This window comes from Haemaphysalis longicornis, unplaced genomic scaffold (genome assembly GCF_048455015.1).
Source record: "Haemaphysalis longicornis isolate Haplotype H1 unplaced genomic scaffold, Haemaphysalis longicornis Haplotype H1 scaffold_10, whole genome shotgun sequence".
NCBI lineage: Eukaryota > Metazoa > Arthropoda > Arachnida > Ixodida > Ixodidae > Haemaphysalis > Haemaphysalis longicornis.
Window position 1 is genome coordinate 53,164,534 of NW_027526204.1, and position 132,588 is coordinate 53,297,121.

Consider the following 132,588-nt stretch of genomic DNA (forward strand, 5'->3'; position numbering starts at 1 on the left):
GGATTTAATAGAGGACGAAGCAATGCTATTTTGATTTAGGGTTTAAACCAACAAAAGCAGCTAGGAGTACCTCTTTTGTGTATTTTACCCGCAAGACACCATTTGAAAGCATAGCTTACATGACTACTTGAACAGAGGGCACATGCATAGAACTGCGAAGATTCATATTTTAGCAGCTGTATGACTACCTATACAATCGTTATATCCACATGGTCACTAGGAATGGTGAAATGACCACACCCCCAATCGCCCAAGGTGTTCCCAAGAGTGGCCTTTTCGGCGACGCCTTTTTAAACGTGCGTCACATTCCACCAAACAGACCCCCCTGAAGCATTTACCAAGATTTGCACGCTACGAAGATTTGCATCGTGACCTCCAACAGAAATCCCGCCAAAACTTTCTCGCCCAACTCTAATCGGGGATTCTGGCCAACACGACTGCCCATGAGTCAATATCATGTAATGTTCGACCGGTCCTTAATAAAACAAATAAAAAATAAAATGAAGGTCATGGTGTGAATATTTTTCTTCAGCAACTAATACATGTGTCACCTGGACAAAACTCAATAAACTGTTGAATTGTTCTTCTTTTACTAATACTCTTTGAACAATTCGCTAAAACTTCGCTAACACAATTATTAGTTGCGTAACTGAAATTAGCAAAGACCATTTTCGCAACATTGCCCTTCCCCTCATTGAAAACAGTAATGTTAAGACGTTTTCTGTGTTTCTCTCAACGATCCTGAAGTGACATCTGTATCTTCAAGCTTTAACAATAGCTCAAGCTGTGATGTAAATGGCACCAAAATTAAGCCTGATAGATACATCTTACATCTTGCAGTTACTCAAATACCATGTTTATGTATTCAATATTTGTTTATGGTATGGGCATTCGCAACGCCCATGAAAGTAGCGAAATTTCAAATATGATATAAGGTAGGAGGCACGAAGTCATGGCTGAAAAACAGACCGGTTTCCCTATGGCCCATTTTCTCCAAATCCCTGTACAAAACATTTTGTTTTATTGTGTCCACAAAGGTGCTCTTATCCAATGCTATAAAAGCAGCACCGGAAAGAGGGACACTGTAGAAATCATAGAAAAGCGCTGTAATCGCTTGGGCTACTCAACCGCTACACACCATTAGTCAAGCTGAAGTGTTATGCGCAGAACTGCCACGGTACATATTCTAGCAGCTCTATCACTATACAATCGGTGTATATATATAGCCACTACGAATGTCGAAATGGTCAGATACCTAATCGCACAAGGTGTTTCCAAAAGTGGCCTCTTAATGCGACGGTTTTTGTAAACTCACCTCGAATGCCTCCAAACAGACCTTCAAACAACCTGAAGCGCTTAATTCCAGCGCTTGCGGTTGTCTGTCTTCTGCGTCCCAATTTCGTGCGCCGTTTCTTGTAGCAGTGAGTAACCAACTAGCCCGGAATCAAGCCTCAGTGCGATAAAAACCTTAACGCTTTTGGCCCTGGTGATGTCGATTGACGCCCTCACATAAAAGTCCCTCTACCGTATAGAGAACGAAACCAAAACTGGAAGTTTTTGTGTGGTTTGTTTTTCATTGATGCCTATTTCGATAGATATCCCTGCTATTTCATTTTAGTGGAGTTCCACGCAATAAAGAAGAAATAGCTCCGGTGAAGAAAATTACGGCATCTAGGGAGAAACATGGCCGTCCAGGTTTCAATTGCAAGCTTTTAAATCTAAAACTACGTACATTACGATGCTCATTTTTTTGTTTGTAGGTCCTTGTAGGCATATTGTTTAGACAAATCTCAAAGATGATGTCTCTGCTCGACGTTAAATTTTTAATTGTTAGGTCTCCTAATTAAATTCCTCAATTATAAATGTGTTATTACATGCACGTCCAGGGCTATTTTTGTTCGGGTGCTTATGGGACGCGACAATTTAGAAAAGACATGGAAAACATTCTTTCGCTTCAAAATAAAAAATCAGCTGCAGGGCTGAATGAGTAAACATAAAGCACACACAGTTATCGTCCCGGTATGGCATAGTTCTGAAAATGTCTGAAAGAAGCTTTAACCTATGTAGCCCCAAATACGATAGCCCCAAAACTTTATTCCCTACAGTAGTTGCAGAGAACCACGGTGGATGATCTGCTTGGTGCGTCGTAATTCCCTCAACACCCACTGAGGTTTCCGTCTAATTTACACCTAAATATAAGTAACGCAACGTATAATATAACGGGCCACTACATCCCAGCCTGCGATGAGCCACTGAAGGTGTCAGAATTGACGTCGTGGTTGACATTTTTTGTGTTTTTAAGAGACAAATAAAATATACACGCCCTATATTCGCATCCCGTCTTTTAACCTGAAAAACATAAGGCGAGCTTGAAAATATCACTCCGGGCTACATAGGAGAAACTGGGCTAAAGTATAAAAGCACAATCTATTTTTTGGAGCAATTCAAGTAAGGGCAAGACTTCTATTACAAAAAGCAGGCAAAATCAATCTTATTTTTGCGATATACATTTGCTTGCCTGAAATAGCAAGTATTATATGCACCACCGACTACACAATGTATATTGAACGGCTTTCAATATGCGTTGTTCTATTATACCATGTTCAAACAGGTAAAAACAACAAACATAGTTTTTAATTAAGATGCATGTGTAGTATTTGTAGCTTTGTATACGCGCTATTTGAGGCTCTAATATGCGTGAGTGAAATTTAAGCGCAAACTGACACAGGGACAAGAAAGAGAAACGAGACCAGCGATTACTATCAACACGTCTCTCCATTTTGCTTCAGTTGATTATGCGTGTTTTTTCAATCATCCACACTGAAGACAAACTAGAACTTTGGTTTTCAACTTCTGTGTTATTTTTAGCATTTCTGAGATTTGGGGAAAGAGCCCTGATTACGAGTATCTTTCTGTGTACAAAACAACAAATACACAACTGGGGTCTCTTTCAAATTGCTTGTAGCTTTCTATTTATAATATCTCTTGGTATTGGCATGTTATAAAATTTTGAATAATAAAATATTATGCTTCTGAGAATGCAAAGGGGATAATCTCTGCGTCATTCAGCTGCTTGTTTTGATTTGAAGTGCTTGGCAGCATGAACATCTTTCAGGTATGTCTGCATGTATTCACACTCTCACAAAGTATCCTGTAGCTCTTGTAATCACACCACGACAGTCTCGGCCCTATTGTATACATGCGAATACAATTTTTCTTCAGTCTGTTCCCTCTTTTGCAAACCGAAAGCATTAATCTTCAATGCCCGCAGATTGATGCCTCCGCCATCGCGCCATTATATTTAGTGCAGGAAACTTCATACTGCGACAAAAAAGCTGGCATTATTTTTTTTTTATTGAGATTCTTCCAGATCTGTTTTCAGATTTTTCTTGGACTGTGCCACGTGTTCTAACACCATTTGCCTTCCTTTCCGCAGTAGCGCCTTTATGTAAAACTGAAATTAAAGTACTTCTTCCTCTCTTTTTGACGATGAGGAGATTTTTTGTTGCACATTTGGGTTCATAGGAAGGTCAGAGTTTCTTTCTACATGTTCTGAGCGGCTGTTTTTTTCTTAACGCCTATTTTGTTGTTTTTAAATGGTTCAATATAAATTTAAACAACGAGCATCAAAACGATCATCAATTATAAAAATTCACTTCTCTCTCGAAATCCCCAAAAATATATTATATAACGTCAAAATTTGCTGCATGAATTTACCGTCGGAGACTGCAATTTAAGGTGTTTTAACAGAAAAAATTGCGTTCTAAGTTTTTCCATTTGTAGTCGTGTATAAAAAAAATTTAACCGGCGGGGTAGCAGACGTGAGACACAAAGCGGATCCTCTAATGTGACACTTGGATACCAAAACAGTTTATGACATTTTACGTTGGCATAACTATTGCCGTAATCATTTTAAAGCATTTTCTGCCATGCAAGCTAAAAAACAAGTTTTTACTTGAGTATTTCTGTGTGGCCTTTAAAATAATGTTGAGCTATAAAGTAAAAAATAGCTTCGAATGTTTGAGGGAACTAATTCAAGGGCTGTAATAGGTCCACATTACAAATTAAAGGGATTATACCGAAATAATTTAATTTATACCGAAATGATAAATTGTACCTCAGAAATATTGTCATTATTATTGCTGAAAACCGTGTGAAGCGTGAGCTAAATTGGTTTTGCATCATTGACCAATACAGGCTAAGCTCGGTACTTACGCACACTTCTTTGTTTATAGGCCTGTAATATGTTTGAAATAAAAGGCAGGAATATTTTGGTTAAATTCTGCAGCACTAACAAATGGGCGCATCTTGCAGTAGTCGTGCAAGGGCGGAGTAACAGCAGAGCTGGCCGTCCCTCTGCCTCCATCGGAGACCCGGCTATTGCACCAGACATGGATTTCCGAATCTCTCTCAAAGTGGACTGCGTTAGTACTTTCTAGAACCTGCGGCAACAGACTCCACGAACTCGGCGTCTGTTGCGAGAACACGGCGTCTGTGCTCTCCGTTCAAGGTGCGAACGCACTTGAACTGGCGAAGAGAACCACACGCGAGAGACCACGCCACGGACGCTAGGCAGAGTGTTCGCAAAGTTCCACCTGGCCGACACCGGGCCCTTTTGACGAGGGGTACGCTCACATGCTCTCGTTATTTTTTGGTATTTCTGTTTGCGAGTGCCTCACGTGGCGCAAACCCACCCGCAAACATGACCGATGCCGAGTGCTCCTTACAAGGCGCAGGCTCACATGCGCTCGGCTGGGCTGAGTTCACTTCACGCTCGGCGGCGGAACTGAAAGATTACACAGCTCTCTGTTAAAAAGCGAAAGGTGAACGTCCCTAGTGATAAACACCGCATACTATACAGCCCAACAAAAGAGCACACACTCAAGCATGCGGGTGTTCTTCTCTTGTCCTGTATTTTTGGCAATATTTGTGGGCACATACTTCAACTGGTCCGCGTACAATCTTTGTTGCGAATGTTCTTGCTAGTCGTTTTGTGTATTTCTTCCCGAGGACCATTTTCAATCACTTTTTTTTTTAATCTTGCGTTATCTATTCAATAATTTACTTCGAACTTTCTCTGTGTATATTTTGTATTGCAAATAACATCACACCGGATGGAATCTAGAATTTAGAGAGCTAAAAATACCCATTCACAGGTTCAAAGTGCTCTATCGCTATGGAATAAATTTTTACAGCACGTAATTTTACCACCTATGTAACTATTGCTATCACTGCTAGCGCATACGAATTAGGGAAGTTTTTCACAGATTTTCTTCGGCTGACTGTTTCATATGCAGGAGTACTTGAGGGTGTTCTTTTTTTTGTCAAGATGTAAAACTGCCTGAAATGTCTAGGTACTGTGGCTTCGTACCCTCGCATTATTTGCGTAAAACAAATTATCGTTAACAGCACCCACGACTAGTATCTTCAATTATTTTATGTTGCTAGAATTAGATTATTTCAAAACAATGTAAGCGTCGTTTTTAAATGGACACTTCCCTTGAGCCGGTGGGTGAATATATACATCCAATATTCAAAAAAATTCAAGCTCGCTTCAAGAAACGTTTTTTATGCCTGTATTACCTGTATATTTTAGCACGTTTTAGTTAGAACACCTTGTTTAAGATTCCGCATATAAATCAGTATATTGGTAGATATCTCTTTGAATAAGACAGATTGTATTGATACATCGCGCCTCCCATATGTGCATTTTTCGCTTTTCTCCAAACAACAAAAAGCACTTGCCATAAAATTCTTCTTTCGCGCCTGAAAGATATTCATTGTTCGCTTTCTTTGTAGTGTTTGTTTAAACGTTGCGTGGCCAGCATAGCGCAGCAACCATAACCTTATGTGTATATCGGCCAGAGTTAATGTCACCTAATTTCTGTCCCGCTCTTGTTGTAGCTCTATTTCGGTTTTACGTACAATCTGCTTAAGGCTTTTATACTTTTCTTTTTCTATGTTCTCGCATAGGCTAAAAAAAGGCATAGTGCTACGTTGACTCCCCTTCCCGCTTGCTGAAGCGTGGGGTCTGAGTTTCATCATGAGAACTTGCAAACAATTCTGTTCCTCAGAATTTGAAAGACGGGTTGGTATGCCCCAAAAATTACACATGCATGAAATGACGGCTGCATGTTTCTGTGTGTATTATACTAATGAAAAGAGACGTGTTGCAGTTAGATGAATGTCCCAAAATCAAACACGCTGATGTTCAATGTAAAATATGTTTCACCGCCTGTAAACGCGTCTTTCATGCATCATAAAATGCCGTTGAGTATCTTTTAGCCCAAAATATTTTGTTTTTTATTGTGGCAGTGTACTCAATCATCTCGACCAATCACAAGCTCATGATTTGTTCGCCCCAAGTTCTCATAGAAGCTTTGCTTGAAAGTTTTTCTTTTTTATGTGATTATGCTTTCAACGAATCGTTTCCTTTATGAATTTGTCAATTGGTTCTGCGGCCGCCTAAATGCGTCTTTTATCATTACAAGATTGCCACGTTCATGAATCTCGCCTTTGCCACCTCTATTGATAATCCCCAAGCAATGCCTTAAATCTCAGTACTATCAGAATTTCGTTTTCTTACACGTAGAGTCAAACCCAACCCAAAACAAGCAGCCGAATCTTTCGGTGACAAAGTTCGGCTGCGAAGAAAAATGTAGGAATCTTCAGATTCTGACGAATATGTACTTGCAGTTCTGAATGATATGGTACGACAGGGTATGTTTGATACAAAACAGACGGGACAGGATGATGGGTGCAATAACAGCTATCTTTACATCAAAACTGCATTGGCCATATACGCTGTTACTGATAAAAATGACTTCTTTTACGTACTTAGCCCGCGCAGCATCGTACGCGAACTTAAACCAACCGAATCGGCACACGGATCCCTCCTCCTGTAACAAAGCAGTGTGTTTTCAAGTAAATTCTTTTCTCTTTTTGTGGCGCCCTAATTCCTTTGCTTTCTACGCTCACGCGTTCTTGGTAGCAGAACGTAAACCATGACTGCGAAAAATTGACATATATGTGGCTTTGAGGCAGAATTGAAGAAGCCAAGTGGCATTTGCGTGTGCGCCAATTGTTTTGTAGCAGACTATGCAGGGTGCGAGAACGTAACGGAACAGTGAAATTCATCCTGTTGTCATGGCGGGAAGAAAACCGAGATTTCGGAGTCTAAAAGAAAATTTTTGTCATTTGAAACATTCGTAGGTAATGAATAAAACTAGCATATGCCTGGCGCCAATAATAATTGAATATTTATTATCATTGAAATAAAAGCTAGAAGTCGAATCCCGCCGCGATGTAGCTGCCTATGTTGTCAAAATTCTAATCATCGAATCTTTAAAAATAATTTGTACAACCATTATATAAGCATTGAAAATGCGCTCATTTACAACAGTAATTTCTACGTTTGAATAACTATCGTCTTAAAACAGCAATCAGACATACGTTCAGAACTGTTCGAGTACATCTTCAAAACACGTAACAGCGAAGTAGAAACAATTTTTTTGCTGTCTACAATGGATGACGTCTAAGAGCTGTTGTCAATCCTCCACATAACACGTATAGACATTTCGTGATTACGTAGGCGTAGTTTTGTCGAAAAAATGTTAGTTTATTTTTATGCTTCTATAAACCACCTTCACTGTAATCATGACGTTCATGGCGTTTTTTGTTCGACTTTCGAATTCGAATGACGTTCAAACGCTTTGTAACCGACGCAAGCAAGCACGTGGCTTCAATAGCCGGCCACAGCGACTGCTTTTCTGATGCAAGCAAGTAGTGAAAACACCAGTTGGCGACATTTATGCATACTCAAAAGCCCCAGGTGCGCAAAAATATTCCGGAGCCCTCGACTCCAGCGTAGCCCAGGCGTAGCTTCAAAGCTCTAAACCATCGAAATTGTAAATTTGAAATAAAATTTGTATCACTCACAAAGACATGGCTTCTGGTCGTCTGCATGCCTTACAATTTTTACAGTTGAGAAGATATTTTTGAAGGGTATTGGTGTTAGGAACGATGACACGTTTTTTTGAAATACCACGGCGCTTCACAATAGCACAGGTGATGCTCAGCACACTGGGGGAATCAAACCGTAAGAACTGCTTGTTATATCACAGGATAACTTCAAACACACAGCAAACCCTTTCCTAAGTGATCCGGTTTTACAGTAACGTGTACAGTAACACTCTAATGCAAATAACTCCTGGTTGCTCAAGCTTTAGGTTGTCTGTATTCTATTTCTTTCTTCCCATTCTTTCGTCCTTTCTTCCTTCCTTTCTTTCCATTTTGCTTATGCTGGCATGCTCTGCTAATCATGGCAATATTTTGCCTTTTATTTTATGAAATATATCGTTTCAGAGTATCTCGCCTCACCCATCTCTGAATAAACAGTGACTAAGAACCGCGGCACCTTGGAAGTTCACCCTTTGTCAGCATATACATATCTAAGGTCAATGTTCTTTTATCATATAGTATCTAAGATTTTTCTCAGAAAAAACATTCTTTTTGCTTTTATATCTTCCAGTATTTGCAGGCGTTGCTTATCATGCATCAAAGCTACTAAACTCTTCCACACAAACAATACATTTTCTCAATCAAGCAACTTTTATCTTAAAGTGGAACAACCAATTCCGCAAGTTTAAACCCTACAACATCTCCTGTAGTCGCGATGGTAGCGCCCAGTCACAGATAAAAGAATACGACTGTACAAAGGTCATAAATGCAGTTCTATCGTAACAGTGAAGTGGCGTTTGTCGGCGCTTTTCGGAAACTCTGACTGAGAAAATTTAATGTCCTAGCAGCTTTCACTGTTATACATTTGATGCTTGCTCAACCTTAATGAAATCTTGAAATCTTGAAATACGCACCAAGGTATTTAAATTCTGAAATTTTATCAACAAGAACTGAATCTATGAAATACTGGGAATGTATCACAGTACCTTTGCGCCTAAAGCAGACACATCTACATTTGGGGATAATCAATGACATGTGCCACTTGTTACACCTACATTGAACCCCATCCAAGTCATGGTGAAGGGAAGTGATATCATGCACGCTTTCAATTTTAGTGTACACTGCGCTGTAATCAGCGTACAGATGAACATAGCGCGGCAAATCTTTGACAATTTCAAATCTTCGACAATGTGTTCATTATTGGGAGCAGATTGCTCATGTGGCCCGCCGTGGTGCCTCAGTGGCTAAGGCGTTGCGCTGCTGAGGCCGCGGGTTGGATTCCTGGCCACGGCGGCCGCTTTTCTGATGGAGGCGAAAAGCAAGAACGCCCGTGTGTGCGAGATTTCGGCGCACGTTAAAGATCCCCAGGTGGTCAAAATTAATCCGGGGCCCTCCACTACGGCGCGGCTCATCGCCTGCGTTGCGTCGGCGCGTTAAACCCCACAAATCAATCAATCAGATTGCTCATCTTAAAGATAAAATATACACACTAATTATTCAGGTATCAGTTAGATTTCTAAACTTTCTCAAACAAAAAACTTTAAAAATATTCTCAGTCATCAATATTCTAGCGCCAAATATTCATTGTCGGCGGTGCTTCAGGATTCTATGGTGTGGGCTCTGCCTTGTGTGTCACAGCTGCTGCGATAATGCTGTAGTTTCCACCGTTTTTACAGATAAATGAAAGCATAACGACGAAGAACACAATTATGTATGTTAGAATGACGTACGTAATAACTTGCAATGTGCAAAGTGCGAGACAACTGACGATTTTGATGACACTTTTTGGACTCTTAAAAGAACAGTAACTTTATATTCCAATCCGGGTTTGGTTGAAAGCAGGGTTGCTTGAAAATGTCACCCGGAATATTTTAGCAGAAACTAGGCCAGTGTTAAAAACACGAAGTGGTTTGCAAACAGCACTTGATGTAAGGTTAAAACTTGCAAGAATAAAAAATAACCAAAGGTCACATTGTTACGTCGCGGTTTATTACACAGTTTCTTTCGTGAAATACCGAGTATGGTAAGAATTGATTTCACAATGTCAGGCGACGTAACGAACGGCGACATAAATGTATCCGGCGACGTTATTTTTACAACTCTGCATGTCTGTAGATCAAAAAAACAGAAAACGCAATTTTCGCCAAAGCTACTTCTATATAATTCCTAAAAATACATTGGCGGCCATTGCGGGATTTAAATTAGTGTTTTGACACAATCTACTACGAACACGTAAATAAATTTTGTATCTCAATTTCGTGTTGCTTTGATATTTCGTAAATTTGTAGCAGTCCTGATTATTTATCTCTTTCCTTGCAGAAAATAAAAAACCATAAGTGTGCTCAATGGCAAACTAATCCGAAGGATTTTATCCGCCGTTTTCTGAAATATTGCTTGTTACTAATTTCTTCCAATTCAAATATTACGATTTTGAGAAAACAGTCATATTAAAGACTACGTCAATCAGCTGTTATAGTTTATTCCAAGGTGTTTTTCGGGGCATGCAAAAGTGCCAGGTATAGTTGCATTCATTCACGGTGCCGAAAGGTAACAGCAGGAAACATGATAAAAGCGCGAAGCTTCGGCGTTTTTAAGTACTTGGGTTTTTTTTTCGGTAAAAAGCTTCTTTTGTGGCAGGAATGGAGCTGATTGAGGTCCTGAAAACTAGTTGTTTGCCATTAGGCAAATTGTATCTTGTCTTTACGTAATCGAGGAACCACAAAAGTACGAAATTGTACTTACGAAAACTAAGGTGAAGCGGCAAGGAAAACGGGAGAATAGGGAACTGTTGAGGGATATAGAAATTATCACGCGACATTATTACTTTTATTGCCCTTGACCAAGAATTCCCATCTGTGACTGTAAAGAGCAGGCGGTTGGGTGTTAAGCCTAAAGTAAGACATCACCTCATGTAAAGCCATGTTAAGTAGCCAACTAGTGAATATTCCCCTCACCGAAGGCAACAAAATATTAAGAAGTGTTCATTATGTGATTTTATAAGTCGGAGTTGATGATCCCGATACCAAAAACATACCGTAAAAACCCGCGTATAATACGAGATTTTTCTCCAAATTTTACTATGTAAAATTTGTGCCTCGTATTATATGTGGATCCCAAAGTTTTCAGCCGAAAATTTGCACTTTCGGTTTCAGCGGAGGGTGCGCCATCTTGGGGTGGCGTTAGCTGGCTGCTGATTCTCTCAGCCGGCGCCATTTTGATTGTTTTGACCACGCGAAGGATCGGCACGTTCACCGCAAGTCTATCACGATGTCGGGTGCACGAAGGCAGCATTCGGCTGCAATTAAAAGAAAAGTTATTTTATGTGCCGAGACCATCAGGAATTGCGCCGCAGGACGGCAGTTCGGCGTCACCGAAGGCAGCATTCGCGGGTGGAGAAAGCAACTGGTGCTTGACGGGATAAAATCTGTATGGTGTCGGCGGCCTGGAGCACTGTTGGGGTTCCCCGTCAGTGCTCGTGTTGGACGCCTTTCGCTGCCACCTGGCCGATTCCGTGAAGAAGTTGTTGCGCGAACCCCGCACCGAACTCATTGTCATTCCAGGAGGAATGACATCCCAGCTGCAACCGCTAGACGTTTGCATCAACAAGCCTTTCAAAGACTGCATCAGGTCCTGCTACCAAGAGTGGAGGAGGTCAGGAGACCCGTAAGTGACAGCTACCGGATGGCTGACGCGGGCTTCTCCAGCGGTGCTTTGTGGCTGGATCGCGGATGCGTGGGCCAGCATCACAGAGGAGCTCGTCAGTCGCTCTTTTAAGAAATGCGGCATCGCGAACGCCCTTGATGGCACTGAGGACCACTTTCTGTGGGAAGACATTTCCGACAAGGCGACTTCAGGAGACAGCGGCAGCGAACCTGACGAGACTGAACAGACGTCGGGAGACAGTGCCAGCGAAAACTGACAATGACTGAACGGTAGCTGCAGTGCAAATAAATGTTTTCTGTGCTCTTTACCTCGCATTATATGCGGGTGAAATTTTTTTTTCTGATTTTGATGTCCCCGAATTACACCTCGTATTATACGCGGGTCCGTATTATACGCGGGTTTTTACGGTAGTCAGTCTGTCGTGAACATAGAAAGCTCGGTCTTTTGATAAGCTATAGTTTAAGCTAGTCGTCACACAGCACATTTGTTGTGCCGTCACACAACATATTCCCTGTGAGTTGACTTTGTTTCCTCTTCTTTTTTTGTGCGTGCCTGCCGTATGTATGGCTGCGCAGTTCGAAATTAATTGAGTTAATAGTATCGTCTGGCTCATCTCGCCACTGTTGTCGTCTTCTTGCGTAGGCTTCCCATACTCACTATAAACCGGCTAGTTTAACACCGTATTCGATTAAAATACAGCTTATCTTAAGGGGGGAAATTCTATAGCTAGGCAAGCTGCGGAGGCGGAGAATGACAGCAGGTGAACGACCGCGGCAGCAGAGTTGGTGAAAAGGCAAACGAATCAAGATAGGAGCAAAAAATCAACTACCCATGTGCCGCAACGACAAGGATTGCAGATGGCGAAGCTTTCCAAAATTCACTCCAACACCAAACGAACCTATCCAGAAGCGAGCCGACCCCAGTTATTTAAGAATGTTATTACTGTGGTAAAGCGATTATGTGCATGTGCATGGTGTGTGTATGGTAAGGTGATGTGATGTGATTCGGGTCCTCTCACTATTGATACGAGCATTTCATGTGTTTCCCTAGCGTTCAACTATTGTCGTTGTTAAACAGAGGGGAGCATTTTCTGTATAACTTTGCATGTCCACGCACGTAGCGCCAAATACGAACTTCTTCGACATTGCCAGAATAGTGCAAGCGGAAAGACGGCGGCTTCGTAACGCGAAGGACCCGGGTTTGACTCTGACCAGGGGATGTGTTTTAATTTTTTTTTCACTTCACCCTGGATCATCCTCACCGTCGAAGAAATTTGGCTTTCCTGCAGTGTGTTTTGGGTGGACTGCAGATCACATGAGCGATAGCTGCACGCTTCGGTCCAGGCTTTTATAGAGATTCCGAGAGAAAATTTTGAAGTAAGAATAAATTCTTCTGATGCGGGGGCGGAGTCCTCTGATTTCATGTTAAAAGCCGCTTTTACGTTTTAGCTAGGACTTTCAAGCCGTTGAAAAGGGACCTCAGAAAGGTTCCATAATTATCTAGGCAAAACAGCGAAGAAGAGACGTTTTCCTTATCAATACAAACAAGAGAATTAGTGTCAGACAACTTTTCTTATACCGACATTATTTTTTATGCGGGGCGTTCGGGTAAGGCTGTTGCTTTAGCCGCTTGCTTCGCAGACTCCAGCCGCCAAATGGACTGACTTGCAGTAGAATCCTGCACAGCAATTTCTCCCCCAAGTCGAGCACTGGAACACAGAATAGAGAGAAAGGCTCGACATATACACACGAAATATTTTTTTTCTCGCTATGCATGTCGTCTGGGATAAAACATCCATTTGCTAAAATGCGAAGCAGTATATATGCAACCCTTACATCTAGCTGCTCCAAGGAGTTTTATTTGTTAAAAAATAATGAGCCAAATGCGATTTCAAAGGTAAATCAGCGAGGCACGTGAAACGAATAAAGGGTACGATTGTGTTACAGCTGCCTTAGCTACAGGCAACGTTGCACTCTCTCGGTTCCGACCATTTTGAAAGAGCAAGACCTACGTGTCACTGTGTACAGAAGACGGTCGGAGCTGGATGGCGTAGAGCGATTACTAGGACGCGCGTAACGTCTTTTTTGGAACTTATTCCACCGAGTAGTGCTTACTATTCTAGAAACTTTCTGCACTTTCTCTTCCTTTAGCGAAACCTGCATGGATAAGTCACCGTATGCATCTGTAAAAAACTTACATTAATGACAAATACAAAAATAAAAATAGACCATAATTTTAGGAGCGGCTCCCGCTGCAATGTTACCAGCTGCGTGTTATGTGAGACGTATTATAGGAGCACCCTGAGAGGTGTACCTCTTTAGCGCGAGTAAAACTCAACGTCGCGAGTAATGCGCAACTGTAAACGTTAGCTGCTAACCAATTTTCTCATATTACTAGACGTGTTATTTTGCGTTGATATTGTTGCCAAGAGTACTGGGGGGTCAGTTTCCGCGGTAGCTCCACAGCAAAAACGAAGCGTAGTTGATTCGTTTAACCACTTTTTATGTGTACAATAAATGCAATTTTTTTTATGTGCCCCTTCACTCCTGACAGATAGTTAACCACCGAGTACACGAGCCCGTACCAGTACCTGCTCGCGGCGTCGCTCATCACAAGCTGCTTGCTCCTTTGGAGTGCGTATCACGCGTGGCCTAGCCATTTAAAATAACATATGGCCGGCGTTTGCCATTTCCACGGTGAGGCTGCTCGGTCCGAACCTCCAACCGCCCCTACCCGCCGCTGTGGCTTCACCTGTGCTTAACGCAGTAGCTCCCTGCACGCGCTCTGCTTTGAGAAAGTTAAGCACAGCCCATCCTCTCTCCCCTTACTTCTCATTTCTCTCTAACGTTGTTTCGTCGCGCATGTGCATGGGGTAGTGCCGCAGGAGTTTGCTGTCTACACGCGACCGCCAGATTTTCCTTTGGCCTAGCCATGTTAAGCTTTGCATGAAAAGGTTGTTGAAGGTGCGCTTCACTCACAGGTTGCCCAGCACAGCCAGCATTCACTGAGTGGAATGCCATGAGTGCTAGAAGTGCAGCGGCAAACAGTAAATGGAACCTGAAAAGCTGTTGAGAAATCCTTGTTAGCAGTGCAACATGTACAAAAATTATCGATTTCCTAAAACCTGTATTAGACCGTACAATTGTGTTTAGAGACAAGTGAAAGTTTTAATTTTTGCTTCATAACAGTCTCACAAAGCAAGTTCTTCTATCTAAAGATTAAACGGCATTGGCAAAAGCTGCTCTTGGGTATCTACTTCTAAACAGACGTTTGCTCTGTGCCTCGAAATGGTTTTTCTGACCTGGGCGAGAAAGACGTTAACTTTCAGCAAACCTGCGACTCTTTTGTCAACAATGGCTTCCAATTGAAGAATGGCAGGTAATACAGACAGAAGAAATAGCTAAGGGAGGTTCTACCGATACTATAAATATGCCGGTAACCTTTCTCGCCTCTACTACAAGTTTGAAATAAGTGTTGTTACTCAGTTCTGTAACCGAGTCAATATGCCGAAACACGTATCTGAGGTAAGTATTGTATGACGAGTTGTTGACTTAAAACAAGTGCTGACGAACACCGAAATTAAATTGCAAAAACATTATGCACGGCTTCATACTGCACATTTCACGTAAGTGTTTAGCGAAATCTTAGCCCTTTACTTCAGTTGCAATTGCTGACAAAAGCAAAAAATCATGACGACGACGGTCGAACCTTAACCCTTTTGGTGATAAACTTCTTGGTTGCCCGTATCCCACACTGCGAGTGTGTGCTACTCTGGAGTACTGCACCGCTTTTCTGTAACAACTGCAGCAACTCTCGTGTATGCATGTACTCCTAACGTTTGTGTTTGGTGTCTACAGGCGGGAATCTACCTGCTGCTATGCGTACAGTGAGTACTTTTTTGTATGGGGACCGGTTTAAGATATTAAACCTCAAAATGTGACGCTAGGCCTAACGTCCTTAACCTCAACATGCGACGTTAGGCCTACTGCTAACGTCCTGCTCTTATCAACCTCGCGGCTTGCGGAGCAACGTCATTTTCATTGCTGTCGAAATTCAACTCCGAATATGACGTTAGGCCTATATACGTGGTGCCGTCGCATGACTGTATCACCTTTTCCACCGGGCGCAGGTCCACATTTAGCTTAGGAGGCCTAACGGAGTTGTCGATTAATTTTAGGGCGCAGCCCTTTGGCGCCCGTCTCTGGGATGCGCCGCGTCACCGTCGTAATCGAATAAATGAGGGCAAGACTGAATACTGAATGAAAGCAAAGGAGGAGAGTTTCGCGAAATTGTGAGGGGAGGGCGGTTCGCCGTGGCGGCGCGAGCGCTCTGCGAAAGTGTGTGGTGGGGGAGGCGCGGGGGCAGTATGCTGTGCCCGTACGATACGGTCGTCTGCGGGACGCTGGCGAAAACGTGAGCGGGCCGTGCGCTGCTCAGCCCCGCCCTCAGCCGGAGGTCAGCATGGCTGGCCCTGACCACCTAGTGACGACCGACCTAAATGCGTGCGGTTCATAAGCTGCGCCGGCAGCAGCGAATCCTTCGCGGCGATGGTACCCGACTGCTCAAGGCAGCGACGAATCTTCTGGAAGCCGCCTCGCCGCATCCGCATGAATTTTAAGCAGCCATTGATCTGCTCGAGAGCAATGACACGGCACTGTCAGAGACAAAAGAAAATAATCGAGCTTCTGGACCGTAATGAAGTTGAGCGAGATTACATTGACGCATTGGCTTACTGAGGAGCCATACATCGTGCCATAAACAACCTGTGCTCGGCCTTAAACTCTCGAAAGGCGCCCGGAAGGAGAGTCACTACCAACGGCACTGCAGTCAAGCCAAATTACCCTCGACCATTGACTATCGTGTACAACGGTGTTCACCCAGCAACCCATCCAGGCGACCCCCCTCACTACGGCTCACGTCTACCAACCTCGGCAGTCGTCCTGCCGAAGCTGCAGGTTTCGACTTTCAACGGTGAGCCACGTGGGTGCAACGGGTTCCGGTGCAGGGTCGAGGCAACGTACCACAGCCACCCGAACGTTCCAGATATTGACAACTTGGGAGCCAGCTGCGAGGTAGCCTCGTGCGTCCCGTCGAAAGACAAGTGTGAAGAGCACGAGGTTACGTCTGCCACAAAAAAAGACGACTCAGCAATTCCTGTCCAAGTAGACGACGCAACACGTGAAATGAAGGACGTGAAAGAAAACATACGGCCTACGCAACACGGTTTCGAGTGCATCATCGTTCCAGACGCCATGAAGGGCGAGTCCTTAACGGAACTTCTTAAGACCCGACAAGCTCAAACCGACAAAGTAGTTGAGGAGGCTGCAGTCATGAACGAATCCCAGTCACTCTGTCGAACTGAAACTGAAAAAGCAGAAGAAACCTTGCTGTTCAATATTGCTCAGTGCCAAAAACAGCGAGATGTGCTCAAGAAGCAGCACAGCCGTATTGTGAGCTGACACCTATCAAGAAAATGCGCTCACCAGGAACGGGAGTGAGAGAAGAGAAAACCGAAGGAGAGGACAAAGCTGATCTAAGAACACCGTTCGACGCCACGTCATTCCAGGTTGCCCGCTGTCATCTTCAGGGCAATTGCAGACAGACTGAAGGGCATGAAGTCTTTTTGAAAGCAGAGCGAAGAGTTCGGTTGTCCTGCGCGTCACGCTGGCGGCGCTGGGCTGTCCTGAAATCGGCAAGACGGTGCAAGCACCACTGCAGACGAAAAGGGAACGCGTTTGCCGACAGCTTTACAAGGATTGACCTCCCGGAACAAAATGAAACGTTACGGTTGTGGACCTGTTCTTTATACTCTAAGAACTATCTCCTGAGCGGCGCGGCGCCGTAGTACAAAAGTTGCAGTGTTGCGAAGCTCCAAGAACACTCCAAAGAACTGTATACGCACGTTCAAGCTGCGCCGGAGCACAGGAGTTTCATAGGCGTCAAAGCGAGACGTCAGTGCATAGTGATAAGAGCCCGCCTGACGCTCAAGCTTCCGGATTAACTGCGAGGCTTTCTGCATGGGCATCATCCGTAAAGACACTTACTTGAGGACCATGTTGGAATTGGCCGATACGCGGTCACGGTGCAAGGTGGAGAAGCGGTCGACAAGCCAACAAGTACGGTGTGCGGTGTAGCGCTTGTACAGCGGCGGACACGAACGTTACGCGCACAGGAGGATGTTAAATCTCCCGCTGGCTAGGCGCCAATCATCATCGTCACCATGTTGATTTCCCCTGTCATTAAATCTCTCATGCCCGTAATGAAGCGGTAGATACCGCAGCCCGAGGTCACTCACACCGGGCTTCAACCCTCATAGGCACCCACCACTCTGCCGACAACCACCCGTCCATCCCCAAGCGCAGCAGAGACATATTAGAACACTACAGGTTATCAAGAAGACGATACCCGCCACCCCACCCGAAGCTAACCAAAGGAGAAGCCACACAATTCCGGAGTCTGCAGACAAATTCATTTCCGCACGCCACACAGCTGTCCAAAATACACCCGACGCTCTTCAGCTACGATTGCAACTTCTGCTCTGGGACGCTCAACACCCTCTACCACATGGTGTGGGAGTGTAAAGGCGTCACCGAACTACCTGAATACATCGCGCCGACACAGGAACAGTGGGAGGTCCTGCTGAGCAGCGATGTCCTGGAAAACCAGCGTGGCCTGGTGACCAGGGCCATTCGAGCTGCAGCTGGCCATGGCATCCCGGACTAGGGACGCCACCCACCATGGATGACCGACAACCATCCCGCGCTCCTTTCTTCCCGTTCAATGAGAGCAATAAACGTTTTTTTTTCCCTCCTTCTTCCTCCCGGTAAAGGCAGCCATGCCCCAGGACTGCCTCGCGTCGTTCTTCTGCTATAGTCAGAGCTATACTTGCATCACGTCACTGATAGCTTATTTTGTGCTTACGCAAAAAAACATGGCGAATTCCATGCAGTTTTGTGCAGTCGAGAATAGGGCCGCCCCAAATGGCCAAGGCCGGAAACATGGCGAAGTTCATGGTGAAAATAGCGAAAGGAAGATGAAGACAGACATATGGTAAGCACAAAGAGTTTGCTGTGTTTGTGTTTATCCTATCTCTGTCTTCGTCTTTCTCCGTTCTCGAGCGAGAATAGCGACTTGGAGCTCCGAAACAAATTACCAGGTGCAATTCATGTTAAGTCATTGTTGTGTTGGGGATTTTTCATGGTTGGGAAGCCTCGAACACCGCAAGGCGTAATTAATTACTGACGAAAGGTGCATTTCAACAAGACCGGTGTGCTGATGGCGGCGCAGGTCACGCAGCCTATGCTTATAGTATAAGCTCAGATTAATCAGGAATGGTGCGATCACACGAGTAATGTCGGCTCCGAAACCGCGTGGAGATGTGCTATGATGTTATTAAAAGTGTCGCCGCCCTACGTAGCGATTAGCCGCATTTATGAAGCGCCGGCCAAACTCCTTCAACAGAGTCTTCCATCGATACTGTTCCACTGTGAGTGCTTCTTGGAGCGCATCGCGCTCACCTAAATACTTCATGCTCCGTGTTGTACACGCTTAGGTAGACCGGCCTCCGAACACAGTACTGAAACCCATTAATCCCACATACCCAAAATAACCCCCCATTTCCGCCTCCCGCTTTTCCCCCACCTCTGGTGTCTGCCTCACCTACCCTCTTTCACACGTTACTCCTTGTCCTACTGCTCACTGTTATGTCATCGCCCCAAAATCCAAACTCCTCGCAAACAATTGAAACTCCGAAGTAGGGAGAGGTATTAGGGTGGCTTGAAAATCAAAGAAGCACCAATCTACCGGCCCCTTTGCTATGGCGCTGAAGACGATACAGGCCGCGCTGGTGATTCCCCGTACGGTTGTGCGAAGACACTGGCGTGCATGGAGAAAAGAAAAGGTTCTTTCCTCCATGCTTGCGGGGCAATGTTTCCTTTATCTAGGTGTGCATCATAGTGTGCAGCAATCACCTGTTAGTAAAAGCCTCTAGTGTAGAACGTAATCACTTGTGGGCACAAAACTTTAAATCGCGAGGGATGCATCTTTAGTAACGATACATTTCCGCTCCAACCTCGCGAACTCCCACTGGCAAGCACCTATTGAACATCACAGGGAATCTGGGTCAATTCACGCTTTTTTCCTTCACAAAGCCACAAACGTACGATCTGCGCTTACCCGTCAATCTTGAGGCCTTATGCGCGAGCATTGCGGGAGCATATATAGGGCGCGTTGGCTTCCGCTCTCGTCGCCCTCTCGACGGGCATCGGGACTATCATGTCCTATAGGGTCACATCTCGAGCTTGAGACTAGAACCCACCCCCGCGAAGATGTAGCTCGCGACCGTTGGTTCTGGTTTTCGTCCTGCGTTGAGGTGCTAGCCCGCAAGGAAGCACGTTTGATATGAAAGGCGGATTCAGAAGGTAGGTATAACTAAGAGGTTTCTAAGTTCATTTTCACTATCACCGCTGTTTTGTTAGAATTAAACGTAACCCTCGCACACCCACGTGAATAGCGAGCGCCCGTTAGGAACTAAATTGTGAGTTCAGGCGGAGAGGTCTCCGCAAGTGAAAATGTCACTCAGGTAGCGTAACCTGGCTGCCACGGTAAGGTGCCCGATGCACCACCACAGGAATGCCAAGCAACCCTTTGTTCAAGATGGACGTGCTAGTGGGGGCTGAAGGTTACGACGGGCCCGTAATCATTTCTACGCATCTCTCACAGTGTCTGATGTAGTTTTCTCTAAACGCAGAGCCTTTGAGTTAACCAAAATTTTGAGTCAGCCGAGGTAGTGCTCAAGATGCATAAGTGTATTTGCGGGATAAAATTAATATTTCGGAGCGTTATTTATTTTTTTAATGTGCTTTACTGAGGACAAGCAACTTCAAAATGGCTTTAAGAGACTAAATACTTACCTATCGAGCCGGAGGGCAGCATGATGGCTCAATTCCCTGTAAAATAACAGACGTGTTCGCAAGCAGGAACGTTGCCACGGTAATCAACGAGCTCAAAAATTCACGGTAACATGGCGCAGTACTATTCGTGTTAAATTTCCATTTTAAAAGCTCAAACCTTAGGAGCGTAAGTCTGCTGTAACAGCGAGGAATCTAGTACTTAACCGCTGGGCTGAGCAGTATCTATTGTAACTATACGTTTGTGTAATGCTACATAATGGACCCCTCTGCAAACCCATCTAAAGAAATTGCCTTCAATTGGCTTTTTTTACTGATCGAAGCTAAGTTATGAGATGAAAGAGCAGTCTTATTCAAGGAATCTTTTTCTTTTCATGTCTGTTCGAATAAATTTGCTTACTTTAGGGCTCTGGTAAAGAGCACCAAAGACGGCACGATTCAAATATTCAGAAGGTTAATAATGTTCATTACTTACCATCAAAACAAGTTCAGATTTACATAAATGACGATATCATAGAAGCACACCCGTTAGGAGGAAGCAGTAGATTTAACGTGAATAAAGGAATGCCGCTTCGCGTTCCAAGCGATCGTATTCCAAATCATTTTTTTTGGCTGACCTCTTTACATATCCGTCGACTCCAGATGCTTGCGAGCTAGCAAACCCTGCTGTGGCCTCTTCAACAGGCCTGCTTTTAAACAAGATCAGCCAATTACAAGACATGATACTCCACCAGTAATATTTTGGAGGTATAGCGCAGAGCCATCTCTACCTGTCCACACGAGGGTCCGTGATTTTTTCCCCAGCCTATTCTCCTATATCCGGGTATAGGTTGTAACGTTTCATTTTGTGTTCTTTTGCAGAAATAAAAGACAGGCGGAAATTTGTGGGCACGCACGTGGGGTCACTATATCGTAACTTTACTTTTAATTGAGATGGTTCAAGTTTCGCATGACCACTTCTACTTGATAGCAGTATGGTCAGTTTTGATATTTCCACGTCGATTACACAATAGCACACTAGGTTTTCAGCGAAAATTGAATTATCTTACAGAAAGCCGAAAGCCGGCATTCAATACGAGACGCTAAATGAATAACCCAACGTTAGCACTTCGCGTCATTTTTAACTTTCCACTGTAGCCTGAAATTCCTCAGCAATGCTAACAGCGAGCCATTTCTATATTAAATGTAACGGATTCAACCATGGCGTGGACCCTTTGCTGCCAACGCCAAATGTCCATGGGTGAACTTGAAAAAAAAAGCAGAACTTTTAAGCACTCCTTACATTGTAGGGTGTGCAGTACTTCATTTTGAATTCTGAAACGAGTATATGCCGGTATTGTGTGCACCGCCATGCCTTTCAGGGGGCTGACGTCGTGGCGTGTTTGATCTGCATTGAGCATGGCAGTGCTCAACAATACTTTTGAGCGCACAGTAGTGCCAGACGTATGCATCAAAGCGCGTGAACGTGTTAAATCAAGCCTCATAAGTCATAAATTGCTGTTCGTTCAAGCTTAGCCAAATCAGCCCTGCCGTTACTTCCAGTAGTTTAAAAAAAGGCGTAATAGAATGATTCTCCACGCTTTCCAAAACCAACATTGCACATTGCGTGTTGGTCAATACTGCCATGATAGTATTTCTACCTGACACCAAAGTATTGTCATTATATTGTGGCTTTTCAGCAATACATGTTGGCCAATGATTTTTTATGAATTACTTTGCCGAGTAGCTATCAGCTGTATATATCCCAGTGGTCACCGTATTACTGTATGCGTGAAGTAAAATATTTTCGCAATAAATTCTCCAGTATATGATTAGAGATGACGATGTTTTTAAAGAACGTGTGCATTCAAGTGCCTTCAATAAACGTGCGTCCCGGTACCTGAAAAAAGAACTTCACCTCAAGTAGTGAAGTACAAATTCTCAAGAGATTTAATTAGAGTTCCTAAAAATGTTTTTAGAAAATAATAAATATTTCAACAAGAATGAACCTCCTTTGAAATATAAAGGAATGCGTAATGGTTCTCTTTGGCTCATTTGCTACAGCGAGGTACAAAATGGTTTGAGTGCGAATGTATGTACCAACCTTACCAAAACACTGCGCATAGTAAACGAGCTAAGCCTCACGTTTGAAAGTAACTGGCCTAGTTCCCCAAAAGAATTACTTTAACCAATCACGAAAATTGATTACTCTTTTGTTTTGCATCATCATCATCAGCCTGGTTGTGTCGACTTCTAGACAAAGGACTCCCCTAGGGATCTCCAACTACGTCTATGAATAGTGTGGTTGTGAATTTATTTAGGGCGCTGTGTACATTATTGTATATGATGTTTTGTATATTACACTTATTTTTACCGCGAACTGGTTGCTGATTTCTGCGAAGATAGAACATGTATTTGTTCAAATAAATTCAAACAGAAACAAAGTAGCAATACACTCAGGAAGACTGAAGAGAAAACTTAGGGCTCCTAAGCACTCCTGATGACATAGTAAACGAGAAATATTTTCATTCAGTTGTGGAATATATGTACAAGTATCATGTGAGCCTCCATGTTTACAGATGCTGTTGACGCAGAGTGTTAAAAGTTCATCGCCGCATACACTGCGCCAATAAAATTTCTAGAACAAGTGTCGCGTGGGAGATAGTGCATTCCCGATGCGCACGTTAATGACGTGGGGCCTCCGATGGCACGTGTTCACTTGTACGCATGTGTCCTCTTGTAACCATTGTCATCATCATTTTCTTTTGCTAATCTTTCCTATAGTTTTTTTGGTTATTTGAGAGATTTGCCCAATCACCCTTATTCGAGCCTGAAATACGCTTATAGCACCAACATGCTTTGCGACTAAACTACTTGCTACTGTGTACTTAGTAGTGTCTGATTCCTCCAGTTGTTCTAAATGCATATTTTCACAGAGGTTTCTGCGCTGGAGGAAGGCCACAACCCTTTCACTAAATTTACCTTTGGTCGGCTAGAATAATCTAAAGTGTTGGTAGCCATTATCTGCAGTCTATAAATTCCTCAATAATAAGTGGAAAGCAGACATGATTTACTGAGCGTGATAGATCCCCAACACTGCACGAAACCGTGCACAAATAAATGCGTCGCACGCAGCGTGACAAACACCGTGAGAGACTAGAAATAAGAATCGGATAGCAGCGGTGCTACAATGCAACGGACTTTTCAAAAAACACTTGAGTCACGTCATGCACACAATTACGCGAAATAGCGGCTAAAACTAAACCGAATCGTCTCAGGTCTGAATACTTATACTCACCCGCTAGTATAATCAAATCGACATTAATCAAAGGGTTTATTAAGTAGCTCTTACATTTATTAGATGTAAAACAGGCCAAGTAACTGTTCGCGCGTATTGTTGGGGCTGGTTGCCATTCGCGAATAAGTGCGACGCCAATGGTAAATCTTTTTGATCTTTATCAGAAAACAATAAAAGCGTGCTTTAATCGTGAAACAACCCAGAAAAGTCGTAGTCTCTGAAACTGCTTCTAGCATTTTTTTCTTAAGTTGTGTTCTGTATCAGGAAAACAAATGCAATTACACTCTAAAAACCGCAAAAACATTCTTTACCCCCAGAAAATGGTCGTATAAGCAGCTGAGAAGCGGTTTTCGCTTAGGCCGTGTGTATTTGGAACAAGAATACAATGTGTATGAATGAATTCAGCCACACATGGGGTGAACTGCCTTTGTAATTGGGCTGTCAACTGCTTAAGGAAAACTCCGAAGAAATGAAAAATATAGGCGAACAACACACGACGTACGCAGAAGGAAACCTATCAAGTCCTGTTTATTGCACAAAGGAAAATGTCACACTAGAAATTTTACCGTTGCCGTGAACACCTTCCGCAGATGTAGCGTTTTCTGTAATAAGAGAAATGAATGGGGAGCTAACGCTTATTCCGTCGTGATGCCTGTCGTTGAACAAAGCCTCCGGATTGCGTCTCCTGATATTGTGGGATTGTTTTCAAAATACCCCGAAACCACGTTATCTTGATAACACACCTGTCCAAAGACAAATCCGCGTAATCCGAACGGCTCCACTAAATGCTGGTCCGGCATTCCTCTCGAAAAACTGTCTCAATAAAAGTGAAAACCTTAATAAGTGCTGAATTTTTATTCTACCAAATTACAAAAGTCGCAGGCCACACAACCCACAACTGTAAGTTTGTGTGTTGTGTTTGCAGGTTTTTTTTCTTATTTAGAAGGCGGTAGAGCCTTTACCAGCAGAATAAGTGCTTGCGACCCTTTACATACTTACGAGGTTTATGTTGATTTCTTGGCATATTTCGAGCTGGGCATTGTTTACAGGATTTCTTTGTCATGTGATGTTTTTGCAGCAGCAACTATTGAAGGTTTGCCTATAGGTACCCTCTAGGTAAGTGGCTTCTAGAAATATCGAACGTAAAGAAGCATGGCTTAAGCTTTGCTTCATGTGAGAGACCCCCGCCCTAAATTGGGGGTGTATTGTCGATTGCCACAAGTAAATATATATTGGTGCCAGAATATTTCAGAAATGAGCTGTGTTTTCTTTTCAAAATAAAACATTTCTACCGCAAGTTGTGTAACCTCTGACGCAAGCTTTAATTACGGGTTAGTAAAGTCAGGCGTTGTTTTACAGATTAAAGCACAGACGGGGCGATGCAAGGTAGAGAATTCAATGATACGGACATCCTCAAAAAAATATCTTCTCGTCACGATAGACCCACAAAATGTGGTGGCGAAATTCAATGGGACTTTCTGTCATTTGGAACTGCTATGAAATACTTCGCTGCAGTAAGCTCAAAGTATTTTGCCCTGCTACGGGCCCATTTGCTAATCCTCAGCAGATATTTTTAAGTAACCGTTGCAAGTAGCCCTACCCCCAACAACAAACACTGGCTCAACAAAGGCCCACGTGTATAGGAAACCTGGCGGAAAACACCGGTATCTTGTTCCGCGCTCTTGCGTAGATGGCAACTCAACTCCACGCGAACCATTTCCAACTGAATGGCGGGGTCGTGGGAGGGGCGGGTGTTTCAACCACAATTCATTTGCCTGCTACTTGTACGTCCAGGAGTATAATGCGGACGGGAATCGTGGGAGAACCTTCAATTGTTACAAAAGGCCTCCCAGCGTTAGCACGTGACGTACCTTCCAGTCCCACTTTGGCTGTAAGCTAAAGTGACAAGTGCTACATTGCAACATTGCAGTTTCCGCTCGCGTGGATGACCACGGAATATCAGCCTTCATATAGCGACCACACACGGCAGGAGCTCTCCTCGTTTTTTTTAAGCTTCCGGAGACCTTCTTGGCAATAAACACAGAAATGAATTTTCAATAGTCGAGTTTTCATAGTAAATCCGTTTCTAGGTCACCCAGGGATCCTAGCGCCTATAATTCTCCTTATTTCAATGAGTGGCATAGAGATTCAAAACACAAAACTCCCAGGATTTTGTACGTATTTATGAAAGTTCTCAAGCAAGAGTTTACTTTCCCTGTTTTATTCTGTGCAGCCCTAGGCGGCTCCATTTTGGTTTTGCAAGTAACACGGCGTTCTTTCCGTCCTATATGCTTTTCGTTCTGCGCATAAAAATCCGTTTAAAATGAGTATGATCGCCCCAAATAAAACAGCACCAGCCGTTTGTGTTAAATCTGCAGATGGTATTTTTGTTTTTGTGTGCCCAGATGTCCCGTCACCGTATTGTCCTACAGTCGTCACCTGAGCGGGACTACAGCAGCTTTGTAAATGTTTTCGCAATGTTTCCGTGGTGTGCGCAGAAATACGCTTTCATGAAAGTGCCGCCGGAATGCATAGAAAAGCATTTCACAGTCGTGCGTGATAATTAAGGCTGTTTAAAAGCCGAAGACAGGCAACGCATAACGATGTGAAGAACGGAACAGGAGCATGAAGCTCTGAACAAAAATGGCACTAAGTCCGGAGTTATCCCTTATGCAACAACTGCAGAACTCCCTATTCTCGATCGAGAAGCAAAAGCAAAAAATTGTCACTCATACCACTGTTACTAAAACTGTATGCTCTCGATTTATTAATGAAAATCAAATCAAATCATGTTTATTTGCGTTCATACATGGTAAATGGGAGGGCGGCGGGGATAAAGCTGCTCACAGGCAGCTTGACCAACCCACAGCACCTGATTTATTTGATTCGGCGCAGCACCACAATTGCACATCAGTACAGTTCAGTACAATGCATGTAAGTGGCATTATAAATGAACTGAACACACTGGAAGAAAAAAACTTCTATATTCCTTGGGAGAAGAAAAAGAAAAACAAGAACAGGGACAATAGAAATTTAATAAACATGCCATAGCAGGAAATCACACATGAAGGAAGGCATCACTTAAGCCCTATACCTGAGCCTGAGATTCCGGTAAGAACAAGAAAATAAATCAAAACCATCTACTTTGTAGGCGTTCAAAACAGACGGTAAAGTGCAAGGCAAACGCTGTTGACCGGTATTTAGCAGCGGACTATGTACCAACCACTTTTCTGCATATCTAGTTGGGTGGTGTGGAAGTCTTTTTTGCAATGTTACAAGGCCTCGTAAAGCAGTCACGTTGTATCTTATCTCTGTTTTAACTTCACGCTCAGCCCGTATTTATATAATTTGTGAACGATGATTATTCTGGCATTGTGGAATAGTTCAGCAGTGCGGGATCAGCATGATGCGTTGTAGACATGACGAATAATTTTTTTCTGCAGGATATAAATGCGCTGCAAACTAGAGGGCGCCGAAGTTTCCCATACCAGTTGACAATAGTTCAGATGAGAGAAAAAAAGTGAGTTATAAAGAAGCAATTTAATTCGCCTTGACAGCAAATGTTTTTATCGGCCTACCATACCAGCAATTGAAGCTAACTTCGTCGTGAGAAAGCTTATATCTTCGACCCAAGCCATATGAGAAAAAAATATTACGCCAAGGCACTTGAAGCTCTCGAAAATATCAATATTAGAGGAGTTCAGTACTATGGGTTGATGTGCTGTGACGACCTTGTTTCTTGGCCGAAAAATAACTGATTTAGTCTTCTGTTGATTTATACTCATGGAGTTTGATGCTCCCCTTTTTTCTACCCATTTTTCTTTCAGGCATAAAAGCGTTCGTTGAAATGATGCACTTAGTGTCCTGAACACGTTAACAAGAATTCTTGCGTAAAACACTCACTAGTTTCAACAACTTCAAAAGGTTCAGCACACACGTTCTTTTCGCAACAGGAGGTGAGAGCCTACGTAAGCCGTGCTAAATGTTAGTACTAATATATAAGCGGTTAGGAAATCAACGATTGCAATGCTGTCTTGTCCCTATAACAATATTTGCAAAAGTAATTCACAGTGATATTCGGGGTCATTTACATCATTTTTAGTGGTTACCGCTGACCCTCAAAATCATAATAAAATCATATATAAAATCAAAAGATGCCCCTACTTCACTATCATCAAGTTTTACGCTGAAACTTTGTCATTCTCCGTCGATATGTTACCTGAGGTGTCTACCTGGAGCTAGCGCACCCGCTGTTTTAGTTCTTTAGTACTAGGTCCCCACTTCCGCATTCCGGCGATGTTTCCTTGTGTGGCTGGTCTTCTGCGAAGCACGCTTAACCAACGAGGATGCGCGTGTACGTGGTACTGTAGAAACAAAACGTAATTTTAAGGGCGTATCCTATGAAAAAAAGCTAACGCTTTATCGGCCCCTTTAGTTCGGAGATCTTCATTCGTGCTCCTGGTATTTGAGAGTAGTTATATTACTACTTGTTCACTTTAATGCCCGTCGTATTCGCGCCTCTAACACTCGTTGGTTACTTATAAAGGCTTGAAATCAGACAAACAAAATCAGGCAGGCAGGGCTTCGCGAGTGGGCGCTAGCTTTTTCGGGAATGGTTGCAAACATGTGGCATTTTGATTAACACAACAAAAGCGTTTTTTACTGCCAAGCCTATTTTTGTTTGTGCATTTTTAGCATCATTACCTGCTTGAAATATTTCCGCGAACCATGTATGAGTTTGTTTATTTACTGTTTACTGCCTGACCACGCTCGGCTCTGTTATCTGTGTCCCAAGCGAAGCGCGTCTTCCATTCTTTATTTTTATGCCACACGGCCTATCTCATTCAGATCAGCAGACTGTTTCGCCCTAACGTCGCTAGCCCAGAATAATCTTATTTGATCTACAATGTGCTGGGTGTAAATCGACGGTTCCAGAAACACTCGCGCCGAAAGATAAAAGCCTGCAGAGCAGACGCCACGGCATTCCGATAGTCGACGCTCGCCTTCGCACGTCACTTTGTTGACTGTTGCTTCGCCGCCTGTGTATTCTTTGAGTTGTTAGGGGAGCACAAGTTCGCTCCAATAAACTTGCTTCCCTTGAAGACAACTGCGTCGTCTTTGGCTTCGTGACATCTGGTGGAGGTGCGGGGTACATGCCCCCTAAGCCATCGTCATTCCGCTAGGTATATTCTGTGACCTGCTCCGACCTTAGGCGGCGTCATGCATGAGAACGTAATTCTGTCTGGCGCATTGATTCGCGGTCCACGGTGCATGCTTCAGCCACCGAAATACATATCTCGCGTGAATGAAGTGTCACACGCAATTTTGTTTTACGATTTAGACATACTCCTAAAAAAACGAAAAGAATAAATCACAGAGGATAATTTAAAAATATACCATCCCTTCTTAAAGAAAGTTTAGAGAAGCGCGAAAACGACGATTTTTTTTCGCACTGGGAAGACGCGTCTCATCTGTGAGCGATATAATGTATACCGATAAATGATTTATGAGGTATATAGTATTGTACGCCTTCTTCTTGATCAATGCATGTTTTTTCTTATTCAGAACCGTTTCTTTTTCGCGTTTTTCAATTGACCTTTTTAACACAATAGAAGCCCGGTTGTTTCCCGCACGTAGAGTCTTCTTAGCGGTGAAATGTCATGTAATTTGTAACACAAGAGTTAGAGCCGTTTTCTGTTATGATACTCCCTCCATAAATGGTCATGCTTCACTGCAGAGAGCGCAATGTGGGGGAGCGAGCTTACAAAAAACAAGCTTACGCCGATATCCTGAAAGTCGGTTTTACCTCCGAACACAGATGCATTGCTTGGAAGACGCCTCTCAGGAGCAATTTAAACCACCTTGTATCAAAATCTGAAGGCCCTAGGATCCCTTTTTATATTTTTATGAGAGCTTTTCGGTCTGCCAACCCGTCTATAGGGAAACGCATTAGTTTCCCTATAGACGGGTCATCCTTCTTCATTATTCTGTGAAGAAGGATGACCTGCGGAGACCCGCCGCGGTGGCTCAGTGGCTAAGGCGTTGCGCTGCTGAGCACGAGGTCGCGGGTTCGATTCCCGGCCGCGGCGGCCGCTTTTCTGATGGAGGCGGAAAGCAAAAACACCGGTGTGTACGAGATTTCGGCGCACGTTAAAGATCCCCAGGTGGTCAAAATTGATCCCGAGCCCTCCATTACGGCGCGCCTCATCGCCTGCGTTGCGTCGGCGCGTTAAACCCTACGATCAATCAATCATGACCTGCGGAGGTGTGATGCTGCGCCTCAACGTGAGCGAAAATGTGCTCTTACCGGGGCCCAGTCCAAGGAGTCCACAAAACAGAGCACGTTTGGTTTCAATTTGCAATTCAGCATGCATCCTAGTTGATTACCTGAATTAAACTAGGACGGGCTAGAGTTTTATTCAAGTTGACAAACAAGGGGCTCTCCGGTTCCCTCCCGTAAAAGCCCGTGTATTGGCAGCACACGGGAATTCCCCAGTAATTACGACTTCACCGTTAATTATGTAATTTTGAAACGTACATGAAATATCGCTTAATGGTGGAGCCGTAAAAGCAGCGAATTGTCATATACTCGATTTTGGGATAGTTTCAACGAAACAGGCGCTATAGCCCTTTCTGGGATCATACTGCCTACGTGGACGGACGTGCTTCACTGTACAAAGCACAATGGGGAAAAGCCAGGTTACATAGATAGACTTTCGTCGTCATGATTGACGTCTTAGGAAGATTGATTGATTGGGGCGCTTAACGCGCCGAAGCCACACCAGGCGTATGAGGAAAGCCGCAGTGGAGGATGGCTCCACATTACTCTCCACCATCTGGGGACCTTTAAAGGGACCCTAAATAGGCTGCCAAATGTTACGATTTTGCGTGCGCAGTCACTGGAGTACTATCCAAGGAACGTCATCCCGCAAAAATTGTTTAAATTCGTTAAGTATTAGCCGAGTTATCGCTCATTAAAAGGGGCCGCCCATAAGGCCTGGGGCTCTCCTCCTCTAGTAGCTCCTCCGAAGCACTGTGGCAGCCGCGACGTCATCGACCCGGTGCAAGACCACCGAGAGAAACAGGGCAATCCATCACCCTCCTTGATTTACGTGCAGTCATTGGCTGCGCCAAGTCCTGCGCGCGCTTTTTTTTTTTTTTAGCACTCGACGCGCATGCTCCGCCCACCAGATTCCGGTTGCACGGTGAGCGCTGTCGCTGTGGTTCGCGTTCGCGGCGCCGCACTGGGCAGTGTCTCGTGCGTCATAGAGCGCGTCAGAGCCGGAAAGAACTGCGTCAGAGCGCACAAGTGTGGCGGCAAGGTATGGTTGGTGAGCCAGGAGAGAAAGTGAAATCTTTTTTTCGTGTTTGTGCGGCCCCTGCTTTGCGCAGAGGTGTAATATTTGGTACACGTTGTCGTGAAGGGGTACTCTAGCGATTGCGCGATTGAAATGGCGACCTTCGGAAGCCTATTTAGGGCCCCTTTAAAGTGCAACAAAATCGAGACACACAGGCGTCCTCGCTTTTCTCACCCCTCAGAAAAGCAGCCACCGCTGCCGGGCCACTCCAAAACGGCGTCCTTGGACTCAGCAGCACACCGGCTTAGCCACTGAGCCCCCGCGGCGGGTAGGTTCCAGAAAGACAAAACTGCCGTAGAAAGCCAACGTTATTTAAAATGAAAAAGTCATTCTGCGTTGAATCGGGAGCGTAGGCGCAAAGAGGCGAAAGAACGCGAAACACAAGGGCGCTATACTGCAACGGAAGTTGATTTTTGGAAAGCGGATTTGTACGCACCTCAGAAGCAGCGCAATATCGACACCAAAATTTAAGAATTTATTCGTGGAATATGTATTGTGCGCTCTGTCAACTACCGTAAAGTTCCGAGCGAACGCCCACCCCTGAAACGTAGCCCACCTCCCTTTAGGGGTTAAATATTCGATTTACAAAAAGACCTAAATGATCGCCCACCCCCTAAAATCGATGGCTTTGGTGCCGATCAATGAACAGAATAAACTCGAATCATATATTCATGTGTTGATGCGGTCACTCATTTGCCTTTCCGCACTTGAGCCGAAAGTTCGCCCACACTTTTTTTTTTTTTTTTTTTAGTTTTTCGCTCCTCACCCGAAAGATCACCCATCCCGTATTCGTGACTTGATATCTCTGTACTTTCTGTGAGCGTTCTTTGGCACCTTACGGTACACTTACATGCGTCAACCAAGCGATAAGGCAGGGATGCCCCTTGTCGCCTCTGCTCTTTGTGATTTGTCTAGACCCGCTGCTCCGCCGTATCGATGCAAACACTGCCATCCGCGGCTTCCCGTTGCCTGGCATAAGCCAAGTCAAGGTGTCTGCGTATGCGGACGATGTGTCCCTGTTCATTCGGGACGAGGACAGCTACCAAGCGTTTATGCGGCTATTTTACGAGTACGGTGAGCTGTCTGGAGCTCGACTGAACAGGGGCAAAAGTATGGCGGTGCGCTTCGGCACATTTGCATCTAGCCTAGCGGGCGATGTAGAATGGGTTACGGGTGTTCGAGTACTTGGTGTGGTTTTTCATTCCTCGGGTGAAGTGGCGCGTAGTACGTGGAAGCGCCTCCTCGAGACAGCGGAGCAGCGTCTTGAGGTTGCGTCAAAGTTCAGACTTTCCCTCGCAGAGCGCAGCTACATAATTAAGTCGACGGTCTCGGCGGCGCTTTTTTATGTAGCACACGTAGCGAAACCGCCGCGCCATTTCACCCGTCAGCTCGCCACGAAGTTCGGGTCGTTCTTTTGGGCGGGCAAGACGGAAACAGTGTCGCGTGCGCTGTTGAGACTGCCCAAGTCAATGGGTGGTTTCAGTCTGCCTTGCTTGCAAACCATGTGTAGCGTGCTGGCCGTACGCGCAGTGTTCGACCTTGTGGACTCAACTGAGTACCCAGGGAGGGCGCTTCTGCAGTACTTTCTGGGAACTTACCGCTCAATGTTTTATGACGAACGCATTGCCGGTCCCTCTGCTGAGCAGTCACCGCCATTTTATGCCTATGTAGTCAAAACACTGAGGAACGTCCAGTCTACCTTGCCAAGCCTAAATTTCAGAGAAAGTACAGCAAGCGAATTGTGCGAAAAATTGGCAATAAACCAATTAGATAATCAGCAGACAGCAAGATCACGCGGTGTCCGTTGGCATCAGCTGACTTCGACGGAGCTTCCTTCTGATGTTAGGGATTTCGGATGGTTGCGTGGATGGCAAGTTCTTCCAACGTGTGACCGTCTGGCGAGATTCGGCATCGTGCGTTCCTCACGGTGCCCGCACTGCGGGCACACTGAAACATTGGAACATGCCTTGTTTCAGTGTCGTGTAGCGGTAACGTTTTGGACTTTGCTAAGCAGGTTGTTTGGTGTTACACTTAGAATGAGCACACGTTCAAATGACACGTTGGTGAACTTCCTGATGTGTGCTGGGGCTTTTGTATTGTGGCGAAATCGTGGAGCCGCGTGTCTTCGCGCCCGACCGCAACGGGCGATGTTTCCATTGTTGTGGCGTGTGCGGTCAATCCTTATGAGTCACTTGGAAAATGAGTTGGCAGTTCTAGGCGAAGAAGCCTTCCTGTTACGCTGGTCCACGCGTTTCATAGTGGCCAGGAACAACATCCTGAGCATCACTATTGTGCCGTATTGACTTCTTTCAACGAGTTTATGAACTCTTTCTGTGAATGCATGTGAACTTTTTATGGATTGATTTCTGAGTAGCTTGTTTTACCACCATAGACATTTGTCGTGCAAAGTGTTGACTGCCCGGAGTATTAGGAAACTGATTGGATTTTGTTTTTCTTTCGGGCAGCCCTGTTACCACTAGTCGCTGCGTGCTGATATGTGGTTTTATAATAAATTCTCTTCTCAACCAAGCAGATAATTTCCTTATAGATCAGTGCAAAGGACCGCACGCTGACACAATTGTCCTGCAGAGCACGAAACTTTAGTGATTTCTGAATATGTAACATCTCCTCTAGAGATATCTATCTTATTTTGTTGCTTATTCTAAGACGGGCCATGATGACAAATTACAAGTTTGGCTCATTAGAAATGCTAGTTATTGCTTATCAAAATGATACCAATGTGGTCGCGCACTTCAAACAACTAATCGAGATACTAATCGACTAATACAAACAACTAATCGACGGCTGCCCAACGGACTGCGTAGTGCAGCACTGGTGTAGTCTGTGGTGAATAGCTACGAACATTGGGACCCAGGCTGGGCCCGCAGGCCTATTGGTATGGGCACACTGCCTTCTGCGGCCCTTGCAGGCTTGGGTCTCCCAGAATATATGTATGCTAATCATTGGCGGATCCAGAGGGGGGGTCCGGATGTCCTGACCCCCCCCTCAGTTTGGGAATTTGTACCCTCTAGAAGATGACCACTCAGGTCGTAGAAAAAGTCTAGTTGAATATTTTTTTTCTATTTATTGTATTTGTGGTTTGAAATATTTCAGTGAATAAAAAAAAACTACTATCCTCATCCTCCTTTTTATCATCATTATCATCATCAACACTGGTAGAAGCTGACCCCCCCCTCAGAAAAAACCTGGATCCGCCCCTGATGCTAATAAAGTATTATTACTAAGGAAAACATATGAAGCTGTGGCGACCCCGCCACTTTTTGCGACCTCTCCCCCTGTGACATCAAATGATCTTGTTAGTGCGATTGGCGTTCGCCTGCGCAAGATACTGCCACGAATAATGACTGTGCGATTCCAATGGAGCATCTAGTTTCCATAACTGCACTAGAAGTGGCATACCCAACAGCGTCGCTGGCAAGCAGTCTGCCATGCCAACGATTCAAACGCAAGCGCCAAAGCACTACGCCTCACGTGACAAAAACGTTTTTAATGCAGCTTCAAAGAGGGCGCCACGGGTCCCGCCTCTCATGTTCAGTTTGGCGTTGTTCTGGTACGGGAGACTACTTCCGGATGCAGTTTTTATTGTTTTCTTTCGAACGCGTCCGTGCGCGCTTTCGACTTCCTCAAAATGTTCATGGAACGGGAGCAGCGTACGATTGTTGAGCATCAGCTTTCATGCGAGTGTCAGGACTGTATGTGTTGACGGGCGCTGGCCACCCGCACACCACTACTGCGAGCCCGAAAAGCCCCGAGAACGGAGCGACCACAGGCGAAGCCATCCGAGCAATTCGTGGTGAACCTCGGTAGAAAGTTCACACTACGAACTTTCCAAGTTGCTACTATGAGTGGAAACCGCGAAGTTTTCGCCGAAGAAGCCAGGGCGTCCACTCGAACAGCGGGAGGGCAGCGCCTTTATGAAGAGCGTGCGACTGATCTGGAGGCGACCGTTCAACAGCAGACACAAAGCCCGCTTTTCCGCCGCCAGACTCGGGTAAACGCCAGGCAGTCGGAAAAAGCCGAGGCACGTCAGGAGAAGCGGTTGGCCGCTGCGGGAGCCCAGGACCACCGAAGGCAGCTCAACACACCTCCGCCCGTGTGTATCTTGGCAACGGCGGCACCTTCGAACGCAGCTTCGAACGTTAGCGACCAAGGTAGGTGGAGGTGGTTGCGACGATGACAAAATCTGACTCGTCGCAGAATGTGAACGGTTTCAATGAAATCAGCGTGTCCGTGATCGACGGATTTTCGGGGCAGCAGCTGTGGTGGATGTGCGAGAGCCGTTATAATTAACGTATGCCAAGTAAAAACGAAGGTTGTCCTACCTCCCTCACAACGGGACGCCCCGGCTGTGATGTGGAGGAGTCTTGATTTTGCACTAATTACGTGGCCGTTCAGCGCGAATACCCTTTCGTTGTGTTGGCAGCTGTTTTGCAAAGTGCCTTGAACTTTCGCTGTTTATGTTGTTCTTTTTTTTTTGCGCTTTAATGATTTTGGGATCGTTTGGTGGAACAATAGCGGGACATCGTCCCAAATGGCTGTTTGTGTTTCGCGTACAGTGTTTGAAGCCATAGTGCTGACCAGCGCAAAGTAAGGGTTGTGCGTGTCTGTAGAAGAGCTGTTATGGAACTTCAGTACGGGAAACAAACAAACAAACAAAACTTCTGTTGAGATATCTGGTGCAGTTTTTGTAACAGCGAGAAGCCAAAAAGTGTTGTGGACTGGTATCCGGGGTTGTGGTAACAAAATTGATGAGGAAAACAGACACGCGAGTGGGAAAGAGGCTGCGAAGTGATTTACCATGCCCATTCTGTTTTGTGTGGGTATTTGGAGTGGGTAACCCTTGCTGAACAAACTCTGTTTGTTGCGCGAGATTGGCAAGCAGGCAAAAAAAATGCAAGTACAATTTCTCCAACATGGTCAATCATAGCTTCCTCCAGTCTTCCCAACATGTCAGTGCGGTGTTAAAGGGTTGGTGAAGAGCTTTCAAAAAAAAATTTCGTGGGGATTTTCTTGACGCTGAATTCGAAAAACATGTTTATTTTATGTGTAAATACACCCAAACCATCTTTTATCATCCAAATAAACGGCCCCTGCCCGGCAACACGGTCAGAGCCCTGGCTGCCTTTCATGATTGGCCGGCTGCAGATGACATCTATTCGGAAGTGCCGGCGCTGCGGTGACTGCTCGGCCTGAAGATCTCAGCCTGTTCCCGTTCAGATACGGGCCAGAAAGTCCTCTGGTGAATGGAGGGCTCACACAATCTTTCCTTACTATAGGAGAGCCTGAGGGAAGTATAAACGCAACAAGTTCGCTTGCGGCGAGCTTTAGAAAAAGGTTCTCCCCCGACGACTCATGGCCGACTTCTGTTTCTCGGGTGCAGGGAAGTTGCGCAAATTTTGGTTCGCCGCTTTCACTACCTGCGCTAGTCACAATTTCTAGCACAATTTTTCAACACAGCATCATCCCCATCCCCGAATGTGGAACTTTGTTTTTACATTCGGACAGGCGGCAACAAGCTCTGTGCAGCGGCCTGCGATCCGCGCAGGCAGCAGCTAGCGATGCGGCCGTCGCCAGTCGCCGTGTCGCGCAGAGGTGCTGGTGCCGGGTCGCTGCTCGGCTGGTCAGTGTAACGTGGCATTGCTGCACATACACATATTTTAGAATAGGGGAGCCGAACGTTGGTCGCCCCCCAAAAGCTAGAGGAACCCAAGCGCAGCACGCTGGTGTCCCACGAGCTTTAGAACGCCTTCCCCAACAGCTCCAGCCAGCTCAGGTTGCACGGATCGCAGCTTATGTTAGGATCTTTAGGCTTAGTACCAAGGGAGATATTTGGTCGCTGCTATCTCTACAATTGCGAATGACTATCCTTAACACAGTTTTTCACCACACTATCATCCCCTTTCTCGCATGTGGAACGTTATTTCTACGTTGATAGTCATTCTAGCGATCGGGGCTATGCTCATTCTTGCGCGCAGGTAACGCCATCCGTCGTCCTCTCGCCGCATCTCGTGCTCGGACAGGTTCATTTTCTGCCGTCGTCGAGCCTCCGCGACCAGTCGGCAATCCGCATTGCGATACAAATTCGATCACCTTGGATGACGATCCCTAGCACAATTCTTCACCACACTATCATCCACTCTCTTGCACGTTTACCTTGCTTTTAGCGACGGCCTTGATTCATGCACGACCGGCGAGTGTGCGGAGCGCTTCCGCGCGCAGGAAACGCTTCATGCTTTCAGCTTGCTTGATTTTTTCTTAAAATCTAGCTATTCAGCTAAGCTGTCGTAACAGCCAACAATGTTGATCGGGAAAATGAGCAAGAAGTTCGGGAAGCCCAGAGTGCTGCGGTCAAACAAATTTTCTAATCCCCTCATAATAATGGATCAGGAACTTGGGGTACCTCCGTAGTTGTTTGAGTCCGTCGCTTCGCGTATGAAGCACAGAGCACCCGACGACACGGCCGGCCCCACGACTACTCGTGAAGGCAACGTAGTAGCCACGACTACTCGTGAAGGCAACGTAGTAGCCACGGGCGCCCGGGTAGGAAATCTCTGGTATCTAGAAGTCGCTTTAGGGAATCGCACAGTAGCATTACGGTTAAAAATCGACGCGGAAGCAACTCTACACAATAAAGATTAATAAAGTGAAGATTACACGCCTGCTTAATTTGGAACTTAGCCCAGAAAACTGGGACACAGTAAAGTGGTGGCGCACGTCGCTGGCCGTCTTCCGAATATGACGCTACTTCCGGTCACTGCCTCTTGGTTTCTTGCTCTTCCAGCAAGATGCGGCAGAGAGCAGTGGGCGGGGTGTAAAGTCAACTTTAACGACGAATACCACTGTCTCCAAGCTAAAAATGCCGAAAAAAACTTTACAGGCACAAACTGACCAATGTAATAATTGTAAAAAGTAGAGCTTTGCCCGGTTTTTAAAGCGCTTCAGTAGCCCTTTAACGGGTTGAATGGGTTAAACATGTCAAAGGGTCAAATACAGTGACAGCATTGGTGCCATGGCGAAATTCGCATGCAGTTGGACAGCCTTGTCTGACCTGTCATACAACTCATTAACATGGCCAAACTCGGGGTCAGCATTGCTTTGGTGCATGGAAAATTCCACACACCCAGGAGTGTTCTTGTAAACTTTATGTGTTTTTGTTGGAGTCCAAATTGTCATTGTACTTGTTGCGGTGGCTCACTGGCTAAGGCATTGTGCTGCTAAGCATGAGGACGTGGGTTCAATTCCCGGCTGTGGTAGCCGCTTTTCTGATGAAGGCAAAAAGCAAAAACACTTGTGTGTTCGAGATTTCGGCGCACGTTAAAGATCCCCCAGTAGTCAAAATTAATCTGGAACCCTCCACTATGGCGCGCCTCATTGCCTATGAAGCGTTGGCATGTTAAACTCCACAAGCAATCAGTGTCGAGGCACAGCCACTATTACGACATAGACAGCTCGCCAATGGTGTTAAAATGAGTGCAGCGGTTAATAGCTGCGCATACGCAGCAGGGGCATTTTGTGTCCAGTCATGGACAAATTAAATGCGATCATGAAAGCATGAACAATACGACACACAAATAGCCCGGTTTCTTTTCGTGCAAGTCTAACTGACGCATGGCTCAATTACAGTAAGAAAGTCTGGAAATGTGGCTTTCTTAATATACTGATAGCATGCCATTCTTTGAGTGCCATGAACAGTATTTTTTAATTTTGCCTGTTATGGCTCATATTGTCCTGTTCGCACTTTATTTCTCTATGACTGTGCATATTTGCACACCTGGCTTTGGCTAGTTTTTTTTTTTTTCCTTCCTTTCTGTGAGACTGCTAGTGTGCACCTCTGGAAATAAGTGTCGCTTCCACCTTTGCCCAGCCTCCAGTTACAATAACAGTTCTGCTTTACAGTATTTTCCCTTACCCTTGCCAACTTCTAGCTCGCGTAAAAGTGTTAGCACTGCTTCGCTTCAGTCGTTCTGCCAGCCGGTGTTCTTGCTTGAGCATGTCGATGTCCATTTCGCATATCCACAAATGTGAGTGACGTGAATTTCCTTACCCGACAAGATAAACAGCCGATTGCTTAGAATAGAACTTTGCCACATGATGAACAACTACAGCACAACTACAACACATTTATTAAAGGGAATTCAAGTAGTCCTAGTTCGAAATAAAATCAGCGGTTCATATTAGGCAAGCATAGTAATGAAGGAGAAGCAGGGATGCTGTGTCACAAACGGTTTCCTCTTCACACACTTCGATTGCTTTGCTGCAGTAAATGTTGCTCTTAACGAAGTTATTGGGTTGAATAACTTTTCCATAAGACTTACTGCATAAGTGTTCAACAAGTTGGGGTTTACAGCTCTGAGTCTACTAAAACTTGTAAACACAAGCTTACTTTGCTCTCAGCTTGTTGCTCTTCACGACCGTAGCTGAGTTATTTGGCTGGTATACCTGCACAATTATTTTTTGCCTGGCATTATGCAAAGATATGATTCTGAATAGAATTAGTGAAAGAGCACTAATTGTAGCTTGGAAAACTGCATTCGAACCACCAATCAGGGAATTCTGCTAAATTGTTGCCATAAAACTGAAGTGCTTTCATCGGTTGAATACTTAATGAGCACATGCTCCCAACATCCTGATGCTGATTTTAATCAAGAAAGGTTTCCAAATCCGCTTTGTCTGGGAATGTGAAATGCCAGAAATCTGACTAAGAACGCTTGAACTCCACCTGCACACCATCTTTAAGCAAACTTCTACTGGTGGCCGCTCTGGGCTCATTTTCAAACAGCTGCTTTCTTTGTGTATGTGTTGCGATGTGAGAATGGCAAGGCGCTAATAGAGCCTGTGCTTAGCATGGGCTCACTATGTCATTACCACTTGTAAATGACCATTTTTTGAAGGTCATTTACCGGCCGCTGAATGGCCGGAGCACGTGCTTAGGGTGAATCCCTCATTTTTGTGGGTTGGATTGGTTACCACAGTTAGTGCATAGTTCTTTTTCAGTTTATTTTTTTTTTCTGTCATTTTTGTAACGACAGCTATCAATCCCACTTGCTTCTTCCTCATTCGCCAGCTACTGTCTGGTGCATCTTTTTGACTCATGCCAAAAGCCCGAAGACAGTCTCTTAAATTTGACTACCGCAAGAACCCACATAAAATGCATTTTTTTTTGTTTTTGTTTTTTCAATAACATCCAGATTTGCACGGTTGGCGTTGAATGCACTGTGGGTGTTGAATTTCTCTAATAACATAGAATACAACCTGGTGTTGTTTCCTTTCTTCATTGGAAGAACACCATGACAGCAGACTACATACTCAAGTTTTATTACAAAATTCTTCCACTGTACCTCCAATGAAACTATGCACAGATATGTCAAACAGTGCACTTTAACTGCAAGATGTTTTAGCCCAAAGCATTGAAGACATCTTGTTATTTTTTTCATTGTCCTTACCATTGTCTCTTATTTATTCTCTGCAAGCTCCGCATGGGTCATGTGCAAGCTGGACCACGGCAGGCTGCATGCTGCCCACAAGGTCCGATGCCACCACACAGTACGACGTAGCAGTAACCACCAAGTCGACAGCCTGCTCCAACTTGGGAAAGGAGACCAAAGCCACCCAGTGCTTTCCTGTCAAGGTGTCCACGGGTTCGCAGACTACAGATCTGAGAAGAATTCGGGTTGCCATCTCGCGGAGGGGCAAAGAATCAACGAAAACAGGTGTGTACGGAAGCACATGCCACTTTGTTTTTGTTTTAAATGCGAATGCATTTCTTAGTCGGGGGTTGTCGTGCTCCGTTGGCGCGCGCCCGCAGGTGTTATCTCTCCGCACTCCTCCTCGCCCCTAGCAACAGCTGTGGTGCGCCTAGCAACCGGAGCAGGTGGTAGCTCGGGCGGGAGTAGCGGAGGGCAAGGGGAGAGGAGCAGCGCGTTCGGGCGTGTGAGGGCGCTCGCATCGCGGAGCTCGGGCGGAGTAGCGGAGAGTGAGTGGAGAGGAGGAGTGCACTCGGGTGTGTGAGGGCGCTCGCATCGCGGAGCTCGGCGGGCTCTCTCTCCTCTCCGCGTACCCTCTCTCCGCTCGCTGCGCTCGGAATCTATATAATACAATGGAGCGCGCGCCTGGCGCCTCGATGGCAATGGAAGTCGGTGAAGTCGAATCCCTCGCGGCAACGATACCGCAAGCACGAAGTGTAACACAATGCAACCTGAGCATTACACCTCCCGCTGGCGGTGACGTCACTGCAGTTGCTTCAACGTCATCATCGGTTGGAGGAGAAGACAAGTCTGCGAAGCAAAGAGCGCGTAATGCCGAACGCATGCGCTTGAAGCGAGCTGCCGATGCGGAACTCCGTGCTCGGGAAGCCGCTGCGAAACGCCAACGACGAGCCAAAGATCCTGAAGTTCGTGCCAAGGACGCTGCCTATCAACGTCAACGGCGAGCCGAGAATGCTGAAGTTCGTGCTCGAGAAGCACGGCGAGCCGCCAACCCTCGAGTGAAGCGGCGCGAGGCCGAGACCAAGCGCCAACGACGAGCGGCCGATCTCGCCGGCGCTCGCGAGCGGGAGCGCGCTGCTCGCGCGGCGACTCGCTCTCAGGTACAACGATAACACAAACAGGTGCTGATGAATGAATAAATGGTTACGTCACACTCTCGTCTCTCTTCATTAAGTACGCCATTAATAATAATTACTCGCACCGCACTCATCGGTGCACCCAATGCATTCGCATTTCCGCACGATCCCCTTCGGGGAAGGGGGGGATTTTTTTTTTTTTTTTCAATTTTGAGATTTTAGGCTTCCATCTCGCGGAGGGGCAAAGAATAGACTAAAGTAGGTGTGTACTGAAGCACATATCGCTTTTTTTTTTTCAATTTTGAGCACATTGCATTCTACGGAATTGAGGGCCTGTAGTATTTGGAGTTAACACCCACTCCCTGCCCCCTGAAATTTATAGACAAGTAGGGTGGGGCATGGCCGAGGAACCAAACACAAAATTGGCAAAAGCTAGAAAATGCGCATTGTTTCTTGTTTGCATCGGGCATGGATTGATTAGGGATGCACTTAAGTTTAATCACAGGGCATTTCGTGCTCACAGGAGTTGTAAAACAATGTTTTGCTGTCCATGAAATTCACTGCTTTATTTACATGATTGTGGCACAGTGATCAGGCTGTGCCCAGAAGTAAACACCGTATGAACACAAAACACAAAGCTAAAAAACATATTTAGCAACCTAGCAAAATCCAAGGGTGAAAGGTGTCTAAGTTACAGGCCACAAAGTGAAAGGTGGGTCGAGGCACTTCAAAGCAAATTCAGAACAAGAAAAGGGAAAATATGATGCACCCCTCCGTCTACAATGGCGATGGTTGAACGTGAAACTTTGTTGTGAGGGACTCGTTGGCTGTCGCCTTAATTTGGACTTGACTCGCAGGCTGGTTTGGACTTTGACTTTCTGAGCTTTTACTTTAACTTGCATGCACTTTGGACTTTCGATAGCAGGGGCTTTGACTTTGGCCCTTTGCCATCTGATTTCGCAGAAGAAAGCTCCGCATTCATCCACCATCGTTGTTGGACGGAGGGGTACATTACTTTTCTGTGAAATTTTGCACATCCACGCACTCCTCTCTGAATTCAAACTGCTTCGGCTATGTCGTAATGGAACAATCGGATGGATAGACATCAGCTTCATAAGCGTGGGACCTCGGTTTAATTCCGACCACGGAAAGCATTTTCTTCTGACTCACCCACGATTGTCATCCTCGACAGAGATGGTTGGCTTTCCTGCAGTGTATTTTCGACGGGACATACACCATCAGTGAGAAAGAAAGCTTTGCTTTAAAGGCAGTAACTGAAGGGCGAAGGAGCCAATGCTGAAAGCACAAAAGGAAGTGCAATGTAAGCAAACAAAACTGGCAAGCATGTCATTGGGTGTGGTGATGTAGGACGCGGGTTTGATTCCCGGCCGCGGCGGCCTCTTTTCTGATGGAGGCGAAAAGCAAACACGCCCGCACGTACGAGGTGTCGGTGCACGTTGAAGATCCCCAGGTGGTCAAAATTAATCCGGAGCCCTCCACTACGGCGCGCCTCATCGCCTGCGTTGCATCGGCACGTTAAACCCCACAAATCAATCAATCGTGTGGTGATGTGCATGCTTGCAATGTGTGTGTTCGTGGTTTCAGTTTTCTAAAAGGGATAGGCAACAACTCGAAATGTTACAGTACAGTTGAGAGCACCAAAGTAGTTTTTAATATTTAGGCTTCTTTTACTTTGCACTTGTCATGTATGCCTGCAGCTTTTCCTGTTACTCTTCTGTTGGCAAAAGGCCCTTGTGGTCTTGTTTTAAACAGGCAACTGTGCACATACCATTACAGAACCCTTCTTTAGCCAATGTTCCAGTAAGGTTGGTTGTCTCTGCTACATTTCGTTAAGTAAGACCCCTGCAGAGCATTGTGTCATGAACGCCTTAATTTTTGTGTGCGTTGTTGTTCAGGCTAACTTTGAAATGTGAACAACGATGATGTTTAAGGAAATAATGGCAGGAATAAAAGCCACATGTGTATGCCTGGCCTTTTTTTTATTGGAGGTTTGGAGAAAATGCAACCCTTGTACTAGCTTACCTTTGCAAAAGAATAAGCAATACTTTTGAATTTGTGAGCGTCACTCAGGCAGCACTTGGCTTAATTGGTGAGAAAAGTAGCATCCTCACAGGAGTGTAGCCAGGACATATGAAAATTTTGATTGGTTGTGACAGCCTAGCAACATACCCACTCAGTTGGATTGGCCTGTGACAATGACAGGAGCTTTTAGAAGATCACAGCTCATTCAGTACTTCCCATCTGACTGCAGACAAGTCCCCGGCACCCTTTTTTTTAATTGTGAGAGATTGCCCTACGGCACAACATGAAGTTTTGAAGGTACAACATTGCACAAGTTTCGCACAAGAATCCAAGAAGAGACTGGTACTGGCGTCCCCATATCCAGCACTTAAGATCTGGGGGACTCCCAGGATTGAGCCCTGTGCCTCGAAGGTGTTGAATTCAGGCGTTTCTAAGACCTGAGCAAGTCTACAACAGGTGTGTAACGTCAGCTTTTGGCGCAGGAGACACACAGAAAGGGCAGTTGTTCGCAAGCGGGGCATGATATCGGGTAGGCCAAGTGTGAGTAACAGCTGGGGATAACCCCACCCCAACTCGAAGCATCTGCAGCAAGATCTCCTCCCAGTGAGTGAGCGCACTGGGGAGGTCAGTTTCATGCGGTGGAAGTAAAGCACCGTGACGCGGCGGAGGTTCTCTTTTTCCACCAACAGTTCCTCTACGGTAGATACTGGAAGAAATGGTAGTGGCCGTGGGAGGTCTCTTCGGTGGCAGGCTCGATCTGCCGCAGCATGGGCGGGAAGCATGTCGCGGCGAATCCACAACACAGACAGGGCATGGGTAGGTGTCCATAATCACGTGAATGCATGCAGCCAGGCTTGTACACCATGCAACGCGGCGTAAATCCCGAATCACTGCTGTTGAGTCTGTGAAAATTTGCAGCCTCACCCCACTAGTCACTGTCGATGCAAGCGCCTGCAGGCCATCCCGAATGACAGTAAGTTCTAATAGCAGGCTAGGTAGAGCATGCAGGGTAAGACGGACACGCTTGATGTCCCTACTGGGCATGCAAGAGCCCGATGTTAGCCCCCAATGTTCTGCTTGCACTGTAGTGTTGTCAACTGGTATCTGCAGCTTGAATTACAATCAGCATGACGTTGCTTGGCACTTTGTTAGGCTCACTGTAGGTCACCTGATTTTAAGGCTGAATATGGGCCCAGGAACACAACCACTGAGGAGGATTGGCCAATGACGACAGTTATGAGATGCTCACAGCCAATTCATGACTTCAAGTTTGCTGCAACATGAAGATACCAATCCACATTTCTGATGTACAAACATAGAAATTAGTGAAATCGGCCAGTGAGGATTACCGTACTTACCCGATTCTAACGCGCACTTTTTTTCCGGAAAAGTAGTAAAAAAAATCGCATGCGCGTTAGAATCGGATTTGAAACCGAAACTGCCGAAACAGCTGAAATTTTGTCCCAACCATAGCCATCGCCATTCCAAGATGGCGCCGAAGCTTTTAGCAACAGTTTTTCGGACCTAGGCACCTAGGCTTTTCTATCGGCGTTCACACAAATCGTCAAATTGCTGCACTTGCGCGCTTGATAAGAGCAATGGCAGCAGCGGCAACGAAGGTGCGCCGCTTCCACGACTTACGAGCGGCTCCCACGCGTTCACAACGAGCAGTTGGCTGAAGCGTGCACCTCTGGAGAAGCTTGCGGGATGGGCGTGCAAGGCGTGGGCCACGATCGCATTGACCGTGTTTGAACGTTCATTTCGAAGTGTGGCATCACGAATACACTTGACGGCACCGATGACGAGATGTTGCGGTCAGCGAAAGGCGACAAGGAGCTCTCGGAGAGCGACGAGGAGTGAGATTACTTCGGGAAATAAATTGCCCGTTTCTCTCGCATTCGTTTTTTTTGCTCACAAAATTCCATGTGCATTACAATCGGAGGTGCAAGTTTTTTCGGCTTTTTGCTTGGAAAATCATGCGTGCGTTGGAATCGGGGGCGCGTTAGAATCGGGTAAGTACGGTACCGCTGTTGTGAGAAGCTCAAGACAGACTCACAACTTTCAGTTCTAACATATCCATTCAGGGAGTTTGGCCAGTGATGATGACCGTAGCTATCAGAGACTCGTGGCCGATTGACCAATTCCCATTGGCAGCAATGTGGACACACCCAGCCACACATGCTGTCACAACTCATGAAGTGATACTTCCACATTTGACATCATAATAGGGATGTTAAGTGCTCCTAACTTTTCAGTTTAGTAGTTCAGATGTCAATTTCAGTGCATGTCAACTTTTTTCAAGCATGGTAAGGTCAATGAATACACAAGTTTGAAGCCTGGATAAGTTGAGGAAGCATGTTGAAAAATAAAACCTGGCAAAGGACAAGAAAGGGATGACGGAAGTACTGATTTGACATAGAAGTTTGTTGTTTGTATCTGCAATGGAAATACCCTCGCAAGCAGGAAGATATGAGGCCGCATTGGCATTGAGCAAGACAATCTCTTTTGCAGTGTTTGCTTGTTATTTGTTATTTAGTTATATCCATCTTATCTCCGTGACACTGGTATACCGTCGAGTCCAGTTATAACGATGCCATTTATAAGAATATATCGCATAGAATGATAAACAACTGCAGCACCGTCCACTTTTATATGCTTTCTATGGTAAAATAAACCACTACACTGCTCCAGTGCTGCGATATCGGATATAACGATTCAGTCCGGTTACAGTGTGCACTTAAAGTCCGAGCTGCCGCTGGCTCCCCGCGTCGACGGCATGCAGTGCGGCCCGCAATGCGCCTTGCATCCCTTCCACCCCTCAGAAAACGAGTTGACTGTTCCGCTTATAAAAAAAGTGAGGGAAGGGGTAGAGCAGTTTTCTTCCAAACCCCCTTCCCGGCGCCGTAGCTTTGGTGTCGTCCCCACGCCCACCCACGAGCCTCCCACCGCTCGCATGCGTGTTTTACGCGTTCGCTTGTGTCACATGCGCACTGCTTTGAATATGACTGGGTGGCTCTTGGACTGCCTCTTTTTTCACGGAAGGGATGTGAATTCACGTTCTTGCACTCAGCAGCACAACGGCTTGTTAGTAGCCACATGACGGGTGGATTTCTTTGTATTTAAAGTTTAATTTTAAGTGGGGTTAACAGTAAGTTTGGGGCACAACTGAGCCACCTTAGTGGACCTATACCTTTTAAGAGGTTTGGGCAAGATTGCAAAAGATGATTTGAAGGGTAGGTGAGACACTAAGCAGTGAAGTCATTGGCCCATTTGGGGTTGCTGGAAGGTTTGGTACATTCAATTTGATGCTGAAGACAACCAGTAAGTTGGTTTCAAACCAGAATCTGACCTTCCTATAGCCACTTTTGTGTTGATTCGGTGCGGTGCTGAAGAATGCTTTGATTGCTGGGAACTCACTAATCAAACAACGCATTTGCCTTCCTCATTTCCCTCTCAATGATTTCATGACGCAAACAGCTGCTGCTGCAGCTACTGCTTGCATCAGGATAAATAGGAAGGAAGTGAGGCAGTGGTGATGTGTAATGATATAGAAGCAACCAAATACACCAATTACAATGCTACCACGTGCCAAGTGGTTTCGTCAATTTATGTCATAAGAGGCATGCTTTCGTGAACTCGCATGTCCTTTGCTGCTGTGGACCACTAAACAAAATGTTTCTTCGTGGGACCCATAAGCAGTATTGATGCTTTATTGAAGAAGGCAAGAACATTGTCCTTTGTAGCCCATGTGAAAATCGGCGTCGAACCAACTGTTTGTGCGCAGCATGCCTTCTAGCATAGCGACATCACCACAAGCAAGGATGAGAAGCACCATCCAGTAGCAGCCAGGGAAGACGTTGGCTATACCAGATGTTGCGTACACTTGAAAATGCTCACCTAAGCCAAAATATTCACTTTAGCCATGTTTTTTAGTGCAGCAAAAGCATGCAGGGGGTCCTAATAAAACTGGCTGTGCATACAGTACTGTACCAGGGTCACAGTATTCTCTGGCCGAGTATTGCACAAGGTATTGCACTGAAACCAAAATGAACTTGTTGGTGTTTGTGGTCGTCACGTGATCTCCCAGCTGGGCTCCCATGATATTGTTTCTAGCTTTCTTTTCGTTCTTTGACATTCAAACATGACACTGCAAAAATTTCTGGCCAAGTTTTTATAAACTTGTGAAGGTGTATTGCTAAAATATCTATCATACAGTTTCAACAACTTCTGGTTTAAGCTGCATGGCATAGATGGTATTCACGTAAAAGTTCACTGGCCGATTTCTTTTCTTAGCAACACTGAAAACCGCCATGACCGTGCCAACTGTGTCTGCGCATGCGTACCCCTCTCACAGAAAAACAAAACAAGCCCGAGTGTCCGTCATCTGCGCCGTGACCACCTGACTCTTGGCTGTGATGTCAAAGTTAATACATATGAATCATAGCAGTGACATTGTGTGGTAATGCTCTACTTCCCTAGAGAACTCCACATCACACCTGGAGAATGGATGCTCCATGTTCACAGCGCAGTTGCCTGCGAACACAGAGATCAACACATGTGTGCCTGCACCTTTCCTATGCAGAGTCATTCAGTACAAAAGCCAAATAATGCTTCAGAAAAAATTGAATGCTCACGCACACATTGGTTAGATGCGACGGCAGCGTAGCAGTGCGCGCATTGTTAGCTTGGAGACCCGTGACATCTATCAGCAAGCGACCGAAAGCGATAGAGCTCGCCAACAGGTGAGCAATCTGTGGCCTATAGCAAAAAATGGCACCTGGCAATCAGCTGACCTGTGCCGACGACTGCGTGAAATAGTAGTTGATGTTGAGGTAAAGCTCTTGAGCCCGCTGGGACGCCTGATGTGTGCAGCGACATGCCCAACTCCGTGCGTTCCCTTTGCTAAGGTGACAGACAAGGTTGCCGTCATGCACGCCACGCCAGCGAATACAACCTGTAGCCAGTGGCGGTGACTCCTGTCTTCACGTTATCGCTACTTGCTACCTCATATTACAAAAACTGCATGTAACAGTGTAAAATTCGTGTTCTTGGTAAGCTAATCTATTGATCTAGAGCAACTTGTATGCTCACTTCAGTGTACCTTTAAGAGGAATCCCTATTTTAAATTTTGCCTTTGGTAGCATTGCAAATAGCCAGATTAACTCATTCCTGACAAGACCAATAAACAACGACGTTCTGTGCAGGGAACTCTCCCTTTTTAAGGCAATTTCCACTTGTATTCTTGGCTAAGAGGGAAAACGGGAATCTAATAGATGCAGGGAATGTTAAGATTGGCGGGTTAAAAAGTAAAAATATTGCCAGTAAACCGGACCTGGCATCATTCTTTTAAAATGGTCCCTTAAAACTTTGTTGGATATATTTTCATATATCCCCAGTTGTGTTCCCACGAGCCGCAAGCATCCCAGACCACTTCCAATCCAGTTCATAAAAAGGAGGGAGTGTAGGGGAAAGAGTACTACATGAGAAAGATGTAGTAAAGTGTTAAACAGCGGCAGCTGAAGGGCTGAAGCCTGTTCGCATGTATTCCTGCGCAATATACAAGCATTTCAGGTGTGCCTTAGTCCGCGTGTTGTCAACAAGGGATGAATTGACCTAGAACTACCTCAATTGCCCAACAATATCTCGTTTTCATGTGGGCAGTTTTAACTTAGAGCTTTAGCATGCGAAGTAAGCATGCTGTTTGGTAAAATATGTTAACCCAGAGTGAAATGTTGCTGAGCGGAAGACGTAGTGAAAGTTAGTTCACACTGAAACTCTGATTCTCTGGACTGTGTTTGTGTCCTGGAAGGCTACATAAAGTAGACATAGGTAGCACTGTCTAACACCCGCGTTTAACTGAACAATCCACGTAAAGATCTATCAGCCAAGGATCGATCAGCCACAAAAAGTGAATGCAGGGCATTCTTAAGGAACCTGTGGAGGGAAAGTGCTAAAAATAAGGAATTTCTGAACCTAGAAGTGCGAATTTTTCTCTCTAGCGCGGAACATCACTGCACATACCCTTCCTAGCTGTTTTATAAAAAATTGGGGTCAAGGTAGTGGTGTACTTCTTTGTTGTTACCTTATGCTGTCTCTTGTTCTCCCATCTTTACAGCATCCCCTGGTGTCCACAGTTTTCGCCATGGAAACCTGGTTCACGAGAACAGAAGTGATCAGTGTGAGGAAATTATTTGCAAACAAAACAATAGGGACCATGCATATGAAGACGCTAAAGGGTCAACCACGACCACTGCAGTGCAAGTGTCCGCTGTTTCTTCAGAAACAGGGGTTGGGAAACAAGATCTTGTTCCAAGCCACCACGTCAGCAAATCGGAATCCAGCAGGCTATGCATCCAAACTCCAACTTGCACCCCTGGGGCATCGTACCGGTGCAACCTGTGCTCCAGTGCATTTGTGGATGACGATGCCTTGCAGGCACACAAGAAAAGTCATCCCAGTTCGAAGTCGTTAAAATGTCCCGTTTGTGGCCGTGCCTTTGGTTTCCAGACATCCTTCAAGTATCACATGCGCATTCACGCAAATGGGCAGTCCCTCAAATGTGAAACCTGTTTGCGGACTTTTCCAACTTTCGCTCAGCTGCAACGTCACAAATCCAGCACCCATAGGAAGCCGTTCAAATGCTCAGTGTGCCCTCGTGCATTTAGTGCTGGAAAGGTCCTGGCCGCTCACATGCGGCGGCATGCGGGTGAGAAGCCCTTCCCATGTGACTTGTGCCCAGAAACCTTCTTTCTCAGAAAGCAGCTGCTGCTGCACAAGCGTGATCATGAGGGCGAAAGATTGTTTAAATGTGGAACATGCTCCTGCTCGTTCCTCACCAACAGAGCATGTGCTGTGCACATGCGTGTACACGAACAAAAATTTCAGTGCAAGCTCTGCCCCAGAAAATTTTCCAAGGAGGAACGCCTCTCTTCACACGTGATGCAGAGCCACACTAGCAAGAGGCAATTTGGGTGCAAGGATTGCTCGTCCTCATTTTCCTGTCGGGCGGGACTCAGGGAACACATGCGCGTGCACAGCAAGCCATACAAGTGTACAATATGCTCACAAATGTTCAGCAGGAAGTCGTTGATGCTGGTTCACCTAAGCCGTCACACAGGCACTCAGTCGTTCAAGTGTCGTGTTTGCTCAGAGATGTTTGCTTTCAAGCGACAGCTGTTGAATCACATGAGCCAACACGAAGGTGTTGCAGTGAACAAGTGCTCTGTGTGTTCACGCGTAGTTCAGAGCAAAAGCGATCTCGCGATTCACATGCGTCAGCATACAGGTGAAAAGCCGTTTAGGTGCGAGACATGCGCACGCACTTTTGCAACTCGGGACAACCTGTTGCAGCACATGAAGTCCCACGAGAAGTCGTTCAGATGCACCGTGTGCTCACATGCATTCAGCCACAGGAACCGTTTGACAGTGCACATGCGTCAGCACACGGGTGAGAGACCATACAAATGTGAAGTGTGTTCCTGTCAGTTTTCAGCCAAGAGTGAACTCTCGCGTCATGCACGCCGGCATGCACCAGGGACAGAGCTTAAGTGCGAAGTTTGTGCCCGTACCTTTGGGAAACCTTCCGACTTGAACCGACACAGACGTGTGCACGACAACCCATCAATGTGCAGTGTCTGCAGCATCTGTTCGCTTGCTTTTGCAACTAAAGGCGAACTAAGGCAGCACCTTAATGTCCATGAGAAGCCCTTCAAGTGCCCCCTTTGCTTGAAGGGATTTAGCAAAAAATGCAACATGGTGGATCATGTGCAGCGCAATTCGGGTGATGACAAACCATACAAATGTACATATTGCGCTCACACATTTGTGAATCTGAAGAACCTGTCACAGCATGTGAGGTACCATGAGGAGCTGCAGCTAACTGGGACAAAGCTTAACAAAAAGGAAAGTACTGCATCTTCAGTCGGTGAAGCAAGTAGCAGCAACTCAGACGAAAGCCCATATGCTTGCGCTACCACCAGCACTAACTCAAGCCAAGCACCGTACATTTGGACGGGCCAATATATTTGGACTATCAATGGAATTGTGCTGAACTACAATGGGGGCAGTCAAAATTGATTTATCATCACCCAAATAGTCATTTTGAGCAGAAACAGTGCAACTGGTGCTTTGCTTTCTGGTCCCTGCTGCCTGTGCCATCCAGCATCGGTGCACCTTTTGGTCAGTGGGAAGGATGCTACAAAAGCACGTGCCAAGTGGTTAGTTATCTGATTTGTGTTCTTAGTGATGCTTGTTCACAGGAAAAACCTAAATTATTGTCGCTGTGATGTTGTGTTGCTGAGCCCAAAGACAAGTTCAATTCCCGTTTGCGGCGTCTGCTTTCCAGGTGGCCAAAAAGTGAAAATGCTCATGTGTCGAGGTTTTGGTGCACGTTAAAATGGTCAAAATTAATCCGGAGCCTTCCTCTACAATGTACCTCATAGCCCAGTTTAACTTTGGTGCATCCTGCCCCTTTAACTTGACATTTTTTAGAGCTTAAATTTAGAAATTAAGTGATGTGCCAAGCATCCGCACAAGATCACTGCAGTCTTGCCCAGGTAGTGTGTCATGTGTTTGCTTAGTATAAGACTAAAGTAAAAATGGTGGAGAAACAGTGTCTCTGTTGCAAAGCTCAGTATTTCTGGCTTATTTCCTGCAATTAAAGTTACCATAAAGGACCTTACAGATGATCAGAGAACGTGTGTTGTGATTTTGGCACAACTCGGTATGGCTTGTTTGAAACTGAGTGTTGAAAGCTACTGAGTGGGCAACACATTTTCTAACTGGTGTAACGTGCTGCACACTAAGATAGTGTGAAAGTTATAAGGGTAGTGAGATTCTCATGGCTACTGACTAAATGCATCAATGCGGACTGTGGCAGAATTGCCTTGGATGGCCTGAGTGAGCTAAAAAACATTGATCTCATTGCAAATTGATGTATTCAGCAGATTTAACGTATGTTACTCTCTCTTTTGAGAGCATTTGATGCAAGTGAGGGGATCTAGTGAATTTAAACTTAACCAGGGCCTTTCTCTGTGGGATTTGTCTCCAGCGCTTGGGAAACGCAAGATGACAAGTTGTGTATCCTTTTATCCCTGTGTCCTGTGGTGTTCTTTTGACATCTCATTTTGCAATGTAAAGTTAAATTTTGTGCGAATAAAATGTATACAACGACTATTGTTGGAAGCAATATTTGGTCACTTGTAGAAAAGTGCGTTACCTCCTCAGCTGCACGTTATGTGTCGTAGGTACTTCACAGGAGCAGGCAGCTTGTGATATGTGACGCTGCAAGCAAAAATGTTAACGAAGGAATCATTTCAACCATCCTCGCTGCACAATTCTGTAATGCTTGCTGTAAAACAAGTCTCTACGGCAGCATTTAACGGATTTTGTGTAAGAACTGCACCAATAGGAGAACAATGCCTAGTGTACGCACTGAGTTAGGACCATGATTGCACATACAGTGGATCCTGATAGCAAAGGAAGTCGGTTGGGCCCGTAATGCATCATTACTGGCAAATATAAAAGACAAGGACAAAGCTGAAATATGATCAGGACGCTAGCTAGACTTCAATGAAAATTTTACTTTACCCACAGCAGGACTTTTAGGCAGTAGATAACTGCACAAAACCACCTTTGTCACATGATTGTCAGTCATGAAGTTAGGTGGAGGACAGGCACAGCCGTAGGGATTCTAATCCTTTTTTCGCTATGTAGTTGAGGCAGTACTGACAAACCAGTTCACTATTGATAAGCTTTCGAAAGCTCTGACATGGTTCCGTTCCTTTCCAAGCACGAGCAATATGAAAGGCTGGAATGCACCGGCACCTGGTGATCTACCAATGTGCCCCCCAGAGGCAGCAATGATAGTGAGGCTCAGTGTTTCCTGAGCTGTAATTCAGGCAAACACTAGTCTCTTCAGTGTAGCAGGTGCTGCTTGAAAGTGGCAAGTTCTTTGCCTTTTCCACATGTCGATCCAAAGTACCGCCTTTTGCCTTGAAGCTTCGTATCGTACATTTGGAACGGCGATCTCCTCCTTACCTGTTGTTTGTCAGCCGGTCATGCCATCGGAATGGCCCACTGGTGTTATCCACACAGCTTTGTACGAGGAGATTAAAACAGCTATATTGCAAAATCTCATCCCCCTACACAATTGCCTAATAGGGGCACGCTACTAGCTTTCGAGCCCCTTTGCAATCGCATTGGCTAGGCATTGGGCTTGTAAGTGCACTCTGGCGGTCGACACCACTTGGTGCCTTTCAAGGCAAAGTTCACCGTCCCGCATAATTAACACTGGTGTAGCTGTCATGATACCTTAGCGCGGCGGGATGCAGCTTGTTCAGAAAATGCGTTCACAAAACGTATTTGTGTTTGCCACTCCCTCACTGCTTACTCACATTCCCCGTTCTGGTACTTCTGTAACAACTCTAGTGAGGTAACTTCTGTCACAACATGCAGCTGGTTCATCTACACCCAATGAACAATAACATTTATCTACTGACCCGCATAATTCAGTGCAGTTGTACGAGAACACAACGTCAAAAGCTATGCATTATCAACCACAGTGAATTTGAAGAAGCCAGGGGAGGTATTTGTCTACCATTTCCAGACTCAAGGACAACTGGCTGCAAAGTAATGTCCAGTCTTTGTTTTTCACATGTGTTCCTAAGCATACGGGAGTTCTTGGACTTGTCTGCGGTGAGTCTGGTCCTGCTAACCGAAAAGCCCCATAGTATGCCTAACGCCTGCAGTCGTCATGGCTGATACTACGTTCAATGCTGGAATAGAAGTGCACTACTTTTCCTCAACACTGAAAGGTTAATGCGCATTATTCTACCTGAAACAATGCAAGGCTGAAATCCCAGCACGTTTGCAAAGTGCATTATTGTAATTGGCTTCGACAAGAAAAGCCGGATCACCTGTATCAATGGCAACAAGCATGCAGAGCTTGCTGTCAGACGATACTGTAGGCACGAAGAAAACAGTAATGAGGACAAAAATAATGTCATGGGTCCGAGGTTTATCATGGTGTTCGGCTGGGATTAGTCCCAAAGACCGCACCGAAAGAATCCAAATTTGTAACTCATAAGGTTAACTCATTGCATGAATCCGGCTGCAATATATAAGGCAGAACGTTTTTGTGTATATGCTCGCTTTGCTTCGAGTGGTGCCAAAAACTGTGGCGTAGCAGTAGCTTGAAGTATGCATAGATAGGGTTTGAATTTCCTCTCCCTGCTGTCCTACCCTTCAAAACAATTAATAAATAAATATGCACCCTCTCGTATCTTTTTCCTCCTCCATTTCCCGTGATGATGATGATGATGGCGGCTTGGTGGCTGCCCCTTTATAGTGGGGGGACACTCTGAGGGCATATAATCGCCGTGGCGTCCTAGCCTCAATAGTTCTGTTCGTCTCTAACAACCCCTAACTCTCCCTAACACCCCCCCCCTCCCACACGCACACACTTTCTCCTCCACACTTAGTTCACGTAATTGGCCAGTGATCCACAGTGAGTCAGTGGTCCACCATGCCCCACCAGTACCAGTTCTGACTGGCTGACCCACCTAGCTGGAGAAATGCCACAACATTTAAAAACAGGTGCGCTAAGATTTAAAGATAATGATGATGGTTCAAGGCTTATAAAAAATCGGTTCACCTAGGTAAGAAATTCCGTACTTCTAGGTTAGGCCGGTTAGGTTTTGTCGTGTTGGGGTACGATAAGTCAGGTCAGGGTTACCTTGTATTAGGTTACATTAAGGAAAGGCAACGCCTTTAATGTAGCCAATCTGAAAACTTTTAACTTTGGGGAAAGCAAAGTACGCTGCGTAAAGCACAAGAAAACGCCGCCGGGTGTCGGGTAGTACCCTCACTGAGTTTCATTATTAATTCTGTATGAAACTGTCTTGTCACCCTGGACGCACCAAAAAAATTCCCACCAGAGAGAAAACGCGAAAGGAAATAAAAAGTGGTACATATACAGAAAATATCCATGTTGCCGGAGTTCGAACCATAGTATTTCGTGTGGAGATCCAGCATTCCTCCATGAGATCCAGTAATCGGAATTTCAGGCTAACGTTCACAGCGCCCCGCTGCGGTTAGTCATCTCGTATGGACTTTTTTTTATGAGGGCGTCGTGCGTCTACTAGGCTGTTCATTCAGCTTCACTTTCGCGCCCGTGTTAACGTTGTGTTGCATTGTTTAGTGTGTGAGGTTTGGCTGCCAAAGAATAGGCGCGTGTGAAAGCTGTAATATTGCGCCAGTGCGCGGAAAGACGCGATCTGGAAATGCGGGGTGTGACACTGCCCACAGCGTCGTGTGTGTAAACGTGCGTGCGTCCCGTGAGCTATCACCTCCTGCCGTGAAGTCCTGCTTGTGAGAGAGGTTTGTCTGCCTTCTCTTGTTGTGGTGGTTATGTCTCCTGCCTGGTATATCTAACTGGCTGCTTGTATTTGTTTTTGAGCGGCTGTCATAGTTTGTCGTCCGGCGTAGGTGCGCGGACTTCCTGTATCAGCCCCGGACCGTAGGTTGACAGCCCCCAACGTGACCCGGGAATCGAATTTCCCTCGTGTTCCTCTAAGAGCTCCGATCCGAAGGAACTCCTCGGGCTTGTCGCGATCTATCAATGACTGGGATAAATTGAGGATTTATTGGATCAGTCATATCGGGAGGCGATGGTGCGAATAAAACAGCCGCCACCGCGGTGGCGGCTGTGTAATTCGAAGCATCGCCTCCTGTAGTTTTTAACCCCGATTTATCTGAATGCGAGAGCGGCTTGTGCCTCGTTTCCAAGCCAACCGATGCTTGAGACTGCCGAAGTAGCGACGCTGTGGCCAGAGATAAAAGTTTGGCGCCGCGGCTGAGCACGTTTTTGCCCAATTTTTCGTGCCTGCGTGCAGTTTGGTGTAACAAGGAATATACTGCAGCTAAATGCACCTGCAAAGCCGGTGTGCAGCTGATCCAAGAATGCTGCGGTGCTGGCCTAACTGATGACGAAACGGCGGCGTGCACGAGCAAAAGCCGAAGTTGGGGGGGTGCCTTCTAAGATTTACACGCAAACAAAACTTGTTCAGAAAAGGGGAAACCAGCGAGCAGAACGCAGGACAAGAAGAGGAGGCACAAGGAGAGGCCAGCGGTGTTGTGTGTGTGCCTCCTCCTCTTGTCCTGCGTTCTGCTCGCTGGTTTCCCCTTTTCTGAACAATATGAACAAACTAGCCCAGCAATTCACTCACTTGAAACAAAACTTATGATAAACGACGCTACGCAACTTCATTAATTACAGTAGAAATGTGTTTAATTTCACAGAAATACGTTTACTGCAGCCATCAGGAATCGTTTACAGAGAGTACAGAATGATATAGTAGAACGTCACCGCTTGTCGTGGAAAAGCGTTGCTTTTTGTCTAAAAAATACTTGCAATGGTTGCTGGCTAGTGGGTTAATGGTTTTGCGAAAAATAATTACTGCGTCGCTGAAGGGCGAGAGACAGGAGGGTGCCAAAAACCTGCCCTCAGTTTCACAACTGAATGCTGCGATCACGTTTTACAAGCGGCCACCTTCGCTTGAAAAAACATGCACTCCTCCGTCTAACGACTACGATGGTTTATCGCAAAGGTTCCTTGTGAGGGTTTCCTTGGTTGCCTTCTGGATTTAAACTGCGACCAGTTGAGCTTTGAATTGGACCAGCACGATTCTGGTGTTTTGGTTGCAGCGTCTTGGACTTTGACCCTTCCCCATTCTATTTCACACGAAGAAAGCTTCGTGTCCAACCATCATTGTCGTTAGACAGAGGGCTGAATGATTTGTCTGCTTATTTTCCAAATCATAACTCCTTCCAACGTGTCGGAAATGCATCTGTGCTGGAGGCCTAGGGCTGATGCACCTCTATTTGAGGCAACTAGTCGCAGGGTTTTGGTTCCTTTACAAGGAACCAAACGATTTGGTTCCTTTACAAGGAACCAAACGTCTATTTTGGTTCCTTTACAAGGAACCAAATTAGACGATTTTTTTATGTACTCGGCAAATATAGCTTAAGCATTAAAAAGCACAGGCTGACGTTAACACACTGCCACATTTTTAGCTATCGGTGTCAGCCTTTATTCCATGCAGGTAGTAAAATCGGAAGAGGAGGGGGGATGGTTTGTAGCTGGGGCTGTTGGGTGGTTGAATTACTTTGGCTCTTGACACAATGGCCACTACAAACGCAGTAGTTCGCTTAGGCTCTCAGGTTCCCATGCTGTCACTCGCGAAAACCGAAGGCACAAAAGATTATGGTTAGAGAAACTGTTCACTGCAGCGACATTTGCACGGCCACACGGTAGTCGAACTGGTATAAGAGCACACGTATCATGGTATTCTAGCGTTAAGGCTGGTGGGGAAACCGCAGTCATTGTAACCAGTGAAGATAATTGAAGTGACAGTTTCATTCGTTCTCAGATTGGGTGAAGCCAGGTGCAGAGTGATCATGTCAGTGCAGCCCATACCCAACCTTCCAAGCGTAAAGCGAGTTTACGTTGCCATTTGTGCATTTAAGAAGAATGGAATTCTAGTACTAATGGTTTTATTCGGACTCGGATTGGGTGGAGCCAAGCATAGAGCTGTGTAAGAAGCGCCCATGTCAATGCAGCCCATGCCCAAACTTAGATGCGTCCGACAAGTTTACGTAACCGTTAGTGCATCTAACAACCCAACCCATCTCTACACTCCGTTTTACCACACATATTCGCCCACAACACCCCTTAAACATTAAAAGCACCGAAGCAAACAGCAAAAACAATGGAAGGCTGCGTAGTCCAGTGCACCGGCTCATTCCACTAACAAGGTGAGAGTCGAGTGGTGGCTCCACACATTCAGCTGCCAGGTCCCTATACGAATGAGGCTTGCGTACCCAGCCTGGGACCCAACTACAGCATAAAGTGCGCACAAGAGAAAGGAAGGGGGGAGAAAGAAAAGGCGGCAGGACATAGCGGTGAACAAGACAGAATGAAAATCCAGGGGGGGGGGAAGGGGGAGGCTTATGACTGATTAAGGGTTAGGTGACATCACATGGAGCGCTGTTTGGGAGCAACGTGACAGGCGTAACTCAGTAGTTTACAGCGGTCTACTGGTGCGGGTGACAGCGAGTAGCTGTCACTCACACTGTTTACGGCCCCTCCATCGCTGTCGCTCGCTTGTGCGCTGCTTGTGGCCAGCAAGACGCAAGGGACAGCAACAGAGGGGCTCGGCAGCAGTGTGTTACGCAGTGTGAGTTACAGCTGCTCGCTGTCACCCGCACCAGTAGACCGCTGTAAACTACTGAGTTACGCCTGTCACGTTGCTCCCAAACATTGCTCTATGTCATTTCCCCTTTAAGCAAAGATGCTTGCCATTGTACGAATGAAGATGGGTTGCTTTTAAATCTATGGTGCCTTTTTATGTGCCAGGAGTGGAGAAATTCTCTCACAATATTTCTTTTAAAGTGGCCATGGTGCCCAGTCCGTGTTTCTCCAGTCCGTGTTTCTCCATGACATGTTTTCTAGGGACGTAACCTTGACACAGCCAACACCAGAGGCAAGCTCCGGCTTAAAAAGCCTAATTTTGCAGAAGTGAGACAAGACACATGCTTGTTATTTTGGCATGTGGTATTTTTAAAGAAACAAAAATGTATGCTTTTCTTATGGATTTTTTTATTTTTTCTGCCTGCAGGAAACTTGGAAGGGTAAAACAAATGTGACCAGCAGAGCCAGGCTCAGACTGCCAGGTTGTCGTCTTCGCCCGCTGGCAGGGAGATTCTGGCGGTTCTGGGCTGTAATCCATCCCTAGAAGAGGAGTGCAAGGTTGGCCTTACTAAGGAGCAGACAGCTGCTATAACTATCTCCCCGTTTCCCCGCAACGTGCACCCGCAGCACAATGCAGGCAGGCAAAGGGCCAGAGGCGAGGCCCTACTAAAACAAGTTTGCGATGACCCGCACTCCGCGTTATTTGCGGACGCCGCGCAGTACGGCCGATCGGCAAACTTCTCGGCAGTTATGGTGGATCACAGTGGCACAGTGCTCAATTCTGTGTCTTTCAGGAACACCACCCCGGCTAGAGCTGAGCTGGCCGTGGTGGCCCTTGCTTTACTTGACGACAGCCGGCATCGAATTTACACCGATTCCCGAGTGGCCGTTAGGGCCTTTGCGTCAGGTTCCGTTTCGGTCGAGGGAGCTCGCATCCTAGGAAATAAGGTCATTTCCTCACACACCATCACCTTGTTTCCCACTCACCTAGGGTCACACTTGTCCTGTTTAACTAACCTCAACGAGGTCGCCCACACCAACGCGTGTGAGATAACCCACCACGCCGGGTCGGACAGAGGCGGTTCCTCGGGGATTGGTTGGGAGGTTTCCAGAGACACTTTATTCGCATTCAACGAGACTATTCAGCTCTAGAAGCTGGGCAGGCGAATGTTTCCTCTTCCGCACAAGAAACTTTCCAGGCCGCAGGCAGCCACGCTCCGAATGTTGCAGACCAGGTCTTATCCACTCTCAGCTTCTACATGGACACTTTTGAACCGGACTGCCCGGATTGTGGCGAACGTAGCAATTTGGATCACATGCTCTGGCGGTGTCCCTCACTTCGGGGCCCTCAACGCATAACGGGGGAAGAGTGGCACTCCGACTTGGAGAGCCCCAATCCACTACACCAGCTAAGGGCCGTCCACAGGGCCCACGACGCGGCGGGGAGGCCGAGTCCCTATGTGGGAGCGGCCTGCCGCCCTGAACGGCGGTGGTGTTCCTCAGGACCTTTAATGAAGTTCATTTTCTGTCTGTAGGGTTGTTTTCTCATACTGCTACAACTTTAGTGGGCCTAGTGTCACTGGATAAAGAATACAGAGTATTGGCACTCTTTTCTTTTATTGTTTCGAGCTGCCGCCGCGATTGTTGGCCAGTTCGCATCGCCAGACATTTGTTTACACTGCAATGGTTCATGGGCCCCACCATTTTGTTTAAGCGTTTTAGTCGGTCAACTCTGGTATAGTCCTCCCTCCTCTGATGCTGTGGGCAACTGGTGTCGTTCTTAAAGGAACCATGAAGAGAAAACACAAGTTTGGTTCATTCAAAAGATTGTCTCGTTAGAATCATACTGACACCACTTTTAACGTAAACTTCGCTCAAATAAGCTACATAATTAGGAAAAACGGGAATGGTCATGCGACCCACCAGCTCATTTCCCGCAACAGAACCTATGATGTCACATGAGCTAAACTCTGCGATTGGCGGAGGCTGGCAGAAGCAGACGCAAATTAGGTAGAGCTTACAAACTAGACGAACGAGCGATTTGCGCTTAAATTTAGGGCACATTCTTTACAAAGCAATAAGAATGATGGGACAAACAGTGGAAGTTACGAAAGCACATGTAAACATAGAAGTACTGATGCGTTCTGCTGTTCGTACTGCGCACAGCGTGCTTGGTTTAGCTGCACAGCACTACGGGGCTTGGGGTTGTCTCAGACGACACTGGCCGATTGACGCAAGCAACGATGTCTTACGTGACCCCATTTGTCGAGCGAGCACTGTTTCAGGGAATGAATATTTTCTCCCAGAACAAAAACAAGCCAGGTTTAAATGCGGGCAAAAACAAACCAAACGCTTGCAACGGTATGGTGGCGCCATCTAGGTTACGGAACGTAAAGAAACGCGGGAACAAACCAACACCGCTGTACAGGGTGGCGACAACCTTTGAACGGTCCCGTGCCGCTGCAATTGGGCCAACGGGCTCAACGCGTTATTCTTTTCGTTTCCCACGATACCTAGCAACGCGAAACAGACAATATGATTCTTCAGTAAACCGCGTTGCGGCGATAATTTTAGCGCGGTTTTGACACAATCACTTGCTTCGGCGGCGAGCGAGCAACCGAAAATGGCGGCGCCAGCGTATACGTGTCTCTACCCTGTACGGCGGATGCGTGAATGAAGGTACTCTAGGCTGCAGAGCGGTCGGTTCCTGTGATGTCATTTGGGACCACGAAAACGCACGATTGAGCGGGAAAATCGAAATTTTAACCTAAATTGGTTAATTTCTCAGTGAATAAAGCACCGTTTGTATCCGGACAAGCGCTGGGGGCACTATAAAACACGAAATCTTTCGAATAAAACCAACTTGCATTTTCTCTTCATGGCTCCTTTAACGCGAATCAAGGATACTGTGCTTCACACCATTTCAGCGGCAGAAGTGTGTCTGAAGATGCCGTTTCGCTGTGTCTTACGCAGCGTTGCTTACAAAGAACCTTGTCAAAGTTAGCGGTGGGGCCACAGAAGTGGCAATCTGGCAACACTGATGAACACCAAAATGGTTGCCATTGCCCACGCACGTGCCTCAGTGACGGTACTCTGTATCTTATCTAGTGACACTAGTGAGCTTTTCCCCCCTCTTTTTCAAAAAATGTTTCCAGATAGTGTTCATATACTCCAAGGAGAAACGCAGTCAACGGCCTGCTTTCCCATTTGAAAAAAATTGCCTTTATAAAAAATGTTCATAAAGAATCTGCTCCCTCTTTTGAAAATGTCGGCGAGATGATAGTCGTCTGGCGCCCCTGCCAAGTAAAGGCCTCCCTTCTCTTTCCCGCTCACTGCTCGTGCTGTTTCTCTCCCATCTCGCTCCTCCCAAGACAAACACCCTAGAGGTTTGCTCAAGTCAGTTTATATTTACTGCGTTCCACTGCTCCACGCCGGTTGCCTCGGTGCCAGCGCTGCCATATGGCGGAGACATGTATGAATCGAGGCACCCAGCTCCAACGTTTATAGAACCACGTTGCCCAACTCCACATGCGTTCCAAGTAGAAGGTGGAACCTATCCAGTGGAACCCTTCGTTACTGTTGCCGTTTCATTCCTTAAAGGGGCCCGGCAACACGTACCATCGACTACTAGGAAATGTATTGTGGGTTAAAGTCTATTGTCCCAGCAATCTCCTCCCACAAGAATTGTGAAAATTTGTTCACTATTACCGAAACTACGCGCGATGGGAAATTGCGTATAATTGTGCTCCCTCCAGGTAAGGTGGGTGGCTCGGCGGCGTTCTGTTCCACGGCCTTCGGTATATCACAAGCTGGGGAGTTTTCTCCGCAACGTGGAGGGGTCTATTTCCGGTCTGGTGCCACAAAGAAGCAGGCATGGGTGCCTGCTCGCAAGCACGCGCTCCGGCTGGTAGGGCGTTTCTGAAGCAATAAACGTTGGTTGTCGAGTGGTCTGGTTGAAAGGAAAGTATTAAGCTCATCACTCAAACTCCGCACGCACTCAGAGCACAAACGAAACTGCAAAACTGTGCCTACTGGTTCATGCATAGAAGAGGTTCGCACACAGCACTGGCGACAGCATATCGTTGCAGGAAATCTGAGAAATTAGCCACGACACTTACCAGTGACAGCCGATCAGACAGCCATGGCCTCAGTGACGTCGTTTAGGCCATGCCAGGGGTGCATAATGAGGAGAACTGAAGAGAGCGCAGTTGGTTGTTCCGCGTCTTTCACAGCAATTTGCGTGCTCACCGCTTCATGTGCACGTGTAATATTTGGCGCAGGTATTTCTGGTAGTGTAAGCTAAGCGTCGCGCAGGTTTACTTGCACTGCTTAAAGAGTGTTGCAGGGTCCCTTTAAAATGCTGCCAGGAGCTATAGTGTCGCAAACAACAACATGTTGTTAAGCGACAACAGGAAATGGAGTGAATTTCTTCTCTCTGTAGTGGATGTAGTATTTCATTTGGTATCGCAAAAATCAAGCACCTGTGAAGGAATACAAGAAATGTCATTTATGTATTGATTTTGTGCCTCATATTTGCATAACATTTTGTTCTTGTTCAGCAGTGTTGACTAGTATGAACATTTCGACCGGACTTACACGATTAGACTTGACTTTGGGTATACAAAACGACTGTGCAGCTTCTGTTTCATTTAGGCCTGATGGCTGATTCAAGTTACAGGTAGACGGACGAATATTTTGCATTTAAGTAGCCCAAGAAAGATTCGTCTTTCAAATTTTAGAGTTGAGAGAAGTGCGAAAGCTAAAAGCGTGTTTAACGTTTGCAGAAAGTGCATTCAATCTATCGTCAAACCTTCAAAGGCTGAAATCGCAAACAGAACGAACCCATGCGACAATTTCTCATGCACTAAATAAACGCTTCTACGAATGATGTAAATGTATAACTATGCGTGGTTTGTGAGATAAAAGTATACTATTTACTATTGTATTTCTTCTTCATGATCGATGTGTACATTGTCTTCTCTAGAACCATTTCGTTTTCATGATTTTCAAGTAACCGTTTTGACCCAATGGAAGCCTGGTTTCACGCATGTGCTGTGCGCCCAGAGCTTTTTGGTTGACCAACCGGTCTATGGGGAGTGTGGTATTTTTTTGACAGAATGCCGTCGGTTTCTATAAGAAAGCTTTTTGCTTTAAAAAATGTGTTCATGTTGGGCTGGAAAATTTTTGTTAGTGACAATCTTGTATTTGAATTTAATATTCATGAGTCATAGCACACTGAACGACCCCACGCACAATTAAACGGTAACCCTTATGTCTTTTCCTCTGGGTAAAAAACGACCACCTGCCTGGTCGAAAACCAGGCAGGTGGAAACCGTAACAAGCTCACACTTCAAAAACCGAATTTCCTAAATACTGCAATGGCTGCTGTCATGAGTGTAGGAGAAAAAATGAAGGGTAGGACAACAGAGAAAAATTTATTAGTGTTCTTTCACTCAGTGAAAACGGATGACATGCGAAGCCACACGCCCTCCACAAAGTGAATAAAGAAAACACGTTTGTGTGTAATTTTCGACTGAGCATACTTCGTACGTGAATTAAATTTGGAAAGACCCAACTTTACCCTAGTGGACAAATGTAGAGCTGTCTACTTCCCTCCCGCATCGTGTAACATGCCAACCCAATCATTGTACCACTGAGGACACCGGACCGATGACATTGGGCTGTTTGACGGCCAAGTCTGAACCTTACGCCAACACAATGGGCATGTCATCAGTAAGGGCATTAAACCTTCAGCTGCACGTGCCTGCCCCCTCCCTCCACTCCCAATCTGTGCACGCGTAAACTGCAACCGATCATGAGCGGGTGCTTAGAAGTGTGAAACACTGTGGAACATGTCGCTTTAAAAGCCCTTTAAGCTGAACAAGTGGGTTGGCCCACATCGGCGTTCCAGCGGGCCAGTTGCTGTTAATCTGGGAAGGATTTGTGGCTACTTGACCAGCTAGACCTTCAGGCGGCAACGGTGGCGGCAGCGGCTTTCCGTTGTTTTTGCGCCCATTCACACTTCTGTTTGGGCTGATGCTTCTTTAGTTTTCAATCTTTTCTTCTGCAAGTGAACAAAAAAAAACTGCGTCTGTCACATAGCGAGTTAACACCTTGAGGGCTTGGACCTTTATTCTAGCAGATGCACACATGGGTGCCTGTTTCGCTGCCCAGTCATAGGCATCTCATTGTTTGTGCAGCAGACCAACCCAGACCCAAATTGCTCGATTGCGGAGGACAGCTGACAGAACGCATTGACTTTTGAGCCATGAGACTCCCACGTTTAAATCTCCCACCACCACAACGGGTACGGCATTGGTTACGGCATTAAGCCCTGCGGTATGGGCATGTTCCCTCCCGCCACCCCCAATCCGTCCACACCTAAACCAGCAATCGAGGATGAGCGCGGACTGGCAAATGGAGAGAGAAAGACTTTATGTAGCCAGACGAAGATCTATTATTCTTATTATTCTTATTATTCAAACGGAAAAGCAGCTGATCTAGAGCTAGAGAGAATACAAACGAAGACAAAACTCCAGAAAACCCGGTACTGCTTGAGGCAGCATACTATTTGTCATAAGACGGTGAAGAAACAGATTACCTATTTATGACTAACCTTTTCTGTTAAGCAGCCAAACAAAGCTTAGATGGCTGCTGTTGAACCAGCCAATATTGCTGCTGTGGAACCAGTGTAAACAATGGTCTTTACAAAGTCGTGCGGGGAACTAAAATTTTGCCAACATTCCTATAGTTTTGTCTTTTCACATCCTTAAAATCTTCAAAATCTCTCTAAACTTTGTCCTATGGTCAGCGCAAACCTTACGCGGGAAAATTATTCTGTTAAACTATTTGTCTACCCGCCACGGTGGCTTCATGGCTAAGGCGTTGCGCTGCTGAGCACGAGGTCGCAGGTTCGCTTTGCGGCTGCAGCGGCCGCTCTTGTGATGGAGGCGAAAAGCAAAAACCCCTGTGTACGAGATTTCGGCGCACATTAAAGATCCCCAGGTGGTCAAAATTAATTTGGATCCCTCCACTACGGCACGCCTAATCGTCTGCGCTGCGTCGGTGCGTTAAAACCCTACAATCAATCAATCAATCAAACTATTTGCCTGGTTGCACAGTTTGGAGCCATCTGCCCAATTTGTAGTTATGACTAGGGAATGAAAGCAGCACAGGTTTTGAAAACACACGAGGGGCAACCATATCAAGATGGGACGACCACACCACCATGGTCATTGCTTGCTTTCTGTAAAAAATAGGTGCTGGTTTCAGTTCGGAGTCATCCAGCACCAACTCACGCAAGCTTTCTGCATCTAAGCAGTGTATAAAAAATCCTCCCTTGAGTAAAGCTGGTGGTCTTCTTGCTGCTGGTTCTCTTGCCTTTTGATGTCATTGTTTAATTTTTAACTGCTGTTTGTTTTTTGCTTTCAGAAAAAAATGTACGGCACCTTGGATGCCTGGCAGGTGCACTAACGTCGTCGGTGCCCAGGAACGTTGTCATTGCAACACCAATGGACGTAGCTCACAGCGGGCATGTACCCTGCAATCAAAAGACACAGGCTTCCATTTCCACTGGTACCACAGGTAATGCCCCTGTTCCATTTCACAGCTTGTCTGTATGCTTTACCGAGAAGGATTTTCATTTCAGCCACACAGTGTGCCCTTTGGTTCCTCATCAGCACAAGTTGCCAGACAGAATTACCAGGTTAGAATTTACAAGTTTTCTATGGTATTGTGAACCATTTTTAGAATTTTGCTCATCACTGAAAGTGGTTGTATTCTGAACCTATGAGGATATTTGTTCATGCGTAAAATTGAGATTGCACCAAGCATGCCATATGTGTTCACATGCACAAGCCACATGCATGATCGGTAAGCAATCCTCAGTGGTTCAATACCTAAGCCATTGTGATGCACTTCTAGAGGTGTGCACACATGATTGATGGACCAAAGAATTGTTTTGAGCCTAGGTAGAAAGATGGCCATGCATAAGGTTCTTGCACACTTTATGGGACTTCAGGTTTTCAAAATTGACCATAACCATCCAGCAGTCTTGCAATCCATACAGGGTACATTGCGTTAAACTTGAAACCTGTGGAACTTAGACTAGAATAGTTGCACTGCTGAGGCCGTACAGAACATAGACCGAGATGAGGAAGCACGACAGTGAGGCCTGATGTGCCTCCCCATTCGTGATTACCTAATCGTTTGCCTAAATGTCATTGCTTAATCATAGTGGTGACAGTGGTTCCATTTGGCTGCACTGCTTGAATGCCACCACGGATTTGATGCACTGGACACTGCTTTGGTGCTTCACCAATAACGTCTCTGCTGCTGCTGTGTAGTGGCCTGTTTTCAAGCTTGGCAGTGTTAGTGATTAGTTTTAGAGCGCAGTCCTTAAGCACCCGCTCCTGTAGTGTTGCATCGCCCATTGCTGTCGGCCTCGTAACTGAGAGATTGAGGGCGACACCAAAGATGCATCAGGCAGGAAAGCAGAGGGCGAAAGTATGGCGAAAATGTGAGAGGGTGGGTGGCACATCTCGCCTTGGCAGTGCAAGATGTGCTCCTTGACGGCAATGGGCTATGACATATCGCTAGAGTAGCATGTGCAGTGCTGCTGCTTAAGTAGAGCTGCTGCTTGGGCAGTGCTGTTTGAGCAGAAGTTCAACACCACCAATGCCTGAATTTAGACGTGCACGACGCCGAAGCAGCAGCTATGCGCTATCACCGAGAAAACTGCAGTTTGCTCTGTGCTCAAACATAATGTTAGGGATAGTGGTAATTGTCAGCCAAATTGTCTGATGAAAGCAATGTCCTTCGGGGCTAGAATCGAGTTGGAAGAGTTGTAAATGCTCAGTTGTTTAAAATATAACAAGGATTTTTGCGGTCTTAGTAATGCCTTTCAGCTAGGTATTTAAGTGTGTCTAAGAATAGAGCCGGACTAGAATTTATACCCCTGTCACACGGGCACTTTCAATCGGGACTGAGTCGATCCGGATCAAGCTGAATCTGGATCGAGTGCTGCTACACGGCAGTTTCAATCGCGATTAAGCACAATCCCACTCCACCTCAATCCTGGTTTTTCAAGCACGGTGGAGGTTTACAAACACGATTGGACGAAAGTGGTGGTACTATCGTCCCCGCTGAGTAATGGCACAGAAGGTGACAACTTCAACTAATGCCACAAATTGTATCAAATAACTTTACCCAAATGAGTGTGCAGTAACATTTACATAGTTCCCTATAACTGCAACCAGTCAAAGTTCCCAGTGCCGGCATTCAAGTACATTTTTAGCGCCATCTGGTGTACATGACTGCGAGCGGTGCAACTTATCGATCAGGATCAGAATGTGCCGTGTAGCAGCGGCGTTGCATCGATTGTGCTTGAAAAGTCAATCACACTTTGCTTCAATCCAGATTAAAAGTGCTCATGTGACAGGGTTATTAGTTTAACAGTTGTTGCTTTTGGCTACTATCTTCTTTGCCATCACTTTTCAGATCTGGAGGTGGCCAGTGTCCAGGGTGGTGTGGACAAGAAATCTCAGTTTGTGAAAGAAGGGGAAGCGAATTGCACCTGTCACTGCCATCCACAGCCTACCCACACAGCGTGAGTCAGATGATGATGATTGCAATACTGTGACTGTGAGGCTTAATAGACGATTAGACGAAGCAGTGAATAGGTTTATTTGGCTCTTTCACATGCTGGTAGAGTAAAATCTAGATATAGCCGGTATTCAATGGCGTGGAATGCATGCAGGCAACCATGCGAATGTGCCGCCATATCTGTGGCCAAGCGTCTGTTGCCAAGGCAACATTGTGCGCACGGCCCGCAGATCAAGCACCCCTTTTCTCCTCCATGCCTTCATGGCGGCCAGGCAGGCCGCGGGCCGCGACATGACCTTGTGTTTCCGTGCAAGGCGTGTGCGAGTGATTTGATAGTCAGTTGTACTGCGATAGCATTGTTTACGCGAAAAGTCATTATTCCGCTCATGAGTGTGACAACCTTTTCTGCAATTCAGCCCCAGTTTCCGCGCACACCTACGAGCGAGTGTGAGTCGGTCGTGGCACAAATGTTTGAACGTGAACGCAGTGGCCCGTTAGACAGCAGGAACTGTATCTTGGGGGAACAGCGCGAACTAACAGGGACACAATAAGAAAGAAGTGGGCAGGACTAGCGCTGACTTTCAACTCGATTTATTGGAAAAGACGTAACTACTTATACATACACAGAATCCTCCTCCCCCACCACGCCACGTGTCAACACCAGCCAATGACATCCTATCACGACCAAAACACTCCACTGTTGACAATGCACCTTTCTTAACAATGGAACACCTTATCGCGACGACCGCTCCAAATAACCAAATTCTTTTTCGTGCAGGACAACTGATGTTTCACTGATACAATCACTCCCCCACTTTCTGATGTAGTATGATTCCGTCAACTCTCTAGTACGCCTGTCTTTATGCTTAAACAGGATATCAGTCTCGCGGAAAAGCGGATAGCAATGGTGCTTACACGTGCGGCAATGTTCGGCCAGATGTGCGTAATCATCTTTTTTAAGCTTGTTGCGATGCTCCAATAATCGAACGTTTAAGCAGCGACCTGTCTGACCAACATACACTTTTCCGCTAGATAAAGGAATCTTGTAAACAACAGCCACAGAGCACGGTACAAAGGGTGATACATGATTTACTACACATGCACATTTCTTCTTTCCCAGCTCATCTTCAGCATGCCGCTGGACGGCTGGACAAACGCTATTTAATTTAACCGGAGAAGAAAACACTACGTCCACCCCAAACCGTGCTGCTGCCTTTTTCAGCCCGTGCGACATCCTATGTACGTTGGGCAAAACAGCAAACTTTTTGCTCCTTTCTCTTGAGGATCCAGCCTCTTCAGCACCTCCCTGCTTTTTTAGCAGCCTTACCAGTTTATCTGCCGTCATCCTGAGTGTGGTGCCAGGAAAACGTGCCTCTTTAAGCCTAGAAACCTGACCATGAAAAGCCTCACAGACTGAATCAGAACAGGAACGTGTCAATGACGCCCGTAAGCAGGATAAGGCTATTCCGTTCTTTATGAGCTTCGAGTGTCCTGAATTGTAATTCAGCTGTGGTTTTTTTGACCTTGCCTTATACAGGAAACACACATGATCTGACTTAAAGCAAAGTCGTAAGTCAGGAAACTGGAGTTCATCATTGCTAGGTAATTCCAGGGTGAACTGTAGACCTCCTCCGTTTTCAGTGAAAACCTTTAACACATCCATACCACGTTGGCTAACCATGGTCCCCGGCAGAAACACCATATAGTCATCAACAAAACGAAAGACCACTTCAACCACCCCCCGCAAGGCACTTTGCACCTCTCTGTCTACAGCGGCAAGAAAAATGTTACTTAAGACAGGAGCTATCTTGGAACCAATACAAACACCGTTACGCTGGATTAGTTGTTTATCTCCCCAGGCTACAACAGTGGCCTTCAAGTACATCGACAGGAGTTCTAAAAAGGATTCGACAGAAACCTCGCAGTCATTCCTAAACCGAATTTTATCACTATCATCCTGTATGCATGACTTAACTGTTTTAAGCAACTTATCATGCGGTAAGGAGTAATAAAGATCTACCATGTCGAGGCTAATAGCCTTGAAACCTCCCATCCTTCGTTCCTTCAGGAACCAGGCAATTGCCTCAGAGTTGCACACCAAAAAGGGGTCGTGGAAACACAGCGACGACAGGTGCTTTTGAAGGAACGAGGCAACAGCCCCCTGCCACGCCCCAGCCTCGGAGACAATAGTGCGGAACGGTATTCCTAATTGTGGGTTTGCGGAAAAAAAGGCTTCAAGTAGCAACCTTTTTTCTTTCTTCACTTGACCAGCTAGCGACACTAAATTCAGGCTGTCAAGCAGGGCCAAGGCCTTCTGCTTTACTTTTAATGCATTATCTGATACTGGAACAAAAATCGCTGGAACAAATGGTGCAGTGTGCTTCTAGCATTATTAAAGGGACACTGAAGTGATATGTAAACATTGCGGGATTACTAGCGCAAATTGTAGTCCGGAGTCCCCAGGCCATGTTTCGACCACTCTGGGCGCGTTTACGCGATTTTTATTTAGTAGAAAAATTAATTCGAAAATGCTGTTCTCCTCTCTTTACGCTCGCCCATTTTCTGTGGCGTTTTCGTGTGACGTCGAGAGGAGCCGAGCTCGCAATTGGGTGCACTACTGCACGGCTCCCCGGCTTTCAGACAGTCAGTCAGCCCAGCATTTCGTCAGCTGGCCGCCGACGGGTCGTCGCAATTCGTTCGCTCAGTTGAAACGAAGCCAGGACACGTTTGTGAATGGAAGAATGTGCCTTTCTTTACTTGGTTAGTTTGTACACTGTATCTAGCTCCAAGTCAAGGTCGCTTCATACAAGCGCTGCACAAGCGCACATGCGACGCTTCGCTGACTGCATGGTACGCCAGTAGGAAAATATAAGGCCTCTTGAAGGCGTGAGAAGAGTCAGCGAAGTCAATATAGGTACTAAGGAAATAAAATCAACTGATATTTTTACCATACAGCGTAAAACTAGGGTGCGGGAAGCACTTTTTTGCGCTGGGCGAACAAGCACAGCGGTCAGCAGCACGACTACGCATCTGCGAACGCTTTTCTGTCTAAGAAATGCAATTGCTAGACGTGATATATTGTGGAAACTTGGGGGATGCTTACTGCACGAGCGCAAAACAACAAATAGTCACCTAAGCTGCTTGAAATGCCGAAAGTAAATAAAAGTGTAAAGTGGTTATACAATATATACCTTATATTACCAGGGCCAGCCGAGCCCGCCCCGTGGCTGAGTTGGCTGGAGCGCTTGGTATGACGTCGCAATTGTTTTGCAAGTCGCGAGTTCGAATCCCGGCGGGTACGTGCTTTTTTTTTTTGTAAGTTAACTTTTTCGTTTTTCGCCGATGTTTTCTATATTGAGTTCACCTTTTTTTGGGCCGCAACGTTCATGGCTCCACGAACTAGTTCACAAAACGCGCGCAGGCTGGCACTGGCGCGCTAGCGAGTTCTCGTTGGCGTGCGGTTGCCATAAGCACCAACTCTTGCAGGCAGTGGGCACAGGCCAGAATGAACAGACCCTTGGCCTGGTGCAAACATGCTTTTTACGATACAGGCAGGAGGGAGGCAAGCTCCAAATATGGGGGAAAAGCGCATGACATTTGGGCGTCTGCGGGTACGCGGAGGGCGTCCATGCACTGCGTAGGACGCTGTGCATTTTTACAGATGACAACATGGCAGAAGCGCGGTACGGTGATTACTGAGTTATTGAGAATGCCCATCCAACAACGCCACCGGTTGTGTTTTACAGAACCGAAATCGAAACCGAAACTTGTTTGGTTGCTCACTTTGGGCATCGTCCAGTCACGGTGCCCGCTCCTCCTAACGTCACAGCTTTAGTTGGTGCGGCCGCCGCAAACCGCGCATGGTAGTTTTTCTTCTTTCGCGCTTTGTAAAATAATTACCGATTTGTCAACAGGATAAACGATGAAAAGTGTGCTAATTTGAGCCAGTCTACGCAGTGCAAGCAAAAACGGGAGCTTGACAAATTCACTTCAGTGTCCCTTTAAGTTATGCATGCATCATCAGCCCACCATCCAATCACACAAAAACGTGTGCTTTCATGGTGGGCTGATGTGGAAGCAGTGGTTGCCGCTAATGCAAACAGCACCAAGGAAAGGAATAATCTAAACTTGGCAGCAAAGCTGAAAGCCATTCAGTTTGTTCAGGTGGGTGAGAAGTCATCGATGGCACAGGACTTGGCATTTTGTGGAGCACTTTGAGTATGCTGTTCAAAAACTAGGCACAATAAGTAGCTGAGCAAGGAATGTTGAGAGTGCTTGGTCCTGCTGATGACAAAATAGAAAAAGCCCTCTATGCATGGTTTTTGTGTGTCCTGTTAAAAACATTCGAGTGAATGCCCTCAGGTTAATGGTGAAGCCCAAATGGTTTTCTGGTGCACATGGCGAAGACAACTCCACTGACAGCGCTGAGTGGCTGGAAAGATTCAACAACCATCACAGCATAGTTGTCACAGCGAATGCGAAGCTTGCGCAGCCAGGAGATGTAGCAGTGGATCTTGCAGGAGTCACCAAAAATCAGTGCGAAGTTTTCTTCACAGGCAATTTGAATGCCGACGAGGTGGCTGTTTTGGGAAATATTGCCAGAATGCTCGATGTCTGGGGCAGCATGTGTCACGGGAGAGAACGAGCAAAGATCCGGTGAGCATCCTACTTGCAGCAAATATGGATGTGTCGTGAAAGCACAAGCCTGTTGTGATCGTGAAAGCAAAGTCACCATGGTGCTTCGAAGACTCCAGGGGACTCCCAGTCTGCTTTGGCTTCAATAAGAAAATGTGGATAATCTGTCAGCTATTTGTGGAATGGCTGCAAGCATGGAACCTTGAATTGGGCTAGTCAGGGCATTGCATTTTCCCTCTTATTGACAACTGCTGGGCCCATTACGTCGCCCGCAAGGTAAAACGCACCGAGGTCAAGTTCTTCCGCTGAATATGACAGCAAAGCTGTAACCACTCCACCAGGGCTGCCACTCAACCATTAAGTCATTTAGGGTCAGCCACAGGAGGCGACTGGTTAAGAGGCTTTTGCTTAACCTCTGCATGGGCTCCAAGCTTATGGTTCATGTGCTGGGGGCCATTCAATAGGTGACAGGCACCTCGAATGACTCGAACAAGGAGACTGCAGCCAACTGGTTCTTGAAGGTACGCTTAGTGGTGGCAGAGAACGAAGTTTCGGAAACTTGTAACGATTAGAATGGCACGTGCATGGGCGACACGTTTTGCTTGTTGTCCTTTTTTGGTGCCGTTCCAGCCAGCATGTTTGTGTGCACTGATATTTTTCATGAAATCCGGCAGCAATGCCTAAGTTATTGCCAACCTCTTTGATGAGGACATCGTGGTTGCAGTTGGAGGGACCCAGCAGCAAGAACTGGATGAAACAAACATAGTCGGATTGCATGCCAGCAGTGAAAAAAGGAAACTGCAAATTAGAGAAAGCTGTCATGTCCAAACAAGCATTCTAGTACTGTGAGCGACCATGTGTTTTGTTTGCCCATTAGCTCTGATGCCAACGTATTTTGTGAGACATCTGTTAGCGCTGCATTGGGAGCCCAAGACGCTCACACGAGAAACACTTTTGCCTGAAACATTGCTATATAAATGAGAAATTGTTGTTTGTGCAAGTTTCTTCTAATTTTGCTGCCACAGGCTTCGTCACATTAAAATTTGGAAAAACCTGGCATATCAATGAGGACAATAAAATCAATACAAATCTCTCGAGGTTGCAAAAAGTGCTCGCATTCAAAATTCATATCGCGAACTATCTGAACGGCCACACTTACTGAAGTAAGGTGGGTATTTGTTTCTTGTGCTTTTACCTGCAGAAATCAGTTACACATAGTGTGTCTTTTGTTACCGCAAAATTAGCCCTAGAAAGCCTTCTGAGAACCTTAAAAAAACACACCCTGACTTATTCACTTCTCGTGTTAAGGAAGCAGTACTCGCCCGCCTTTGCCCCTACCACTGCCCTAGTGCTATGCAGCAAATCCCGCAACACAGCGTTGCTTGCACGAGCGATAATTTTGCCTCGTGCTTTACTGTATAAGTGGGAAACTTCCCTTTTTTGTGTGTGTTTGAATTTTACTGCCCTGGCTTCTTTTAATAAAATACAAGGAAAATTCTTCATTGTATTCAGGCTAAATATACATTGTGTTTGACAGACAAAATTACATAAATGTTGTTGCTTCATTAAAATGTCACTTGCCATATCGAAATCTGACTTTGCCTTATATTCATTAGCTGGAAAACTGATTTTTTAGCGGAGCAGTTTGCATTTAGCTCAATTCTTGTTTTGCTGTTTTCAGACATTTTTCTTAATTTTCTATCTTTTTCCATCCACTTAGGACATTTGTCGACAACAGAAATGTGATCAAGCCCGGCGGAAAGCCTTCTTCGTGCCTCTCATGTGAGCATGACCATCGAGAAAGTACTTTGACTGTTCCTGTGAAACCAGATGCGAGCAAGAAGACCTACATCTGCGGTGTCTGCAAGAGAGTCTTCGGTCATTTAAGCCACCTCAAAGTCCACATGCGACTGCATACAGGAGAGAAACCATATGTGTGTAACATCTGTCCAATGAGCTTTTTTCAAAGAGGCCACCTCGTCAATCATGAAAGACTGCATTCTAATACGAGGCCCCATGTGTGTCAAATCTGCCAGTTGAGCTTTACTCAAAGGAGCAACCTGCTTAAACACGAACAGTTGCATTCTGGTGAAAGGCCCTATGTGTGTAAGATCTGCGAGTTGCGCTTTGTTAAAAAAAGCAACCTTGTTAATCATGAAAGAGTACACTCTGGCGAGAGGCCCTACGTGTGCAACATCTGTCAGTCGAGCTTCAATCAAAAAAGCAACCTGGCTATTCATCAACGATTGCACTCTGCTGAGAGGCCCCACATATGTAACATCTGTCAGCTGAGCTTTACTCAAAGAAACAACCTAATGAAGCATAAAAGATTGCACTCTGGCGAGAGGCCCTATGTGTGTAGCAGCTGTCAGAAGAGCTTTTTGCAGAGAAGCCACCTGGCTAAACATGAAAGAATGCACTCTGGGAAAAATCCCCATGTGTGCGGTATTTGTCAGAAAAGCTTTGTTGGTAAGCACACCTTGATTAGGCATGAACGACTGCACTATGTGGAAAGGCCATATTTCTGCAGTGATTGTCCGAAAAGCTTTATTCAGAAGTGGGCACTGAATAAACACAAGAAGTCGCACACTCAGGAAAAACCGCATTGCTGTAATATTTGCCAAAAAAGTTTTGCCTTAAAAGCATGGCTAATTAAGCACGAAAGAGCACACAGTGGTGAGGTACCTTGAGCTTCTGGTGTCTCAAGCAAGCTTTACTGTGAAAGGAACACTTGTTAAACACCACATTGTGCAGCAGCGAAAGGCTTGTGGTATGTGTGAAAAATGCTTTGCCCAGAAACAGCAGTAGCTTGATGTGGCTCCAGAACGGTTGTGTCAGCATGGTACTTGTTGGGCATGGAACTGCACCAGCAGTGTAAAATTAGTGACTAGTGTAAGAAATTTTATTAGCGGAGCTGTTTAGGGCGACAGAAAAACCCAGAGCGCACTGAGCGCGTGCCTCGTGGCGAGTTCCCAGTGTTCACGGCGCAAAGTGTCAGGCACTGTCTCCATGCAGTGACTTTTCACAATCCACGCATGGTTTGAACACAAGCTTCAAAGAAACACTGTACATACTTCAGTAGTCTGCTTTATTTGGAGTGCCATCCAGACTGGCTTTCCACCACTGGGGTTCAGCTGCTCCCTCTCTCTTGGGAGCCGCTGTCGGTGTGGGGAGAAGCTAGGTCAATTCCCAGCTCTGCTATTTCTCCAGCCTTGCACCACTGGTGCAACCTGCCCTAATTTTTTTGTACAGGCGGGGATACAATTTCCCAACCGTGGAAGCACATGGCAAAAACTGCCGCTGCCTGCTCTGGAGGCATGGCGCCTGCTGCCGAGATCGACACAAAGTGCGCGTACATCCTTGCTTACTTGCAGGCCTGTAAGTTTTCTCGCTTCGGCAGCCACTCCACGATTGTCAGTAAGCTACCGCTAGGCAATGCATTTGTAGCATCCCTTTCGCCACGGTGACCACACAACCAGATGGGCCAATTCACTGGATTGTGCGCATGTGTTCTGAGTAATCGTCCTTTGGAAAGGTTTGTTTTGTTTTCATGCAGCTGACTAAAAAATGGAAAACATGAAAAAGACCATTCCGGGGAACAATAGATCAGCAGCCAGCAACAGATGCAAAAATCGGCGCAATCAGCATGTACGCGAGGCCCCAAATATATAATAACGAGGTTCAACTGTAAAAAATAACGAGGTTCAACTGTAAGCCATCATCCTGTGGCCCTGTAATGAATGGGCCGGATCACGCGAAACGAAGGGAATGCTCTTGGTGCGAACGAGAAGAAGACATATTTACAGACGTCACAGGACAGAGGTTTTAAAGCAACGACGAAAGGTTATACATGAAACGTTAGAAGAGACTATCAGCTAAGGGAAACAACCTAAGTGGCCTGCTCCACTGCCCACAACTACAAGGTTCGCGACCGTCCCCGCGTAAATGTCCCGACAACAGAACCCGCTCACGGTCGGTCGTATGAGGATGCGGGTGCCGACGTCACCCTCGTAGCGGTGCTGGCATCGTTGGGGTTGACTCCGCAGGTTGCGACGCCGGAAAGAATTTCAGTCGAAGCAGTTGAAGGCTTGATCCCTCCTCGTGCCCGGTCACGTGCCGTTCGGCACGCTGGAACCCGATAGACGGTAGTTCCTGCTGGCGACGATGCCCCGGGCCTTGGAGGCGACGCCCTGAACCGTGGTGGAGACTCGGACGACCTTGCTTCACTGTGGCACGTAGACCGGATGTCTTACGAGAGTTCTCACACTGCCCCATGCCCCGTTCGATCCGCCTTGTCCCCTGGCTCGGTCTCGCTCGGTCTCTGCCCGTGCCTCGTTCACACCTCCTCTTCCTCCACCTCAGCCACAACCGCTTGGTCTTGGAAGCTTCTTTTTGGCGTAGAATGTCTGGCCATTCCCCTTCACGAGTATATTTCATCACATTACCCCCGGCTTAAGAAAGTTGTTAGGGGAACAACTATTCTACAGTCCAAGGAAGAGTCCCAAAAAAGTCCAACATACACAAAAACACTGTCCTCATGAAAAATGTGTTTCACAGACGCATGCAAGTTGCTACGGCACATAAAAAGAAAATAATACGGTAAGCTCCTACAGTAGGAGAGCTCTTGACAGAATCAAAGCAAAATATTCCCGTACAATGGCAAGCTACAGTGCAAAACTGTGGACATGCTTAGCCGATTGTAGGTATTGTCAAAGCATGTGATTCCCGCTCGTTTGTCTGGGTAAGAGTCTGGCAGACAGGTCGCGAAGAATTGTCCCTCCTGTGGCCTACACGAGAGGCATCAAGGTTGATGTCCGATGCGTCGGTTCCCGGTCTAGGCAAATCATTTACTCCTGTAACGTGTTGGGAGAGCTTTTGCTTCAGGGTGAGGAACGCGACCTCCTGAGATGCACCCCAAGCAACACTCTTTCTCTTTGTTGTTTCCATCAAGTCAGTTAAAGGTCTGGCGATGGCAGCATAGTTCGTAATGAACTTCCGGTAGCACCCAGTCTAGTTGAGAAAGTAGTGTAGGCCCTTCTTGGTTATAGGTCTCTCAAATTCTACGATCTTCTCTAAGGTCCGTTGATGGGGACCTCTCAAGCCACTCATACCATGGCCTAGAGATTGAACATGCTTTTTCTTGATGTCGCACTCTTTATTCTTGCACACGGCAATGCGATGAGATGTCTGAATCTCAGCAGTACGTCGTGGTGGTATCGCAACCCTGTGCGTACATGTTCTGCGGCAGCAGTCGCACAATTTGACGAAGCGTTTGACTTCTCCGCGCAGACCAGGCCAGTAAAACATTTCTAAAATGTGGTAGGCCGTTTTTCGCATGCTGTGATGACTTGCACCAAAGCCTTCGTGTGCAAATCGAAGGATTGGTTCTCTTTTTGACTTAGGCACGACGATCTGTCGGACTCTTCTGTCAGTTGGAAGGTAGAAGTGATGGTACAGGACGCTGTGGTTCTGGCGAAACGGTAGCTATGTCCTTTCCCTGATGAGAAGGTTTCCCCAATCTTGCAGAAACAGCTTCGTAGCGAAGGATCGCTTTGCTGCTTTTGGGCGAGCTGTGCCCTTTCAGTGTTGGTGGTCGAAACCCGAAGCGCTTTCCAGTGCTTGATGTTTGATGGGGTCGCCTGTGTGACGGCCGACACCAAAGCATTCTTGTTCGGATAGCCAAGCTCCGTGGTGATATCCGTTGCTAGGTTGAGTGAACGTCCATTGGGACATTTCCAGTGAGGATCCGGGTTGCCCACCGCTCTAACACCTGGAAGGTTCCCGAGGACAAGATCGTAGATCGGCCACTCCATACAGGATACGGTGACTTCACCTGCGAAGTACGGGGTGTAGACATGGATCCTTGCCTGGGCTAATTGAATTACGGAGCCGTCTATAAGCGACATGCAGGTTGTTCTTCCGTTTAAGCAACCATCTTTAACCATATTATGCTGAACGATGGCGGTATTGCTTCCAGTATCCCAAAGGACTGTAACAGGATTCCCTTGAACATGGCCTTCCACGACAGGCATGCTGTTCACGCAAAACACATCCTTTCCAGCGACTTGACCACGGTCGTGGGTGGAAAGATACAGATCTCCTCCGGAAGCACTCTGCTGGCGGCACACCGGAGTATTTGGAGAGGCCATGGTCAATGCGCAAGCAGCAAACTGCTCTTCACCATCTGACCCTCATTGGCCGTCCTCTGTTTTGTGTCCAACACGTACACAGGCATTGCACTTCGGTGGATATCTTGCCGTGCTACAGCAATCCGAAGCACGGTGGCCCGGCCGGTTGCAAAGCACTTGGGAGGTTGCTTCTTCTGCGCGTCTTGTGCATTCTTCGGTGGTTTTTGCACTGGCGCTCTTTTAAAAAGACAATGCGCTTCAGATGGTAACAGCGGAAGAACTGCTTCGCAATGACGTGATTGCGGAGACACTCAAATGATTTCGGTATCCCTGTCATTTCAATCCAGTGGTCAAAATAACCGGATATCCTAGCTGCTAGCTACCTCCCTGTTTCCCCATCCTCAGCTCGTGCTTTGCGAAACTTATCCTGATATCTTGGCAGTAGACTTAAACCGTTGCAGCAGAGCGTTCTTGACTTTCGCATAGTCTAACGACTCTGTTGCAGTCATCCTTCTGATAACTGAAAGTGCCTCCCCAGACAAGCACATACTAATGGGAACAGCCCGTTTGTCTTGGTTCTAACCCTGACCCGTTGCTACGCGCTCGACCCTTTGAAGATAGACGTGCAAATCGTCTCGCCTCTCATCGAACAAGGGTAGCAACTTCTGTGGATTGATGACAAGCGTGTTGGGGCCAGCGCTACTCTCTCCAGTAACTGCTGGAGTGTTTTGCGCCCGTTCCTGGATGCGCAGCTTAAGTTGGAGGGGGCCACCTTTCTTTCGTCGGCTTCCTTTTTTCTTTCCGCCGCTTCTCTAAGGGCCTCTCTCTCGGCTGCCCTCTGAGCTCTCTCCTCCACACGCTTGTTTTCAATCCACTCCCAAAGTTCAGGTCCCGTCAATCCTAGACTGTGATCCTATCGCCATTAACTTGTCCAAATCCATCTTCCAAATGTCAAATCTTTCGTCCGCACACAGCACTCGACCAATTTCGGATGATGTTAATGATACGATCCTGGCAGGCTCTCCACTTTTTGTAAAGAATGGGCCGGATCACGCGAAACGAAGGGAATGCTCTTGGTGAGAACGAGAAGACATTATATTTATAGACGTCACAGGATAGAGGTTTTAAAGCAGCGATGAAAGGTTATACACGAAACGTTAGAAGACACACTCAGCTAAGGGAAACAACCTAAGTGGCCTGCTCCACTGCCCACAACTACAAGGTCCGCGACCGTCCCCGCATAAATGTCCCGACAACAGAACCCGCTCACGGTCGGCCGTATGAGGTCGCGGATGCCGACGTCTCCCTCGTAGCGGTGGTTGCATCGTCGGGGTTGACTCCGCAGGTTGTGACGCCGGAAAGAATCTCAGCCGAAGCAGTTGAAGGCTTGATCCCTCCTCGTGCCCGGTCACGTGCCGTTCGGCACGCTGGAACCCGATAGACGGTAGTTCCTGCTGGCGACGATGCCCCGGGCCTTGGAGGCGACGCCCTGAACCGTGGTGGAGACTCGGACGACCTTGCTTCGCTGTGGCACGTAGACCGGATGTCTTACGAGAGTTCTCACACTGCCCCATGCCCCGTTCGATCCGCCTTGTCCCCTGGCTCGGTCTCGCTCGGTCTCTGCCCGTGCCTCGTTCACACCTCCTCTTCCTCCACCTCAGCCACAACCGCTTGGTCTTGGAAGCTTCTTTTTGGCATAGAATGTGTGGCCATTCTCCTTCACAGGTATATTTCATCACAGGCCCATTACTCACAATCTGAGAACGGCCAGCAAAAGCAAGAAAACTTCATGCCTGCGAGTAAGGACACGCATGCACGCTGCGTCGGTCTTGACAGCAGGCGGTGTGCCTCCACAGTGCAGAGCGACATTTTTCGGCAAGTGCTCACGTGGTCCGGAATATTGTGTCCCCGACTGTACACCCAGGGCCACACTTTATGCTAAAAAAAACCTTTACCTTACTTAGATATTGGAGTTTCCTCGCTTCGGCAGCAGCACTACAATTGTCAGTAAGCTACTGTGGGGCAACGCCTTTTATTTGGCTGCTCTTTACCTTGGTGCAGTGCCATAGTTTACAATAAAGAAACAAATGGCATAGACGATTCCCATTAAAAAATCTTGCGGTATTCGCATGCTCTTACGTTAAAACCATACACACTTCAATTGAAATTTGGACGTGTGCTAGAGGAATGAGAGAGTCTTATGTGAAGGTTGCATTTAGGACAGTCTCTCCAAGTAAACTTCGAGCACCGCATGTGGGAAAGCGATGCCAATGAGCATAAATAAAATGTGCCCCTGTAGCAGTTGTACTAAGCTGGTCTAAATTGATCTCTTAAGAGTGTTGACTGTTCTTCTGTTATTTGTCGACACTTGTAGGGTTGGCACCTGCCTTCAGAGGAGTCCTCTTATGTGTTTAACTCATACAAAGCATTTATGTTCCTGTTAAGCGAAACAGCAGCATAGCCGTGACCTTAGAGTACTTTGTATGAGCTGTATGTGGAATAAACTGTTGTACTACAAGAATTGTCACATTCCCTTGATGTGATTTGTGTATGCATGGTGAGAGCCGATCCCCGTCGGCTGACTCGAACCCGTAGCAACATTGTTTTTGAAGCCAATGCTGAGCAAGAGTAAAGGTTCGGTCATGCTAAGGAGGCACGTTGGTGTCTAGTGTCTATGCTGCTGGCCAACGCGCCTGTCACATGTGGTCACACTGCATGCACTGACTGGACAGCGAGGCCTCATGATGGCACAGACCTAAGCCCTTCCGTCCCGCCACTAGCCATCGGCCACCGTCACGTATTTGTCCAGCGAGACACCTCCACAACGACTCCAGTAACCTGCCCCGTGGCCAGCTGGAGAAGTGCGTCTTCGAGTCGTCACATCCAGGCCGTTTTGTCTCTGTGATCGCTGTCTGAGCGTATGACTTCCTTCCTGACTTTGTCCGCAATCATCTGCACATTTGTGTTTCCGCATCCGTTCGTGTGCCGAAGTGTCTATTCCGGCTTTGTACATCAATCCAGTTATTATAGTTGGTGTGTGTGCATTTCCGAGAGGGTATTCCGGGCTCGTGACTTTCTACGCCGTCCGGCCCAACATTCATTACAGTCCACATGAATCCTTGAAGTAAGGCATCCGTCATGCACTTGAAGGTCGCTGGCGCTTTACAGACCAAAAGGCATGGTCAGCTATCCCCTTCAGCACATCATGGCCGACCTTTTCGGTTTATGATTCGGATTATGATTATGATGTATGATTAAGTCACACTGTGAGCACGGGTCAAAACTTCAAAGCGGGCGAACAGATCAGAAGAGGGTCGGCAGCGTATCGCGAACCCAGGGGCATCACTCCTGGTTGGAGTAAGGTGGACATTGCGGATGTGACCATGAGGGATGTGCACGTGGCTGAACAGCACTTAGAGGCTGTGCAGCAAAAGAAAGGGCAACTGTGGAAGTTCCGTGCAGTGGGAGATGAGCAATCCAATTCTAAACTTGTACAAGAGGTTCTTGGAATCTCCCGATTTTCTACTCCTTTTTTGGCAAGGTGGATCCTTTCTTTCATTGGTGCCTCGCTCACCAACGAACCTGGTATAAAATCCAGCACCAAAACGGAGGCCAGGGCGACGCCATGCCAAAAGCTGAGGAAAGCAGTAATTGACCTTTTCGACATATCCCAACTTGACCCGGCCTAGCCGGGACATGTCCAAAAGGTCAATCACCGCTTCTGACCTGTTTTTCGATAGGTGGATTGCTCTTTTCGTACTGGCCCCTCTCACCAGAAGGCCAAATGGAAGAAGCATGGCAGAAGCCATCAAAATGGAGACCCCAGGTGCTCGAGTGGCATGGAGTGTCTTGTTTCGTGTTTCGCGGTGGTTCCAGAACTCCTTCCCTGGGGCCCAGAACGCACTTCCTCACCAGGACAGCTATCCTGCCCAGAACCACCAAAACGCAGATCAGGGAAATCTGAACAGGTGCACTGAGTGCCTTGTGTGGTGGCCGGGTCCAGAACTCCTTCCCTGGGGCCCAGAACACACTTCCTCACCAGGACAACCCCCAGACCAGAACCACCAAAACGCAGGCCAGGGCAATTTGAACAGATGCATTGAGTGCCTTGTTGTGTGGCGGGTCCAGAACTACTTCTCTGGGGCTCAGAACGCACTTCCTCAACAGGACAACCACCCAGCCCAGAATCACCGAAATGGGCAGGGCAACTGGGTGAGTTCCATGCGCTGGGAGATGAGGAATCCAATTCTGAACTTGTACAAGAGGTTCCCAGAAACTCCCGCTTTTCTCCTACTTTTCTTGGCAAGGTGGATCCTTCCTTTTATTGCTGCCCCGCTCACCAACGGACCTGGTATGAAATCCAGTACCAAAGTAGAGGCCAGGGCGACGCCATGCCGAAAGCTGAGGAAAACAGTAATTGTCCTTTTGGACATATCCCAACTTGGCCTGGCCAAGCCGGGACATGTCCAAAAGCTCAATCACCGCTTCTCACCTGCTTTTTTGGACAGGTGGCTTGCTCTTTTCATACCAGCCCCTCTCACCAGCAGGCCAACTGGGAGAAGCACGGCAGCAGCCATCAAAATGGAGACACCGGGTACTCGAGGAAATTCACGGGGGATCTTGTTGCGCAGTGGGCCCAGAACTCCTTCCTGGGGCCCATAAAGCACTTCCTCACCAGGACAACCACCAAAACGCAGGCCAGGGTAATCTGAGCAGACGCACTGAAAGCCTTGTTGTGTGGCGGGTCCAGAACTCCTTCCCTGTGGCTGAGAACACTCTTCCTCACCAGGACAACCACCCAGCCCAGAACTACCGAAATTCAGGCCAGGGCATTCTGAACAGAGGCATTGAATGCCTTGTGCGGCGGGTCCAGAACTCCTTCCCTGGGGCCCAGGACGCAATTCATCAAGGCTTCATCAACACATCATCAACAATTCATCAACACACACACACACACACACACACACACACACACACACACACACACACACACACACACACACACACACACACACACACACACACACACACACACACACACACACACACACACACACACACCACACACACACACACACACACACACGCACACGCACACGCACACACACACACACACACACTTACTTATGTTACTTGATGTTGATCGTTTCTGCTCTCACGTGATCTTGCAACAGACGCCTTTTATGATTCGTGACAACGACCGCCACTGTTATTCTGTCGAAGGCCGGTCTCTCGGCCGAAACGTTATACCATTCCTCTTTCGATGTGTGTTTCTTTTATTTTTCTATATATATATATATATATATATATATATATATATATATATGACCCGCCGCGGTGGCTCAGTGGCTAAGGCGTCGCGCTGCTGGGCACGAGGTCGCGGGCTCGATTCCCGGCCGCGGCGGCCGCTTTTCTGATGGAGGCGAAAAGCAAAAACTCCCGCGTGTACGAGATTTGGGCGCACGTTAAAGATCCCGAGGTGCTCAAAATTAATTCGGAGCCCTCTACTGCGTTGCGTCGGTGCGTTAAACCCCACAATCAATCAATATATATATATATATATATACTCGTAAGATTCCGAGCAAGCGCCCCCACCCGTGCAAGCGCCCCCCCACCTCTTCAGTGCTAATTTCAAATTTCCGCGCCATTCCGGGAAAGCGCCCCCCCTCCCTCCACGCAGTTATCACGCACCACGTGCAGGCAACACTGGCTTGCTGGGGCCAGTCTAAGAATCCAATCCAATCTTCTTCAACCGAACGCTACACGCCATTTGTTTCTTTGGTTTGGCGGTGGTAGGTCATGCATTCCTACACAGTTGCAATGAAAATCGAGGTGATCCAATGGCACCGAGAGCACGGGAAAAACGTGCACCAGACCTCTCGACAGTTCAAGCTCGACCGAAAGCGCATACGTGAATAGGTGAAGAATTTCGACAATCTCCTGCAGCAAAACTTCGGAAAAGCAAAACTTCGACGGAAGCTAAGCAACGGCGCCCCAGTGTTCAGCGAGTACGTGACGATACGCTGTTCGAGTCCTTAGAGCGCGAAAGAAGCGCGGGACGCGCCGTTAGCAACCGGCTGCTGTCTGAAGAGGCTGTGAAAATAGCAAACAGCATGCAGTTAGGTAACTTTGTAGCTTCCAGCCACTACATAAGCAGGTTTGGAAGCAGCGGTTCGGCGTTGCAATGTGCCACGCCATGAACGAGAGCCAGAGGACGCCCGAGGATCGGACTTCCGCGAACTTCCTGCGATGGCGAAATGACGTCAAAAGGCAACTCTAAGAAGCCGTCGCGGCAGCAGGTCCTTGTGGCGCGCTGCTTCAAGGGGTGCGGCATTGCAAACGCAATCGATGGCTCTAGGGACGGCGACCTGCACGGCGGGCTGGCAAATGTCGAAGCCGTGGTGCCAGAAGACCGGGGTGGACTGGAAGACGAGTGCGCTGAACTGTTTTAAGTGCGAATGCACTTTATAAGCGACCCCAAACCATCCACCGCCGGCGGCGGCGGCGGCGTCGGCGGCGGCGGCGTCCGCAGTGCTCCTCTATATTTAAAAAAGAAACAGCATCCGGCGCCAGGTTTCGATCCGAGGACTTTGCGGCCGCAGCGCGACGCTCTACCGACTAAGCCACGGACGCCACGCTGATATCAGTGTGAGTAACGCGCCTTATATCTTCAACGCATTCAAACTACGTCGTCAGCGGCGTGCGTTGGCGACTCAGCGGCGTTATAGCGGCTTGATAACTGCGTGGTGTACACGTGATACTACAAACCCGATGGAAGAGAAGGCGGCGAGGCGGTGGGCTGCGGGGGCCGAGCGCAAGCGCCGCAAGCGGGCCGACAACCGTGCATTCGCACTTTCACATTCTCCCCCTCGGGGAAATGCGGGGGAATTTTTTGGCTACAGACTCTGAGGAGCCTTTCGATGGTTTCGAAAGTGACGAACAGCAGTAAGATCAAGCCGTGGCACCCGAAGACTGAGGCAGCAGAGTGCTGCAAACTTTTTTGTTTGCTGCTAAGTTTTCCAATGGTTTCCAAAGTAACTAACAGTAACATCTTTTGTGTAATAAAGTTCATCTTCCTAACGAAAGTTTAAAACCACGCGCCCTGCTTTTTTTTTTCTAAAAACAATTGTCGCCGCCATCTTGAATTTTGGTGCCGTTCCGGGATTACGCCCCCCCTTCACTTTGCCGGTAATTCCGCCTTGCTGAGGGGGGGGGGCGCTTGCTCGGAATTTTACGGTATATATATTTATATATATATATATATATATATATCTTGAGAGAGGAAAGCAGGAAAGCAGGCCTAATGCAGGGCGGTGTTTATTCCGGCGGTCGTTACTCAGCAGCCACCCGAACCAGCGAACTCCGATGATGATTACGATCGCGTGAGCCCAGCGATACGATGATGACACCGAACGATGCGTGGGCGAGACGATGCTGATGATAGTGTGTTTGGACACAATAGGGATAATGACCACTCAAGCAATCAATGTGAAGACAGCGCTCACACTAGTTTCCCCGGCGGCTGAAGCGGCCATCCTGGCCGTCAAAGGGAGGATGATCTGCGCCGAAAGGGCTTTAGGCGCGAAACATGGACAGTTTCGATGCCACGGCACCGTCGGTCAGCGACTCCACAAGTGGGAGCAACGACGTAGTTGACTGGAGAAGTTCTCTGTAGTACAGTGTACGGACCAATGAAGCGCGGCATAAACTTTTCACAGAGTCCTGGCGCACGGAGCGGCGTCGAAAGCAGTACCTCATCCCCAGGGTTGAATATAACTTCCCGTCGGTCTGCGTCATAGCGCGACTTGCGGTCATTTTGGCAAGACTCGGTGTTCAATCGTGCGAGGTTTCGGCACTGCGCTAGTCGAGAAACAAATTGGTCGGTGATGTTGGTTGTTGTATCCACGGGACAGGAAAAGAAAGATGCGTCTAGAATGGACGGTGGGTGGCGGCCGTAGACGAGGAAGAACGGTGAAAATCCGGTGGTGCTTTGAACGGCGGTATTATAAGCGTATGTTACAAAGGGAAGTATGACGTTCCAGTTCTTGTGGTCGGGGTTGATATAGAGAGAAATCATATCCGAAAGTGTACGGTGGAACCGTTCTGTTAGCCCATTTGTCTGCGGATGATAGCTCGACGTGGTTTTGTGGGCAGTACCAGCAGCGTGGAGAACTTCCTCAAGGACTGCTGACAGAAAGGTTCGGCCACGATCACTTAAAAGAGTACGAGGTGGTCCATGCCGTAAGAAGATGGCTTGCAGAAAGAAATCTGCGACCTCAGAAGCGCAGCCGGTACGTAGAGGGGCAGTTTCTGCATACCGTGTTAAGTGATCGACAGCGGTCACAATCCATCGATGACCAGTCGAAGTGAGAGGCAATGGTCCATACAAATCGATGCCCACAACTTCGAATGGGGCAGAAGGACATGGCAGCGGCTGTAGCATACCGGCAGGGGCTGAGGTCGAGCGTTTACGACGCTGGCACGAAGGGCAGGACGCAACATATTTAGCGACACTTGAGGAAAGGCCTGGCCAAAAGAATCTGCTTTTGATGCGGTCGTAGGTCTTGTAGAAAGCAAGATGGCCAGCTGTGGCGTCATCGTGGAAAACTTCCAAGATGTTGGCTCGAAGACAGCGAGGGACGACTGGAACCCATCTGTTTTCGGTAGGGTGGTAATTGTGGCGGTAAAGGGCTCCACCAATGGAAAGGCGAAATTTGCTTAGTTGGCGGCGCGTTCGGCTGTTAGGTGGGGATGTTGAACCGTCGAGAAGATCCAGTAATCGTCTGCAGTACGGGTCGGCTCGTTGGAGAGAAACAAGGTTTTGTAGTATATCTTGACCGGCGGTTTGCAAAGGGGCCATGGGCAACGCGAGCGGAGTTGTTGAAGGCGATGAGTTACTTTGAGACGATGGCTGTGGGCAGTGGGTGGTCGGCTGTGGGCAACGGGAAAGAGCGTCGGCATCACTGTGCTTTCTCCCCGACTTGTAAGTCACAGTGAAGTCATATTCCTGTAGACGGAGTACCCAGCGGCCAAGGCGCCCCGAGAGGTTCTTGAGGGAGGATAACCAACACAGGGCGTGGTGGTCTGTTACCACGGAGAAATGGCGGCCATACAAGTAAGGACGAAATTTTTGCACTGCCCAAACAACGGCGAGGCACTCTTTTTCAGTTATGGTGTAGTTCTTTTCAGCGGGAGTCAAAGTGCGGCTTGCATAGGCAACTACTCGCTCCGAGGAGGAATCCGTACGCTGAAGAAGGACAGCACCAAGACCGTGACCACTTGCATCGGTGTGAAGAATAGTGGGTGCTGACTCATCGAAGTGGCAGAGGACCGGTCCAGAAGTTAAAGCTTGTTTCAGGGTTTGGAAAGCTTTTTCACAGTCTTGGGTCCAGATGAATGCAGTTCCGGATGTGAGTAATTTGTGAAGGGGCGAGGCTATTGCTGCAAAATTTCGGATGAAGCGACGGAAATAGGAAGCCAAGCCCAGAAAACTTCGTAGCTCTTTCTGGCGAAGAGGCCGGGAAAAATTGAGGACCACATTGATCTTGTCTGGATCTGGGCGTATACCTTCCTTGCTTACAACGTGGCCCAAGACTTTGATTGAGGTACTGGCAAAGCGACATTTCTTGGTGTTCAGCTGCAAACCAGCATTGCCAAGGCAGGTGAGGACTTCATCCACACGTTGAAGGTGTTCAGCGAAAGTGGACGAAAAAATGACGATATCATCTAGGTAGCATAGGCAAGTCTTCCACTTCAAGCCACGAAGTACAGTATCGATCATACGCTCAAAGGTGGCCGGAGCGTTGCAAAGTCCAAACGGCATCACGTTAAATTCGTAGAGGCCGTCTGGTGTGGCGAAGGCTGTTTTTTCTTTATCGGCTTCGGCCATGGGAATCTGCCAACACCCTGACCGAAGATCGAGACTCGAGAAGTATTCTGCGCCGTGTAACGTGTCGAGAGCGTCGTCAATTCGGGGCATAGGATAGACGTCTTTCCGGGTTATTTTGTTAAGCGCTCTGTAGTCCACGCAAAAGCGCACTGAGCCATCTTTCTTCCGGACCAGGACAACCGGCGAAGACCAGGAACTGCCCGAAGGGCGAACAATGTCCCGCTGAAGCATGTCGTCCACATTTTCTTGAATGATTTTGCGTTCTGCGGATGAAACGCGATAGGGACGACGGCGGACGATACAAGAACCATCGGTTTCTATGCGATGAGTCGCTGCTGATGTTCGCCCAAGAGTGAGGGAATGGCTATCAAACAACGCCTTGTGCTTGGTAAGGAGGGCGAGTAGTGATTTTTGATTTTCCTCGCTTAGTTCAGTGCTGATGGTGGATGTAAGGCTCGAAGACGTAATCGCTTGTCCGGAGGCATGCTGGAGTGATGCTATAGGGCAAAGCGCAAGACGGCCAACTTCCTCGTTTAGAATAGAAGCAACCTTAGTGCCTTTAGGAAGCAGAATCGGCTCAAAGGCAATGTTTAGTGCGGCGATGAAAGCTGATCCCTGTGAAAAGCGAACGACACAAGGCGGTATTATAACTCCTTTGCGAGCGAAGTTCCCAGCTGGTATGGCAAACAAATCTCCATCGGCGATACTGTCACACGTTACGGAAAACACCGTTTCTTGGCCGGGACACAAGACACAATCTGCGGCAGAGACCAACCGCGGTACGGAAGGATCGGATACACAGTCAATTCCTGTCTCAGTGAGGTGAATCGCAGGCTCGCGGCAGGAAATTACTGCAGACGATGCTGATAAAAAGTCCCAGCCCAAAATAATTTCATGAGAACACAGAGTCAGCACCGCACACTGAACGTAATGTAGGAGCCCGTCTATGGTAATCCGCACTGTACAATATCCAGAAGGCCGAATCGCATCACCATTTGCCCCACACAAGGATGGCCCGGAGTAAGGAGTTCTCACCTTCCTCAGACGTGAACATAACTGTGCACTAATAACTGACACACTAGCCCCCGTATCAACAAGTGCCTCAATACGCAAACCTTCCACTTCCACCAATAATAAGTTCCACGGACGTTCAGGAGGAGTTGTGGCATCTTCGAGCAATGCAGTTTCCCCCCCAAAAACTGCAGGTGCTAGTTTTCCGAAGGGTCGTTATTGGGAAGTGAGGCAGGACGAAGAGGGGACAGCGAGCGACGGTAGGGCGAAGGCGATCTACGTCGCGTTGGCGTATTACGCTGAGAAAACTCAGGAGAATCGCGAGGCGGGGAAGAACGGCGATTAGGAGGGACGTATGTGCTTCTACCGGTACCGTAAGCAAAGCGGGCGTTGTCCCGCTCATCAGGAGCGTACCCTCGGCGTTCATCCTGCTGGCGTCTTCGGCAAAAACGGGAAATGTGGCCCCGAATTCCACAGTAGTAGCAAACCGGGCGGTCCCGAGGGAAAAGCTGGCGGTCGGGGCGCACGTGCGCGTAGTACGCCTGGGCACCCCGAGAGGGGGCAATGGCCGTCAAATGTCCGGGAGCAGTCGAAAGCGGAGGCGATTCCACGAACAAGGGGTGTTTTGAAGCGGCCTCCGCGTATGTCGTCATGTAAGGGGCAGGAGGAGTCGAATTTGCCGGTGGGTACGCTGTCATGGATGCCAGTTCTTCCTTGATTAAATCCCGCAGCGGAGATGGGCTATGGTGGCAGTGATCGCGTTGGAGACACGGTGAGGTACGGGTGCCTAGCTCCTCACGAATGATTGCGCGTATCAGAGTACGCAAATCTGTGTTCCCATCCAGAGGAGCCGGCTCAGGCTGAAGGCGAAGTGACTGCAACTGATCAAGGCGTTGGCAGGTCTCCCGCACATCGCTGACTGTCAGGGGATTCTGGATAGCGAGGGCGTTAAAGGCAAATGAAGCAATGCCCTTCAAGATGTGCCGCACCTTGTCAGCCTCTGGCATGCTTTCGTCCACCCGGCGGCAGAGGGCGAGGACGTCCTCGATGTAAGCCGCATATGTTTCGTCGGGACGTTGGACGCGAGAACCCAGATCTTTCTTGGCGCCATCGACGCGAGCTGACGGGGTGCCGAATGCTTTGCGTAAACGCTGAGTAAAATCGGTCCAGTTCTCGAAGGTTGCCTCGTTGTTGAAGTACCATGTCTTTGCGACCAGGTCTAGGTGGAATGGAACATCGCGCAGTTTAAAAGCATCATCCCACCGGTTAAATTGGCTGACTCGATTATACTGGTCGAGCCAATCTTCAACGTCTTCACCCCGAAGACCAGCGAAGGAGGGAGGGTCGCGCTGGTGGCCTGTGATCACCCATGCCGAGGGCGGTGGAGCGCTGTGTTCCGACGCGCTTTCTCGTTGCATCGTTGGCTCGTGGAGCGGGAGACGTCGACCCGAACGGAGCTCCAGGGGTGTAGCTGGGAGCGGCAGAGGACGGGGCCGACAAGCAACTCCACCACTTGAGAGAGGAAAGCAGGAAAGCAGGCCTAATGCAGGGCGGTGTTTATTCCGGCGGTCGTTACTCAGCAGCCACCCGAACCAGCGAACTCCGATGATGATTACGATCGCGTGAGCCCAGCGATACGATGATGACACCGAACGATGCGTGGGCGAGACGATGCTGATGATAGTGTGTTTGGACACAATAGGGAGAATGACCACTCAAGCAATCAATGTGAAGACAGCGCTCACAATATATATATATATATATATATATATATATAGTTACGGTGACGTGAAGGAAGACGTGTAGCCAAGCGGTACAAGAGGTATCCGCACAGTATATTTACAATCGCGAGAGCACCCCGCAGGCCAGGCGCAAGATCCTCTTCTACTTCGACATCTAGCTCGTTTTCTGAGTCCGCGTGCGCTGGCGGCATCTTCTTTCGGCTAGTATCTGGCACATGTCCCAATGTGGTGCATAGGCTATGCACGTACCGTAGCATAACCCCCGCGGCGGAAAGCGCCGTCTCGGTGCTAATTATAGCGACGCGGGTCGCGGACCGTGGTACGGTTTGAGGCGGGCTACGTGAACAACGTCCGTTGTTGAACGGTGGGAAGTTGGCGATTGCATGGCCGGTGTTATTTCGTACGTGACATCGGTGACTTGTCGGATGACACGGTAAGGACCAGAATAAGGAAAGAGGAGTTTTTCAGAAAGTCCCACGAGGCGCGACGGCGACCACACCAGAACAAGTGATCCCGGCGGGAAGTAAAGGTTTCGGTGTCGGGAGTCGTAGCGCGCCTTTTGGGAGACTTGTGATGAGAGAAGGTTACAGCGGGCAACTTAATGAGCGTGGTCGGCACGAGTGATGGCGGCTTCGGCATACTCAGTTGTGGGCTGAGAAGGCGGTAAAAGGGTGTCAAACGGCAAAGATGGCTCGCGGCCGTAGAGCAAGTAGACTGGGGACGAGCCTGCAGTGTCGTGACGGGACGAATTGTAAGCGAACTTCACGTAAGGCAACGCCACGTCCCAGTCGCGATGGTCGGTGGAGACGTACATCGACAACATGTCGGTAAGCATCCTGTTGAGCCTATCCGTGAGGCTATTGGTCTGCGGATGCATAAGCAGTGGTGACCTTGTGTTGCGTTGCGCACGCACGAAGAAGATCCTCAACAACTCGGGACAAAGCGGCCTAGATCAGTAAGAAGCTGGCGAGGTGCTCCATGATGAAGAATTACATCGCGTAGAAGGAGGTCGGCAACGCCGGATGCGCAGGGGAGAGCACGGGTAATGGCATAGCGTGTCGCGTAATCGGTGGCGACTGCTACCCACTTGTTGCCCGAGGTAGACACCGGAAACGGACCGAGGAGATCAACACCAACACGATAAAACGGCTCAGTGGGATGTCTAACGGTTGTAGGAGACCGGGCGGGGACGCGGTGGGTTTCTTGTGGCGTTGGCATAGGTCACACGTGGCCACATAACGTTGGACAGAACGGTAAAGGCCGGGTCAAAAAAATCGACGACGCACACGGTCGTACGTTCGGGAAACACCCAGTTGACCAGCCGTAGGTAGGTCGTGAAATTGTTCGAGGATGTCTAAACGAAGGTGGTTAGGGACAAGTAGGAGCTCAGGGCCATCTGGGCGGAAATTCTGGCGGTAAAGGATGCCATTCTGGAGTCGAAACAGATGAGTGGTAGGTGCAGGGGAGCCGATGGTGAGACTGTCGATGATGGATTTCAAAGAGGGATCGCGACGCTGCTCACCACCGATGTGGAGTAATCCCGAAATGGACAGAGGTACGAAACAGAGGGCGAGAGGTACGGGGATCGTTACCCCGCACCTCCACCAAGATGTTACGGTGACGTGAAGGAAGACGTGTAGCCAAGCGGTACAAGAGGTATCCGCACAGTGTATTTACAATCGCGAGATCACCCCGAAGGCCAGGCGCAAGATCCTCTTCTACTTCGAACTTCGACATTTAGCTCGTTTTCCGAGTCCGCGTGCGCTAGTGTCATCTTCTTTCGGCTAGTATCTGGCACATGTCCCAATGTGGTGCATAGGCTATGCACGTACCATAGCATATATATATATATATATATATATATATATATATATATATATATATATATATATATATATATATATATATGGTTCAGGTAAAAGATATGAACAACTTTGCGGTTAACTTGTTTATTAGAAATTAGTCCAACAGTTTCGAAAGTGGAACTTCCTTCTTCAGGGACAATCTTACATCTTACAATTGTAAGATTGTCCCTGAAGAAGGAAGTTCACCTGCGGGCTGCTCTGTCTCTCTGCAGGGATCCATTCCTGGATGCCCATATCAGAGCAATGCATGGGCCCGGGTACCCCCTGAAAGCCCGGGCCCGTGCCGGGTAAGCAGTTTAATTCTTTACAGCCTCGGGCCAGGCGTGGGCTCGCGGTTTTTGCGCTGTTGAAAGTTTGAACAAAATTGACCCCCCCCCCGTACACACCTTAGAACAGAGCTTGCACGCTTTGGTTGTATACTTTTCTTACCTTTAAAACTTGCCTGGATTTATTTCGCCTTTAGCTCTTGAGGTCTGAATGTGCAAATATACATTCATGCATACTTATGAGTTAACAACGTTGAAAATGTGAGACCATGTATGGATGTATATAGCGATATTTCAACCTCTGCGATTGAAAAATCCCGAATAAACGCAGCCAAATTTCCACGGCAAGGAAATAAGTCTACAGCCAAAGTGTGCCAAAACTATCATTGCTCTGCCTGGAGCCATGTAAATATGTCTGTCCGTGATGATGTTTAGGTAGGGCAGCGTTCCGCACGAATTGCCAAAGCACGCGCTAAGACAAGTGCCTCATCTGTGTCGGGCGGGGGATACTAAGGTATGCAGCCGCCGTTATGTTTCCTGGAGAGTTAAGGGCGATTACGGTGGTCGGTTGTGAGTGTGGTGCGCGCACTATCCCTATAGCAGACGTACTGGTCATCTGCGTAGCGCCTCGAGAGATGGTGGACTCGAGCATCTTCGGCCCTTGTTGTAGGTAGGGTGCATGTGTATAAGAATCCGTGCCACACTGAGGCAACGTGGAATACTGGATGGGACGGGTTGAGGAGCATCCCGCGGTTTGGGACGTGGTCTTCTCATGTCTCGTAGTATCTGCATGCTTGCCTTGTGGGTTGTGCAAGACGTTGGAGGCGGGAGATTCGCTGCGCCTCGATAAGCTCCAAAATGTTAAGTAGTCTGAGCTGACGACATTTTCGGTGCAGGTATACACTGGTAGGCCAAGGGCTCCCTTGGACACCTTGCACATGAGAGCCTCAAGCCTGCTGTGTGCGCTTGGCTTGAGGGAAAAAATGGCGGAGTTTAGTCGGCTCAGTAGAATGGCTTGGACAATTCTGCTAGTGGCGCACTCTTTGATGCTACGTTTCTGCCCGTGGATTGTGCGAATCAGGTAGGTGAATTGTAGAATTATAGCTTTGAGTTGTGGTAGAAGTGCAGTTCCTGAACCGTCGTGATAGAATAATACGCCGAGAATTAGAAGGGTGCTTACTTTTGGTATTCGAAGATTATTTCGGGGTCCGGTGTAGGGAGGAGTGTGCACGGTCCCTAGTTAGTGTCTTGAGTACCAGTACCAAGAGGGCCTATGTAGATGGTGCATACATAAGGCCTCGCCGTTTAAGGTCGGTTACTGCTTCATCCAGAGCTTGCTGAAGGGCGCCTTGTTGGTCCCCACAGAAACGAGTGGCTGCCAACACAGTAAAGTCGTCCGCATAGAGCGCGTGGTGGGTGTAATGGATAGAGTCCAGTTTCTTGAGTAATGAGAAGAAAGCAATGTTTGAAAGCGGGCGGGGAAATTACTGATCCTTGGGGTACACCCTGGGCGGGTGTGTTCAAGGTAGAAAACTGCGTTGTCCCAGTCTGAGTTCCACTGTTAAGCATGAAAGGAAAGCTTTGAAACTTGTAAATCCGGAGTCCGCAGTTTGCGGTACTGAATTCTTCCAGGATAGAGGAGTGTGAGACGTTATCAAATGCAGCGTTTAGATCAAGAGTTATGATCGCCTTAGGAAGGGTTTTGCTTGGAGGGTATTGTCCTTTCAGTTGAAGCGGAATATTTGCACTGAGAGTGTGTGCTGGAAACCAACCATGGCAATAGGTAAAATGTTTTGATTCTCCAGGTAAGCGGCGAGGCGTATGTGGATTATGTGCTCAAAGAGCTCGCCCACACACGACGTGAGAGCGATCGGTCTGAGGGATGTTGCAGAAATTGCTTTTTTTGTGCTTAGGGATGAGGGTGACGACCGAGAGCCTACACTAGTACGTTCCACCGAGTGATTATTTTACAAGTTGAGAAGGGAGTCTTGGGTGCCTAGATCGAAAGTACGTAGGCGCCGGTTGGTGAAGCGGTCTCTTGCTGGGGTTGTATTGGGCGCGAGTTAATTTAACTATTGCTTGTTCAGGATCTCCTTGAGTGAAGGGTGCGTCCAGATTGTGGTTGGGCTGTCCGTTATACGGCTAGGTGGGCTAGGATGAGGAAAGGGGTGGTCGAAGAGCGGATCGCGTGTGGAGTGGATATTTGCTGGTGGAGAAAGATCACCCCTGCGTATGAGCTGGACAATCTTAGTGTTTGTGGTGGTTCGAGATTGAGAGATGTCTGTAAGGTAGCGGAGCAGTTGGCAAGTTCGTTTGCTGCTGAGGTTTCATTTTAGTTGGTCGCAAAATGATCTCAGTTTTGCTTTTGCTGGGTATGGAGCTTGCTGAGTAAAAGTGCCGACGCGTTTTTAAGGGTTCGGTTGTGGCGCTGCCGCTGCGAACGCTTTGCAAGGCTACGCCGTGCCTCTCGATGTGGAGGAGACGAGTATGAGCAACGGGTGCGTTGTTTGTGAGGGCCATTTTCCGGGTGTGGTGATGTGGCCGCTTTTCGATAGCAAAAGTCAATTCAATAATACTGTCTTCGATCTGAGGAAGGGTGCTCCGGGTCTTGTAGAAAGGCTGTAAACGTAAATGCAAGGTTAGGGTAGGTATTCCTCGAGACACTGTTGCCCTACCGTGGGCATGGTAAGATCGTTTTGGAGGCGAAAGTTGTAGTTTTGGACCGTGCGATGGAGGAGGGTGCCTTTCGGGAAGGTTTGCTTGTAACACAATACGTAGTGCGTAGCATTAAATTCTCCTACCATTAGTAGGCGGTCCCGTTTGGCTCCTGGCTGCTTGAATGACAGTTTTGATGGCCCGGAGGGAGGCAGATGGGGCTATAGATACTAAAAATGTAGGGGCGGGAGGCTGTATCTAAGGGAGTGTTAGAGATATCTCCAAGGATAACGTGGACTTAAGCAGGTTGCGTGCTGAGTATGAGGTAGCAGTTCGACCAAGTGGATTATGCAAGTAGGGGACATAGCTGCTGAGATTGGGGTGGGAAGCGTTTGACTTTTTAGGGGCCAATACATCAGGTGCGTAGGTGCTATGTAGGGGCCCAATTGGTCACGCTTGTTGTTGAAAAAGCAGCAGTTCCATTGCCAGATGGTGCGGTGGGCAGTTGGGTTGGACGACGGAGTCAGGATTATGGGGGCAAGGATGGATAAAGGGGGGCAGGATCGGATGGTGTAGTCGCCTTCGGTTTTTTGTGCGGTGCGAGTATGGTACCTTCGAGATTTGATATCCGCTGCGCATGTTCCTGGGCGGCCGGTGTCAACTGACCTACTGTGCTTTTCAGGTAAACGATGCGGGCGGTTATCGGCTCGAGTAGGCGGGCGTCTCATGTGATGACCGCAGTTGTGTCTAAATCAGGGATGGAAGGCACGAGATCAGTGTGAGTTTGAGAGTTTTTTTCATCATTTGGTAATGTTAAGAACGATGGTTAAGGAGACTTGCAAGAGCTAGAGTATTGTCCCTGTAGACCAAAAATGGGGCTGTCCGTTTCCGTTCCATGTATTGTCAGGAGACGAGAATTCTGTAACGTTTACTATTTCGCTATGAAGCAATTTTGATAATCGAATCAAACGTAGTATTTACGAAGTCGTTCTAGCGGATGCGCTTGTTTTTTGGAATGTTTTCGTAAAACAAAAATTATTGCCGTTTTCTCACGTTCACGATAAAGTTGGCTTTTCCGGGGGGTTTTTTTGCTCGCGCAGGTGAAAAAATACCCAAACACTGACCAAGTCAAGCTTCACCTAAAAAATTCCGACTGCAATTAAAAACCGGGGCATCTCGCTTTGAGAGCGAGTATTCAACCTAGTACGCCATGACACTGTGGGTAACGCGCACAGCGCCACTCAAAGGTATCTCTTCTAGTTCACTCCCACCTCACTGGGAAATTCAATTGTGATGCTAAGGCGTACTTCTGAGGTACACTGCAGCTGAGCCTAACGAGGCGGGTTCGATCCCGGACGCAAAGTCCGCTTCTCATATGGAGGCGAAAAGCGAAAAAGCCCGGTAATCCGGCCGCGGTGGCCGCTTTTCTGATGGAGGCGAAAGGCAAAAACGGCCGTTTTTACAAGATTTCGGCGCACGTTAAAGATCCCCAGGTGGTCAAAGTTAATCCGGAGCCCTCCACTACGGCGCGCCTCATCGCCTGCGTTGCGTCGGCGTGTTAAACCCTACAATCAATCAAAACGCCCGTCAATGACTGTTGTCGAGATTCGGCGCACTTTAAACATCTCGAAGCGGTCGAAATGTGTAGCAGAAAACAGCACAAAATTTGAATTTAAAAATTTCCAACTAAAAAATGAGATGTCTTGACGAAAAACACCGGTGTTGTCAGCAGGCATGGAGTCGTGGTTCGGGCGACGTGGCCGCTCCGATGCTTGCCGCAAGTGACGAGGGTGTCCGCCGCACGGAAGGAGAAAGTGCGGAGGAGGATGCGGAGCTAGAGGAGGGGAGCCGTCGGTCAGGCACTCGCTCAGAGAACCGGAAAGACAGGGAGGGGTCTGCGGGGCCTTGCGTAACGTATCAGCGGCGTCGCGTGAGTCAGTCGTGGAAGCCGTTGCATAGCGGACGAGTGCGGCCTTTTGTTGGTGCACGAGCAAGTTTGTGTTTACGAGGGTGAGACGATTCGACGCGCCAGCCCCGCAGGAAGACGCGATGCCCGCGTAGCGTGAGCGCCCAGGGTGCGGCCTCAGGCAGTTTCGGTGAGTTTCCGCCACACCGCTTCCCGTTCCCGCTTTCTTTAGGAATCCGTCCGTGTTAGGGTTGGGTTCCGCTAAGGCAGCTCAAACAGTAGCGCGTGATTGTCCTTGACGCCTACGCGTGTTCATTAAGAGGTAACCACATGCAGAGACGGCGACGAGCGAATCGAAAAACGTAACTCAACGGCTACAGCAAATCAGGTTGCGCGGGCGACAGCGACGAGCGAAAAAGTCTTTACCCTGGCCGCCAAGGGCGGCGACAGCGACGGGCTGTGAAAAAAAAAAAAATTAATACACTTCCACCAATGCCCTCCGTCGCTGCCGATCGCCGCGGCAGCGGAGATTGGCAGCGACGGAGGGCATTGCTGGAAGTGTAATAATTTTTTTTTCGCTCGTCGCTGTTAACAACCCTGCCTGTTTGCTGTTCTCATTGAGTTACGCTTTTCGCGTCACCAGTCGCCATCGCTGCATGTGGTTACCCCTTTATTGCCACGCTTCACTGAGGCATGGTCGTACGGAGCCCTCAAACCCATTTCTGATGTTTTTTTTTTTTTTTTTTTTTTTGGGGGGGGGGGGTTATAAAGCGAGCGCTTGACAAAAAAGCGTGCGCTCAAACGGGGCAGACTGTAAGGCTGGGAACCTCTCAAAACAAAATGCTTGTAGACAGATTCACAATGACTGCGCTAAGCAAGTTCCCGTTCTGATCCTTTGGTAAGCACTTTGCAATGAAATATTCGGAATAATTTTGCCACTCATTATGGAAAGAATAGGATGTTTCGTACAATGTAACTCCTGAAAGGGACGATTACCAGAGAGGACGCAGACGAACGCAGATGGTGTCATCTGTGTCACCTCTTGTATTTGTTCCTTTCCGCAGTGAAATTTTACGAAATGAACTCTTTCCAACTCGCCCAGCCGTCTCTGGTTCCAAAATATTGTTAGTTGGGCTTGTTGGATGTCTTTGGCTGATTACGTACAGTCGGAAAACGTTTCCCTATCACTGATTTCTACTGCAAGTAGGGATATCTAGTAAGTGCAAGCGGATCATCATCAAAAACACATTGGGGACGCAATTGGTCACTGTCTATTTCAGGATGGGGACTAATTTTCTCTAAATTATATCACACCAACCTCGCAGAAGGCCGGAAGTACAAGAAGCCGTGTTATAAACAAACGTTTTACCGACTGTACATCACGCTGGAATTACGCTGGAGTCACTCCACCACTTCGACTGCGGAAATGAACTAGGTGGGAACAATGCACCAACGATGGTTTTCATTGTGCGGAAGAAGACATTTTTACACTCTATTTACGCCGCCGCTATTTCTGTTTCGGTGGAACAGTGCGGTAAAGCCATAATTCTGGACAGCCGATGCACCGCTAAGCACATGTTCCGACTCCGCCCTTTTACATTGTCGGCCGGTTCTTTGGAGGTATTTTTTTCTTAATCATACCAAGGTGACATGTTAAGCACGCCTGCGTGCTAGTCTTACGAAAGTTTCATGAATGTGTAATTGTGATTCCAATTTTCTATTATACACGGCGCATACGTAGGTGTTTGTAAATTGTAAATTGGCCGATGGTGTTGGCGTTGGTAAATAAATTTCCGCAGTCACTCAGCAAGATTCTGTGGTCTGCTTTACTGAAAGATCAAGCACGCGAATACATCGAGGGTTGGACGGAAACCCGCCTCGTCGGGAAAACGCATGACAACAATAAAAACTTGCGCCGACCAAGAATGTTTATAAAATCCAAAAAAGACGTTTCGGCACCCGAACGGGTGCCTTCCTCTCAATCTTGTGAAAAAAAGCACCTGTACGGAAGCCGAAACGTCTTTTTTATTTTATAAACATTCTTGGTCAGTGCCAGTTTTTATTGTTGCCAAACACACGAATACATGGCGCGTTTCAGTCCGTGTCTGTCAGATGTGGAATGATGTCATGCGAAAATCGTGCACGGGACTTGTATGCGCCACGGTTGTTCAGTGGCTAAGGCGTTGTGCTGCTGACCCCGACAATGCTAGTTCGGTACTGGCCACGGCGGCTGCTTTCCGGATGCAGGCGAAAAGCGAAGACGCCCGTGTGTTGAGATTTCGGTGGATGTACAGGTCTCCCGCGGGTTATTAAAATAAATCCGGAGACAAGATCTACTACGGTACCCCTCATAGCCTACGTGTAGCCTGGGTGCGTTAAGCGCCACAATTAATGCGCGGGGTTTGCGCCTCCAAAAATGGACAGTTTCTTTCGCGCAACGTTAAACATTACCTGCATGCCCGGGTATTGCGTTTCTACCTTATTGGGCGCGCCTGAGCCGAGCTACATAAAATATTGATAGTTTTATTTTGGTTTCCACAAACAAGGAAGCAAAGTGATGTCGCTTGCCACACAGAACCATAATCACCGCCACCATTACCACAACCCCCTTCTTCTTCTTCATCATAATCACCACCACCACCATCATCATCATTATCATCATCACCACCCTATTGGCCTCCGAGCCCTCCCGTTATAGAGGCTAGAAGGTTTTCAACCTTCTAGCCTCTATACTCCTGTCGTCCACTGCTCGAGTCCATTCTTTGCCCCGAATTTCCCTACTTCGTTACTCGCCCCATCTAACACAATTAAGGGGAAGGCGAATAACTCACTGGAGGCTGAGGACAAGGAGGATGCGCTGAAATGCAGATAATTTCTCACTGATGCGTAACATTGGCATGTCGCTCGTCTACATCATGGGGTTTTGTTCGGCCACATTTGGACGTGAGTATAATAATAGTTTGATTTTTTTACTGTTTAGTAGTTTTTTTACACTATATAATAGCAATTGAGAGACTAGGTGGGAGATGTTGTGCATGGCTGGTACTGTCTCAAGAATACTGTTTACTTCGCGTTTTTGGGTCCTTATATTCTTAATATTTTTTTAATTTCTTACATACTGTAGACCATCATTAGGCCCAAGCAAGGTGGCACAAAAAGATCTTACATACTGTAGACCATCATTAGGCCCAAGCAAGGTGGCACAAAAAGATCTTACATACTGTAGACCATCATTAGGCCCAAGCAAGGTGGCACAAAAAGATAAATGGGAAAATACAAACAATACAAACAACAAGCCACTTATACAAAGGGTAAGTCATTCCACCCTAGTATTGTATGTTTGTGCGTTTTTTTTGCATGGGCGGTGTACCGGACAGATATTGTGAAGTTGTGAGATCATTTTATAATTTTTTTTATTTCCTTCAGCCAATCATCATCATTTACGTCATCATAACGATTACGGGTGGAAAGTTCAACAGGCATGCATATTCGGTTTTTGTGCTCATTGCAGGACGTTGTGCGGTTGGTCGGTTTTCACAATTTTTACTTCGCATTTGGTGAGTTTTTCCGGGGCTTTTCTATTTTAAAGCGAAGCTTTAGCCTCCCCACTGATGCCGTCGCGCGCCAATTCACCCTGCAGAAAAGCCAACTTTCTCGAACGATAATGATGACTGATCGTGTGTGAAGTCAAAGGGAAAAAAAACCGCTTCCCGTGGTCAGAATCGAACCAGGGTCCCTCGTGTTCCGAAGCCAGCATCCTCCCGATTGCTCCATTTCGAAATGGTCGAAGCGAACGCGCAGTAGCAGGTACCGATTCGCGCCGTATACCCCAAACGCAAACGTTAGGCCTACAGAGTGCACACTCGATAGTTGCTGTAGGTATTCTAGAAAAGTGGTGGCTACTTCCGGAGTAGCCCATACTCGCAGTGTGGGATTGGCAAACCAAAGGATCCATCAGTAGAAAGCTTCGCGTTCAACCATTGCCGTCGTTCGACGGAGGGGTGCACGATTTTGAGCCTTTGTTTTATGACGGCGGTGTGGAAGGGAAACATTTTTATTTGATTATTTCGTAATTATATATTTGTGAATTGTTCTATTTCCGGCATTTTTTGGGCTCCCGAAATTCTGTTCGACGATCTATATCCATTTATGTATTAAAACGAATAAATGTGTAAAGGTAGCCAATTATGCTTCATTGTGAGAATGCAGTGCGTTGCAGAGTTGGTCTGTTTTAAGGATTTCGTATTGGCATTTCGGTTTGTTTTTCGGAACTTTTTTTTTACTGGAGTGAAGATTTCTATGCCTATCTGATGGCGAAGTAGCCTCAGAACGCACTGCAGAAAAGCCGCCTTTCTTTGAGGATGGTGATGATAGTGGGTGAAGTGGAAACGCGAAGCTCTGTTCGAAAGACAATGTCTTCAAAGTTCAAAGTCAATGTCCAAAATCCAAATTTATACTCCCAAAACGCAGTGCAGAAAAGATGCAATTGGTTTTCACAAAGGCACATAGAGTGCCTCAAGGAAAAAATGGCCGCGTATCTGGTGCTTTGATTGAAAATGTCGAAAGACGATAGTCTTTGTAGACGTTTGCCAAGGAAATGCACCCCTTTGGTTTCCCGCTCACCTCTCATGCTGTTCGTGCACCGTCGCGCTCATCTCAAGGTAAACACACTAAAGGTTTGCTCAAGGCGATTTGAATTTACCGCCTTCCTCTGCTACAGACCGAGCTCCTCGATGCCAGCGCTGCAGTACGGCGCAGACGCGCGTGAATCGAGGCGGCCGACTACAATAGAACCGCGTGGCCGTGCTCCACGTGCGTTCCAAGCAGAACGTGGAACCTACCTTGTGGAACCTTTCGTTGCTGTTGCCGCGTGATTTTTCATATGCCGCCAGGAGGTGGCGCGGGCAACAGCAGGCGACGTTTTTCTGCAGTTGATGTAGAATATCATTTGCTATCGAAAAACCAAGCATCCATGAATTTTTTAATAAAGGAACACTGTAATTATCCATCGTGTACAATTTCTTGTCTTATATTTTATTTGCGTAATGTCTTGTTCATGTTCAACAAAGTTGACAAGTATGAACATATAAACCGGGCTTAGACGTTTACGTTTGGCTGTGAGTATATAAGACTATTGCGCAATATCCATTTTACTTTGGCCGGGTGGCTGAATCGAGTCACAGACAGACAGACAGACCAAAATTTCTGGGTTTAAGTAGCCCAAGAAAGACTATCGTCTTTAAAACACTTCCCTTGGTCGGAATCGAACCTGGGTCTTTCGTGTTATGAAACCGGCATCTGCCCGATTGCGCTATTGCGACGCGGCCAAGCTGTCTGGATTTTGGATTTTGAATTTTACTCAAGTTTCATGGGAAAAAGGTTCGCGTTTTACCCATCTTTTTGTAAAGAAGGGGTCTGTCATTTGTTTTGCATTTGTTCTGCGAAGGAAGTGTATATTATGCATATTATTTTCGCTATTTCATTTTATCAAGTTAAAATTGTTCGTTTTTTTTTCATTTTTGTATTTTCAGCTTTTGTTATTTTTTCGACCAATTATCTCCATTTACTGGGTTGTACAAGTAAATGTGTTAAGTTCTACACTTACTCACCTTCGAGCAAATGCAGCAGCGGTCAGTATTAGGGGGTTACTCGACAAGGAATTCTACGCTTCGAATCAATCACAGCCAACTGGTACGACCTAGAATCACAACAGAATTTGCAATCAATCCATAACTGCGATTAGATCGGACGGCCAATCTTGCAACCAGGTGCTTTGCAGACTGGTCGCTGTAAACTGAATCTTGTTGCGTCATGCACGTCTTCGAAGACAACGGACATACCATCGACGAAAGAAATCATTTGGTGAGACCGTGCCGACCCCTGGTTTTGACACCGTAAACGCCATCTTAATACAGCGTTCTTTCACCATACCTCGCACATGCTCAGCGCATATTGTTCTTTTACTGGCATCTCCCGCCGCCTGCTCTTCCCAAACAGCGGCTATAGTCTGAGCCGAGACGTAGGTGTGGCCCTCGGAAACTGACGCTCTAGTGCCGCTGCTAGGTCGCCGTTGCTACTGGCGTCCGCTGGCCATGAAAGGCGCCACTGACTTCGGTGGCGGTAGTTCTTGTACACGGGATAGGTTATGAGCTGCTGCTAAGGTTTTGTTGCCTCAATGGAGCAAAATATTCTATAGATTAATCTAAAACAGATTATTACTATTAGCGATTTTGCAGGAAGGGAGAGTTACAGAAAAACGGGCTCGTAGTTGCATGGTTCAACACCCTAACTACCCGGTGAGCGGGGGGAGGCAATTGCTGAAGAAGAGAAAGAGATAGAAGCAGGGAAATAGAAAAATGGGCGCATTTTGCAAGCTGCAGCCGCCCTGTCACTTTCCTTTTCATATAGAGAGTGATGTTGGTGCATGGCAGGGGTTGGCAATGTCGCTGGAGTTGGAAGTGAGGGGTTCAATGGCGATAGTTGATTGATGTGCAAGTAGGCGAAGCGACGTTAAACGTGTCTTGGGTTGGTTTATTGTGGGGTGTATCGCGCCGCAGCTACAACCTGGGAAATGAGGGGAGCCACAGAGAAGGTCTCCGGACTAAGTTCGACCACCTGGGGATCTCGACACATGGGCGCTTTCGCTCTTCGCCTCCTTCGGAAAAGCAGCTACCGCGGTCGGGATCAAACCTGCGTCCTCTGGCGTAGCAGCGCAACTCCTAAGCCACTGAGCCACCGCGGCAGGTAACGTCTTTTGGATACAGAAAGGCAAAGGGAGGAAGCAGCGGGGAAAGAGGAGTGCTTCATGCAATGGGGCCGTTCATTTGGCAGAGGTTCGCTCATTGCCTTTTAACAGCGAAGCTGTTCAGCAAATCGCAATTTTTTGTGTCCGCACTTAAAAATACCAAAAAATGCCGAGCGCGTGCACGTGGGCGCGGGCCTCGCAGCGATCGCTCGGCACTTAACAAATGCCGAGCGCTCGTCTGTACGTGTCTCGCCACGACCGTCCAGCGTTCCCGGCGCATGTTCGTCAAGCCAAGTATATCCACGTGGGAAGGTTGGCAAAGAGCGGCCAAAAAAACAACTTCCAGTGTTTGTGTAATCGTGGCAACACTTGCTCGGAACGAGAAAGGCACGTCACAGCATACGCCCCTCCAAGGTGATTTCCAATGATTATCAGTTCCAAAAAAATGAAGGAAGCTCACACTTATAGCAAGAATAATAGGGCAAAGGTGGCAAGGAAGTAATCGTGGACTTAAATATTCTCGATTGTCGTGAAGGCTGCGCATACAGCTTCGCCACATTCAAGTTTTACTCGTTAGAGGGAGCTTCCTGCATTTTAAGCAAGCCTTGCTGGATTGCCTCTTACTGACAGCCTTGCGGTAGCCAGAGGAGGAGACGAGCCCATACAGATGCCGGAGTATTGGTGGTCGCGCATTGGCTGCACAGTTTGGATAGGAGACGGCGTTCCTGGCTATTGAACTTGTAGGCAGATAGTGGGGTGGGGGACCTACGTCACAGGAGCGTCTTATGAATCCGGCAGTTGGACGGCATACCTTCTGATCAGGTGGGATAATTCAACGGATAAAATAAAGGTAATCGATTAAGTCCAAAGTTATGGGACACCTAAGTGTTCTTTATTATGTGGTGAATGGGAAAACATTGCTGTTGGAGCGTGGAGTTGATATGCTGATATTGCGCGCGCTGCCATGTTTCATAGGTGCCGTTTATATAGCCGGTTTATAGTCCATCGCCGCATACAGCGCAGAGATGAAATTTGTAGAACAAATGTCGCATGGGACGCAGTACGTTCACTCTATGCACCGAAATTACGTGGTGACTATAGTGGCCCACGTGTCAATTGGTGCGCATGTATTTTCTCAATATCTTCACCGTCCTGCCTTTACGACGTTTTCTTCCTATTTCGGTTACTATGGCTATGAGGCTTGCCCACTCGCCATTGCACAATATTAGCGGAAACGTGCTTTGCTACTTACCCTATCGCTATTTATGTAATTGTCATGTTTATATTTACCTTGTGGTAGTCAGTACATACCTGTCACGCCCGTTTTTTTAGGTTGAAAACCAGAACCGTTCCCCCAGGTTCCCTTTTAGTCATCTGGAATTATAGAGGTGTAGTGGTTCAAGGGTACCGTGCTCGTCTCTTAATTTGGGGGACCCTTCTTCCAGTTCTCCCAGCGCGATGTTTACCGATTTTTATTCTGGACTCAATTACCATGGGTATAGGCGCCTGCAGCTGTAAGATAGGGGCAGGTTGGTGATGGTTCATGTTGGAGTGCACTGACAGTCTCCACAAGGCATTCGCAAGACACGGGCAAATTATCAACTGGTTTATTCACACAAAATACAGGCGATAACATAAGATGGGGGTGAGAGTGGAAGGCGAACATACATTGGGCAAACGGGCAGATGCAAAAGAGGCAGATTAAGAGAACACTGCAAGGCATGCAAAGAATTGCACAAGCCGAGGGAAAGGTCGCGGCGCACCGTAAAAATAAAAATGTACTACTTGCTTCGAAAATGTCTACGTACTATCAGCTAATAAAGAGCGCTCAAAAAGATAAATTACCGACGCTTACCACATTTGCACGGAAGCTGACAATAGAATGAGTGCTGCCTTTATTATGAATCTTCGATGACCTTTTTCCGCTTTGGCATTTGGGCTCGAGACCTGCTGCGGCTGCGGCGTGTGTTTTTTGCTTTGCCCATTTGTCTCGGTACTCTTCTAGCTTGTGACGGTTCCTCTACGCCAATTTAAGGTGGGTTGTTTTGATGGCTGCAACTTCGTCATCGCCGCTGTAAAATTTAAAGTTAAGTTCGCCGTCAAATCTTTAACACCGTGAAGCGAATAACCTCATATCATTGCAATTTTTATCCGCAGGAAATGACTCAGAAGTTCGTGCATCTTCCCCATAATGGCTGGGGCTTGGAACATGAATCTCTGCTTGAGGACAACCAAGAAGTGTTGGATACTCAGGAACGGTGAGACACAGGGGCCATACAATGCTGACTTCGCGTTTAGCCTGCCCTTGCACAAAACGCTTTGCCTTGTGAGAAGCTATTTTTCGTTTCATTGGACATTTGTAAAGCTTCGGGAAATTATTGCAGTCTCATAGCATGGCAGCCAAAAAAGCAAGGTGTGAGTTTTATTCTTTGCAGATATTAACAAGTAATCTTTACTGAAAAAGCAGCAAAAATTGTAAAAGTTCGCGGAGGCGAAAAATGGCTTATTTTAGCTATTACCCTGTGAGGCAGAGGCTGGGCGAGCGTAAGGTATTTGGTTGTGCTGCCAAAGCGCGCAAACTAGGGCGCCTTTTTGAGGGGAAATAAACAAAAAAGAACCCAGGAAAAGCATTTTATCTACGCAACGGAAGGGAAGTTTGTGCTAGGCTACGATTAAGACAAGTGCCGCTTGAACTGCCCACCTCTGTTTAATACCGTGGGTGCGCTGCACGTTGCAGTGTTGTTTTTTCGACGCCAAGTTTAAGGGTGCATAAAAAGCAGTGCCAGCACTTCTAGATGCCTCTTGTAGACTTGTGAAGCTAAAAAAATTCTTTTTTTCAACTCGTCAGCTATGCTCAAAGACGTTCAGTGTTTATTTAGAAGTTCCGAATTGCCGATTTGGTGTTTGTTTGTGTTCTTTGAAAGGAAAAAAAATAACTGTGACTAATTACGTACATGGGAGCGGATTTCTATCTTGGCTGCTTGTGGTATCTTTCATGTACAGTTCTTGACAGCCTGTCGCCTATTTAGCGCTTCAGGTATTCGATGAGAATGAAATTTACTGGGCACACAGGCGGCAGGGTTTACTAATGAGACGATGCCAAGTGGAAAAATTTCCCATCCTGCTGCAAGTAACTGCGTACATCAATAGGCGGCACAGTTCTTCCCTGCTTATAAAGTAATTTCATGAGATTATGTCAATTAACAGCGTTGTGTCATGTGGTTTCTTTGGTTTAAATATTCGCTGTGCAGGAAGACGTTTTCCTGCAAGAACTCAGCTTAGAAGGCTTTAAATAATTGCTGGTAGCTTTTCTACAAGAATAATAAATGGCTCCTTAATATGCACTGGGAAGCCATTTGTTTTTGTGGGCTGCAGGAAGCTTAGGACGGACATACTAAAAGTTCTTCGGGCTGATGCTGAGTACAGCCGGGACGAGTTCGAAGACGTCATTGAAGCGCTGCAAAGACTCGGGGTGAAGAACACCCGGCATTTCAAGCACCTACAGATAGAGGACCTGACCGGTCAAGGCGTGCCGGTGGTAACGGCTCGAAAACTCATGGACGTCTTCGGTGGTGAGGGCAAGAACTTTCGTGATTATTTGGAAACATTGTGGGTGAAGATCCTTAATGAAACAACAGATACTTCTTTGTGGGAAAGGAGGATCTGCACAAGAGCGCGCTATCGCCTACGAAAAAACTTCACACTTGTACAGAAAAAATAATGGGTGCTTGTGAGGAGATAGCCATTTCCCCCGTGTATACAAGTAGCCGTGACTACGTAGTTTTTGTTGAGGCTCTTAGTGATCTCAGAAAGATCGCTCATAGAGAAATAAAAAAATTAGTATTTCTTTCTCTATGGATCGCTTTCGAAAAGTGGTTAAATGAGTAGTGACACAATTTTGAAGGCGATATAACTTCGGAAATAGATTGGTGTGAACACCAATGCATCATCACTAAAATATCAGCGGCAAATGCAGCCTAGAACATATTTTAAGTCAATTTTAAAGTGTGCCAAACGCAACCGAGCAATCAGCGGAGGGTCTCGCGCAATGGACATTCCCTGGAAGGTTAGTAAATAAACAACACTCAAGCGCGTCAGCTTGTGCTGGCCACTCCCGCTATGCCGGCGTTTCTCGTCGGCTCGCCACTCACATCGGAGGCGGGGGTTTTGCTCTAGGGTTCTACAGCGATTCCAGGCACTCCGTTTTTATTGCTTTTTATTACACTGGACGCGAAAACGCGCCGGGGACACGAGCGAGCCGCACGGTCGCGGCGGAGGCGGCGGCCACGGCCGCGAAGTGGCGAAGGCAGCTCGAGTGAGAGCTTGTTAGCGCTGCACGAAATGGGACTCAAGTCCAAAACAAGGCAGCACACACGAGAATGATGCGGTGGCGAATTGCATTAAAAATCGTCATGTGCACCGTGAAATCGAATAGCCGCCGCAGTGTAAAGCCTAACACATCCGTAGGCAGACCTGTAGGCATGCAGGCCGGCCGCTCCCAGCGCGCGTCTCCCCACACACTGTCTGGAGCATACCTCGGCACTCACTCGCACTGTCGCAGAAAAATGTTTTTCCTCATGCACTTACACATGCTCACCACTCGCCCTCACGCTCACTACGCCCGCTCCACCACTCACAACCCCTCGCGCTGGCGCTCACCGGTCGCCGTCACTACTCTCACTCACTCGCGCTCACGCTCCTTACTCGCCATCTCCCCTCGCAAGCGAGTGTGCAGCAGACCCTCCATGAGTCATGAAACCGAACAGTAGTAGTGCATTACGGCGTCACAAGGTCGTCCACATCATATTTCTAAATCAACACGCCACCAGAGAATCACTTATAGGGTGCTCCATAGCAGGAGCTCAGTGACGATCCCGGGTCGCCAGAGTAGCAGCTAAGAGTGCTAAACACCGCGCTTGCCCAGCACCAGAGCAGGAATTAGCCTCATGCGTGCCCCGTTGCAGGTGAACGTGATGGCACGTGCGTAGGACAGGCGTACGCCGAGGAGCAGTGGCTCTGTGGGAAAGCTGCCGCGTGAATTGCGGCCACTGAGCATGTCGTGAACATTGCCGTGGATACTTGTCAGGAATATTTTAATTCGACTCAATTCAATGCTTTATTTATCTTTCACCAGCGGTAGTAGCCGACGATGCCGGGTGGGCCATTAGACTAATGACACTAATGAGTATAACACATACTCAGTTATATGTTAGTTGTTAGTGGGCGAATCGCCTGATCAGCCCGGACCTTGGGATCCAGTGTGAACTGGTGAAGAGGGCCTGGACCGCCAGCCGAGCTCAGGGTATCCCGGAATAGGGAAGCCCCCCCACCGGGCGGGTGCCCTAACAGTTGCACCAGCTTGACAAATAAAGATTTATTCATCATCATCATCATAATTGATTAGTTCATCGTGAAGTGGCACACAAGTAGGAACTCCTGCCGGTGGTGAATACACGGACTCCAACCGGAGGCGTGTCGTGGTAATGGGAAACGTCTGGAACTCGAGTTTTACTGCAACTCTGGCTAAAGAAAGTGCACCAAGATGGTGCGCTCAAGTGAGTGAATGACTGAAAAGCGTTTTAGTGAACCGATGAAGTGGGAGTGGTTTTCTATTCCCAGAGGCTATGTGATGAGCGGGCAGCCTTCGCTCTGGAAGCCAATAATGTCTGGATATTCAGATCGCTGTTAGTCACCAGGTTTTCCCACAGCCCAGGTGTGGGAAAGGGGGGATGAAGGAGGGGGGGTTGCTTGCACTCCAATATGATATGAGGGAGAGTGCCGGGTTGTAAAGAGAACTTGCATTGTGCAGGAGATTGCGTTGGGAACATACGATGGAGGCGGACTAGGTGAGGAATGGTATTCTTACCCAAACGAAGTGTTATCAAAGCAGGTAGGAACGATGCTCATCGGTCACAGTTTTACAAGTGCTATGGGCTCCTTCGGGAGGTGCGGAGTTGCAGAAAGTGCCAACAGATTGCGAGCGCTATGCTATAGCGGGAAAATTCAACTTAATTTTGCGTCCAGAGGGATGTAAATTTAAAAATCTCACTGAACTTTTTATCCGCATATCAGGACAAAATTAAGAAATCCCTTTTTTGGAAACCGGACGGGAAGCATTTGCAAGCAAAACCGAATTGGATATATCAACGGCCTGTGCAGTTATTCAGCAATGTGTACAAACACACCGCCTTACCGAAATCATGATTGTCCCTATTAGGTGGGCGAAATGGAAAAAGTGTTTCAATACCGTGTTTACACACCTGAGTAAGTTACCTATATCAACAAAAACCAGTTCAATATTTAAAATAGCGTGCGAAAAAAATTAACATGTGAAAAAATTTTCACCGCTTTTCACTTTCTCCGTGGTGCAATTCCTAAAACTTTAAGCAATTTTGGGCTCCAACACCGTAATCACAATGTGCTCATGGAATTTGAAGCAATTTGAAACAGCGGTGTGGCTAGACGTTGGCATCACCTGTTAGGCCTTTTCGGCTCGTCCGGCGAGTCATTTCTAAATCAAATTTGACCCTTTTACAGCCGTAGCAGGGCGAAATCCTTAAAAGTGGTTTTCTGCATGTGAATGAGTAACATATATTAGCAAAAATCAGTTGGATAAATGAATCAGCGAACGATATATTGGAGATTTTTAGGAACATTCCTTTTGTTCCGGAAGGCGGAATCACCTCGATAGTGTTGGTTAGGGCGAAATCCTACATCTCCATTTTAGGTGTTCTTAAAGGCTATACATATCAGCATAAAGCACGTCGATATGTGAAAGGGTGACCGAGATAATTATGAATTTACAAAAACACCATTTTGCCCGTTTCCTGGGTTCGGAGTGCAACTTCCGAAAATGCCGCCTTTGTGAGCCCCTAGCCTACAGCGCAAATGTACACGTGAAAATTCAAGTCTCTGGATCCATTTGCTTTGGATGGGCGTTGATGAGTCATTCAGTCAGTCTGTCAGTCAGTGGTTCAGTCAGTCCTGCACTTTTTTTCACGGGTATAAATAACACGGGCTCCTGCGGGAAGCGCGGGGTTGCAGAAAGTACCAACAGATGGCGAGCTATACTAAAGAGGGAAAATTCAACTAAATTTCAGGTGCAGAGGGATGTAAATTTAAAAATCTCGCTGGCCTCTTTATCCGCACGTTAGGACAAAATTCTGAAATGTATTTTTGGGCAGCTGGGTCACCAGCATTTGCAAGCATAAACGAACTGGATATATCAAGAGAATCTGTGTAGTGATTTAAAAATGTGTACAAACACGCCGTTTTACCGAAATCGTGATGGTTCCTTTAGGTGGGTGTGATGAAAAAATGTTTTAGAACAGTGTTGAGATACCGGAGTAAGTTGCCTATATCAACAAAAACCAGTTAAATATCTCAAATAGCCTGCGATAAAAAAATTAATATGTGACAAAATCATTTCACCGCTTTTTTCACTTTCCGTTGTGTAATTCGTAATAGTTTTAGCAAAGTTGGGCTCCAACACCATAATCAGAATGCGCTAATGAAATTTGAAGCCGCTTGAGCCGGCCGTTTGGTTATGCGGGGACTTCACCTGTTAGGCCTTTTCGGCTCGTCAGGCGTGTCATTTCAAAAAACGAATTTGGACCTGTGTCCAACGTGCGTCTAAGAGGTGATGTCGGGCATTTTGTGACGAACTTCCAAGAGCATGCGATGGAGCGGTCAGCTTCGTTGAAAGAACTTCGAAGAAGAGCCGCGCATGCTTTTTTGGGCGATGTCATATTTCCTAAATGCCAATAAATTACAAGAAGAGATATTTCGCGCCTGGTCCTCCAGTTTTTGAAGCACACAAGCCTCAGTGACTCGTGGTGGTTTTCCGCGCATAGCGAGAAAAAAGGTGTTGAAGGGGGTGAGCAATTGCGGCACCCCACTTATGGATAGGTACGCCCGTTAATTACGACCACAACCACTAGAATCAACACCACCACCACCATCTCATAATCGCTGTGATTTCGCCTTGAAACACGCAGAGCGACTTCAAGTCCCCTAGGAATTTATAAGGCGTACATATCTTGTTTATCATCAAATGATGGCCTAAATATTGCTTTTGAAACATTAAGTTTACAAAGGCTTCGTCTCCCAGCGGTGACACATCAGAAAGCACACGTCTTCTTGCTACATACATTATTAATATAAGGTAATATGGTCAGCTCAACAGTACAAGATTCTTTCCGTTGCCGCTGAATAACCATGCTTTGGTTGTTTTGGACAGATAACACACCGAAAGGGACAGAAGACGCTTCTCAGAAGAAAGAGCCCATGAGGTAAGATGCTCTACCACTCCAGTTTTCTTTCGGTGGAACGATCGGCCCTTGAAATGAGAATAGCCGGGAATGGCACGTGAAAACGCTTGTCCCATGTTGCCCCGGTGCTACCATTCTCCGAACTGATGAGCGCTTTGTGTCTCGTCACCTTTGCCGATGGTGTGGCATCAATGCATCGGTCGTGCTGTTGAGCAGATCATGTCGTAATGCTCACTCAAAAAGGACTTACAAGACCGCTGTCCACGGTTTCCGCATTAAGGAGAGAGCGCGCCTGTGTTTCAGTTTTACTATTTTATTGGCTGGCCACGTGAGGGTTTTGTACTGTTCAGGCGGGTACATCTCAGTCCATTGGTAAGACATACACAACCAGCACGCATCTTTCTACTCTTGAAGCTACATTTTTGATTTCGGTTTAGGTATATCCCCAGTCCTTTTACCAAGAATATATGTGATGCTGTGTTATAAAATTATTGTCTGTCTTTCCATGCGAACCAATAGCCGTTCCCTCCTTTGTGGAAGTATGAGACAAGGTTTCTTGTTTTGTTTGCCTTTTTGACGTATAAACGCGTGTTATGTGCGCCAACGTTAATATTCCTTCTGATCTGTTGTCACTTCAGTTCATCTCGAAGGTGCAACCGATACTTTTGTTGTTACTAACAACAGAACGTTTCGTTACAACGATGCTTTAGCTGGAATATTTCGGGCCCGCTTTCAACGTAGACAGAAAACTCGTCACTCCGAAGGATATTCTGCCACTAAGCCGCGTCAGGACGAGAACCACTGTTTTCATACAGCGACTTTTGTTTTTTTAGCCGCATTGTGGCACTCGAAAAAGATCCTTGACGGTCTCGTGAATTAACAGTGAATTCGCCCTCGCAGTAAGGAAAGAGATCATGTTCACATGCTCCTGCGGTTTCTTTTATGCTTAAGCAAATTGACCTTGGTTGCTCGGTTGTCGCAAAATAAAGATAGCAACTATCTTTATAAGGACTAACCGAATCTGTTACTTTTGAAACTTTTGTGTTATTTTTTTTTACCACATTTTAACCTCCCGAAGTCCGAAAAAAAAAACACCGTCAGCTAATCGCGAAGCAGTGACTTCCCTAAATTTCACAAAGAACACGTGGAACGGAATTTCGGATTTCGTTTTTTCATTATTTCTCTTCCCTTGGGCTTTTTTATCCGTAGTTGCACTATTACTGAGAATAAACCTGTCACTTCGGCCAATTACACATTTTTCAGCAAACGGAGGGCGTTACACGGTTGGGAATATTCCCAAGGTTCTTACACACAGTAAAGGTTCTTACACACAGTAAAATACTGAAGTACATAATAAAGAATACGCCCAGCACCAGAGAAAATAAAACAGTGACGTTTCGGCACCCCGAACTGGAGCCTTGTTCACCCTAAAAGCAGAGACAGAAAGCTAAGAGTTTAAGTAGTATGAAGCACGTGACCTAAACACCTTGCGTAAGCGGGGGGAAGATTGCAGTCAGTGCGGTTCAGGGTGTTTTTGTTCGTCTGTATCATTATGGATTCAAGATACAGCCTAGAGGCGAAGTCCTTCTCGGTGGCGAAAACACGTGCCTTGCCCCAGTCCATCTCATGGTTAGCCGATTGTGCATGCTCCGCGAGGGCATTAGTGGACACTTTTCCTTTCTTTACGTCATTACAAGGCTCTTTTAACTGTCTTTCAAAATTTCCAGAATCCCCTATGTATAATCCATCACAGTTCGCGCATGGCACTTCATATACATCATAAACGTCATTGTTTTATTTTCTCTGGTGGTCGGCGTACGTATTCTTTATTATGTACTTCAGTGTCCTTCCCGGCAAGACGGGCGTCCGTCGAAGCCTCGATTTCACTCAGTAAAATAACCCGCAAACACAGAAAAGCGGGGTGCCAAATGCATATACGGCGAAAAGGCTACTAAGAACACCCTATGGGGGAAGGAACGCGCTGACGGACGCTGCGAAACACAAATCTAACGTTTAAGGCCAGGAGTTTGTGGCAACGAACGCTCCGTTGCTTGCTTTGTTTGATGTAGGACTACAGCTTGCTTCCTTCTTGCTGGAGTCATTTCTGTGGCGTATATACAGAAAACAAATAGGCCGATGTGTAGAGCAGTGATAGCACTTCCCTGTGACTGAGTGAGACTGTGTTCAATTCTCGTATCTTGCAGGGATTTGTCTTTTTTTAGTTGAAGGTGCGTAAAACGTTCGGTAAGTTAGCACAGGACCGGGATAATGGGGAGAGGCCTTTGCCCTGCAGTGGGCGTAGATAGGCTGATGATGATGGTGATGATTATTATGATGATTAAAACGTTCAGATCCGTTCTCTGCTAACACTGGTTGTCAGAGAACAACGTTATTGCCCCACTGTGATTTGAACACTGCTGTTGTCTTGTTGTGGCTGTTGTACTACGGATAGCATTTAAACGTATTTGCAGTGTGCTATCGTATTCATGCGCTGTTTATAGTTTCCTTGTAAAGTATTGAACCTCCTGCACAGGTCAGCATCTTGGCCTGTAGTATGAATGAATGAGTGAATAGCAGCGCAGAAAGGTTTTTGGCGTATAAGGCACGCAGTACTTTCGCATTACATTCACTCATAGAAGCAATTCTTGCCATAATGGGGAGCAATATATTGAGCTGGACACGACGCCACTTGAGTGTTATGACAGCTGCATACGAAAAAGTCAGCAACTTGGAAGCGACCTAAGGTAGGAGAGGCCTCCGGAGAGGGTGGTTAGGGTCTGTTGCGAACGTTTTACAAGTTTAGGCCCCTTGATATTCCTTGTACAAATCCTGTGTTTCTTGAGGTGCGTTAGACGAACATAGTTTAGAGAAAGCTGCCCCTGTAGCAAAAGTTTGTTCGTCCAAGTTGAATGCATATGTGTGACGTTGTGGTGCAAACTGACAACCGACGTATAATCAAATTTGTTTTTGTGTTTCAGCTGCTGGGAAAAAATCTTGGCTGTGGTTACCAATCCCACAGTTCTTCAGGTGCTGGGCTTCGTAGCGGAACATCTCATAAGAAAGTTTGTGTTCAAGTTTTAGGCAGTGGCAGCGTCTACAGGAACTTGCGGTTTTTGTAATGAAATAAAACACTTTCATACAGGTTTGTCTTGAGTGCGAGGTGGTGAGATCTTCTTCGCGGCCTTCGCAGGTACACCAGCGAGTACTGTAGGAGAATCAAGCAAGGAAGCCTGCCCTATACGGGCGACTCGGCCGACTTCAACAAGGTCAAGCTATACTGAAGCAAAAAACCCTGTTGGGGTATATCAAATATGAAGCACTGAGAGGAATGTGGAAAGGAGTAATGGTTCCGGGCCTCACATTTGCGAATGAAGTATTCTACTTAAAATCAGAGGCTCTTTCATGCCTTGAAGTTAAGCATAGGGCGGTAAGCCGTTTGGCTTTAGGAGCACATGGTAAAACCGCTAACGAAGCAGTGCAGGGAGATATGGCTGGGCGTCGTTTGAAGTTCGAGAAGCGCAGAGTAAAGTATGTTTTGAGAGAGGTTGAAAGCAATGAATTAACGTAAGTGGGCAGCTAAGGTTTTCAGGTACCTATACTTGAAAAGCGTCCACACGCGGTGGTTAAGGAAAACTAGAAGGCCAGCGAGGAAGTACGGAAAGAACAGTGGAGAATAAAAGACAGCCAAGGTAACCAAAAAAGAAGCAAGGCAGATAGAAACGAATAAATGGAGAGAACAAATGGAAGCTAAGACGTCGCTAGAGATGCACAGGGCAGATAAATTGGACATCATAAAGGAAACTGCCTACGCTAATTCCAAGGGCAGTGCTTTGGTTTTTGAGGCTAGAGCAGGTTGCTTCAAGACGAAGAGCGTTGTGGGGAAGTATGCAGACAATGATGGGGTATGCATGGTCTGCGGAAAAGAAACAAACTATACGGCACATTATTTTATAATGTGTGTATGCATCCTAATCTTCATTCGGCTTCAACAAGCCCTAGGATTTTAGGGTAGAACAGAGGGGGTAATTTGAAGGCTACCGAGGCAACTAAAAGAAGGTTAGAATGCTGGTGAAGGAAAAGAAGGGGGGAATAATGTGCGGGACAGCCGCCACTTGCAACAGAAAAAGAAATTTGTGCCAATCCACCCTGTAAATGTGTTTGGAAAGCAAAGCTGTAAACGGCACCCACAACGATTACCCATGTGACCTCCCTTAAATACACTCACGTCACTCTACAAATAGTTAAACCAGAGAGAAGTGAAATGCATAACCACACCCGTTATTACTTCACGGAGGTGTTCTTGGTAAGTTTAAATCAATGATGATGCATGAACGGTGGTTGGTTGAGTTGTATTGGTGTAGCACATGAGTGGAAACGTTTTTTTTTAAATTAAAGAAAGCTCAAACCTCATGTTAGACGATCTGACTTCTCCGCCCCTGCCGCCGCGGACGGAGTCGACGAGATCGGCGGCCGAGACGGTGGAAAACGACGAGAAGAAGGAGGAGAACGAGTAGGAAGAGGAAGAAGTACTTCTATTTAGGTTTCTGAACGGCGCATAGTGCGGCCCAGGGAGTGGTTCTTTCTTCACTGGAGCCCATATGCAGTCCGCGCCGCCTGTGCTTTGTCCACCTGCTGAAGCTGGTTGACAGACAAGGGCTGGACAGTAGCATCTCCCATTTCTCTTGTGTAGTCGACGGAAAGGGAGTAGGGTGCTCAGGGCTAACGTCGCACACCATGATTATGCGGCGGAGTGTTCTTTTGAGCAATATTTACATTAGGCGTCGTAGTGGTTTGGATGCATTAAAGGGACCCAGAAAAGCCTTCTGTAAAAGTTACAAAAGGCCTGTATTGTCGCGTAGCACCAATATATCGATGCAATGCCGCTGGAATTATTGATGTACATTCAGTATTAGCTGCGCCAGAAGCAATTAAATGCACCTCTCCCCACTTGCCGATCGACTCGTCCTCCCTCTCTGCTCCCTCCAAAGCAGCTGGAAACACTGGGAATAGCCATGTGACATCGCAACGCTCGACTTCCGTTCTGCGCTAGCTACATTCCTGCGCCTAGGCACGCGCCAATCGCTGCGGACCCGCCTTTGCCTCGGGATCGCGCAGGAAGGGGGAAGAGCAGCCGGAAGCCAATGGCAGTGACGCCGCCGGCAGCCGACTTCGCCGGCGATTGGGCGAATCAGGGGCGCCTTCGCCGTTGCGTCAGCCGCGGTCGGCTCGCTGCGGCGTCGCGCTCATCGGCTGAAAAAGGCGATCTTCAAAAATTGTTTACAAATTATCCGTACAACGTATGGGCCTCACACTTGGCTCAAAAATCCCCCGTTATATGTTCTACCACCTGAATGCATTTGATTGCCACCTTCACAAAGCTTTTCGGGGTCCCTTTAAGTGAAGACGCGTCGGCTCTGGGAAGGAGCCGGATTGTATGGGCCGTAGGGTAGTTTTTTTTCTTTGGAAAGGTCAGGGTAAGGCAAAGGTAGGGTCTGTCTCTGAAGGCTTGCTCCCTGAACGAGACAAGCGGGTGACTGTCCTCGTGCAGCACCATAGCACGGGGGGCAAAAGCGCAGGAAAAATGAGCGGTTGTCCAGATGAGCTGAATGGAACCGTTTGGGGAGTCGGTTTTTAGCACACGCAGTGCATGCAAGACACCCAACTCGACTGGTAATTCCTGTAGGCTTGTTGGGAATCGGTTACTACCTTCTGAACCCCTGGCTGAGTAAGAGCCTAGGCGATGGCTGCCTCTTCTGCTGCCATCATGTCTAAGGTATTGAGTGAGGCACACGCAAGGAGGTTGGTTCTGGAGGTAGCCACGATGGTTGCGTACTACTGCCCTCGATGTTTGGAGGCGTCAGTGTAGATAACTGCATGATCCCTGTAGGGCTTCGGATACATTTTTTCATGCCGGCGGACAGGAGATCGGGAGATAAGATGCGGGGGCTGAGATGCTGCCCGCATTGCCGCCCCCGCTTCTCTCAATGGCCGCCGACGTAAATGGTTTTTCTTGGGGGGAGCGCGGCTCCCGTTCTGGACGACTCGGCAACAACGCGCCGTAGCGTGCCTCTGGGGCCAAATGTGTTACTCTTGCAGTGACTAGACCAGAACGGCCACTTTTTTAAGCGCCACCTGCGCTTCTCTTTGTGGACAGCGGCGTAATGGAACGTTGGGAAGCCCGGCTCCCGATAAGACGCTTCGGAAGGGCGTGCGCAACTAGGGCAATAAGATGCCGCTTCGGAGTTACGTGCCTCGGGGCTACCGGGTTACGCTTAGAATGTGCAAGCCTTGGAGGCGACTTGGGTGAGCACCTGATGGCCGCTCTTGCCGTGAGAAACTTGCTTGTCCGACGTTGCCACGTTTTCGTGTGTCCGCCACGTCTAGGAGAAGATACGAGGGGCGGGAATTTGGTGGGGCACGTTTGGCTCCACCATTGTTGGATTTGAGCAGTCGGCCTGATCAATTAAATGGGATGCGTGGCATACAATTGGCGCGGGGAATGATATTCCCGGCAAAGATAGTGAACGGCAGACTTAGCTGAGACTTAGCTCGGGCTGGAGACCTGCAAGCCTCCGTGCTCAGTGCATGTAAACCTTGCCGTCTAGGGCGTAACCCAGAGTCGATCGCTGAAGTATGGCACCTAGGGCGTAACTCAGAGGGTCGATCGCTAAGACAGCCATGCTTAACCAACTCTGTAATCAACCTTCTACAACCAATTCTTGTAAACAACCGTAAATACAGTTTTTGTTTGTCTCATCTCTTCGTCCCGTCATCGTCTTCTCATCTCTTCTGCTTCACCGCCAACGCCGCCGAATTATTCAAGCGGAGGGTTCCTTCGCCACCGAAAACGAACCTGAAAACCTACGAACAAAAGTTTAACTATCCCCACAGAGGGTGGCGTTGAGCGCTTCAGCCCGTGCCTGTCAGCGACCCTCGTTGTGTGAGGGGTTCATATTTCTATCTAATGGGAGCATCTTAAGGTGTTTTCACCAAGAGTGCCGGAGTACATCAAGCGGAGTGGTATTCTGTGCTACCCAGACAACCTGGTGAAGGATGCGGCGAGCCACCACAGGTCTGCTCATTCACAGCTTCTGGTTAGGAAGATGGCCCTCTATCAGCTCTTCCACCGCCGTGTGGAGCCCCGTGCTAAGCAGCCTCTCTGTGGAAGCAAAATTGAGAGACGAGCTAGAATCGAGCAACAGGCTCGATGCCCGAGGCAATTCCCCCCCACGAGGTTGTTTGATAAAACACAGGCTCCAATTTGTTCGGTGCATGACTAAGGTTGTATACTGCATTCCCATGTCCTGTGGCCGGGTGTACGTCGGCCAGACCGGCCGCTGTCTTAATGTACGCCTGAGGGAGCATCATTCCTCTTTGAAAGGAAAGCCCTACACACACCTGGCGCTGCACTGTTCTAAATGTGGTTGTCAGCCACGCTTCACAGACACGAAAGTTGTTTTTAAGCACAGAGACCGTGCCACCAGGGAAATCGCAGAAGCCTTCCATATCCGGATCAAGGGTACCGATTTTATAAGTCACCCGTCGCTGAGTATTTTAGATAAAGAAGTGCAACTTCTCAAGGAGAGGGGGTAGACGATGAGGGAAAGGAGAAGAGAAACGAGAAGGGAATGGGGCGGGTGTTCTCTGGTACAGCCGTACGCATGTGCGAAGGGCACACGTGCTGGGTTGTTCGGCCTGGGGGTGGTATAAATGTGTTTTCGTTTTCAATAAAACTTTCAGTTGATAGTAAGCGCCTGTGCCGTTCCCTTTCTCGTCCCTGTAAAATTTTTGCGCTTAAGTTTCACTCATGGAAGACCAATGGCCTGCTCAACTGCCTTTCTAATCATTATATAAAGCATCTTTATGTCCTCCTTGCCGAGATGAAGACAGGGAGTTGACGTAAGTGATTCTAGAGAGGACAAAATCTTGAATTAATCGAAATGTATCGGATTCCTTGAGGCCTCGCGTCTGGGTGACAGCTCGCCTGATCATGTGTATGATTTCATTGATGCTGTGTTTGAGGCGCTGCAAAGATACATCACCCTTAGTGTTGGCCTGGAGATGTAGGCCCAGGATCTTGATGCTGGGGCTTGGAGTGATGGCCTTGCCATTAAGGAGTATTTGAATGTGTTCCTTGATGTGTCGTTTGGCGTGAGGGCGAACGACAAGGAGCTGTGATTTTTTACGTGAACACTGGAGGCCACAGGCTTTACCACATTGGCGCACTAGAAGTGAGATGCCATGTGTTGGTGTTAGCTTCCTTTAATTTTTGTAAGTCGTAGCACACGCGCAAGGTGCGCACAGGGCCGCTAGACGTGCTATGGACGGAGCGCACAGCGGTACGTGAGGTCGCGTGATGCTATCGCGTGGCGTTCAGCAAGAATGCAGAGGGTAAACCCGTAGATGTGCTTGGTGAGTCCACCACCTGTGTTCCCCGTCTTCGCGTGGGCTCGTAGCTAAATCGGTAAGACAACGAGCTCCCGCTTTGTTACACTATTAGTTCCAGGTTTGATTCCTGTCGGTGCTAGTAAATTATTTTATTTGTTCGCGGGAGTTTTCTGTTGACACCAATGGTCGCGAAAGAACCCTTGTGGGGTAGAGGTATTAGGCTTTACTTTAAAAAGTGTTTTGTGCCTGTCCTCAGAGAAGCACTTGTACATAAAACATAGATACCAGTTTTTCTTGGTAAGATGACACGTCGTCACCCCATTTCAAAGGGATACAACTAGAAATCAATCAATCAATCAATCAATCAATCAATCAATTAATCAATCAATCAATCAATCAATCAATCAATCAATCAATCAATCAATCTACCAATCAATCAATCAATCAATCAATCAATCAATCAATCAATTAATCTACCAATCAAAATGTGTAGGAGGTGTGTAGCTGTGACCGAAGCTTCACATTGCATCATTAGGCACCTGACAGAAACTCTCTTGTGCCGGCATTCGGCGAAGTAGGCTTCGCTATTTTTGGCCGGCACTGCGCCACCACTGGCTTTCCTGGTGAAAATGGGAACATCGTGCTGGCATTTCTTCGGGGTCCGCTGTGCAGCCTGCGATGGCACATATCGTGTGGTTTTATGTCTACCGCATAGAATTTTAATATTGTCACTGCACTTGGCGGAAAACACCCCATGGCGCCATGACCCTCTATGTACAGCGACTACGACGACGCGGGAGTGGCTGGCGTGGAGCCGGCGAGGGCTCTGTGACGGCCGCTATGTGCGTGCTGTAAATACGCCGGTCGCATCTTTGTAAAACATGACAATACGTAATAACGATCGCCCTATTTTTGGCTTGGAGGCAGTCGAAATCACTACTTCTTACCTTAGTAAAGAGTTTTTACCTGCACATAGTGCTAAAGAGCGGCTGTGTCAAATTTACGATGAATTCGTCCCATACGGCTGCCAATGTTTGCCCTTATTGCTGCGATGACAATCGCCAATTCAAGGCTCTTACACAAATTAAGGCTTCTTCGAAGGAAGCCGGAATTTCCAGTGTGTGACGGTCTGGTTCCGCACACGTGCTGGTATTGGTTGACCTCACCTCCACCAATAGAAAAGGCGGCATGGCCTGCGGGCAATAATTTTATTGGAAACGAAAAGAAGACTTTATTGTATTTTTTTAAAATTCGTATAGTTTTTCAATGCCAATCAAGAATTGTGCACCTTCGGCATTAAGAAAAAAAGTAAACGCCAGGACCGCCATTTTGTAAGCCTTACGCCCGTCACAACTGAAACCTGTTAATCCGCCTTTTTCACTGTGGTGGGACGCCCTCTTGAGCTAGCGACGTAAGCAGATCGGAGGTAAGGGTTGGCGCGGTGCATCGTGGTTGCCTTAGGTGTGAGCGCATTGTTTTTCCACGCTCGAAGAGAAGGTAGCTTTCCGTCTCACCTAGTTGCTTTTTTAATCTTATACTTCCCCTGAATCAGCTTGCAATCGCCAGGGGAACAATTCAAGGAACAACGCAAACTGAGCTTGGCCACCTCAGTTCAGTGACGCTAACCGCAGTTCCCCTCAGCCGCAGTGCTCAAAATCACGCAAGTCAGTTCGGACGCAAGTGGCGGCGCATCAGCGGAGGCGAAGAAAAAAAAAATCACCTGGCGTTCGGAGGGGACGAAGGTTCTCAAATAGCGGGCGCCCCAACCCTGGCGTTCTTTGAGTTGCTCTCGCAAGCAGCGCGACTTCCCGTCAGCAGCGGATCGTTTCCCGATCCACCCGATCAACTACGACAAAAGCCGTGCGAAATTTGTAAATTCCGTGCATCTTCCGCCAAATAAATGCATAAACCAGGCAATCATGAAGCGTTTTCAGTAGGGGTGTGCGAATATTCGAAAATTTCGAATATTACTCGAATATTAAATATGTTATATTCGTATTCGCTTCGAAAACTATATATTCAAAACATCTCGAATATTCGAAAGGGTTCGAATAATCGGCTATTATTGAATATTTGGATGGATTAGTTTTAGGGGGGGGGGGTGAACTCGGCTTTCAACTTCGGGAAAAGGACGTTTTTTTTGAAGGCCACATATTCGACTTCTATATTGTTTTCTATCATGTGCGTTTACAAAGTGTTTCCGCCGAAAACCGTCACAAAGTGTCATAAAAAGTACTTTTGCCAGCCGCGGTGACAAAATGTCAGCGCAAAATCGCGAAAAAACGGCAATTTTCGCAGCGCTGTATCCCCTTAACGGTGCCACCGGGCGCGGCAATTTTCATACCATAGTATCGGCTGAGCGATCCTCTTTCCGGTCCTGGGCGTCTCTTTTATGTGCATGTATTGAATTGCATGTATTGCAGTTGTGCATGCATTGAAATGTGCATGTATTGAAGTTGAAGTGAGTTAGGCAGAATATCATACCAAGCTTCAAAGTAGCTCGTATCCATGTGGTATGTAAACTTCTGGCAATGAACACCTGCACGTAAGCTGCTTCTCCAGGCAATGGTATAAAGCATAAAATAGGTCAAAACTCAGTTTTCAAATTTAAGTAAAAAAATTGGGCCCATCTCCCCGCGAGGGGGACTCGAGTAAATGCGTCGCATAGGGGGTGGGTGTATTGCGTTAACGTTTAGTGTTTGGGGAGTTGGTGGTAGTGAATGCGGTGTATCATCAGCTTCTTGGCGTAGTTTGAATGAGTCAACGATATAAGGCGCGTTCGTAGCCTTCCATTCTGTGTCGGCTTTGTGGCGCAGTGGGTAGAGCACCATGTACATTGCGTTCCGCTCGCAGGGTCGAGGGATTGAAACCAGGCGCCGGATAGTATTTTTTTTATATAGTGCAGGGGGAGGGGTGCGGACAACGACGGTGCGGACTACGACGGACGTCAACGCGGGTGACATCGTGAGTTACTGAAATGCTCTACATTTAAAAAAAGGAGTGCTTCACTTGTTGCCATGGTCACAACACTGCACAGGGAAGTTGTCCAGTGCAATACAAGCAACCAGCTAACCTACTTTGCATTGAAAGCCATATCCTCACCGTTTGGTCCGCAAACTGGGCTATGTACTCTTCACAGAGGAGCTCTAAATGATCATTTATGGAAATAAAAAGGCTGCAAAAGGCCCTCCGATTTCAAGACAAGGCATTACAGAAGCCAAGTGTTAAAAAGGACACGACAGGCTACACAGCCCTAGCGACCCTTGATGAATGAAGCCTATGGAAGCCGTTTTCTCAAAACAGTTTTTTTTGCCACCTATGTCTCTTGTTCCAGTGATTTCTTCCTGACCGCTAGGTCTATTTTTGATTCCGTTCGTGGCGTTACATTCCCTGATGACCAGTTCAGGTCGTGACACTCTTTGTTTTTAGGGTTTACTTTTTGTGATTTTTTTTATTCAAATAGTCGTTCATGCTCTATAAGCCTGTTGTACATTCACCTCTTAACAAAACTGAAAATTAAAAAAAAAACTTGTGTTCTTGTCAAAAAATCTAAAACTCTCACGACACTGTCCATTTATTTGGGAATGCAAAGCATATTGAACAAGTTTTTGTCATGTTTTATAGGTCCCTCAAGCTCAGTACAAGGTGAACAGAAAGAAAATTCTATAAATAAAAAAATGTTTTCAGAATATTACTTTGAAATTTTTATGGTGTTATCACAGAAACATTTCCATTTGCTGTGCTAATTTTTCTTAAAATTCAAAAGAAATAAAACGTTGATTTCAAAAGTCTGGTCCCCCTTAATTATTTGATATTCGATATTCGGTATTCGTATTCAATTCGTATTCGAAAAATGTGATATGCGCACACCCCTAGTCCCTAGTTTTCAGCACTCGGAAACCATCGGCGGGCACATCGGCCGTGCCTGCGAACACGTCGGCGCGCCTGCCCGCACGGAACTGCAAGCGGCTCGAACCGGGCCAGACCATGGCAGCAACAGCTTATCGCCGCTCTTCGAAATCAATGTGATCGCGGAAAAGAACTTCCACATGCCAGAAAGTTGATGTTAGTGCGGTGAAAAATTGTGCTATGGATTGTAATTTGCAGTTGTAGAGATAGCGGCGGTCAAATATTCACCGCGCTGCTAAGCCTAAAGTTCCCAACACCGAGCAGACCTGAGCAAACCAAGCCGGTTGCGAGCAGTTGGGCAAGCTCCTCTCCTCGCGGCGCGCGAGTGCGTTGCGTTTGGGTCTGAAGCGACTGCTATAACGATATTTCGTTTTGTCCACACTGCTTCTCTTTTGTTTTTTCTCGTTAACTTAAAAGTGTGGTAATTTATTTTTGTTACGCTCACAGCCAAGTGACCGCGGTCACCACAATCGGAATTTCGTGTGTAACACACAAAACCACAGTTTGTGATAACCGCGGTTAAAGTTTCGTAACCACAGTTAAACTTAACTGCGGTTACTTCCCGCTTCCTATTTTCAGACTGGCGTCTCACAGCCCTAATCCAGGCTTCTCGGCGTTGCCTGTCGCGCGTAGCTGATGGGAAGCAAAAAAAAAAAAAAAAACGTCCCTTCTTGTCACCCTTGGCCCGAGAGATGCGCAGCACACGAAAGCGGCATTGCATTCAAACGACACAAAAGTGGCTATATATTTGCAGTTCACGTTGCGGACGATGCATGGGCCTCCGCCGCGTATCGGTGGACGCTGCAGACGGGTGGTGCAGTGGCCCTCCAAACAGTTTCTCGCGTTCACCGCTAGGGCTTAGGCGCATGCGCAATGGCGTATTGAAAAAGGCGGATTAAAGGGACCATCTTGTCAAGAATACGAAATCACAAAGCGTTCACAGTCGCCAATGTAAATACCCTGGCTAGACTTCTGAAGAAAAGCTAACATGCGTAGCAAATGCCAATGCATATGCACCTGTGACTCAAGCTCCGATAGTGAAGAGGGTATCGATTGCGCAGAAACGCTGTTGTTATGTTTTGGGTGTTTATTGCTCCGGTCTTTTCTCTCGTAATTGGAAACCATGACTGTCTTAATATATACCTACCTATCCATGCTCGTAGACGGCCCGTGCCGAATTTGTTTTTGTTTGCTTGGATTTTTAACAGCACAGCTATTTAAAGTGACCGTGCAACACTTTCTTCAACTTCTTTGAAATCGTAAATGCTTGCGGAACGTAGTCACCTAAGACACCCAGTACTTAGATTAGGGAGTGGAAAAGTACCTCAGCCAAAAATTACTGCTCTATGCCCAGCAGATAACTCGGAAACGAGCTGAAAATATTTTTCTCTCCTTCCCGGTTTTAGCGTTCTTCGACCAGCGGAAATACGCCAGTGAGGCCATGTAGCGGCTGTTGGCCGGTTTTCCTCAGTTGCAGCAATGAACGCTTTTTAACAGCAACCTAAAAAAAGGGAACGAAAACAAAGCAGATATGGAAGGCGTATCTGGAGCGACGAGCAAATCGCGCAGTGCCGTTCCGTGCTGGCAAAGACTATAGACAGCGGACACTGCAGTTTGCGCGCGACTCTAGCGCCGCCTCTCGCCGCCGCTTAGCAACTCTGGGTAGGTGGATGTCGCGACCAGCTGTTCAGCGGACGTAAAAACACACGCGCTGCGTGCGGTTCGACGTTGTGTGGCGGAAGTTTTGAAAGAAACAGTTATAATTGCAAGTTGCAGAGTCCGAAAGGATCCAAAGGCTGCAGGAAAGAATTAGTGGCAGCGCCGCTACTGCTGCGCGAAGGACAGCCACAATCGCAGCCTGCCATCGTTCTGTACAGGTTTCTCGCTCGGGAAGCCGTGGGAGAATAAGCGTCGCAAGAAATTACTTTAATAGTAAGAAAAGTAAAGGAAGTAAGAAAGTCATGACATTTTTTGTCAGTGGAAGGAGTTAAAGTGTGAGTACGATTACCGTTTATGCGCAGCGCAGACTTCGTACGAAGGGCCGTAAAACTAAAACGTTTGCTTTCAGTGTTCATACACATCACACGCTGCGATGAATCGCATGCCGTCGTAGTAGTTGCATATCACAAGGTATTACCGCTTCCGCCACTATTGTTTCATCAGCAGTAACCTTTTTTTAGCGACATTCACGGCACCGAATGGATACCAAAAGGCGGCACAAGAATATGCATTCACAGCACTTCACGGGTGATGCCAAAAGCAATGTCAAGACGGTCAATACGCATCCCGCTTACTGCCCTACTTAGTTCCCTGAAGTGCACATAGTTCGGCCACGCATTCCAAGCGAGAGCGTGGAAAGCTATCAAAGGCAAGGTTGCATTCACTTGCGCTGACTTCTTTAATGCGTTTTGCGTACTCTGAACGTTGAGGTTATTATTGTTTAAGCAGAGGATGGGGAGGAGAAATCTTTAATGCGATTTTCGTACTCTGAAAGTTGAGGTTATTATTGTTTACGCAGAGGATGCGGAGGAGGAGGAAATACTTTTTTGGAGAATTTCGAACGGCCTGAACAAACTTTACCACAATTAGCCGCTAAGACGAATCTAACATTACTCACAAGGTAGAAGCCGAAACTAAACGGAATCTTCGTAAAGACAACCGCCGCTCCGCAGCAGATTTCGAACTGTGTGGAACTGCGTTTACTTTGTCAACAGCTAATAACGTTTGGAATGCGTTGTTAATTAGTGACAACACCAACCGATTTGAAGAAGGGCAACCGAAAAAAGTAACTGTAGTGTGGTTGCGCGAACAGAGGAAACAATAACGCAAACACGCTTCTGTCGTGGCGGACACGTTCTTTCACGGCGCACACGTGCGCGGGAACGTACAATCTCTGTAACTTCTCGCGCACGCGAGGCCGAAAGTAGTAGTTCAGCCCTGTAATTGTCCGGAAACCGCACAGAAGCACTTGAGACACGGAGAAACTATTTGCCAGAACAGTTTTCAAGGTCTAGACACCTTTCAAAAACAATTGCAGAATCGCAAAAACAAACCGAGAGGTGCCGAATATATGAACGCGCGGCGCCGTCTGCCTCTCACCGACCCAAAGTTAGCTCAAGCTTTCGCGGGGCGGCGCTGGGTGTACTTATTCGTCGCGCCCTCTGAGCAGTAACCGGTGCCTATAGCTCTCGCAGTGGTTACAGACGCGAATGGAAGAGTGAAAGCGCTTATCGAAAGTGCTGCAGGGTCCATTTAAGCCGAGCGTTATCAGTTTGTCGCGCCAGAAACCTTGTGCAGCGATGACATCACCTCGCGTTGCCTACCAACCCCTTGAGAAGCTGTACAGGTGACCGCCCCAAAAAGTACCCCTATAGCACAGGTTGGAGAGTTTGAGGGATTTTGTTTTGCCACGTGCCTAGCCAGCTACCTCCAAGCGACTTTTCAAGAAGGTCATTCTAGAATATATTCAGCCGCACATGTTCCATTTTTGCTGGCAGTCGCATAAAGTAGAAATTGATCTAATTTCACCAAGCCTTTCTCCGTTTACTTTTTGGGGCACCCGTACATAGCTACGCACTTGCTTTGCTAGCCTAGGCGTGGCTGCGCCTAGCCTCACCGGAGTGCGTCAAGCGGTGACGTCGCTGCGGAACACATGGTGTAAAGGCTCGTGTAGAGCGGCTTCGTGTAGGCTTGCGCATGAGCTTGCGCCACGTGAGGAGCTCGCAAAAATGCAAATAAAAATACTAAGCGCCCGTGAGCGTGTGCCTCGTGACGAGCGCCCGGTGTCAGCGAGCTCGACATCCGAGAACACTACACAGCGTTTGTGGCGTGATCTTTGGCGTGCCGTTCTGCTTTACAGTGCACGTCGTATGCGCCAGAAGTGGGGGCGCAGACGTAGAGTTAGCGAAGCCGGTTGACGCGGGTTTTCACGCGTGCTAACGCGGTCTACTTTGGGAGAAACGTGAAAGCATGCGGACAAAGAGATCCGGGCCTGCCAGTCATGCGGAACTTTCAAAGACAAGTCCGGAAATCCATGTAAGGTGAAACTGCCGGGTCTCCGACGAAGGGAGAGGGGCCGCCGGCTGTGTTGTTTCTCCACCTTTGCACCACTATGGCAAGCAGCGCAAATTTTGTTAGTTCTTTCCGGCGTCACTGCACCAGCATGCGCTGCTTTTGATCTCCATTTGTCAAGCGTCGCCTGCTTGTTCTCTGGAATGCTGCCCGTTCTAATGAAGGCGGCGATGTTTCTTGGGCTGCTTAAACCCGAAAATTTGGGAATTTCTGTCGGTGTATCCCTCGATTCAGCCACCCGGCCGAAACTTTTATAATTTCGTGAACCAGAATATTACATAGGAAAAACTGTTCTATACCCCCGGATCGGCAGTAAGGTGGCCAACGCAGTCGAACACGGCTTGTTTAGGATCACGTTTTAAGTCCTCTCAAATGCGATCTACCTCTTCTGACCAGTCGCTGTCTACACCACTGGGCTCCTTACATCACCTGGAACCTGCGGACACTCCATCCGGACTTCTGACGCACCGGACAGCTCGGCAACGGGATCTTCTCAACCGACCACGCCGACCCCAGTGCTAGGCCTCGCCACCACGCTTAGTGAGTGCGGCCGGCTTCGTCCCCAGCCGGCGCAGCGCGGCCACCTGCGCCGGTCTCCTGCCACGCCACCCGCACCAGGCGCACTCTGCTGTACCCAATGGTGCCTCACGAAGACGGACGTGCATCACACAACGCTGGTGAACGTACAATGGACACTAGGGCGAACGCCCCTGCTAACGCCCAGTCAACGGACATTCCGTCCATGGAGTGAGACGCCGATACCTCGCACAACGCCGCCGCACGTGCACCGATGGACACCACAAACGCGGACGCCCTGAGCAACGCCATTCAACCAACTGTCCCTCCTACCAAAAGTTACGAGTCCCTCAGCGGGCGTACTATTCACGCTCCTAGCCCATGTTTAGGGGGTGTGGCCTCTCGCAAGTCCACTGCAACGACAAACTTCAAAGTATTCCAGAGACTCCGAAACCCACCCCGACCAAGCCCATCGTACCACAGCCTATAATTCCATCTAACTACTACGTCACTGTTTTCTGACAGCAAAAAGGGCACCGGGCTCAAGACCACTCCAATCACGACAGATCGCAAGGTCTTTTTCCCAAGCCAGTGGAATCCAAGACAAGCAATTTCGCTTCCTCATCCCAGGGCAAGTCCAACGTCTACCAAACTTGTTTGAAAGGCACACCAGACCCTTATGACATGTTGCCGACAGGCTCGCGTAACTCAAGCATCCCGCTCCGTACAACGAAAATGGAGGTCACTGGGTACGCGAAGCCACCCCCAGGAGCATCACGGGGGTCATACGCGGCCCCCCCCACGACATCACTCCTGAAACGCTTCTCGACTACCTAGATCCAAACCGCCATACCTGATTCCTCCACGTCTTATGGACCGCTACAAATCGGCACTCCTCAGTTTCAATGGTACCCTGGTGCCTTACTACGTGAAATTCAATTGCGAACTGATACGCTGTCGCCCATACACGCCTGTCATTCAAGTCTGCAAGGAATGTGGCGAAATGGGCCATCGGCTGGACGTCTGACCTCGTCCATCAGAGCTGTGCACTGATTGTGATACGTTAGATCCAACTACGGGCCGCACCTGTCAACCTCAGTGGAAATTGTTTGACGGACCCAATATCACTGCAACCAAGGAGTGCCCAAAATGCGCCTTCCTGCCGCTCCTAAACACCGCCTCGATGCAGCCACTCAACACTCGAAGCACAGCCCTCCCATCTCGCTAGCGGACTTTAGACCCTGCCCCCACTCCAAACAACAAGGTCACCGCCACAAGCACTCCAGCCAGACATTCAACCGTGTAGGTATTTCTGCCTACCGAGGGGGGGTTCGGCAACAGCCTGAAGGAAGGAACTCAGCCCGAAAGCTTACCAGAAAGGTAGCCCACGACGCAAACGGAGACTGCAGGCGCCACCAGCAGGCTGCAGGCCCTTGGAAAACCAGTGGCAATACCCTGGTTAGCATATGAGTGTCCGACGCTCCGACGCCGGCCTTGTAGACATCGAGCTTGTCAAGGAAATCCGCGACGGACAGACGGTCGTCATAGCCGCGGTAGGTTGGGATGTCAGGCTGAAGACAGGGCGCTGGATCTTGTAGGGTGCCCAGGTGTTGCGTAACAGCGTCACACAAGCCGGCCACTTTAGCGAGAGCTTCGCTGAAGGTGGTGTCGGAAGGCGTGGCACCAATGACTGTTCCCGAACGAAGTTCCTTTCCGTCGATAGCGGACTTCATTGCTGGACGCCTACGAAAACTTAGCGAAACAAAGAACTCGGGCGAAGGAAAGGAGCAGCAACAAAATACATTTCGCTAAGCTGAAGTGCTCAGTTCCTAAAACAGCTGCCACTTGCAAAACAAATGCCCGAAAGGTTTACCCGCAACTTGCTCCTGTGCGTAATTGCCATGCTGAAAAAGGACTGTGCCAGCCTAAATACACGTTGGGCGCCACT

The 132,588-nt window shown here is 47.3% G+C and overlaps 2 protein-coding genes across 7 annotated transcripts; both read left to right on the forward strand.

Moving 5' to 3' along the window:
- Positions 1–34,745: 34,745 nt before the first annotated feature.
- LOC144158527 (uncharacterized) lies at positions 34,746–76,541 on the forward strand. 4 transcript variants are annotated; one of them, XM_077689442.1, is made up of 6 exons: positions 34,746–35,338; positions 40,658–40,897; positions 66,473–66,625; positions 66,690–66,746; positions 68,540–68,648; positions 75,000–76,541. In XM_077689442.1, exons 1-6 carry the CDS (start codon positions 35,029–35,031, stop codon positions 75,967–75,969), a joined length of 1,839 nt encoding a protein of 612 aa, XP_077545568.1. In that variant the 5' UTR covers positions 34,746–35,028; the 3' UTR covers positions 75,970–76,541. The 4 variants fall into 4 exon arrangements, with proteins under 4 accessions (XP_077545568.1, XP_077545569.1, XP_077545566.1 ...); XM_077689443.1 differs by lacking the exon at positions 75,000–76,541 and adding an exon at positions 69,765–70,053; XM_077689440.1 differs by lacking the exons at positions 66,473–66,625; positions 66,690–66,746; positions 68,540–68,648; positions 75,000–76,541 and adding an exon at positions 49,907–52,905.
- A 22,170-nt stretch (positions 76,542–98,711) lies between these two features.
- LOC144158528 (uncharacterized) lies at positions 98,712–116,902 on the forward strand. 3 transcript variants are annotated; one of them, XM_077689445.1, is made up of 5 exons: positions 98,712–98,931; positions 107,644–107,744; positions 108,862–109,058; positions 113,726–113,777; positions 116,735–116,902. In XM_077689445.1, exons 2-5 carry the CDS (start codon positions 107,647–107,649, stop codon positions 116,835–116,837), a joined length of 450 nt encoding a protein of 149 aa, XP_077545571.1. In that variant the 5' UTR covers positions 98,712–98,931; positions 107,644–107,646; the 3' UTR covers positions 116,838–116,902. The 3 variants fall into 3 exon arrangements, with proteins under 3 accessions (XP_077545571.1, XP_077545572.1, XP_077545573.1); XM_077689446.1 differs by lacking the exon at positions 98,712–98,931 and adding an exon at positions 105,369–105,485; XM_077689447.1 differs by lacking the exon at positions 98,712–98,931 and adding an exon at positions 107,397–107,521.
- The last annotated feature ends 15,686 nt before the right edge of the window (positions 116,903–132,588 follow it).

What these genes read in the sequence shown, in the direction of transcription:
- LOC144158527 (XM_077689440.1), top strand. Translation starts at nt 35,029, where the DNA reads ATGAGTGGAAACCGCGAAGTTTTCGCCGAAGAAGCCAGGGCGTCCACT. An exon ending in TTCGAACGTTAGCGACCAAG is followed by an intron (nt 35,339 to 40,657) that starts GTAGGTGGAGGT and finishes ATTCTCTGCAAG; the next exon opens with CTCCGCATGGGTCATGTGCA. An exon ending in CAAAGAATCAACGAAAACAG is followed by an intron (nt 40,898 to 49,906) that starts GTGTGTACGGAA and finishes CCATCTTTACAG; the next exon opens with CATCCCCTGGTGTCCACAGT.
- LOC144158528 (XM_077689445.1), top strand. Translation starts at nt 107,647, where the DNA reads ATGACTCAGAAGTTCGTGCATCTTCCCCATAATGGCTGGGGCTTGGAA. An exon ending in GTGTTGGATACTCAGGAACG is followed by an intron (nt 107,745 to 108,861) that starts GTGAGACACAGG and finishes TGTGGGCTGCAG; the next exon opens with GAAGCTTAGGACGGACATAC. An exon ending in ACTCATGGACGTCTTCGGTG is followed by an intron (nt 109,059 to 113,725) that starts GTGAGGGCAAGA and finishes TGTTTTGGACAG; the next exon opens with ATAACACACCGAAAGGGACA.